General features: G+C 35.2%; 2 protein-coding genes across 2 annotated transcripts; both read left to right on the forward strand.

Moving 5' to 3' along the window:
• Positions 1–39,165: 39,165 nt before the first annotated feature.
• Positions 39,166–90,565, forward strand: LOC149530361 (V-type proton ATPase subunit a3-like). Its single transcript, XM_089808209.1, has 18 exons — positions 39,166–39,597; positions 41,755–41,799; positions 42,251–42,373; positions 42,477–42,584; positions 67,237–67,350; positions 67,459–67,632; positions 71,634–71,771; positions 80,675–80,782; positions 80,913–81,020; positions 81,254–81,402; positions 81,697–81,850; positions 82,739–82,899; positions 88,136–88,342; positions 88,484–88,667; positions 88,832–88,915; positions 89,658–89,851; positions 89,931–89,990; positions 90,154–90,565. The coding sequence occupies exons 1-18, from the start codon at positions 39,454–39,456 to the stop codon at positions 90,356–90,358; spliced, it is 2,460 nt and encodes an 819-aa protein (XP_089664335.1). The 5' UTR covers positions 39,166–39,453; the 3' UTR covers positions 90,359–90,565.
• A 20,390-nt stretch (positions 90,566–110,955) lies between these two features.
• LOC149530362 (uncharacterized) lies at positions 110,956–111,408 on the forward strand. Its single transcript, XM_089808188.1, has one exon. The coding sequence runs from the start codon at positions 110,956–110,958 to the stop codon at positions 111,406–111,408; it is 453 nt and encodes a 150-aa protein (XP_089664314.1).
• Positions 111,409–144,179: the final 32,771 nt, after the last annotated feature.

Raw genomic sequence — 144,179 nt, forward strand, 5'->3', positions numbered from 1 at the left:
TCAAGGTCCACATACCTTCAAAGACATGGTCACACAAGCTATATGGATAGAGGAATTCATGGTAAAAAAAGGGTGAGCTAACCCTTCAAAAGGACACTAAACAAGGGTCAACTTCTAATAGGGACAAGTCCAAATATGTAAACAAAAATTGAGAAGTTGTACATGATGGAGTTGTTGACAACATTACTCCTAAACTTGCCAAGGCAGCGTTTAATCTCACAAATAATCTCAAAGCATCCAATAATGTTGAGAAACCTCCTTCTAGAAATAAGGCATCTGGAAAAAAACTGAGGAACTCATGGGCTACATGCCCTAAACAAGATTTTACACCTCTTGGTGAACCTTTGGACATGGTTTACAAGACCTTGTTACAAGACAAACTCATTTCTCCATTGGAAAATTCTCATCCTTATGATCCGCAACCATGACCACCATGGTGGAATGAGACTTCATTTTGCAAATACCACCAAAACAAAGGTCATAAAACCAACAATTGTATCAACTTACATCTCAAAATCCAAGACCTAATTGACGATGGTGACATTGTTGTGGATGGACATAATAAGAACTTAGATCACAAGGCTTTCAAGGAGCCATTACCTCAATACAAAAAAGAAGAAAACTCAAAACCAAAACCTAATAGCAAGGTTAACTATACGTACTCTAACGATGATGATGAGATAGTCCACATGGTTGAACTAGTAGATGTTGAGTATTGTGATGTTATCACCATCAAGGGTAAACAAGACAAAACTAAACCTAAGACACCATTTGTCTTAAGGGGTCCTACTTCCAACACATCTGATAACAAGTCATCACAAACTTGTGCCAACATTGTTATACATTCTCATGCCAAGTTAGTACTCAAAGGCCCTATGCCTTCTGCTCCTGAGATAGAACAACACAAAGACAAACCTCTTGCTGGTCCATCTAACAAAGAAACAAATCTTGCAACTACGAGCTACAGTATCCTTGATCAGTCACAACAAATAAATGCTCAAATCACAATCTTTGAACTGCTTAAAATCTCGCTTTCTCATAGGCAAATTCTTGACAAAGCCCTCATTGAGGCAAACATTCCTCAAGATCTTGATCTTGAGAGGTTCCAATCTATGGTAGATCATCTAACTTCACCTTACTATATGTCCTTCTCTGAGGACAATGACAACTCACTAAATCATTTGCATAAACAACCTCTACAAATTGAGGTCATGATATGCCAAAAATGTGTCCAATGTGTGCTTATCAATAACAGAGCTGGTTTAAATATTGTCTTTACTGCTCTACTCAAACAATTAGAATATTTTGAAGAGTCTGTTGACCCTCATCGTAAGATAACTATCAAAGCGTATGATGAAGTCAAGCACAAATCTTTGGGTCTTGTTGTGTTACCTCTTCGGGTTGGTCCTGTCGAAAGTGATGTCTCTTGTCAAGTGTTGGACATTCCCTTAGCTTACAATATTCTACTAGGAAGACCATGGATATATGAGATGTAGGACGTACCTTCCACTTATCATTAATGCATAAAGTTCCCATTTCATGGCTCTGAAGTCACTATACCTGCAAGTACTAGCTATACCTATAACATGCTAAAATCTATTGAAAACTTCATACATGCTAATAGGGAATCTATAGGCCATCATGATAACAAGTTGAAGCAAATTGAACAGTCACTCAAGTTAAAAGAAACTAGAATGGGTGAATATCACATAGAACTAGTTCTATCTTTGATATCTCATCCTGAGTCTCCTCGTCATTATGAGAGACCCTTTGAAGAGAAGAGATTGTTTGTGTTAACACCTCAAATAAGTATGATGGTACCTTTGTCAAAGCTATTGTACCTCTTGAGGAGGAATCTAAAAACAAAGCTATTGCTACATGGATCTACAAAGAAGAAACTCTAGTTGACCTCATAGAATAGGCTCATGAAATTACTCCTAAAAAATATGGTCTTGGTCTTAGACTCATGAAACATTTTGGCTATAAGGGGGTTGGTCCTATTAGATGCAACAAAAATGGTTTGGTTGACCCCATCAAGACGATAGCTAGAAGGAATTGAGACATGTCTAGTCTAGGCTTCAAGAAGATTCCCTTCCATTTAGGGATTAACAAATTTGTACCAAAACTTGAAAATTAATCTAAAAATGAGTCACAAACTGAGTCTAATGACCTTGAAGACAATTTTGACAATGAGGATCCTTATCCTTATCCCATTCCTGATGATCTTGCTAAATTCTTTGTTGAACCTAATGATTTTGTACCATGTGTCAGCACCATGGATGGTGATAGTGTTTCTTTCGATGATAGTATCGATTCACATCATACCCAACAAGAACAAGGAGAGTCTAGTCATGCTTTACACATTGAGTATCTTTGCAAAAATCTAGATGATGGAGAGTTTGTCCCTATCACTATTGGGGAATTTTACAGTCTGTCACCATGTAGCACAGATTCTCAAGAATATGAATTCGACTCTCTCTTAGAAGAAACTATAGACAGAGATATAGATCAAGTTCATGTTTGTGAAAACCTCCTTTAAGTAGGTGAAGCATCTAGGGTTAGGTTGGATGATTCTTATCCAACTGGTGTCATCGAGTCTTCGATTAATGATGTTAGAACTCAGAGATATTCAAACACACTTATGGATGAAGCTGCTCTAGGTCTTGAATTATTTGTCTGAGCATTTGATGATTATACTATGAATGCTATTGAACCCACCACATCTCTTTCACTCACCTATCCCAAGCTCATAAACTAGAATTTTAATGCATCTAGTGAAGTCCCTACATTCCAGAATGACTATGCTCTTGCTTGTTACTTAAACGCTTTCGAACCTATAACATCTTCCACCAACAAACAAAGTGTCAACATGACTGAAGTTGACATCAAATATCTCAGTCATACAATAAAAAAGAAAAGAAATAAAAGGTTTGATGGTGAAAACCACATTGTGGTAGTGTCAGAACCTAAAAAGGTAAAAACAAAAGATGTGTCCAAGGGTGAAAACCTCTCTGAGGCACCTGCAGATGAGATATTTGATGCACTTCCTAGTCATTTTCAGGAAAGATCATTAGTGTTGATAGAACTAACATAACTGATCAACTTGGGAACAGAGGAATGGCCTCACATGATACATCTTGCATAGTCAGTATCTCCAGAGGAAAAAGAGGAATTCATTACCTTTTTCCAAGAGAAAAGGATAAACTTTGTGTGGAAATACTCATACATGCCAAGATTAGATCCTGATCTCAAAATGCGTCACTTATCTAGTACAGCAAGAATTAAACCAGTCAAACAAAAACTTAGGAAAATGCATCCCCATCTTGCATTATTGGTCAAAGCTGAACTAGAAAAGCTTCTAAAAGCTAGCTTCATACATGCTATTGATTATGTTGATTGGATATCAAACATTGTTCTAGTCTCCAAGCATGAAAAATCTATCAGAGTCTGTACAGATTTTCGAGATCTAAACTTAGCATGTCCGAAGGATGATTTTCCACTACCTAACATTGATATGATAAAGGACATGACAACAAGATACAAAATGTACTCACTCATGGATAGATTTTTTGGTTATAATCAGATCAAAATTGCACCAAAAGATCGGGAAAAGACTACTTTCATTTGTGCATGGGGAACTCTCTGTTGGAATGTGATGCCATTTGGCTTGAAAAATGGTCGTGCTACATAACAGAGGGTAGTTACTATAATTTTTTATGACATGATTCATAAAACAATGGAGGGCTATGTTGATGATACCCTAGTTAAGAGCAGAAAATGTAATACTCACCTTCAAGATTTGGGACCTATCCTAGATCACATGGAGAAATTCAATCTGAGACTTAACCCCAAGAAATGTGCATTTGGGGTAACATCTATGAAATTGATTGGCTACATTGTGTCTACAAAAGAAATTGAGGTTGATCTAGAGAAAAAACTCAAGCAATCATGGATATGCCTCCACCTCATAATATCAATCAGATGAGGGGCTTACAAGGAAGACTTCAATCCATTCATAGATTCATCTCACAGCTGGCAAATAGGTCGCAACCTTTTATCAAAACTCTGCATAAAGGTGTGAAATATAACTGGAGCCAAGATTGTGAACATAGTTTAACATAAATAAAGAAATACCTTGCTCATCCACTGATCTTGATGCCTCCTATTCATGGGAAACCTCTTTTTTTGTACATTTCAGCAACAAAATCATCTTTGGGTATCTTGCTAGCACAAGAAGATAATGCTAACAAGGAAAGAGCTATCTACTATCTAAGTCACACGCTAATTTCTTATGAAATGAGTTATAGTATCATTGAGAAGGCTTGCTTGGCAATTTTCTTTGCTTCTCAAAAGTTGAGACACTACATGCTCACTCATACTACGTGACTAATTGCTAAAATTGATCCACCAAAATATTTACTCAGCAAGGCAGCTCTAACAGGGAGGTTGGCTAAGTGGGTCATGATCTTAAGCAAGTCTGATATTCAGTATGTTGAATGAAAGGCTATCAAAGGACAAGCAATTGTTGATCAATCAGTAGAGGAACCAATACAGATTCTTCTTTTGCTACACATTGACTTTCTAGAGGAATCAATTCTAATGCTTACACACCAAACTTGGGTGATGTTCTTTGACGGTTCTTTCACACAATAGGGATCTGGTGTTGGGCTACTGTTCATAACACCTCAGAAGTATTCACTGCCTAAAGCATACAAGATTTTGTTTCCTTATACGAACAACATCATAGAATATGAAGCTCTCATTAATGGCATGAAGATTCCAATTGAATGGAGAGGAGAGTAGATCAATTGAACATCTTTGGTGATTCACAGCTCATAATCAATCAGGTCAATAACATATATTAGACAAACGATGAGAATTTGATCCCATATAAATGCATGGTAGATGACATGAAGAAATACTTTTCTCATATCACTTTTCAAAAAAATCCTCGAGTAGACAACAAAGTGACTGATGCCATGGCTACTCTTGCTTCCTTGTTATAGATGTCGAAGAATGATCTTTGACATGAGTTCTTGGTGGAAATGTTACTCTACCCTACCTATGATACCCCTAAATCTCGGATGATTTGTTCTATTATAGGACATGATTCATCTTGTTACCACTATATATACTCCTATCTGCATGACTAAACCATTCTGAATAGTCTAACCCAGAATGAAAAATGTCAGCTTATGTATAATGCTTCATACTATGTCATTATTGCCAACGACTTGTTTAGGAGAGGTCTCGATGGAACACTCCTTAGGTGTCTAGAACTCGATGAGTCCAAAAGCATGTTAATCGACGTCCATGAAGGCATTTGTGGATCTCACTCTAATGGCTTGACACTAGCTCGTAAACTTATTGGAGTTGGTTACTATTGGTCGAATATGGAGAAGGGGCAATCAAATATGCTAGCTCCATGGGAATTTGATTCATGCTCCAACCAGGGAGCTACTTTCATCTATCATGTTATGGCCATTCCAACAATGGGCCTTTGATCTTGTGGGTTAGATTCACCCGTCTTCTTCAAATGGACACAAGTTCATTATTATAGCTACATACTACTTCACTAAGTGGGTAGAGGCACTACCTCTCTCTATAGAAAATAGCAAAATTGTAGCTCTGTTCATCATGAATTACATCATATGCAAGTATGGTGTACCTTCCTCCATTATTATTGACAATGGAAGACAGTTTAAAACAAGGATCTTAAGGAGTTATGCAAAAAGTTCAGAATCACGCAACATTGGTCTTCCATTTATTACCCCTAGGGTAATGGTCAAGTGGAAGCATCCAACAAGGTGATCCTTAAGATCTTGCATCGCACAGTTAGTAAATTTGGAAGGGACTGGCACCTTTAGATTAATCTAGCTTCATGGGCTTACAGAATGGGTATTAGAACTCCAATGGGTACACCACCCTTTGCTTTAGTATATGGAGTGGATGTTGTGCTTCCCATTGAGGTTGAGATTACTACTTTGAGAATATCCATGAAGGGCCTCATAACTAACAATGACTACAAAATATCCTCGCTTCAAGAGCTGGTATTGTTAGATGAACATCAACAACTGGTGTGTGATCATCTTCAAGCTTATCAGCAACGTATGTCTAGAAGTTACAATAAGAAATTTAAGCCACGCAACTTCCAACTAGGTGATCTTATTCTTAGAGAGGGTACAAAAGGGGAAGTTTGAACCCAACTAGCTTGGTCTGTACATAATCACTGCAGTGTTTGGATTTGGTGCTTACCAACTTTTTATAGTCGAGGGAGAGGTGCTCAAGGAGCCCATAAACACTCTCCACCTAAAGTGGTTCTACAATTGATCTAATCTCGTAAGCTCTTTATATATACTTAAATGTCCTAAAAAAATGATCATCTTAGTGAAAACCTAGCAATAGACACTTTGATGTATCACCAAAAAACCATTTGGAAAACTAAAAAATACAAAAAATTCATAAAAAACAAAAAAACAAAAAAATTGAAAAACAAGAAAAACGCCATTGGTGAAAACTAGAAATAGGCATCATGGTAGAAAATTAATAGAATCTCTACCAAGAAGGTGAAAACCTAGTAAATGGGAACCTCTTGTTTAAAATGTTATATCTTGCAGCACATCTTTTGGCTCATGTACAGTTGCTTTCCTACTTTTGTTTGTTTCTTTCACTCGTGTATCCATGGATTGCATCTTTTCATAACTTGGGGGCAAACCCTACAGTGTCATAGGAGTCTCTTTCGCCATAGTCACCAGTTGTTCTAACTGCATCTGCCTACTATTGCTAGTGTCACTTTTCGAGATTACTCTCATGGAAAATCTCTTGTGACAGTCATGAGTTGTTCTAATTGCATCTGCCTACTATTACTAGTGTCACTTTTCGAGATTACTCTCATTGAAAATCTCTTACGATTGTCACTAGTTGTTCTAACTGCATCTGCCTATTGTCGCTAGTGTCACTTAGAGATTCCTCTCATGGAAAATCTCTCTCATGCCAGTCGCTAGTTATTTAACTATGTCTATCTACTATCACTAGTGTCACTTACAGATTCCTCTTACAGAACATCTCTTGCGTCAATCACCAGTTGTTCTAACTGTGTCTATCTACTATTGCTAGTGTTACTTAGAGATTCCTCTTATGGAACATCTCTTGCGTCAGTCACTAATTGTTCTAATGATCTAAAGCATCCATATAAAGAGGGGTGTCCACTATAAGAGCTTCCATCTCGTATTGGATGGCCGTGTGCACCTTGACTCCTTTTATATGGACTCTTCATTGAGGTTGGTTCTTTTCCTTGCTTGTTTTAGTGAATTCTCTATGCTACAATAACTAATGATACTCGTCTTGCTAAGTGAATGTACGGGTCACTGCAAGTATATCTAGCATATTTCTATCTCGAGTTACGAACACAAGGGTCATTATGGACATAAAACTTACTAATTACTTAGCATAAGAAGGACCTCTCATGTGTTCGACATGTTTGCATGCAAGAAAAATTCTATTCATCCTAGCATTTATGCTTTGATGCTTATGTTAACTTGCTACATTAAAAGGGACAAATGTTTTGGTTATTCTAACTTCTTGTACCTCGAATGCTTACATTTAATCTTGATAAAACTAGAATAGATGTCCTATTCATATTCCTATGATTGCAATGTTAATGGGGATTGTATGACGTCTAGGATTCGCTACATGCTTAGTGATGATAATTGTCAAAGCTTGGTAACCAGACTTAGGGTTGCATCTAACGTAGGGCTGCATTTGCATAACCACATGGTTCAATCACTGATTTACTTGCATCCTTTGTGATGTGGGATTGTTCGATTCTTCAAAGTATCATGTTTCTTCATGACTACACAAATGATCGATTAATCACCCTCTTGGCTAGTTTGGTTGCTCTGAACTCATTTTCAGGATCAAATTCAAAATCAAACACACTTAAATAGCTTAAATTCACACTTTAAATTTTTGGGACTAACACGATCGAACGCTTGTGTAGTCCATTTTTACTGATACTTTTTGAATCTTGGACTCTTTTCAAATCACATTTTTCTTCAAATTTTCCAACATTTATGGAAAAATTCAACTTTGGTCCACTTTGGTCAAACTTGGTCTTTTGGACCTCACAATCACTTCAAATTGACTCTAAATTTTCTTTTAATCATTATGATCCCTTTTATACTCTTCAGAATCTCATATTTCTTCTTTATCTCTTGATACACTACTCTGCATCATATTTCTAGTGTGTCATCCTTCAATTTTGCTCCCAAAGGGACAGGATGATTACATCATTAAATTTGAATTTTAACTCAATCTAACTCTTATGTCCTCATCACTCAGAGCATCTCATTACTCAGGGCATCTTGTCTATTCTATCTAGCATCATTTGTCATCTATCTTATCTTTTCATCACCTAATTAATCTTATAACAATTCTTGTCAGAGTTTGATGGATAGGTATCAGGATAGTCTAAAACCCAACTCCTGAGGATCAAACCTCATTTTCGAGATGATTCTATGACTCATGATAGGTCTTGCTATCTCTTTTTATCAATCTAGGTATCTAGGTGTTATGTCTGGATTCCTTAAGATTAAGCTCCATTATGGAGATAATCTTTAAAGTCTTGTTAATCTAAGCACATTGATGTTCTATCTAGATTCCTTAAGATTAAGCTCCATTATGGAGATAATATTTAAAAGCTTATCAATTTAAGTATCTTGATGTTCTATCTAGATTCCTTGAGATTAAGCTCCATTCTAGAGATAATTTTTAAAAGCTTATCAATTTAAGTATCTTGATGTTCTATCTAGATTCCTTAAGATTAAGCTTCATTTTGGAGATAATCTTTAAAAGCTTATCAATCTAGGTATCTAGGTGTTCTATCTGGATTCCTTAAGATTAAGCTTCGTTCTAGAGATAACCTTTAAAAGCTTATCAATACTAATCTCATTTCTTGATCTTTGCATCATACTTTTGATTTTTTTGAACCAAACATGTTTCCTGCACATTCATTCAAAGAGGGGCAAAATGCAATACCCCAAAATTGACACATTGCCATATTAACTAATTTTGGTTTATTCAATCATCCCTAAGTCCTATTTTACTAGGCAAATCTAATTCTGATAATCATTACTTAACCTAGATGTCAAATGCAGAAAACCCTAATCTACATTAGTCACAATATTTATTGAATTCCTAAGTATTGACTCAAATTAGCTATAATAAACCTATTGATTTAATTTAATTTAATTTAATTATAAGTTATAATTAAATTAAATTACCTCTTTAGCTAATGTACAAAGGAATTAAAAGTATTTGATTTAATAAGATATCTCCTCTTTTTAATTATTGAGTTTAATTATTCAATTAATTAAAGTTTATCCATTTATGAGGTCATATTCTATTTTATTAAATTAAATATTCTCTCCAAATCTTCTCTTCGGTTTAGAAATGGAAACTTTGGGTGAACTAAAATTAGAAAAGGAATTAAATAAGTTAACTTCTTATTCCACTCAAAATTAAATCAGTTAATTCCTTTTTCCACTCAAAAGCAATCAGTTAACTCCCTTTTCATAAGGAATTTTCCATTATGACTGAGTCTCATCTTCAATCTTGACCATCCATTTTGATTAATCTCGGCCATCGGTTGATTTTGGGGTTTTATTTAGGAAGCCTTCGATTCCTCAAAAAAGAGGTTGATTTGAATTTGCATCAAACTTATTCTAGAATATCTACTCATTTTCTCTTGCATTCTTAGCTTAATATTTTCTTATATCAACCTCATACAGTTTAACAATGCATCTATTTATATTAATTGTTCTTTCTTAATCTTAGAATAATCTTGCATACATTTAGATTAATTTGCATTCTCATTTAGCTATAAAATCCTTCATTCTAGAGGTTTGGTTGCCTGCTTCTTGTTCTAAGAACAAAGGCAAAATCCTTCTAGTTAGAAGGCAACAGGTCAAATTGTTGGATTATTCATTTGAATAATCTCATATTCATTCTGGGATGATCTTTTAGAGAATGACTATGTTGAAGTGTGTGTGAGGAATTGAGGCCCGCATTTACATATACAAATGGTGCATTACCCCAATGATTGAGTAGCTCCTGAAGGTGGGCCACCTCCAAAGCCACCTTATTGGCTTAGACTTAAATCTGCATCATTACATTGTTATGAATGCATGCTTTAGTGTACATAGCAACATTTATGTCAAAAAAACTATGAGTGAAAAGAACAACATTCCTATCTTTCCACAAAGTAAACAAAATCACCATCCTGAAGGTATGTCAAATCTAGGTAAACTACCTAGGAAACATGGGGGAGTCACCCAATAGAACCATATGCTACGAAAAGGGTTCTGGCCAAAAATATAGTGCCTCTCGCGTTTGCAGTCTGTACCTTATTTATTTTTTATTCAAGAGATACTTGTACTCTTATTATTAGTACTTTGAGATGACCCAAGGGTCTGATGTTATACTTTGATTTCAATATCTTAGATGCTTTACTGCTATGTTGTTCAGTTTATCATATTGCATGTTGATGCCATTTTGAGATGAGAGTAGGTCTATGATGATATCTGGTTATCTGGTATTTGGACTTATCTCTGGTTCTATTATGTGATGGATTTTATGCTATGGTGATTTACTTCATTCTTTTTTCTTTATGCTTTATGCAAACGTGAGTGATGTAAATGGATTATTTAGGTATAATTGAATGAATGGTTAAATTAGTCATTTAATGCATGTATTGCTTCGACTATGATATTATATGTAATTGCACTTGATCATGTATTTTAGTTTGTAGGAATTATATCCTTGGCAGTGGCACATGGAGTTAGTGATTCAACTATTCCTATTTCACCAATGTCGTCCCTGTATGGTCAACGTATCCTTATTTTAATTTTTTAATTAAACCTTTCAGTGATTGTCAATTATGAACTCATTTGCATTATGTGACTAGACCTGTGAGCATGTATATGCATTTAGAGGTTCACATTGTCGCAAAAGTTGTTAAGGTGATTTCTATGATTTTGGGTTTTTAGGCTTTAAATTTTATTTAATTTAATTTCTGACAACTTTGCCTTAGGTGAATTCCTATTATGAAGGATAACCTATTTTTATTTGGGTCAATTCGAAGTCTAGCTGGTCTAATTGGCTATTTTCCCTAATCGAATATTCACTCGAAAAGTGAATAAGTATTGAAAAAGGAAATTGTTTTCTCACTTCCCACTTTTGTAAAACACAAAATTGAGAGCTTTTTAAGAATCCTCTTTTAGAGGATCACATTTCTATTTGTTGTGAGAGTTGCGGGCCTAGGATCTTTGCGAGGTCAGTCTTGTTGGATCTGGCTTGGAGAGACCTTGTTGTGCCGTGATTTTTTACAGTTTCTGCAGGTGATTTATTTCTTTGTGTCATTTCCTATTTCAACCCCTTTTGTTGTTAGGTAGGGCTCTCCAATTTTCTTGTTTCAACTAATTTTTTGTATTTTTTTTGGTAGTTGGTTGTTTAGGGGCTAAGAACTAGTGTTCCCCTCCTTTTTTGTTTGTTGGTTTTGCCTGGTTAGTTGGGTATGAACATTTTTCCTTTTTTGGGATGGAGGTTTGGGTTTTCACATTGTTATGTTGGTCATTTTTGCATACAGTGTCTGAACCAAAATTTTATTAGATTTTCAAGGCTTTTCTGCCCAAAGACCAAATGGGTTTTAATTTTGAAGTTTTTTTAGTTTTTGAAGTTTTACCTCATTTTGTGCGCCGCCCTATTTTCTCAGGTTTTCTTGGAATGAGTTTGGTTGTGGACCTAGATCATCCATTTGGATGTTAGTCAAACTATTGATGCACTTTTTCTATTGCATTGGGATGTGTGTTGCATCCATCCTCTCAAGCTATTATTGGGTTGAGCGTTATTTCTGCTTGTGTTCTCATCTAGTCCTTGTGTCTGATCTTTGTGATGGTGGTGCACCACACACGAGCACATACACATGCATTTGTCAAGTGACTTGTGAGGCCTGATATCCCATTTTTATTTTAGTGGAGTTATGTTCATTTGGGGTTGGGTTGAGAATATGCATGCCTACGGGCACTCATCATGTGATGAGTATGGGTATGTAGGGTAAGGTCAATTGAGGGGCTTCTCTCACAATCGTGATGTCCTAGACTAGGTTAGCGTTAAGGAGTTTCTAATAAGTGATAACTTAATTAATTGTTAGAAAATTAAACAAGATAAGAAATGTTAAATCAGCCTCCCGAGGGTGGTGTCGAGGGGTATGGTCAGGGATTCTTAGTCTTTGCGGTTTAGCCGAGGGCGCAACATGTCAGCCTCATGAGGGAGTACTGAGGGGTATGGTTTGTTAGCATGTTACTAACTCTCCACTAGAGTCCCTACATAGTTACCCATAGAGTGTCTGACCAAGACCTATTGTACTTGCATTGTTGCATGATCTTGGTTTCAGTCATCATTACTGTCTAGCGTGAGTGTTAGCCATGGATGTCTATTTTGTGTGTGTTTGTGGTTGGATCATTATCTCCATCAGCATGATGAGAGTGGACCTACAGGTTTCATGTGGTTGGGAGGCTTAGCTACCTTCACCACTACTGGAGATTGGTGTACAAAGATGGTCTATTATTCCAGTGTGACTGTTGCTGGATATTTTCACTTGGTACTTCAGGTTCCAAAGTATGCTTTCTTATGATTTATGATTTCATTGGAATGCTTGTATATCATGTTTAGATGATATTAGTTCTAACACATTTTCTTATGATGATATTTGGCATATGTCAGATGTTGTATCTTCTTAGTTGGAGTATCTATTGCTTTTCGTTTAGCATGTTAGATTTCTAGTTCTTATGATGTTGTTACACATTAGTAGTGATGTCCTTATAAGACAGCTCTGACTATCTATTTGGCAATTGGGATGTTATGCATAGGGGATGGCTAGAACCTTTGAGGTTTCATGATGCTATTATGTTTGGGAGGAACCACACACTTAGTTTATTGCGATGTTGCTTCTATACACTGCAATGTTGCTTTCAGTATTTCCCTTCGCTGCTTTGTTAGATGGTTAGATTCAACTTCCATCTTTTAGTAATTTGATCAAATGTCCTTGCCTCAGTGAGTGGATTCAGTACTCCTCGATGTGGAGGAGTTTTATTTCTTAAGTTTTTACCCTTTTATTTTTTTAGCTTGTTGTTTTGTATCCTCACGCTAAATTGTACTTTCTTGTGCGAGAATGCAAAAGCTTGCTTGGTGTGCTAGGTTTTCTCACGTAGCTTCTGGCACTTTCTTGTGTGAAAACCCACACTATGTTGGGGTGCTTTGGCTACTAGGCCAAGTACTTATTTGCACCCTTTGATGCATTTCCTCGCACAAAAGGAAGATCCTCGCAGGTAGCGTTGCACTTCCTCGTGCGAGATTATGTCAGTTTGTTGTCCTTGCATGAAAAATAGTGGGTATCTCAACTAGTTTTTGGGAATTGCATTTTAGTGTTTTAAGTACCCTTTGGGTTTGCTAGTGTTTCCTTGCTTTTGCAGTTCAGAGATTTTAGATTCTGTTGTCGTAGTGATTTTTCGTCCTTTGGTTGGTCATGTCAATTCAGGTAGTGGTGTTTGCAGATTCGTTGGTTGTCGGGATTGTGGTTAAATATTTTGTTGTGATCTTTGTGATTCCTATATGACGTTGTTTTGTGCACTCATACTTGTAAAAAAAAGCTTGGCTTGTATTGAATCCTTGTTCCAAGGATCTCCGAGAAGGGCATTACAAAAAAGGCTTAAAGAAATCATGAATCTAGTGCCAATAATTTTGGGCACATCTAAAAAACCAAAAAATGCAAAAAAGACTCTGGCTATCTACAAAATGGACACCGAGGATCTAGAACCCCAATATGCTTGAGTTGAGGCCCAAGGGGAAGACCTTGAAACTCCAGGCACCAAGAAAAATGGGCAATCTTTAGACTCAATAATGGCACTCCAAATAGTGTCAAAATGCTTTCTCAAGTGAGAAAGGGAAGATTGTAGATGCCAGCACTGGTTGAGGGTATCCATCATCGGCAGATGGGGAGAAAGCCATCAATACCCCATACTTGGTTTATAACTGGTGAAGGGAGTGGTAGGATACCACTTCCAGTTTGTCCACGAGGGTCAAATAGACTAGATACCCACCTTGTGAATTAAGTGATCTAGAATTGTAGAAAGTAATAGATCAAAAGTTTGTCGATCTGAATGGACAAGATGGAACTGGACTTGCATGTCTTCCCAATATCTAAGACTCATAGAGACCCTGGAAAATAGGTTCTTAATTTCCTTAATGCCATGTTTGAAGAAACACAAAGCACTAGCACCTTGAGTCTGTACTAGAGGAACACCATGGATAGCAAACAACAGAGACCACCAAATGTTATGTTGATTCAAAGAGAGCCCATCACTAAACTAGCAAAGCCAAGGTTTGACAACTACCCAAGCTTTCCATATGCTCTTGATTACAAAAGAACCTTGAATGTGCACAGGTTATCACGTGATGAGAACGGTTTGAAAGCCAATCCCCTTCCATGCAAGCCTATTAATAGGAAATCTAGAAGCAATGTAGTGCCAAACCAAAAATTTCCAAGCTTCATCTCCAATGATGGGATGTATAATCCACTTGGCACAAAGTGTGAGGCCTTTCTTCTATATGGAAAGAAGTCCAAGCCTAGCACACTCTTTGGGGAGATAAAAAAATTCCTAGGCCACTCTATGAAAGCCATGATGGTCTGAACCAGAAGCCCAAAGAAAGTCACAGAGCAATCGCTCGAGTTTTAGATATGAAGCTTTAGAAGGATCCTAATAGGAAGAATAATAAACATGCATAGCTATTAGGACCTTCGAACAAATCCAAAATTTTCCTGTAAGAGAAAGGAGTTTAGTAAGCCAATAGTCAAGCTTCTTTTCAATTTTTACAAGCACAACATTCCACAAATCCACTGGCGAAGCTTGAAATGCAAAGGGAATGCCCAGAAAGCGAAAAATATCCCTATGTGTGATCCATTTCCATTTGAATTGGTCAAGCCATGGTGAAGTTGGAAGAAAAGATTGCCTATAGCAGAGCATTCTGTGCCATTGAATAACAAAACTAGAGGCTTGACAAAAGGCGTCCAGGCATTGCAAGGCATTAGTGATGTTCTCCTCATCCTCCAAAAGAGTGAGAAATGAATCATCAACAAAATGCCCATTGACCAACTGAGATGAGGAATCTGGCAAGGAGATTCCATGAACCAAACCAAAGGAAACAAAGTGGGTTGGCAAGTAACCAAACCCTTCAACAACATGAACATATAAAGTTGGAGCTAGGGGTAACCCTACCGGATAGAGCAAAAGAGCCCAAAGGCTTCAGATTGAGAGTTGTTGATAGTAATACAAGTGCTAGCATCTCCAAAAAAACATCTCCACAGATTGAAGAAAATTAGGACCAAAACCTAAAGCTTGAAGCATAGCCAAAATGAAGGGCCATTCAATTTGATCATAAGCTTTAGCAAAATTGATTTAAAAAAATAGAGGCTATTGATTGGATTTGCAAGCCATTCCATGCCTTCCCAAATAGCATTGATGTTGTCAAGAATATACCTGGACTTAATAAAGCCAGTTTGCTCTAGCTACACAATTAAAGGCAGAGGATGATAAATTTTAAGAGATATTGCCTTAGCAATAATCTTATATGACACATCAAGCAAAATGATGGACAACAAGTTATAGATATCCTTAGGATCACCAACTTTAGGTATGAATTTAATGTTTCCTTTGTTGATAATGGCTCCTAGACTCTTAGAATAATAGGCTTCAAGATAAACTTTATGTAGGTCTGGACCAATAGACTCCTAGAGGTGCTTGTGAAATTCACAGGGAAACCCATCACACTTGAGGGATTTTTCATCAACCATGGTAATGAAAGCCTCCTTGAGGTCTTGGATGGTGAGAAGTTGCTCACAAAAAGCATGTTGCTCGACTGCTAAGCGGTTTGAAGTAACAAAAAAACACTTTTTGAGGGCTTCCTCCCCAACAACCAAATTTTCCTATGAAGCAAAAACATTTTCATAGTGGTGAACAAAAGCTTGCAGGATGTCAGGGATACTGGAGAGAACAGAACTACCCTATTTAATCTTTTTAATACCAAAATTGGTATGATGGGCTCTAATAGCCTGAAAGAACTCTTTAGAAGCCTTATCGCCAACCTCCAACCAATGGAGACATGCTTTGATTTGAGCCCTTCAAGTAGCATAATTATCTACAATCTTCTTGTCGTGACAAAGCTTGGCAAGTTGGATTTGTAAATCAACATCAAAAGGGTTAAGGGTGAGAACTTTAGAATCCTTCTCGAGGGCCTTGGTAGTGGAGTCATAAGATTGTCATTTGAAAACCGCCGACTACGTCCCATAGATGTGCAAAAATCTAGCAATTCTGGTAACAACATCGTTTCACCATTGAGTCCAACCTGTTTGAGAATGTGGACGTAGCTCCAAATTCTAGACACGTAAGATACGAGCAATAGTGGAAGCATACAACAACATTGACGTATTGAGGAAAAATTGAGTCCTGACAGCTCACTGGATAACTATATGCCAAGAAATGGTAAAATAAATGGGATAGTGGTCTGATAATGTCACATCTGGTAGAGGAATGACTGGTAATTCTGAATCCTCATAAAATGAGAAAAAAGATTGTGTAGTAATCAGGCACGGTCGAGGCATTTTAAAATATGGTTAGAGCTAGCTTGAAAATTAGACCAAGTGTGCCAGACCCCACTATGCTGGTGGTGGTTTGTATTGGATCATAAAGGCCGAATTTATTATGCATGTAGTACTAGGCTTCCCTTTCCCCAGTTGTCCAGCGAAAAGGCAAAATATTATCTTTGTTAGAGACCAACTCAACCATATTAAAATCACCACACATAACCCAAGTAGTTGGAGGCAACTTGTTAGCCATCCAACACCACAGTTGAGATATTTCCACAACATCATTGGAAGCATAAACATTAACTACTCCAAAGGAATGATTATTGATAGAAAGAAAAATCCAAATTATCATGTGCATGGGGTCAGAACCATGTGAAATAATAACATATTGAAGATGAGGTGACAGAAGAGTAACTACACCACCTCTACTAGTTTCATGTTGAGAGGAAAATATAATGCCATCTGGCCAAATGACGTGACATGTAAGCATGAAACCAAAAAAATTTACCTCCTACATGCAAAGGAAATCTAAATTACCAAGTCTATGATGGGTGTCCCTAACATAGTACTTTTTGGAGAGATCTGTAAGACCTCGCACATTCCATGATAAAAAAATTCATGAAAACTCTTCCATATCTTCTTCATCCTCAAGAGGGGAGTAGCTATTTTGCAAGAAAGTAGAAGCTTGGTTGAAGTCAGAGGGAAACTCTTATGGACTAATAGCCCGTCATCTCTCCTCTGGTTTCTCAACACATCTGGAAGGATTGCGAGAATGCCACATATTCTAAGTCACAATGGATGATGTAGCAAATAGAGTGTGAACCACAATAGGAGTGGTAGCCCTTGCATCTGCCTTGATCCTCTGTGAACTACCAAGGTTTGAAACCTGAGAAACAAGAGGATTTGACTCTATAAAAACTGTCGTCGACCCTACAATAGCTGAGGTTTGCGGTCATGTTGGAATAGGAGGAACTGAAATGGCAATAGCATATGACTGTTTAGGAGCCAAGGAAGTCTTGCCCTTATGCCCAACAGTAGTCCATTCCTCTTTTTGTTTTCCTTTTGCTAGTTTGGCAATGGCCTCCTATTTTCATAAAAGTTTGCACTCTTGTCCAAAGTTTTTACCAAAGGACAACCTTGTGAAACATGGAAACAACCTCCAAGCTATGGAAATTGAACTATGAGGTTGAGTCTCTAGAGAAGGCTGACTTCCTTTACTATCAAGATGCACCTAAGTACTCTTTGAGAGGAAAAGGGAGAAGGGATGCATAAAAAGAAAATCTATCTATTCTAACCTAAGGGTGCGATGCACCAAAATAGAGTGTTCAATCTTAGTTATGCCCAAGAATGCACAATTCACTAACATAATCTCAAGTTATATAGATTCCAATCTTGTTTATCTCAACAACACATGTAGATCAAGAATAACTAGAAAATGTTACAAGGAAGAGCCTTCACACTATACCACTTTGAAGCCAAAAGTAGATACAGTCATGTAGTTGAAGGAGAGAGATAATTCATTAACAAGAGGCAAGGAATGCTTGCACAATATATTAATGTCAGAAGGAGATACAACAAAGATTACACCAATTCAGAGGCAAAGGGATATCACAGAAATAGGGCAAAATGTAGTGTTAGAGGATCATAAAAAGATTGACCCTAGGAAGGGTTACAAAATATGCTTTTATAGTTCAAGCATAACTTAGATAGCTTCAGTTGGAAGTCACCCTCAACCACTTCCATTAAGTTTTTAGAGAACAATCAAGGTGATCCAAACAATAGATTTGATTTTGGCACACTTCAGCTGTGATGAAATCCAACATTTTTCCAAAATAGAGCCCTAAGAAGAAAAAAACAATGCCATTAATCGCTCTGACCAAGTAGATGGATAAAACCAGGTTGTGGAGAGATATCTTTCATTGTTTCTAGTCCTGCATTCATTTAGGAGTGGTTGAGATCAACTAGAAAGATCAAATTACACAAGAAAACCGTACCTTTCTCCTTCTTGGCTCCACAAATCAACAAAATCAGTAGGTCAACCCAATCGAGTGATCAAGGTAAGCCATGTGGACCAACAATGTTATTTCTTTTCGCTACCTCACGTGGTCTTCACAAGTTTGACTCCTTCTTTATATTACCCTCGCCACCTTCTTTCTCCAATTTATTTTTATATTCACTGTGGCCAAAAAAAACTTAACTATCACTGTCGGCACCTATTTAACCATTTGTGGCTAAGATTATAAAACATGGGCCCTCAGACACGTATCTATTTGTTGCTTTCTCGCATTTTCTAAAGGTCTTCCAAATTCAAAATATGGAAAAGCAATGATCATCAATCACCAAACGGTCAACGATCACAAAAGATCCTTGTTATTGCTTGGTCCAATCACCATCTTGCCCAATTAAATGTGACCAAACTGCCAACGTGTTCTAACACAGCCCAACTCCCCTGATAGGTTTATCTTTTGCGGTTCACAAAGATGATGACATCACCAAAACCACATGTCGAGACTTCACTTCCTCATATTCCCAAAAGTTCGAGTAGTTCCATAATGCAGGGAAGTGATGGTTGTTGATCCTCTTACATCCAATGGTTTAGAAACATGCAGTCCACCTTATTGACTATGCCATAACCTCAGCCAATTAGAACTTGTCCATACACCAGCTCATTTGACAACTCTCCTCGATCAACTTAGTGGCCCACTCAAGAAGCTAGACCCATGAACACACATGGCATGATGTTGCTTCCTTGTATTTTTCAAAGATCACACATTTTTAGAATGCGGGAAAGTGACGATCGTCGATCTATGCAAGATCTAATGGTAGGGAAAGTTGCAAGGGCTAGGAAAGATTAACACACAATCACTTAGGAAAAATATATAACCTAAGGTCCTTAAAAAAATTATTTTTTGCATGCCATAATGATTGATAATTAAAATGTGTTGACTATTAGACATTTGCAAAATATGAAATATAAAATTTGGTGGGAAGAAAAAATGTTTAACACCTCCTTAGGCAAGGATTTAACCCTGGGCACTACCAAAGGTCAATCCCTAATCTTGTGTTCCACTGACTGGCACCTATAATAGGTATTGGGTAGGTTCAAATAGAGTACCTTCTGAGAGAATGTATGGAAACCAATCTATATCTCAATATAATCCTTCAAATCCTTGGAGAGATCAACCTCAATGCAAACATGTTTCTTAGGACGAGCATTAAAAAAAAAATGTGCTCCTTAGTAACAGTTTTGCCAAGAATATTGGAAATGGACTTAATAAAAGGCCAAAACTAAAAGGGTAAATCTAGGAACTCAACCCACATAGGAACCCTAAGCTTTTTGTCATCAGAAATAGTGAAATCTCGTGACCATCTTTGGAACACTAGCAGGGAGGAACATACTAACCAAGGGCCATTGTTAAAAGCTGCATCTGCGTAAGATAGGTTGGCAAAACAAAATAAAAAAAACCTTTGGTAACGTTTTAAATTGCGTCAAGCTAGACTCCATGAGGAGTCTAGCTCTTGTCAATCCATTCTTGGAGCATGGCTTCAGGAGGAGTCCTACCCACAAACCCTATCAAGGTATGTTGATCTAACCAAACACAAGCAACATCAAATTCTTGCAGAGGAAGGATAATATCAAGATTACCTCATGAAAGACCTTTGGGATGAATTTACGAGGACATTTTTTCAATGGAGGATCCATGGTTTTTTGAAGTAGTAGCATAAATGCCAGTATCAACAACTAGGTCACCGTTGGCTAGGGTCATTATAAACTAGCCCTAAAAAATCCTGCACTAAATGCGGTTTGACAGGTGGTGCACACAGAAGGAAAGCTCAGACAATGAGTCATATGCAAGGAAACTCAATAAATGCATTAAACCCTAGCAGAGTAAAAAAACCCAACCCTCGTATCTTCAAGACTATTTCTCTCAACTTGAAATTTTGAGCAGAAGACCTCCGATAAAGCCAAATAAAAAGACCTAGAATTTTTTTTTTAAATATGAATAACATAGCTTCAAACATATGATCTTTTGTATAATTTGGACCATTCCTTCCCCCTTAAGAGGCAATGGGACCCCATTGCATCAATCTTCTAGAATAGATGAGGGAATTATGCTCCAATCCATTCCTTGGTTAACCACTTGCCATGATGAGAGAATTGGCTAGCTCGAACCACCCTATATAGAGGAATTTTTTGTTTTCTCAAAGATTTCAACATGACTTCAGGGACATGATCACACTGTAATGGAGTAGCAATGGATAGATTCAATTTGGTAGCATGAATATGTTCAACAACTTGAGAGATGTCCAATAATGGAGGAAAATAAGGTTGTAACAATTCTACATTAAAAATTGGATGTAATCCAAAAAACTATGGCAAATCAAGTTCAAAAGCTTTCTCACCAACTTGTTTCTTAATGGTATATGGGCCATACCGAATAGGACGAACCTTTCTATTAGGTCCTTGGAGGTGCTCCTTCTGAAGGTTTAGCCATATATTGTCACCAATCTAGAAATGTTGGGGAGTTTTGTGTTGATCATGTCTTTCCTTATACTTCTTATTGCTCCACTCTAAAATATCATGAACTTGTTGCTATAACTATTTGATTTTTACAATAAAAATTTCTTCTTTATCTGCCTCCTTTTCAATATTTAGTGGCTGGCTAGATTGCAATATGGGTAGCGCTACATCTCTAGGTGCCAATGGTTGATACCCAAGACAAACCTCAAATGGATTTTGTCCTATAGTAGTGTGAAGTGCATAATTTTAGCTATGTTGCACATAGGGGAGGCTCTCATCCAGTGTAGGTGGGTGTTTAGAATGGCACATTCAAAGGATATGGATAATCATTCTATTGACTACCTCTATTTGGCCATCTATTTGAGGATTGAATGTTGTAGACTTTGTCAACTTTGCATCCATTCTAGCCCATAGTGAAGATCCCTATCAGAAATAATGTTTTTTGGAAATGAAACCAAACATGTTCAAAAAATAGTTTGGCGGTCTATTTTTTTACAAGCCACCGTGATAGGCATTTAAGAAACTCTATCTACCACCACATATATACAATCATTTCCCCTTTTGCTACTTGGAAGCCCAGACATAAAATCCTTTGAAACAGAATGCCATGGTTTATTAGGGATAGATAATGGTAGATAGAGGCGCAATTTATGATTTGCACATTTTGCAATTGCACATGCAACACAAGATTTTATATATAAAAAGATACCATGTTTCATTTTTGGCCAATAAAAACACTTTTGGAGAATTGTAGTAGTCTTACCAATACCAAAATGTCCTACCACTCAGCTATAGTGTGCTTCCCATATTAGTTTCTTTCTTTCTTCAGTAGGGACACATATGTGACCAATATGACAAAGTAACCCATCATGTATATAAAATTTAGGAACATGTTTTCTATCCAAGACTACATTGTAAATGTTACAAAAATTAGGATCATTACCATATAGCTGAGCCCAATTTTTTGTTTGATGGCCATAGGAATCCAACACCATTGTTAAACCTATGATTGGAGGCCTACTCAAACAATCTGCTACTCTATTACCACTTCCCTTTTTGTGATGAATGTTGAAATGAAATTACTACAAATAATTTTACCACCCCTGATGCCTATCATTCTACAACTTCCTATTGGAAATGATTGAAAAGATCATGAGGGAGATTGTTGGAAATGATTGAAGAGATCATACATAAAAAGTAATGGAACTGGTAAAGAATGTTCTCAATCATTGTTTTGTCATTGATGTCAAACTTGCTACTTGTAGGAATGGAAATTGCTTTAGCGATCCAAATATATCAATTGGTTGATTGACAAGGAGGAGGCAATCAATAAGATGTAACTAGAACACCTAGACAAAGGTTGAAGTTATGATGTTATAAATAAGTACAAGGATCAGCTAAGCCATTGATGAAAAAGTGTATTGACGACATACTCTAAGACAGAGAGAATGGGCACACTGAAACATATCAAAGATCTAAGATTTTAGCTAAGTCATTTGTGAAGCCTAACTAAGTTTATTAGAGAGGGAGCCAAGCAAGCTAGTAAGTGCCGAACAAATTCCTAGTTAAAGTCGAGCAAGTAAACTTTAGATGCTGAGTGAACTTCAGTAAGTGCCGAGTGAACTTCAAATGCCGAGTGAACTTCAGTAAGTGCTGAGTGAACTTCAGATGTCGAGTAATCTTCAGGTGCCGAGCAGGATACAAGTGCTGAGTAACATAGAGGTGCCGAGCATCAGTAAACCAATAATGCCGAGTTGCTGCATTATTTCTAAGATTGAAGATTCGTCAGATCTAAGCCTACAAGGTTGATTTCTAGAATTCTATGAATTAAATAGAAGATAAGAGTGATGAGCTGGTGGCACAGAACACCATGTAGAACATTTTTGGAGAATACAACTGGACTCTAGACGAGGTTTCTAGATAAGAGCAAGATATGGGGTAGATTCACTGTATCCTAGCTAATCCATTTGAAACCCTAAAGTTGGAGAGGGAGAATCGAGCAATAAAGGCAATCCAAATTTCTATTTAAGGAGTAATAAGGTCACGAAGCAAAAGAGAGGAGGCAAAGCATGAAAGAATAAAGTGCTAAAGGAGGTGCTAAGGAGTAAGAAAGCATAGATACTCTACTTCAACAGATGACCACATATATGGTTGCATTGGTATGATGAGTGAGAAGACTCAAGGAGACGAAGCTTGAGATGACAAGCTGTCAAAGCCAAAGTGATTAAAAGCCAAGCAAAAGGACTTAATTGAAGTGTGATCTGAAATCTGCAAAATATGTTGTAAGTTGTATAAGATCAGAAAGCCATTATTGTTACTCTCTAGCAATTGTAACAGATAGTTTAAATCCTATGGACTTAGGTTGGTTTAATAGCCATGTTATAAATCCTTTAACAGGGTGACATTCCAAGTGAATGTTCAAAAGTCCTTTGATTAGGCCCATTCCTAACAGTATGGTGAAATCCTCTAACAAGGTCACATTTAACAGTGTGTTGTAAGCCTTTAACAGGGCAGGCTTTTAACAGGGCATCACTTTAGAAGAGTGAGAATTAAGTAGTATGTTACTGGTGGTTTTTCCCAAATTGGGTTTCCACGTAAATCACTGTGTCATGTGTTGATCTTGCATGTTTTATCCCTGCATATTGATTTGCTATAATTTGCTAAAATGATTGATTTAAGTTTGGATGGATGAAAAGTTTATGGGCTCATTATAATTAGAAAAAGTATTATTAGGGCATTTAGACCTTGAATAACTGATTTAGCCCCCTCTCAATTATTCTAAAGAATTCTAGCGATTGGTATCAAAGCCAAACTGTTGATTTAGTTTAAAGGGACTATAAGTTGAAAAGATCAAAATGCCTAAGAGAGAAGTCCCCAAGCTCAACAAAGACAACTTTGTTGCATGGCAGAGTTTGACGAAGCTACATCTTGGATCCATAGGAGATTATGCCCAAAATTCAATTGTTACTGAACATGTTGATCCAACTGGTACTCTTACTGCAAAAGATTTGAAAAACAAACAAGAACACAATCAGACAATGCTGGAGATTGCTTCTGCACTCAACTATGCTAAATTCAATGATATCAAAGGATGTGACATTGCATTCAAGATGTGGAAGGCCCTATCAGACATTTATGGAGGAGATTAGAATGTCCAAAGAGCAAAAAGAGAAAGCCTCAGAGGAAAGTTTGATGATATGAAAATGGAGGAAAGCGAGAATGTTGCTCAGTATGGCGCTAGAATAAAGGAAGTGGTAAGTGCAATAAGATGTTTGAGTGGTCAATTAGATGAAAATACTGTTAATAGTAAGTTCTTAAGAACCTTGCTCCCTATCTATGCTATTAGAGTATCAGCAATACAAGAACTAAGATGTGTACCAGGAAACAATCTAAGTTTTGAACGAATAGTGGGTAGATTCACTGCATTTGAGTTATCTAACTTTGATAACTACAGACCTGAGAATGTTGAATCTGTTTTCAAGGCCAAGCTATCACTGAAAGATGTTGAACAGGTGAAATCAAAGAAAGGAAGAAAAATGAAATATGTATCCAGTGACAGTAGCACTAATGAGGAAGATGTGGAACAATTGGAAGCATTGCTAGCTAGAAGATTTCATAGAGGCAAAGGAAAATTCAAAGGCAAGATGCCTATCATTTGTTTCAATTGCAATGAAGTAGGACATATTGCTGCAAGGTGTACACAGAAAAATGATTATAAGGAAGGCAACAAATATAGAAGAGAAGATGATAATAGAGATAACAAAGACGAAGGCAAGAAGTGTTATATTGTTGAAGAGACTTCTGATGATCATGATGATGAAGTTGTTTATGTAGCCATGAAGGACCAATCTAATGAAGAAGAACCTACAGCACTAGTAACATGTACGAACAAGAATGACAGATGGATCATAGATAGTGGATGCTCACATCACATGACAGGAGACAAAAGTAAGTTTGTTAACTTTACTCAGTATGATGGAAATAGTGTTAGATTTGTTAATGATGCTCCATGTCAAATAAAAGGAAAAGGCTCCATTAAGCTTACAGAACAAATTTCATGTGATAATGCATACTATGTTGAAGGATTAAACTACAATTTGCTGAGTGTCTCACAGTTAGGCAATGTAGGATGCAAAGTAGAATTTGGAAACAAAACTGTAAGAATCTATGGTACTGATGGTAAATTGATAGGAAAAGGAGATCAAACAAGAAGTAATCTATTTTACCTTGATATGGATGATGTTTCTTGTTTTGTTGCAAAATTTGATGATGAATGGTTATGGCATAGAAGGCTATGTCATGTCAACTTTTACAATTTGGTCAATATCAGTAAAATGAAGAAAGTCAGAGGCTTACCTAAATTGAAAAAACCTAACAATATCATGTGCAAACAATGTCAGCTAGGAAAGATGACAAAATCAAGTTTCAAAAGCAAAAACTATACATCTAAAGAAGTACTTGAGTTAGTTCATACTGACTTATGTGGTCAATGGAAGTACAAAGCTATAAAGGAGATAAATACATAATGTTGTTTGTTGATGACTATTTCAGGATGATGACTATTATGTTCTTAAAGCAGAAATCTGATGCTTTTCCAATGTTTAAGTGGTATGTGGCTAGAGTTGAAAAGGAAACAGGAAAGAGTTTGAAATGCCTGAGATCAAATAGAGGTGGTGAATTCACATCAAAAGAATTCAAGATATTTTGTAATGACAAGGGAATCAAAAGACAAACGTCAGCTCCTAGAACTCCCCCACAAAATGGAATTGCTGAGAGAAGAAATAGATCTGTGATTGACTGTGCTAGAACATTAATGATGGAAAAGATAGTTGCTCTAAAATATTGGAGAGAAGCTGTAAGTGTAGTTGTTCATACACTGAATCATGTACAAGTCAATAAAGGTACAAATACAACACCTTTTGAATTATGGTATGGTCACTCACCCAATGTAAAACATTTCAAAGTATTTGGTTGCAAATGCTTTATCCTTAAAGACGCTAGAAATGGGAAATTTGATGCAAAAAGTGATGAAGGCATATTCCTTGGTTACTCCACTAGAAGTAAGGCATATAAGTGTTTGAATACTAATACTAACAAAATTGTGGAAAGTGCAAATGTAAACTTTGACGAGCATACAGAAGTCCAAGCTGAAGAACCAAAGAGAATGGATGAATACAGAACCTTTGTGTATTCTTATGAAAGAATGCCTGTTGAGGATGTTGTTAATCAAATTGGGATTCAATAACAAATTTTAGTTTCAGCCGAGTCACAACCAGTGAATGCCGAGTTACATTCAGAAGCCGAGTTGCAGAATGAAAGAAATGCACAATCTGATCCTGAAAATAGTACACATGAAAGAGATGAAGAACAACTTGACAACTCAGTGCATAGTGACCCTGAATCTAAAAGATCAAACATGGAAACAAGGACAGAACCAAGATTATCCAAATATGTAAAAATACATCACCCTGTTGAACAGATAATTGGTGACAAAGATGCAAGACCAATGACAAGGAACACACTAAAACATGAATCATGTTTGATCAGCAAATCTAAACCTAAGACAGCATATGGTGCATTACAAGATGATGAATGGTATAAAGCTATGGAAGAAGAGATTGATCAAATAAAGAAGAACAAAACCTGGAGTTTAGTTCCTAGACCTACTGACAAGAATGTGATTGGCACCAAGTGGGTATTCAGAAACAAGTTAGATGAGAATGACAAGATTACTAGAAACAAAGCTAGACTAGTATGCAAGGGTTATGCTCAAGAAGAAGGATTAGACTATGGGGAAACATTCACCCTTGTTGCTAGAATGGAAGGAGTAAGAACTTTACTTGCCTATGCTGCATATAAAGGTTTTAAAGTCTATCAGATGGATGTAAAGTCTACTTTTTAAAATGGTATATTAGAAGAAGAAGTCTATATTGAACAACCAAAGGGATTTGCTGATGAGAACAACAGGGATATGGTTTGTAAATTACATAAAGCACTCTATGGTCTGAAACAAGCACCCAGAGCATGGTATGAGAGACTTCACAAGTATCTAGTGCAAATAGGATTTGAAAGAACTAATGATAACAACAACATGTACATCAAATCAGAAGAAGGTAAGGATATTATTATATCTGAAATCTTTGTGGATGACATAGTTTTTGGAGGAAAGGAAGTGCTTTGCAAAGGCTTTGCTGATAAAATGAAACATGAGTTTGAGATGTCTATGTTTGGAGAAATCAATTTTTTTGTTGAATTGCAAGTACATCAACTAAAACATGGTATATTTGTGACACAATCAAAGTACATCAAAGAGATACTTAAAACATTTGGATTGGAAGAATCCGAACTAGTCAGCACACCAATGGCAACAGGAAATAAGCTATCCAAAAATGATGTATCAGCTGAAGTCAATCAAACAATGTACAGATCCATGATTGGAAAACTACAATATGTTGTACATAGCAGACCAGACATAGCATTAGCAGTTGGAATAGTGGCTAGATTCTCTGCTAATCCCAAAGAAAATCATCTCATAGCAGTAAATAGAATAATGAGGCATCTCAAAGGAACTGATAACTTTGGTCTATATTACAAAAAGAATGAGAAGTTTGAGCTCAATGCATATACAAATGCAGATTGGGGAGGCAACATTGATGACAGAAAAAGCACAAGTGGAGGTGCATTATTTTTAGGTAAAAGGCTAGTTACTTGGACTAGCAAGAAACAAACATGCACATCCCAGTCCACTGCAAAATTAGAATATGTGGCAGCAGCAGTCAATTGCACAAACATTGTGTGGCTCACACATCTATTGAAAGGAATGAAAGAAGAGGTAACTAAACCTGTGATATTGTATTGTGATAATACAAGTGCTATAAACATATCCAAAAATCTAGTAATGCATGCAAAAACCAAGCATATCGCAATCAAGTATCACTATGTCAGAGAATTGGTAGAAGACAAACAAGTGAAGTTGGAGTACATTCACACAAAGGAACAAATTGAAGATATCTTCACCAAACCATTGCCCGAGAATGCTTATGAATATCTAAGAGGCAAGTTGGGGGTAATGCCCCTAACTCAAGCAGTGTAAAACAATAAGGAAGCTGCCCTGCATCAATAAGAATAAATCATTGAAATATATGAAGAATGATGCAAAGGATGACAACAGTAGTAGAAACTCCAAATCAGTCACAAGCATGGTGACAGAGGGAGAAGACATCATAGCCAAAGCCTATATTGTGCATATTAAAGATGCAACATCTTTGGAATTTATGTCAAAGAGAGAGAAATATGCAGAAAACTGATCAATACAGAGCAAGAGGCAGATATATATGAAAGAGGGAGATATATGAGATCAGTAGTAAGGATGCAGTAGTCAAGAAAGTAGTAGACACCATATACAATCTTGGTGGTAACTAAGTTGATCAATTGATCAATTTGGTTTGCCATCAATGCCAAAGAGGGAGATTGTTGGAAATGATTGAAAAGATCATGAGGGAGATTGTTGGAAATGATTGAAGAGATCATACATAAAAAGTAATGGAATTGGTAAAGAATGTTCTCAATCATTGTTTTGTCATTGATGTCAAACTTGCTACTTGCAGGAATGACAATTGCTTTAGTGATCCAAATACTATCAATTGGTTGATTGAAAAGGAGGAGGCAATCAATAAGATGTAACTAGAACACCTAGAGAAAGGTTGAAGTTATGATGTTGTAATGAAGTACAAGGATTAGCTAAGCCATTGATGAAAAAGTGTATTGACGACATACTCTAAGATAGAGAGAATGGGCACACTGAAACATATCAAAGATGTAAGATTTTAGCTAAGTCATTTGTGAAGCCTAACTAAGTTTATTAGAGAGGGAGCCGAGCAGGCGAGTAAGTGCTGAACAGATTCCTAGTTGAAGCCAAGCAAGTAAACTTCAGATGCTGAGTGAACTTCAGTAAGTGCCGAGTGAACTTCAGATGCCGAGTGAACTTCAGTAAGTGTTGAGTGAACTTCAGCAAGTATCGAGTGAACTTCAGATGCCGAGTAATCTTCAGGTGCCGAGCAGGATACAAGTGCCGAGTAACATAGAGGTGTCGAGCATCAGTAAACCAATAATGCCAAGTTGCTGCATTATTTCTAAGATCGAAGATTCGTCAGATCTAAGCCGACAAGGTTGATTTCTAGAATTTTGTGAATTAAATAGAAGATAAGAGTGATGAGCTGGTGGCACAAAACACCATGTAGAACATTTTTGGAGAATACAACTGGACTCTAGACGAGGTTTCTAGATAAGAGCAAGATATGGGGTAGATACATTGTATCCTACCTAATCCATTTGAAACCTTAAAGTTGGAGAGGGAGAATCGAGCAGAAAAGGCAATCTAGATTTCTATTTAAGGAGTAACAAGGTCACGAAGTAGAAGAGAGGAGGCAAAGCATGAAAGCATAAAGTGCTGAAGGAGGTGCTAAAGAGTAAGAGAGCACAGATACTCTGCTTCAATAGATGACCACAGATATGGTTGCATTGGTATGATGAGTGAGAAGACTCAAGGAGACGAAGCTTAAGATGACAAGCTATCAAAGCCAAAGAGATTAAAAGCCAAGAAAAAGGACTGAATTGAAGTGTGATCTGAAATCTGCAAAATATTTTGTAAGTTGTATCAGATCAGAAAGCCATTATTGTTACTCTAGCAATTGTAACAGATAGTTTAAATCCTATGGACTTAGGTTGGTTTAATAGCCATGTTATAAATCCTTTAACAGGGTGACATTCCAAGTGACTGTTCAAAAGTCCTTTGACTAGGCCCATTCCTAACAGTATGGTGAAATCCTCTAACAAGGTCACATTTAACAGTGTGTTGTAAGCCTTTAATAGGGCAGGCTTTTAACAGGGCCTCACTTTAGAAGAGTGAGAATTAAGTAGCATGTTACTGGTGGTTTTTCCCAAATTGGGTTTCCACGTAAATCATCGTGTCATGTGTTGATCTTGCATGTTTTATCCTTGCATATTGATTTGTTGTAATTTGCTAAAATGATTGATTTAAGTTTGGATGGATGAAAAGTTTATAGGCTCACTATAATTAGAAAAAGTATTATTAGGGCATTTAGACCTTGAATAATTGATTCACCCCCCTCTTAGTTATTCTAAAGAATTCTAACACTTCCCCCTTAGGTTTGTAAGAATTGAAGAGGTTTATGATCTATATGTATCACAGTTTCCTTTCCCAAAATATAGTGCTTGCACTGTTTACATGCCTGAACAATGGCATACAACTCCTTATCATAGGTGGGGTACCTTTGAACTATATTAGAAAATGTCTCACTATGATATGCAACAACGTACTCGTGTTGTATGAGTACAACGCCAAGAGCATAATTTGATGAATCTGTTTCTACTTCAAATGATTGTTACAAATCTGGAAGGACCAATACTAGAGCTAAACATAGTCTTTGTTTTAATTTGTGAAATACTTTCTTTTTTTTCCTCTGTCCACCAAAATTTTTCTTGTGCTCCACCCTTGAGTCACTGACTAAGAGGCCATGATAAATAAGAAAAACCAAATACAAATCAGTGATAGAAGTTAGCTAGACCCAAGAAACTATGAAGTTTTGTGAAATTTTTAGGAGGTGGCCAATCTCTAATTATTTTTATCTTTGTAGGATCCACGTGAACACCTTCTCTATCAATGTCGTACCCTAAGTACTAGATGCTTTTCATATCAAAAGAAAACTTTTCTAAGTTGGCATATAGTTTATGTTTCTGCAAACTCAAAAACACTTGTTCAACATGCTGCAAATGTTCAGACCTAGTTTTGCTAAAAATGAGGATATCATCCAAATAAACAACTACACAAGAATCAATCAATGGTAAAAGCACATCATGCATCAACCTCATAAATGTAGCAGGAGCATTTGTGAGGCCAAAAGGCATAACCAACCATTCAAACAAACCTTCCTTGGACTTGAATGCAATCTTCCATACATCCGCTAGATCAATTGGTACTTGGTGATATCCAGATTTCAAGTCAATTTTTGTAAAGAACTTAGCCCCCCTAAATTGATCCAAAAGATCATCAATTTGAGGATTTGGATATCTATTATTCACAATAATTTTGTTAAGTGACCTGTAATTAATACAAAGTCTCCATGTCCCATCTTTCTTTCTTGCTAAAACAATAGGACTGCCACAAGGTGAAGCACTTGGCCTAATGTGTCCCTTTTCAATCAATTCTTGAATCTATCTCTTAATTCCATCATTTTCCAAAAATGACCTCCTATATATCGACTCATGTGGTAATGGTGTTCCTTAAACTAATTCAATAGAGTGCTTGACTTGACATTGTGTTGGGACCCCTGCTGGTGATTTAAACACACTATGGTATTCTTTCAAAAATTTATCCATCTCCTTTTGCTTGTCTATTGTTGTGGCCACCTTAGCATGTGTGTTAAGAATATCTGGCTTTGTTTTCTCAGAACAAACCATGAGGAGAACAAAAGTTCTAGTTTGATCAATTAAACGTTTACATTGTTAGCACTAGTTAAAGAAGCAACTTGAGTCGGGCATACCTTTGGTATTCGATATCTCTTCTCGCCAAGCTTTATTGTGGCACTGTGTAGTCTAGATTCATTCACCCCATGCCTTGGATACATGTATGGTTGCCCTAGCACAACATCACATGCATCTAAAGGTGTCACATCACAAATTACTTCATCCTTGAATGGTTTGATTGAGTATGATAGGCAACATTGTTGATTTATCTGAATATCTTTCCCTTCATTAACCCATCCCATTGAGTATGGTTGTGGGTGTCTTGTCATTTTAAAACTTAATCTCTTGGTAGTCTCCATAGAAATTAAGTTCTTTTGGCTACCACTATCAACAATAAAATGTAGAGGCTTCCCATCAACCCACGTCTATGAATGGAACAATCTCTCTTCATCTTCACATGGAACTACTTTCACAGTTGCAACTATAGCATACAGGTGTACTTCTATCACCGAGTCATTCTCTTGTTTGTTAGAAGTTTCTATTGGTGTGGTTTTAGGCTCAGCTTCATCTCCATGTATTTTTGTCATCAAGTTCTTAATACTGCAACACTCCTTTGTGTTATGATTTAGGCTCTTATTTATCTCACAACACGTGCTCGTATATGTTTGTGTCTTTTTAGTAGCCCACCAAGTATTCTTGGGTGGATTTGAGGAAGGGTCCTTCCCCACTAGTTTTCCTCAAAATTTATTATTGCCTTCACCCCTTGGCTTATTATTTGAAACGTAATGTCTTTTTCCTTTCTATTTGATTTTTTCTTCAAATTTTGTAGCATATTTAAAAGCTGTTGCCAGTGTTTCAATATTTAAGAATTCCATTTCATTTTGAATATATATATATGAAGCCCACTGCGATATTTCAAAATTTGATGCTTATGTAAATCTTTTATACCAAATTTTGCAGAGAGTGCATGGAATGTATTAGTGTACCCTTGTACAGATTGGTCCCTCTTTTGTCGAACCAACTACCATTCTATATATTTCTATTCATATACATCTTCAGGCGAGTATGCTTCTCTTATGTAGTTCACAAATTCTCCCTAACTTGGTTTGTTATTAGAGAGTACTCCCAACCCTTCTCCATCTTCACTTTCTTTATTCAATATTTTTGTTTCCCATGCTAGTTTGACATGAATTTCAGCTTTCAAGAGGGCAAACATTATTTTTTCCGCGTCAGAGAAGTATCATTCTAACTTTAATAACCAATTATCAACAACATCAGCATCAACTTTTCCTTCAAAATTTGGGATAACAAATTTATCCTATACATTAAAAGGGGTATTTCCATGGAACTGAGCAATTTTTGGATCTTCAAAATTTTTGAAAACCTACTCATCATCTCTTGTCGTTGCCTAGCCAAAGCCTCTTTCACCATTTTCTTTACAACATCTACTGAATTATCTGACATATTTGGTTTTGTGCATTGCAAAGGAAGGTATTCAGACAAATCTCTCATGGCCAATCCTAATCTTTGATAGGAATTTATTGTGTTAGTTGGCATACAAGAGTGTTGTTGGTCTGATACCATTGATCTGTATTTAAGAAATGGGTTGAAACACAATATCTAGTGAAAATCAAATACCTGCGATATCAATGTTCAATTTTTGGAAAACTTGCAAAAAATAAAAAACAAAGTCGTATGCAAACCAAAAGCCATCATTTTATTAAAAAATAAAAGAATATATATACAATGATGGAACATCAAAAGTTAGGACATAGCCAAGAATTCAAAATGTATATGTGGCTATAATAAAACCAATAATATTAAACTAAAACTAATCAAAACTAGGTGTTTAATTACCCCAACTTATTGTGGTCATAACTTTTGACCTAGAGCTCAAAATGCAGAATCTCTTACGCCGTTGGAAAGAAGAGCTAAAAATCTAATTTTAGTTCTTAAAACAATGAGCCTTCAACTTCCCACTTTTAAAGATTGATGAAAATTTTGACTTGAAATTTTGAGCAGAAGACCTCCGAAAAAGCCAAATAAAAAGACCTAGGAAAACTTTTAAAAATATGAACAACATAGTTTCAAACATATGGTCTTCTGTATAATCTGGATTAGATTTAGAAAGATTCATGTAAGGAAGCAAGAATATCTCTAGGAGATATGCACTTGATATATTGTCAGTTGTTTAGTGTGAACAATTGTTGTTGATCCTGAAGAAGAAGAAGAAGAAGAAGAATAGAGCAATGTTCTAGAGGTTTTTAGATTTGATTGATCAAGAGGATTTCAAAAGATGACAACATCAACAGAGTAATATTTGGTATTCTTGGAACTTGGATATATTTTTTAATCTATGTTTCCATCAATGCCAAAGGGGGAGATTGTTAGCATGAATGATGATGATACTACTTTGGGGGAGAATTCTAAGTGTTGAAAAGTATTGACATGTTGCATTCATGACTGTGTTTGTCATTGATGTCAACATAGCAGTAAGTCTATAAAGACTAGCAGAGTAGTATAGAAATATTGTAGTTGTACAGACAAGGTGTTGCTTTTTTGGTGATGTGCGGTCATGGACATGTTCAATATAGTGTCCTGATTACATGTTCAATGTGCAACATGTAAGTCAAAGATGTACGAAAGTTGTACCTAATTTACAGAGTAGTACAGAAATAGAGTATTAGGAAAGTAGTTCCTGATGTTTGTTCACTATCTTACATCTGAGATGCAATGAAGAGATGCATAGTCAACCAGTGATAGAGGACAACCTATTGGTGACGTTAGCAAGTGCACAAGCCCTAGTGTCACATGTGTGAAGTTTTGTATAGACTGTGAGCCAACAATGCTATTGTAATCGTAATTAATTAATTATCTTATTATATGTTTTCCTTGTTTCTAATGTATCCATTGTTGTATGAAGTGCAAAGTGCAAAAAGGAACAGAGTATTTACTGAATGTGAGTAAGTGATCCAAGGGATTATTAGATGTGAGTTTTGTGATCTAGTTACAATATCTGAGGGAACAAAAGTCCACTTGACAGGACAGAGGAAGAGGAAGGAAGTACATTTCAAATCTATTATTCTGCAAGGAATAATACAAAGATCATTTGGATAGTGGGTTCATTGGTCTTATCCTTGAAGTTGTTTGGGCAATGGGTCTAGTTGTCTTCCACAATTCCTAATAGGGTTGACACAACTCCTAACAAGATTGGAATCTCCTAATAAGGATTCAAAGTCTCCTAACATGGACTCATATGTACTAAATGTATTCATAGAATCCTAATAGGGTCCATCCTCTAACAAGGAACATTTATATTAGTACATCATCTTGTGGGTACTATCCCCACCAGAGTTTTCCCTCTGATCAAGGGTTTCCCTAGTTAACATATCTAGTGTTATTGTGTATGAGTATCTTGTTCTGGTTTTTGATTATGTTGCTCATATGGTTAAGTTTGTTTAAGGTTGATAATTGTGATAATAGTTGGATAACTGATTCACCCCACTCTTATATGTTGAAAACAATTATGCAATTATATGTTGTCTTTGATATTACACAAAATGTCAATCCCTACCAAGCAAGTTAGTGATTGTCAAGCTCACTTGGGCACTGAAGGCAGTTTCCTATGTATGCCAAGTGTTCTGGTTATAACCAAGTTTAGAGTTAGTTCTTACCGAGCTAACTTGGGCATCGAAGGAAGATCCTGTGTTAATCGAGTTCACTCGATTAACAAAGGAAAGTTGGCATGGATCTTGAGTTGATCGAGTTCACTTGATTACCAAAGAAAAGTAAGTTCATAATTAGTATTGATCGAGTTGGGTCGATTAACGAAGGGTTTTATGAGTTGATCAAGTAGTAAATTCTATATTAGCTGACTAATATCATATTGAGTTTGATTGATTTATTGGTTAACGCTAGCTAACTTAAGGGATGAAAATTGTTTGATTAAAAGATTATTCAAGCCAACTTGACAAGTATTCATATAAGCATAAGGTCAAGTTGAGGATTGAATAGTAATAAGCATTGGATTGAAGAAGATGAATTAAGGAAGTGAATTGGAAGGATATCAGAGTATCCGAGTTGACTGAGCTGCAAAGAACATTTTGATCAAGGAGGATCAAGTATTCAAGCTAGGACAGAGATCTAAAATCAACAAAGATAGTTGCATCAACAATCATGTCAAGTCATTGTTACTCTCTAATAATTATAGTAGTGAATTAAATCTCCTAACAGAGTTAACCTAACAACTATTTTCCAAATCCTCTAACAAGGTGGTATTTCTAGATTGAAGTGTCTGAAGACCTCTAACAAGGCCACTCCTAACAAGGTGAATTAAATCCTTTAATAGGTTCACACCTAACCGTGTGTTTTGTAACCTTTAACTAGGTTGGTTCCTAATAGGGCTCACTTCATAAGAGTGAAAAACAGTTCTAGTTGCAATTAGTGGTTTTCCCAAATTGGGTTTCCACATTAAATCTTGGTGTCTCTTGTGTTCATGTTATTTCCTTTATATTTATGCAACTAAGTTAAGTAAGGTTAATCACATTTAAATATCTTAAGATTTGCATGTTCAGTGCTAACCGAGTAACAATATATATTCAGTGTTAATCAAGTTACAACAAAATATTCAGTGTTAACCGAGTTGCAACAAGTTATTAGTTTTATGTTGTGTTGACATCTTAAAGGGACTTTTGGATTTGTTTTTGTGGTAACTGATTCACCCCTCCCCTCTTAGTTACTCCTTTTCATTCCCAACAAAAGTAACATAATACATAATGACATGCAAGGCGAACCTCTAGAGTTTCTCGATACACTTTGACTAAAAGTATGTCTTACCTTCATCCTTCACAAGAGCCTCTCTTCGCTAGGTTCCTTGGGGAAGTCATTAATGGCCCCATCATAAAACTTATGGTCTCTGTAGAACTTCCTCCCAACCATTGATATACCAATGACAATAGATATGAGCTCCTCGTTGACGATTTAATTTCTCCCATCTAGGCTCAGGGACCTAATATTCCACTTCTTCTAGAAAATGTTGGTAACTTCATGATTTTCGCCATGAAGTCTCAACATGAAGGTGGCAAGGTACCCATTGATAATGAAGTTTGACATCTTTTCATTGCACCTCTTTGATACATGCACATACCAAGTTGACCAACTATCCAAATCATATATATTAAACAACTGATTTTATAAACTTATATCCTTTTTATGGATTCAAATCGACAAATAACATGGTTAGTTGCTATTACAACCTATCTTTACACAGACACAATAATTGCAAAGTAGAGATGACACTAATAAAAGAGCATACAACATTATAGACATATTAGAGATGACTCCTACACAGAGTAATTGCATGATTCATATCAAAATAATTGAGTTGACACACTTTTGCCAAGTATTAATCTTGTAAATTACAAAACATTCAAGATTATATACAACATATTACTCATTAGGTAACATGTATGCATTATAGTACTAAAGAAAAAACTAACCAATGTATACATATATGTTGAATTCTATAATGCTTTTGAACTGCCAGACATACACAACAATCATTAATACAATTGTGATAAAATTGAATTATCAATTGTATTTCATTGTAGAATTTAGAATTATCAGTCATAGATATTTAGTCCATTTACCATTGCATTATTATTCATTAATTCACATAACTTCACCTGCATTCATTTATCTACATATCATCTATATAATTACAAAAAGGGAAGATTATACAAGATAAAGTCCCATTGAGAAAATTGACCCCTTTTAGGTAGACATAAGAGGACTTTGTTATTTGCTTGGTCAAGATTGACTATACTCAATCATCATGTGTTTTGGTCATCCTTGTGTTCAAATAATATCTATTGATGCATTCCATTGCTAACTCCACACATTTTACAACTTTTGGGAATCACAGAAGTTTAATTAATCCACTCCCTACCAATCTTTGTGTGATAGAATGCCTATAAGAATGTCTTACCATTCCCCCAAAAGTCATTCAAATCCACATGATTTTATATTGCCTATTTCAATGGTTGTGCATTTTAGACCATTAAGACTATCATGCCCTAAATGCTTGGAAATCATGTTTGTTCTATGTGCTTTCATAAATTTAGCTATGAGGACTTTTAAAACTCTAAAAAAAATACCACTTTGTAGGCATAGTAACTTACCAATTTCACCAAAAAATTCCTCTACAAAATTATGATGTTCCCTGCCTATTTGTCTTTTTTCATTGTGTGCATTATTAGACAACAAAATGATGAATTCAAAGTGTTGTGGGAAAAAAATTTAACACCACACGTCTCCTAACTACTTTGAAATAACTTTTCTCCCAAATGAAATTGATGTTGTAAGATCCCACAACGTGTTTGTCAAGTTGACTAAATCTCCAACAAGTTAATAAGTGTCTCCATAAAGTTAAAAATCAATTTAAACATCATTCCTTACAAATTTGGCCCCTCAAAGAACATATTCATGTTTAAGTGTCCCTCTTATATCAAGTCGGTAGTTTGAACATTTTCCTTGCTAAGGTAACAATTTTTTGTAAACATCCATATCACTTCTCTTTTATGTATTGTTATCCCATGAGAAAAAGAGCTTTTGAATCCCACATTGCATTTTTGAACTTCATCTTTGACAAACTATTCTCCCTAATCAAATGTCTATGATGTCGAATCCTGCAACAAATTTTGAACTTGACTTAGTGTTCAACACTTGACAAAGTGTCTCTAAAGAGTTCAAAAACAACTGCAAATCATTCCTTTCAAATAGACCCCTCAAGCAACATGATCATGTTAAAATATCCCTCTTTTATTAAATCAATACTTAAATTTTTTTTTGGTTGACTAATTAAGCATCCATATCAATTCTGTTTTATATATTGTGGTCCCATTAAGAAGAGCTCTTGGATCCCACTTTGCATTTCTAAATTCCATCTCTAACAAACCATTCTTCCAAATGAAATGTCATGTCATCATCACATCTCATAACATATTTCTAAACTCAATTTAATCCGACAACTAACAAAGTACCTCTAAAGAGTTCGAAAATAGCTGAAAAATCATTCCTTTCAGATTAGACTACTCAAGCAACATGTTTATCTTAAAATGTCCCTCTTTTATCAAGTCGATAGTTTAAAATTTATTTAACTTACCAATTTGTAGAAACATCCATATCAACTCACTTAAATGTATTAGAGTCCCACAAGGAAAAGAACTCTTGAATTCTACTCTATATTTCCAAACTTCACTTCATTTTACAAAGAGGGTGTAAACACTTGCAAAATAGTTAAAAATTATTGCACCAAAAAATAGTTAAAACTTTGAGTTCCTCGTGTACGTTAATAAATCTATATAATTTGGTTGAGTTGTGAATGTAGACATAAGTTAGCCTTGACATCTTACATGTAGAAAATATTATAAATATTCTTAGCATCGAGCTGTCTCAATTTATATTAGAAGAGTAGCCTATAAACAAATCAGCGGAAACTGGTTTCTTTTATCTTCCCGTGAAATTTCCCCGAGCAAAGTAGGGAAAATATCCCAGTTGTAATACAACAGAAGAAACCCAATTGGGGAATCGAGGGAAGAAGTAAACAAAGAAATCCGCCCATCTGAGATATCCGATCGAATCGTTATCTTCGCTGGTAAATGTTAGCGGTTATTATTGTAAGAAAGCAGAAGTAGAGGCGTTGCAGGTTGCACTGGCTTTTGAAGTGTCAGATCCAAGAGCCTGCAACATGGCCAGGAATTCCAGTTTGTGCGCTCCCATGGAGTTACTGCGGTCGGAGGAGATGAATTTGGTGCAGCTCATTATTCCCGTCGAGTCTGCCCACGCCACCATTTCTTATCTTGGCGAACTCGGCCTCGTTCAATTCAAGGATGTAATTATCCAAGCTCTATTGCCCTTCCCTTCAATTATATAACTAATTGTTGATGTCTGTGCAATTTCGGCGCTAGATTTATGCTATTTTTTGGTCATCTTTTCAGGGTTTTGAAAGTTTGTTTGTAATGTTGCAACCGATTTGGTAGTGTATTAAAGAGCGATCTTCTTGTTATAAAGGAATAGATTGTTTTTTCCCCTCGTATAATGTCTGGAGCTTGGTATATTAGTAGTCTGATGTGTGCTGTCTAGTGATTTTTTAAATCTGCCAAAGATGTTTGTTTTTATTGATTTGGCCTCAGAACTGCCCAAACTGGTAAATGCGCAGTTCAGCTAGCGCATGCTAAATGAACTCTAATATAAATCATCTCTTTTATTCAGGAACTCCAGGATCCCGTGGGCGTTCCCCTAGAGTTGGGTGGAATTTTTAGTAAATGTTGTTTTTGGGCATTATTTGTTGACACGAGATCATCACTCTGCAAAGTCTAATTTTACGATTGAGTGTTTTATCAGAAAATTGATTGAAAAGTGCAATAAAACAGAACAAGATTTGAAATTAGTACACAATATACTCGATATTTAATCGCAATTCCTCCAAGGATTATTGAGGTAGACTCCAAATTAGTTTTCGTAAACTTTAGTTTAAAGAATTAAATCTCAACATCTATGGATTCATCTTGACCTCAAGCACTGACCAGCGTAATGATCTGCTACTGGTAAATCACATTCTTTTCACCTTAGTATCTCGCTTGAAACTTCAAAACATACATGTATTCGCAGATGTGGAATCTTATATCATATATGTTCCGTTTCATTTTGGGCCATGAATTTTTCCACGTCAGAATATAATTAATTCAACTATTAATTGGTGGCCCAATTCGTCAAGTTTCCTTTGTGAGACCCTCTTTTGGTTGATGTTTTTAAACTACATGCATGTTTTCGAATTTCCTGCCGTTTCTCTATAAACATGTCCTGATAGATTCGTCCAATTTTTTAGGAGAAAAGTCTTTTTGTTCTTCTTTCGTGTCTCTTCATCATATAAGGTTAGTAAACATGTATCATCAGGACTGTACTGATATGCTATAATTTATACACTTTCCCTTCTCGTTATGGCTTAGTAATATCAATTGTGACTAAGGAGTGATTTCTGAGAATAATTTTATCAACATCCATCTGAGATGGATGATCCACCATCTTTGAAAATGCTACCCAAAATCATGGTTATCTTCTATCAATGGTTGAGTGTAGTCTGAGTGTAGTCACGCTTGATCTCCACTAACCTTTAGTTTGCATAATGTCTATGCTCAACCACTTAAGAAACAGTGCCACATTGGTCGCTGAACTCCCTTAAATATATTCCTTTTCTTGGCCATCTCTCTTCCTATACAATACTCTATGGCTTTCTGACGCAGTAGTCTGAAGTCTGAGCTGTATATGAAGAAGACAAGCTGACCCTCTGTGCCACAATTAGAGTGAATCTCACCTGCTACATGTTATTGATTAGTTTTCATCTATCAGCATGTCGTAGGCCTTCATTAGTGGTTCAGGCGCCTGAACTAGACCAATCACCTGGTAGACATATTACAAGACAATGAAGGCTTAGGAAATTATTTGGACCCAATTTGTGTGGTAGGGATTAAAATTATCTCTACTTATACCTTTTTTGGCCTCAAAGTTAGACTTGCGATGGAGGTGTATCTCTCTTTGCATATTTTGGAACAGTTTATGTGAGATTCATTTCTGGTCGTGGTTGTTATTAGGGGTCTACTGTTCTGGCTTAGTATCTTCCCTTGGAGTAGATGCTTCAGGCAATGAGTTGAATGTTCATAGGTATTTTGGAGCTGTAATATTGCATATTTGTAAATTTCATTATGATTTGCTTTTTGCTAAAAGATAGAACTGTTTTCAAATGGGTTCTCAGATGTTCATTTTACAGAATAATCAGAAAGATGTCTTCTAAAGATCTCTGACTTGGAAATTACTTTATTTTTCACATTTATAAAAAGGCTTGCTATCTTCAGACGTTTCTGGTTGTTGTTCTAATGAGCTACCATATGAAATGCTATTTTCTAATGTGTTCTATATTTGCAGTTCCTAATGTCAGATCAAAAAGTAAATTCTTTTGAGAATTTTATAATGTGTTACTTTCTTTTGACAGCTTAATGCAGACAAAAGCCCATTTCAGCGAACTTATGCAAATCAGGTATGCACAATTTGTTTTGCAGCCAATACTTGTATAAGCAATGTGATTTCTAGTAAGCATTTACATTTTTTTTTAATGTAATAAGCATAATGAGTGGTGGCTTTTCATTGTTCTCTTAGTTTTATCTGCTATTTTTTAATGTACTTTTGAGTATATAACCTGGTTTGTTCATTCATGAATGTTAATATAGTTTCTTTCTTTCTTAGTCAAACAATTTTTAGTAAATGACATCAATATTTCAAGAGGTGTACAAACTACAAACATCCCTCCATGAATTTAATATGTGTAGAAACAGTTGCCCATTCAGGACTGTAGCACTGATGCAGTTCAAAGCTGCAGTGAATATCAGAACTAAGGAATTTGTAGTTTGATACTGCACAAAATAGGTGCTGTCATAGTCAGTAATCTTGCCCATTTATGTATAACTTAAGAAGCAGACTTGCATTTGCAGGTTAAGCGATGTGGGGAAATGGCTCGAAAAATGCGATTTTTCAAAGAACAAATGAGTAAATCTGGTTTATCACCTTCTACAAAGCCTGCTTTGCATCCACATATTGAGTTGGATGATCTCGAAGTAATTTTCTCGTTTAAATCATTGACAGTTTGTATGCTAATATTAGAATAGATTTAACATGCTTCATTGAATTTTTAATTTGGTGGCTATATCTTGCATGCAGGTAAAACTTGGTGAGCTTGAAAAAGAACTGTTAGAAATCAATTCAAATGGAGAAAAGCTCCAGCGAGGTCACAGTGAACTTCAAGAGTTTAAACTTGTTCTGCAAAAGGTATTGTACTTCATTACCTTTCTTTTCATGTACAGTTATTTTATGTGCAATGCTGTATGTATCTTTAGATGGTGATGTATCTTTACATTCATTGCGACTTACCTTTGAAAATGTTATTCAAGTACACTGACACTATGCATTTTTTAACATCAGTTGTGCACATGCTCTATTAAATGAGTTTTTGGTTTTCTAAGAGTGAACAATATAAATACAAAAGAAGAGAAACATTTTAGGTTAATGATAAATCAAATAAAATCTAATCAGCTTGGTCCAAAAAGTTCAAACCTACACATTTTTGAAAAATTGTTGATGTATAGACCGTGCATCCAAATACATTAAATAGGCTTTTTTCTGTGTTCAACTGAATTGGGCTTCATGAAAGTCACATCTTTTGCTGCTGCATTTGCATTGTAGTTCTTGAACCTGAAAATAGGACCAGCGCATCCATGGTGTTCTAAAGGTTCTAGGTGGTGCACCCAATGTCTCTGATGTTCTTGGTACTTGGATGGTACATCCCATTTTTTCTGGCTTGTACAGCCTGTTTCATTCTGTGATAAAAAATATAAATGCGAAATATGATAGAGCATCGAAAATCAACAAGGAGAATTCTCATTGCAAATGTTTAAACCATTTAATGACTGTCCCTCCTTTGTCCCAAAATTTGGGGAATTTTTTGCCATCTCCAAAACTGTGTCCCCCACCTTGGAAAATTGAAGAAACACTGGAAAATATGCGCAACCAACAGTATACTTAAAATATTGCAACTTTACACAATTTTATCAATATGATTAATAAGAGATGCATGCTTGATAAAGTTTTCACTGTTTATTGCTTTTGGAATTAGCTTGTAATTGCAACTGTAAAAGTACCCTGGCAACCCTTTCTTTTTCAAGCTTTAATATTTTTTTAGAAATCATGACTTAGCCAGATTATGGGAAGCCAAAAAAAAGGCCATCATTGAAAAGAATTTGATAATTGGCTTCTCTGGCCAGAGTTCTTTTACTTTTTATTGAAGCACGAAATCCAAAAACATGTGGGACAACAATTGATGAAACACTGGAACAGTCCAGATTCTTTAGGCTTAAAACCAAATCAAGATGTCTTGCTTTCTTGGGTGATGACAATTACAATTAATTGAACAGATTATAATTATTTTGACTATGCAATGCTTCTCTGCCAAGATATTTACTCCAATGCTTGCATTCTCTTTGTGGATATGTGTATTCTGATCTCCAATTATACCTTCACGACCCCTTATGATATAATTTCTTTGACCTGAATTCATTTACTGCTACCTGAAGCTCCTCTCTTACTCCACATTCATATTGCTTCTATGCGGCATGCTCTCTTGTGTCTGCCACCAATGCTACCATTGCTTCCATTCTTTGAAACAGGATCTCATTATCAACTCCATTTAAGATTTTTTATAGCATTTCCTCTTATGGTGCAAAGTCTTCTTCCTGGCTCAACTCAATCTGTAGGATGGAAGCAAAGAATTCATCTTTCAATTCTTCACTTTCCTGTCCACCCTTGATCGAAATTCTGTCTTCCTCATTTGCAACCCACTCAGTATCGGCAGCTTTGCCTTATGCACTTAGTATCATCTAATGGTACTCATCATGTGCATTTGGTTCATCTCTTCACCTCCTCATCAACATTCATCAGTACCACCTTCACCTCCACCACCACCTTCATGTCCTTAAAAGGAGAAAATTTGTCAATCTCGTTGAATTCAACACTTACCACCTCCACATCCTCTATCACGAGGACTGCTGCATCACAGTGCTGCTCAGATACCAATTTCTGATGTTTCACCCTTGGTGTCTGACTTCCTCTTTATTTACAAAGATCATCCACTCTCGTTTGCAAGTTATTTCATGTTATCAAATTTGCTCCCCAGCCTAGCAATTATTTTGTCTGTTCAAGATAATCTCACCAGTCCCCATGGGGTCCCTCCAATCACTCTTATGCAAGGCATTATGACTTAGTCAGGTCCAGACATCAACATGATACTCTACTTCACATGTGCTTGCAGGACGTATCTGACCTTATCTGACAACATTAGCTTGTTACACATGTACAAAGACCTGCAAAATGACATCTAACACCTCTATCCAGCTCCAGTTTTCTTAGAGATTCTCCTTGCAAAGTCAGCAATCCCAACTTGCAAAATTGATTTGGAACGCCTGTACCCAATTCTGGGAGATATGGCTGTTTTTCTCCTTGTAAAGTCAAAATTCTCAACCTGCAAAAATGACATATACAAGAATAGCTTGTCAAACACTCACATGATAAGTACTTCTGAGTATCATCAATCAAGCATCTTGGCAACTTGTAAACAAAAAAGAAGATGTAATGAATTCTCGAACTGAGTACTAATTTTGATGACCCAAAACTTTCAATTTGTAGAAATGCCTCACAAGGGGAGAATAATCAAAATGGCACAATGCTGCAATTACTATTAGGATGGAATAAATACTAATTTAATAGAATTCAGAATATCGGAATATTCAAACATAACCATGCAACTACAAAATACACCATACAAGTTCAGAATCTGTCGAAGTCAACTGCACAGGGACTTGCCAAATACCAAGTTTTATTCCAGAAGAAAAAGCCAAACAATATGCAGTTTTGAAAACATGGTTATAAATACCACCCAGTGAGGCTGAAGATGGTTGGCAGCAGTTAAGCGTTCATTGCTTAAACCTGAGAGGACGGACATAATATCTTGTTCAACCAATGAACTAACCGAACAGGGAATATTCCAGTCCTGCGCTCCTGGGTAATGATATGCAATAGACACGTTCAATATTGCACACTTGATCCTTGGACTCCCAAGGCAAGAAGACACAAACAGAGACACAAGCAAATATCTGGCCTTCCTGTGAGTCGCTCCAGTTTAGTTACGCCTGAGATTGCACAAGTCCTATTATAACCCGAACTTCCAAATCAGCTATCACCTGTGATATGCAGCTATCGAGCTGATCAGAATAACAGATAATCACAAGAGCAAGTTGATGCTAATAGGGGTTTCGTCCTATTCAGAAATCTGAAGGGGTTGTCGTCCTTTCAGAGGGAACAGAATGCTTTTTGTGTTCATTCATGGTGCCTCTCCTGCCCGATCAAGACCGAGATACACACCATACCACCTCAGCGCTGAGGAGTGCGTTACATTCAGGTCTTGCATGCAAGAAGTTTCAAGCGTTACTACCCAACTACAGAAGATGGTGAGGTGAAGTGGCAGCCAACGGTGAAGAGGAAACATGATGCCATGTAGCAAGTGAGCCCCGCCACCAGGACCCTCACAACCGGAGAGAAGAAATAACCATTGAAGGTGAATAAATTAAAAGGTTAAAGTTAATCCAATTCACCCGACAACATCCCTCACACTTAGACTTAAGCCTACTGGGATGTGGAGTAGGTTAAACACAAATTTTGGATTACTTAAAGGGAGGGGACATGACAGTCTTCCCTTCCCAGGATTGCTTGTCCCCAAGCAAGCGAATTGTTGGATGCTGAAGTATCTACTAGCCCTCCCACAAGGCATCTTCGATTGGCAAATTGGCCCACCTGATCAAATACTCCTTAATGGTTCTGTTCCTTAACTGTTTTTCTCTCATATCCAACACTTCCGCCGGCACAAGCTCCAACCACCCTTCTTCATCCAATGGAAGTAATCCTGAAATGATAGTATCAGGCTGCCCTAAGGCCTTTTTGGGGCAAGAAACATGAAAAACATTGTGTATCTGACTATTTGATGGCAGTTCCAACTCATAAGCAACCTTGCCAACCCTCCTTAACACCTTGAAGGGTCCATAGTATTAGGGCCTAAGTTTCTTGGTTCCATCCTTCTTCAGCGAACTCTGCCTAGAAGACTTATGTTGAAGGAATCCCATATCCCCGATCTCAAAAACTCTCTTAGTCCAGTGCCGGTCCGCATAAACTTTTTGCTGATTTTGAGCACGTTGTAGGTTATCTTTGAGAGCTGTCAGTATGTCTTGTTGTTCCTACAACTAGTCTTTTGCCAATGGTGCCCGATTATCTGTCAAAGCCAAGTCCACAAAGGAGAGTAGTTCGTACCCTTAAAGTGCCTTAAAAGGGGACATACCTATGCTCATATGATGTGTGGGAGCTATAGCAATATTCCCCTAGATTCAACCATTTGACCCAAGCCCCTGTTTTCCTAAAACATAATTATAGAAGTACCCCTCTATCCTATTTACTATTTCCCTCTATCCATTTATTTACTTTTTCCGTTTGACCATCCATCTGAGGGTGGTAATTGGTGTTGGGTGTTAGTTGAGGTCCCGCAAGTTTGAAAAGATCTTGCCAAAGTATACTAAGAAATTTACTGTCCTTGTCATTGACGATGGTATTGGGTAGGCCATGTAGTCGAAAGACTTCCTTGAAGAATAGTGCTGCTACATGTGAAGTTGTTCAATCACCTGCCACTGTGAAGAAATGTGCATATTTGGCCAATCTGTCGACGGCCACAAAGAAACCATCCTTACTAGACATTCAGAGGACCTATGATGAAGTCCATGGATATACTTTCCCATTTGTGCTATGGAATTGGTAGGGGTTGCAATAAACCAGCAGGGTGCTCATGTTTAGACTTGTTCTATTGACAAGGAAGCACTCCCTCACATGGCGAAGAACATTGTCCTTAAGCCCCTTCCAAGTGAACCTCTCACGCATCTGATTGTAGGTCTTGAAATACCACAAATAGCCTGTTGTAGGGCTGTTATGAACGGTATGCATAGTCTGCCCATTCAACTTAGATTTGGGAACCAAGTAAATCTTGTTTTTGTAGTAAATAATATCATCCATTACCATGTACATGTCATCCTGAATCTGCCCCTCCATAACCTTGCAAGCAAAGTTGTTTTTGGAATACTCAACTAATACTTGAGATTTCCAATCATCTGAAATTTTTGACATAGAACAGCAAGAATCATTGGCTGGTCTTTGGGATAAGGCATCAACAACTATGTTGTTTTTACCTTTATTGTATTCAATGTCAAAGTCATAAGCCTGGATCTTGCTGATCCATTTTTGCTATTTCTCATTTGACTCCTTTTGGGCCAAGAAGAAGGACAGACTATTATGATCCTTCCTTACTACAAAGCATCCACCCACCAACTACCATCTAAACTTGGCTGAAACATGCATGATAGCCAACATCTCCTTGTCATAGGTGGAATACAATTTCTCACGATCTTTCAGTTTCTTGCTCACATAAGCAATAGGATGTTGATCCTGCACGAGTACTGCTTCGATCCCATCACTGGATGCATTGCACTCCAAGATGAATGATCTAGTGAAATTGGGTAGTGCTAACACTTATCAAATATCAATTTCAAATCTGTAGACCATATGAAAATCCTAGCCTTTGTAAGATCAGTAAGAGGTGCTGCAAGTTGTGAAAATTCCTTCATGAAACTCCTCTAGTAAGAACACAGCCCAAGGAAACCTCTCAAGTTTGACACATTCTTTTGTGGTGGCCAATCTAGAATAGCCTGAATCTTCTCCCGATGAACCTTGACTCCATTGGCACCAATCACGTGCCCCAAATACAAGATTTCTGTCAATCCAAGCTTGCATTTGGATTCTTTAGCAAATAATGAGTGCTGTTCCATAATTTTCAGAACCTCCTCCAAATGCTGCAAGTGTTCCTCCCATGTCTTGTTGAAGATCAAAATATCATCGAAGAATACCAGAACAAACTTACGCAACTTCTTATATACATGGTTCATGTAGGATTGGAATGTATCAGGTGCATTTGTGAGCCCAAAAGGCATCATCAAAAACTCATAGTGGCCATAGTGACATCTGAATGTTGTCTTATGCACATCCTCCTTGCGAATCTTAATTCAATGGTAGCCCGAATGAAGGTAAATTTTTGGGAAGTAGACAACTCCATGTAGCTCATCCAAAAGCTCATCAATACGGGGTATATGATACCTATTCTTAATAATCCTCTTGTTCAATGGCTTGTAGTCTATGCACATATGTAGAGTCCCATCCTTCTTCTTGACCAACACCACAGATGTAGCAAATGGGCTAGAACTCGGCCTTATGTGCCCCATGTCGAACAACTCCTGAATAGTTCGCTCCGTCTCCTCTATAGTGCCTTGGATGACGATATGGTGTCGTCATAACTGGCTTGGCTCTTTCCTCCAACTCTATCACATGCTCAAACCCACGTTCAGGAGGTATACTAGGAGGAATATAACCAAAAACTCCTTTGTGTCTATCTAACATAATTTGAATGTCAATGTGATGCTACTGTCCCAAGTTTGAATCAGACTTGGTGGAGATGAAACAATGTGCTGCCCACTTTGTGTCTTGATGTCTCAAGATGGATTCCATCCTATGAGCTAAAAGGATCCTAGGACCCCTATCAATCATAGCTCTGAGCATTGATGTAAAAATCGCCTGAGGAGATTAATCGCCTAGGCCTGAAAAAGTTTAATCGGGAAAAATCGGCAAAAAATCGGGGAAAAAATCGGGAACTCAAAAACCACTAAATTTTAATTAAAAAATGCAATTTTTTTACAGAATTCAATTTTTTTTGCATCTAATGACTTAATTACTAACAATACATAAGAAACAATCATGTTTAGATATATATCAATGCAAAAAGAGTTATTAATCGGTAAATTACTAACAAGTAAGTAGTGACAAGTTGTAAATTACTAACAACTAACAAGTTCACAACACATGAGAAGTTGTATTCTCATAAAAAAAGTGTCAAATGTAAAGAGTTCAAATAAGCACATCAACATGACTACAAATAAGTACAAATGTCAAATACAGGACTACATCTTCCTCTTCCCAGTCGCTTTACTAGTGAGTGCGGCAGAGGGTAAAGCTCTAGAACTAGAACCCCGCAGGGTCTGTGCCTGTGTCTTTGTCTGTGTCTGTGTCTGTGCCAATGCAGGAGATGGTGTAGCTATAGAACTAGATGTCGGTAGCTCCACATTCGTTGCGCACAAGATGTCAAGGTCCTCTGCAGTAAGCTCAATGTCATCATCCTCATCATCGCCCTCCTCAATGTTATCCAAATCGATGTCATATCCAGTTCCACCCCCTTCCTCCTCCGCGGCCTCCTCCGCGGCCTCCCTCTCCAAATTGGTGATGTCCTCTTGTGTAAATAAGGGAGCCTACTCCTGTGCCATCCAATCATAATAAGGATCTATCTCATCCAAATCGATTGGCCCAGGAGGATCTTGTTGTGCCCTTTTCATGTGCAATTTAAGATTATATTGCACATAGACCATGTCATTCATCCTCTTTTGGGACAACCTGTTTCTCTTTTTTGTGTGGATGGCCTCAAACAATCTCCAGTTGCGCTCACAATGTGATGCGCTGCAAGGCTGTGATAGGATTCTGAGAGCAAATTTTGGAAGATTTGGAGTGCTTGCACCCCAAGTGGTCCACCAAGCCACTGCATCACAAAAATTGTACAAGTTAGAAAATACTAATAGACAACATAAAGTGAAACATAAATGTTAATTTAGCATTTGAGATTGAGAAGTTTGCAAATGTATTACCCAGGGTTTGTGTAAGCCTTGCTCTCTTGCAGAGAGGAGTGGAGAACACCTTGCCCCCTGTTGAAGTGAAGATCTCCTACTCAGCGATGATTTTATCTCTTGTTTCCTCGCTGGTTACCATCTTTTGGACGCACTCACTTAGGCCTCTGATGACCTCTCCATCAGGATTTGCATATGTACCATTAGCCCTAAAACCAAAAACCAAAAGCAAATAAGTCTTGCAATTTTAGTACACACCCAACACCCTACGAAAGCAAAATGAACTCAAGTCTTCGTTAACTAAAATTAGAGTAAGAATGAGCTTACGGTATACCTAAAACGTGGGTTGAGGAAATATCCTGCTGCATGAATGGGTTGGTGGAGCTGATTATTCCACCTTCTATCAATGATCTACCAAATGGGTTCATATTTGATGCTTTCCCCCGTTTAGTAATTTTTGACAGATTCTTTGGCCTTGTCCATGGCCTCATATAGTTCATCCATTGGCGTTTGGTCTCCATCAACCAAACGTAGAACTTTGACTAAAGGCTCAGACACCTGCAATATAAATTTGAAATTAGTTGACAAGTTACAAAATTATTATTTACTTGAGTTACAAACTTAGTATGTTATAAAGTTGTAAAGTGTAAACTAAAACTTAAAGTTTTGTAGTTACCTTTACTATTTCATCGGCCTTATCTGCAAAATAATTATCAAACACAATCCGCACAACATTCTCTCCTTCACTCTTCTTTGAAAATGTGGAATCAAGCCATTTTTTGGAAACAAACATTTGCTTCAAAGAAACCAAATTATCGAGAATGCTTTGCAATGTCAAGAAAATCGTTGCAAACCTTGTGACGATAGGCCTGACAATTTCTTTGCCATAAGTGTGCTCTCTCATCAGGCTAAGGACCCATGGGTGATTCTATATGTATTTTGTCACCCGCCTTGCATCCTCCACAATTGGAGTGACCCACTCAAGTTTGCCGATGTCCTCCAAAAGAAGGTCAAGGACATGTGCTGCACATGGGGTCCAAGAGAGAGTGGGGTGCCTCTGCTGTATGAGTTTTCCTGCCAATTGTAAAAGCAAATACTAATTAGTTGTGAAATTCACAAATGCACATGCAACATAAAATTACGGTTTATCTGCTGATACATATGCAGCAGCATTGTCTGTGATGATTTGCACCACATTTTCAATGCCAATCTCTAAGACCATGTTCTCCAACATCAATGCCAATGTTTGAGCATTTTTTACCTTGCTGGAGGCATCAATTGATTTCAGGAACACCACATTATCATTACAGGAGGCCAAAAAATTAATTATGGTCCTGCTCTTCCCATCCATCCACCCATCAGAAAGAATGGTGCAACCAAATTTTGTCCATTCTTGTTTCTGTTCCTCAACAAATGCTTTGGCCCTCTCAATAGCAGTTCCAATAAGCCTACAAAAACAAAATTTAGTTATGTCTTAGATTCTTAGTAATTTTAAATTGATTTAGACTTTAGTAATCAACATTCTAATTTCTAGATAAATTAATTAAAATTTAGAACTAAGTAAAAAGTTAAAAATTAAAAGGAAATCGAGTGTAATAAAATTATTCGCTTACCTGCCACCCAATACAAAACGAGAAGGGGACTTGTACCCCTTTCCTGCAACTGTCAACCCTGTGGCCAAAGCCTCCCAATAGGGACTGGCAACAACACTAATAGGAAGGTTGTTGAAAACCCAGAAATCTGCTAGTGCATTGTCCACCTGGTCATGGACCTCCTTATTCCATCTAGTGGCCTCTAATGCAGGTTGTGCACTAGGTGTGTGCCTCGGCACAAAATAGCTCCCTATCCCAGAAGCACCTGCTGATTCTGATGGTGCGAAAGTGCTAGGAGGTGTAGGAGTGGGAGTGGGAGCGGAACTCGTGAAAGAAAAATCACCCTGTTTGCGGACACGCGGCCCACGATAAGAGGCGGCCATGCTCTCAATGGCTGCCTCCTCCTCCTGAACATCAACGAAACTGCCGTGGGTCTCTGCTATGGCTGCCCTGACATACAATTTATTCCGCTCTCTTTGCAATTTTTTTTGCTCTCCAGCTGCGAGCAAGGCATTTGCAAACCTTTTTATTTCTTCTGTTGTACTCTCACAAGGATTCGTATCATGTTTTGAGATTCCTGCGATGTGATATTTGAATCGGTAAATGCCCCCGGATATTACTTTTTCACATCGAATGCAAATCACTTTGGTTTGTTCATCGGGTGCTTCATAGGCATATTTCCATGCTTGATCTCTCGCATTCTTTGTCCTGGTGCCAATGTAGCCTGAAGGGCATGGAGTCAATGGCCATTTGTCTGCCATTTAAAACTGCTGCGGGCTGCCTTACGCATACAAATTTAAAAAAAAAAACTATAAATAAATTATAACAAGATCAAAGTTAACAGTTAAACAAAAATTCAAGCAACATTCCAATAACAGCGCCAATAATTTGAAATCCAAATAACATTCAAACAAACTAGCTGCCAGGGTTTCAAACTTTTCAAAAAAGTGCAAATTTCTAACATAAATTCGATCTAGAATGGAAAAAAATGCAAATGAATGCATTTAATCTTGCTTACATTCATCAAATGCATTCCTAACTAATTAGGAATATATTTTTATCCATTTACATGCAAGAAAAAAGAATACAATCTCTTGCAAAAATAAAAAACAAAGATTCAAATCACTTACCTAGTAACGAAGAAATCGAATCAAAAGGCCTCCAAATGCACTCGATTCTGCCTCTTGCTTGCCAAGAACTCCTCCTCTATCCTCTCCTCTCCAAAATGCCCTAAGAAATTTAAAAACCGAATGAAAAAAATATGTTTTTTCGTCACTTTATGTGATTGCTGGGCGCGGGCGATTTTTTTCCAAGAAATCGTGATTTTTAGGCGATTAATCGCCTATTAATCTGCGATTTTTTTTGAAAAAATCTGCAAAAAAAATTGCGATTTTTGGGGTGACTAAATCGCCAGCCCCAAAAAATCGTATTTTTTCTAGTATTGCCGATTACTCGGCGATACTCACATCTATGGCTCTGAGGATGACTTGCTGCTTACCTTTCATAAACTCAATCCGTCTTTGATCATGATCAATGGTGAATCTACCAAGAGTCTGGAGCCACTACAAACCCAAAGTAGCATCCATTCCACCTTACTCAATTACATAAAAATCTGATATGAGAGTATAGCTACCCAACTTAACTTCAAGCTGTGAAACCATCCCCAAACACTTAAGAAGGCCTCCCCCAACAACCTTGACATCAAAGTGCGGAACCACATCCACCTGTAACTTTCTTTTTGCTACTGTAGAAGTGCTGATGAAGCTAAATGTAGCCTTCGTATCCTCCAAGAAAACATTACCTTTGACGAGTAAGACTTCTTGTAAGATCTCTAGAGAGGGTAGCAACTTTCGGTGGTTGATTTGAAACCTGTTTATCTATCTTTCTTGATTGGGGCTGCTCATGAACAACATCCTCCTCACTGTCATCAGATTTGCTACCATCTTTTCCATCATTTGAAACCACTTCAATATAATGAACCTTGTCTTTCCCTCTGCATCCATAATCCGGTGACCAAGGTTCCTTGGATGTAAAACATATATTTTTCCTTCTTACCTCGTTTCTTGATTCAAAATCAGTTTTGGGTGCGTCACCCTTATCCTGATTTGATGATTTCAGATTGGTTTTGGATCCTTTGAAGGGCTTTTTGGAGGGCTGAACCACTGGAGATGAGCTATCCAAATCAAGTGCCATTTTGATTGCCTTCTGTAAAGTACTCGGATTCAACACCTTGACAAATCCCTTGAATCTCTGACTCAATCCTTCCATGAACAACATTACCTATCTGTTCTTAGTCATGTTGGGGACCATGATAGATATCCTCTGAAATTCATCAATGTATGCATCCAAGGATCCATTGTGTTTGAGCTGAGCTAATTCCTTGTAGTAAACCTCAATGTCCTTCCTGTCAAATCTACTAATCACTTTATTGCTAAACTCCTCACATGAACTAATTATGCCATGATCTTGGGTTACCAACCCATAGTGCCACCAATCATATGCTGGTCCATCTAAATGCATAGTATTAAACTTGATTGCATCAGTTTCAGACATGGGTTTAAGTGTGAGACAAGTATCCAATTTTTGTATCAAGGCCCTGTTGTAGTTTTCCTGCTACCATCAAATATTGGTAATGAGAGCTTGTTCATAGCATGTTTTAGATCTCTATTAGAAGTCCTTGGCTTCCAATCCTGTCTAGCTCTCATCATCTCCCTTCGCTAGTTCATATATTGGACGATGCCTAAAACCGCCTTAACATTGTTTGGGAACAAGTCCCATTCAGCATGTATAGCCATGACATCTTCAGGCATGTCTCCTGCAACTCCTGCATTGACAACCTCATCCCATTGTTCAACAAAAACCAGCATTAAAGGCCCGTTTGCTGTTCAAGTGAGTGTCTCTTTGCCATGGAGAATAGAGGATTATATGCGTAAAAGAGTAATGATGGATGAAAGCAATGCACAACACTAGAATTCCAGTGGATAGAATAGTTCGGAAATAAAAATAGAGCATTTATACAGATAGCTGGAACATAGGTAGTCAGCCATAGGAAAAATTCAACATCCAGTCAGCACAAAAAGTGTAAAATCAGTGATTAACTTATACAACGAGCCGATAAGGGAAGAGGTGACCATTTTCAATAATGAAGACTCTTTTGAAGGAGCCAACTCCATATATGAGCAAATTAGAAAAAGTCTTCTTAGTGCAGTGACTCCTCTTGTTTTTGTGAAATATCCCTTTCCGGATATTTTACCAAAAACCCTTGATACGAACTTGCAGATTTAAATCCGAATAGAAACCAATATTTGATACAAATTCCAAATCCTTAATTCGACTTGTGACCTGCAGATTTGCATACAAGGAAACTCAGAAAACTTTGTTTTATTTCACCAATATTCAGAAAGTACATATATGAACTAGAAATAACCGCAAAAGCGTTACTGTATTATACATCAGCAATACAATAACGTGCAACAATTCAAGTACTCCAATCTTATAAATAGAAATGACAGTCAAATTGGTAATGTAGATGAAACCTATAAGAAGGCTAGGTTTGCATCCAACCTTCGAATGTTTCTTCAAGGGTTTGCGTCCTAGAAGAAATAACTAGCAACTGTTTCCAACTCTTAGATTAATATTTGTTTGAATATTATAATCTTCATATTTTCTTTCATGTGCAACTTGTTGTACCTTTATTGCTTTTCCCGATGTGATGCACGCTCATTCAAGCAATGTGGGATAAAACACCTTTTTGTCCTTTAGTCACTTAAGTGAACATAGTACCCTTTTAAAATAAAGTGACAAGTTAAATGAACTGTAATAGTCACTTAGTTAGTAAACCATATAGTCATCAGGCATTAAAATAACTGACCAAATGAACTCTGATAAGCATGTGCAATAGCTCGTTGGAAAGCTCTCCGCGAGATGCTTCCAACCCAACACTGAGGTACCAAAAATACTGAGCTTTGATTACTTACTAAAAATAGTAAGCATTAGGACAACCTGCCAAAACTGCTCTGATGGGTCTGGAATTGGAAATATCTAGGCCAAATCTCGAACTGAACCCCGTAAAGAACCTTTTTGCCCCTGAAACCTAGGCGAAGTGAGCTGGCACACAGAATTATAATGTCCTAGAAAAAAGGGACATTACATTTTGGCCTACATATTAGAATAAGATATAATGAATATATTATTTGTTTTTTAAGCATCACGGTTCTTGAAGTGAATGGTATATTCCAAAGCTGCGTGAAGATCCTTGGGAGTTAAAGAAACCATACATTTTATATATGAAATCATTTGCAAGGATTGGATGCATCCTAAGTGGAACCCACTGAGAAAGGAATGAGGAATATTTTGATGAGCATACAGTAGGCATCCCATCAAGTTGTGGACCCTACCATTGTTGTAGACGTCAAACAAAAGCTTGGGCACATGTTAGACCAGTGTCTAATCATGTCGTGATTTTCATAAAGTAAATAATGAGGCCACCGTGGACGATAGAGGTACAAGGCATTCCATTGGGGAGTACATGGCATTACATGCGAGGATACAATACGAGACCCATTTAAGTTGCCCATTATTATTTAGTGGAAAATCATAAAAGAATAGATAAGGGCATTGGGGCATTGCGCATTGACCCATTAAAGGTAAGTATAAGGTATGATTATGTTAAGGATTATTACCTTTCATGTTTAATAGAATATTATGTGATATACAATTATAAATATGGGTTGTAATACACACACACACACACATACATTATTTTGAAATATTTGTTGACATAAAGGGATAATTTGTAATTAATTCTCAAATTTGACAAAATGATTAAATATAAACTAGATATTTATTTTATTTATATTGGAATGATCTTGTTATGCAGAATTATTTATTATCCTTGAGTATCTTATTGTTTCAATACATACTATAAGAGCTATTTGCCTTGATCTTTTCCTCTGTGTGTGTTCTTGTAGGAAAAGGGAGATTGATATCAGATTCAGAGGGAGTCTGACACTTCTTCATAGGCAACTTTGGATGAGTAGCTCAGATGATTGATATTTAGAGGAGTTCAAAAGTCCATGTGTGTGACTGTATGATTTTAATAGGCCTACCCCCTATATACACCATGAGGAAGTGATGACTTCCAAATGATTATCACTTGTATTTGCAGAAGTTATTGGAAGGTGACGATCCTACAATAACTTAAATCGTGATATACATTTTATGTAAATGTTGAAACAGATCACGATGGATTATATCTTGTAAATCAACAACTAAGTTTGGATGTCATTCACTTGTCAGTCTATGAGTTGCTTGCATAGATATATTTTGAGTACTTGATGAATATCATGTGTTGATATTTTGAAAGACCAATACTCATGATATCAAAATGGTGGAGATCTTCTAATCAAAGACATCCTTAAAATTTGTCATTCCCAATATTACCAATGGTGTAATATCTATCCTATGGTTATCCTCCCTAGCTTAGAGGGAGTGTTAATATTTGGTAGCTTCAGTCCGATAAACCCATGAGACTAAACTGGGGATATATATTTAATTACTTGAGATATATACATACAGTTAAATAATTAATTGTTATTATACTAATCATATAATAATGAATAGACATGTCCCATGAAGGGACATGTCTCTTTTTGGCTCCTCATCAATATAAATTCTGCAAGATCGCTGCCTTTAGAAAACATATACCATAACAGGCAGTGGAAATACATTTGCTGCGATCCTTTGATTTTAACACCAGAAACCAAGTTTGGCAAGTCAAAGATGCCTTGCAGGTGTAACTTGTATGCTCTTAGACTTTTTCAATGCTGTCACACACAATACCCTCATTGAATGAGGTGTCATAACATATCATTAACTTGCATACAAGTTGCAAGAAGAATTCTCGAAGAATCCTGCCAAATAGGACAGCAAATTACAGGATAATAATTGTTGAAAAATGCTTGAAACTAAGATCCCTAAGATTTTTTGCACCATAGGCTGCTAAGTCCCTTTTCATGAACAAAAATGAAGATAATAATTTTTGGTTGATGCAGATTACTCAAGCTCAAGATGTGCCCACATCAAACACCCTAGGTAAGAATTTGTAGGCGCAGTGCTTACAAATAAAAGTTGAATAGTGGAACCACTCATCTGGTCTTTGCGTAGTCTTCAGTGTGTGTCTCATCATTGGATGCAGGTGCCTTACAAAAAGTATCTTCTTTGCCGCCACAAGGTTTTAGTTGGGCTATATCTTCTTTTGCTTCAATTTGTCTTGTGGATCTTTGTTCTCCATAATCTGACTTCCAATTGTTTTATTTCTCTGCCCCATATCGTAGAATTGTTTTAACTCATTTAGTTGCCTCTATCCTCATTTCCTCTCTTTCCCTACTTTCTTATTGCTCCCAGATAGCATGTACTGTTATTGTCACTATGCATGCAACTGGTATATCCATTCTCTGAAACATGATTGCCATCAGCTCTAATCAAGGTTTTGCATAGCATTTCCTCCTCTTTAAATGCAAAATGTATCTCTAGGTTCAATTTAATCTTCATCATCTAATAAAAAATAAATCAGTTCTTGACTGTTCTGTCCATCCTCTACTAAAATCCGTTTTCTTCATTAGAAAACAACCCAGGCACCAGATCTGCAACTTCTTCTTGCTTGCTTAGTATCATCTCAAGTTACTTGTACCATCTTGTCCAGTCATAAATTACTTTCACATCCTCACAAGTATGTGTTTGTACCACTGTTATTGTCACCCTCATGTCCTCCAAAGGACAATTGTTTTTAGCTTCTTCTTCGGAGTCAACAATAACTATCTCCATATCCTCTGATGAAGAATTCTGCATCATTTGTTGTGCAAGTACTAGCTTCTCACAATCCAGCTCCAATATCTTAACTTCTTACCCAAGAATGTCCACCCTTAATTGCAAATTCCCTGTCTTCGGTGAATTTTCTCTCCAGTCTTTCAATTATTGTCTTTGTAAAAGATAGTTGTACCAGTCCCCGCAAGATCAATGCAGCTACCCTCATGGAAAGCATTCATGGATCCACAAATTAGTAGGCTAGTCTACTTCACATGTTCTTGCAGGATAGATCTGCTCTTGTAGTCTTTTCATGGCCGACCAAGCACACTTTTGAATATCTTCTACAAGCTGAATGCAGCTTCAATCAACACCTTCTACAGTAAGATGCTTTGCATTCTCTTTTTCAACAAGACAAACAAATTGAATCCACATGATACACTAACTTTGACAGTGTACAACTTACCTTTATAGGAACTGAAATCTTCTTTCTTCCCTAGATTACACTTCTCACACACATGCATTTACTTACACATGCTTAAAAGCCACCGAAATTTGTTCTGGTTTTCCGAATACACTTCTTCCTTCAATATTTATTATTTGGCAAAGTTTCAAGTACATATTGTCCACAAAGTAATTAAACCTGATTTTATACTGTTTGATGTAGTCGAGGATAAGAGTCTAAATTAATGGCAGCCATAACAATCTGCTGCTAACACATGTAACAACTCAGCTACATGCTAGCACCGATTTTTGCAACAATAGATTTGACTCAATATACATGATAGATATGTTAATGTTGAGCCCAAAAATAGTGATAAAAAATAGAAAAGAAAAGAATAAAATAGGTACAAAAGACACAAGAACTTATCTTGGAAATATTCTTCAACTTGAAGGGAAAATCCCAGCCACACTAGAAACACATCTCTTTTATTGATATAATAAATGTTCAAGTACAATGCTTTCACTTGATACCATACCTTGACACACAGAGGAATCATGTACATATATAGAATTGAGAGACTCTTCATATCACAATCAAAGGTCTCTTCAATTTCCAAAAAACAAGTCTCTTCATATTTCCAAACGCACGACTCTTTGAATGACACATGTCTCTTCATATAATATTATCTCAAATATTACCATAAATATCTTCTACAAATGTTGACCCAATACAAAGGTATTGTCCCAATAGAAAAATCCAAGATAAAGTCTATTGCAGGTACAATCTTTAACACTCCCTCTTAGCAAGAGGGAGATCTTTAGTATATCAGGCACACAGAGCTGCAACCAAAGATGTCAAAGATAAATTTTCATCACATAGATTCTCATTAAAACATGTTATCTCAGCTTAACATTATTCACCGTAGTGCAATTAAAGTCATGGAATCACACACATGGCTAACACCACGTCTACTTGTAGAGAGTGGTCCATGTTACCTACTCACAGAGGGTGGAAGTGCTTTCATCTCAGACTTCTCTTAGAGATGAATGCATTTCCACCATGCCTATTGGTAGAGGGTGGTCAACATACTTATTCGCAGAGGGTGGAATGAGGGCTTTTACTTTAGACTTCTCTCATAGAAGAATGCATTTCCACTATGCCTACTTGTAGAAGGTGGATTCACAATGTTACTTCCAAAGAGTGGAACAAGGGATTTCACCTTTGAACTTCTCTCGTAGCGAAGAATTCATTAACAAGGGATTTCACCTCAAACTTCTCTCGTAGAGAGTAACTCATTAACAAGGGATTTCACCTTGAACTGCTCTTGCATAGTCTTCCCTCCCAAAGATTGCTTGTCCTCAAGCAATGACACTTTATACAAATTTTTTCATGTGAGTAGTTTTTGTTGTACAATATTGAGTATAGCTTGTATCCATCTTCGATTCATTCTAGCCTATTTTCATGTTCTAATTCGCATAAAATATAAGGCCAACATATAGCATATAATGAAAATGTGAAGTGTACACTTGGATGCAAGAAGATACGAAGCATACACGGAGTAGAGAGATGAATGCATGAAGACACAAAGCATACACAATGTAGACACATGAGTGCATGCAGACACAAAGTATACAATATATATACACATAATACACACATCCTTGATTAAACCCTACAATTCACAATTTGCAATGAGCTAGAGTCAATACAATGATTTACAAAATTTACGATTTCAATAAGCTCTTGTTTATGAATCCTACAACCGGAAGTGATTATTAGTGTGTGTATGTGTCTATATATATATATATATATATATATACAAGTTCCAAAAGAAATGCGAGTCATGATAAATTAGTCCAAGTTAATTCCATACTAAGCTCAAGTGCGGAACATTGCCCCCCTTGGCCTCGTTTGTAAGTATTTGGCATCCATATGAGGTGGTTTGTTAGCAAGATGCCTATTTTGCTTCATTATTCATGTGTCATCCCAATCTAAGCCCAAGAGTGGAACTTTGCCTTGCCCCCCTCCCCCTTGGCCTTGGTGGCAGGTATTAAGCATCCACCAAGGTGATCTATTTAGATGCCAATCTTACAAATCTTAATTGTTCAATCTAAGCCCAAGAGTGGAACTCCGACTCCCTTGACCTTGATGTCAAATGTTAGGCATCCATCAATGTGGTCTACTTAGATTCCTTCTAGGATTGGAGGAAGGACTACAATAGGGTGCTTTACTTGACCTTAGGCCCAAGCGCATATCTCGATCCACCTTGGCCCCATATCTCATGCCTTACCGTTCCCCCTATTGTCATCACCTTGTTTTGATCATTACACCCAAGATAGTGCCTTTGTATGATGTAACTTGTGCCCATTCCATCGCAGGCCATTCCTAGTGTCTTTGTGACAAGTCCATGCCCATTCCATTGTAGGCCATTCCTAGTGCCTTTGTATGATGTAACACAGTCAATTCCACCGCAAGCTATTCCTTATCTTGTAAGGCAATGATCTTAATGAATTTTTTATAGATTTAAATGTTTGAATTTACGAATACATTTTTCTATAATTTTAAATGGGTAGAATTCGATGACAATACGTTCCACCATATATATATACATGCATCGCTGAATTGCTAACATATATTTATACAATAATATTAATTCTTATGGTAAATATACTTACTAGGTTTGGTTTTTCTTTTACTTCAATGTAAGGGAGAGGTCCCATCTCTTCATAATTTCTGCCCTTTAGAAGTAGTCTCTTATTTACTTCCGTTCCTTTATTAATCCTTCTTCTATACAGACACACACACACACACACATTCACGAATATGATGTATTGCTAACATATATTCATACAATAATATTAATCGTCATGGTAAATATACTTACTAGGTTTGGTTTTTCTTTTACTCCAATGTAAGGGGGAGGTCACATCTCTTCATATTTTCTGCCCTTTGGAAGAGTCCAGCCTTTCACAATTAACACCCTTTGGAAGAGTAGAATCCTTCATAATTTCTGCCTCTTAGAAGTAGTATCTTATTTATTTCCATTCCTTTATTAATCCTTCTTTGATTCACATGCTTCTTTCTTTATTCATTCCTTCATTTGTTCATCCATTATTTCTTTAATACCTGCATATATTCATCTTTTATATCTGCATATACTCTTCTTACATTTCTGCTATAAACTCATATTCTCATGCTCCCTCAAATACACCTCACAACTTAATATATCTTCCCAAGTGTCTCTTTTATTAGAGTTAAATCTATCTATTTTTGTTTCTCTTCTCTAGATTTACTTCTTTATTTAATGGTCACTCCTCTTCTATGTTTCCATATTCTCTCTCCGTTCAATATGAAAACTTTCTCTCTTCAAAATGTTTCTATTTCTCTCTTTGTTCATTGTAGAAACATTCTTGTGTATACTTGTATATATAGATCATTTATGATCTCTGTTTTATTAACACATCCTTTATTTTACCATAATATGGTATCAAGGCAGTTTTTTCCGGAAAAAAAAAAAATCATTATTGAAATTTCCTGAGTTATATTTCGAAATGGGTTTTGAGAATCTTTACTTTCTTCATGAAATTTTAGACTTGTAAAATTTTCAAAATCTCTTTACCTGTGTGTGTTCAAATTCTTTGCAAAGGTTTTCTTTTGTTTTTGGTTATTAGTTGCCATTGTTTTTGCAGATCCCATGTCTGGTCTCTTTGGGCAATTGTTTTCCTACAAAACTTTGAAATTATCTTTTTGTTGCAGTTTGTCTTATACCCATCAAGGGTTAACTGAAAATTTGGGGACATCTTTGCAGGTCACCACCCTGATTTTTCTTCTCTTCTTTTCTCCTCTTCCATCAAGGAAAATCACTGCAACCCGCATCATTCTTTTTGGTACCTTTTTTTCAAGACCAGGAGTAGGTGTTTTTTTTGTGCACTTCTTTCAAGTCAGCACACCTCATCGTCTGCAAATCACGCATGACCCTTTCTGCCCTTGGCCTTAGTTTTCTGCATCATTTTTACTATAAACAGTGTGTAGGTTTTCTGCAACTCGTGTGGGTCTGCTAAACTTGGCGGCCATTGTTTCTGTTAAACAAAAAAATAAATGATTTTTTCTGCTTTTCATGGTCGTTTTTGCATCTAGGGCTCGTGTATCTGCTATCTTTTGATCATGATGGGGTTTTCTTAACTGGTTTTTTATTGACTCAATCGTGCTGGTTCTCTGCCTAGGTTTCCTGTAGTTTTGACTAGGGTTTTTCCCCTTCATTTCAAGTCAAAAAATAATTTTGTTTGCAGATTCTTTGTGGATTTTTCTTAAGTTCAATTGGGCCAGTCTTAGTTTTTCCCGAGTGTATCATTTTCGGTGCTGCAATTTTTGAGCCAGCAGATTTAGAATCTACATCAAATTCCTGCTGGATTTTTTGAGCTCTCTTCTAGGTGTCTTCATTTTCCTGGGTCTTCTATCAGTTTGCCTAGAAGTTTGCATCTTTTTTTTTTGATATTTACATTTTTTGCATTGAAGACCATGTCACGGCATCTCTCACTAATCTTCTATTGGAAGGTAGTCAATGATTCATCCGAAAAAACTGCAACGCCCGGAAGTAAAGAATGATGCTGACGTTCGAGTATTGTCACCTTGAGGTGATTGTTTTGGATACCAAATCTCGTCCTAGAACAGTTGATGCTTCTCAGGAGAAGTTTGATGAGTGTAATTGTGATGTAGTTATGCTCATTAAGCTTTTAGTTACTGATGATCAACTGCCTCAAGTGCTGTTCGACAAGATAGCTGCAAAGATCTAGACTACATAGAATGATCTCCACGAGACATTAGACAAAAGCAAACCTTTCTTAATGAAGAATCAACTATTCTCTATTATTATTATGGATGAGCACATGTCCGTACAAGAACATCTTCTGAAGATTAAGGACATTAGAGATCAACTTGAGACCATTGATAGTACAATGGAGGAAGAGGATATGGTAGTCATTACTTTGAAATGTCTACCACCATCCTATGAGCACTTTATTGAGATGCTTAATGTTGACCTCAAATTTTCATATTTGTGCACCAAACTTTGGTAGCTGGACCTTTGGAAACAATAGTTTCGTAGCAGTGCTCCTTAGATCTCCTCTGAGCAAGCATTTTCAGTCTAATACTTTCGCAAGGATAAAAGCCCATCTCAGTCATTAGCTCAGTCTTGGGCTAGCTTCACGAAGAAGCACAATCAGTGCAACTATTGCCACAAATTTGGTCATATGAACCAAGATTGCAGGACTCGCCTTGCTTTTGAACAATAGAAGCAGAGAGGGTCTCAGCCACAGGCCAATATTGCAGAACATGTAGAGCTCACTAATCAGGTTGAGTCTCCATTTATGCCTTTTGAGGATTCCCTTGCAGATTTTTTTTTTGAAGTTAAATTGACCATTAAGGGGCAGTAGTAGAGTTATATCTCTCTATTTTTGTTTCTTTTCTGTAGATTTACTTGTATTTCTAATGGTCACAACTCTTCTATGTTTCCATATTCTCTTTCTATTCAATATGAAAACTTTTTCTTTCTCTCTTCAAAATGTTTATATTTCTCTTGTTGTTTCTTGCAAAAACATTCTTGTGTATACATACATACATACATACATACATCCATATATATATATGTATAAATCATTTAAGATCTCTGTTTAATGACACATTCATTATTTTACCATAATATCTTCAACTTTCTTAATCATCCCTAACTAAACTTAATTGCTGTTGTTTATTACTAATTCAGGTTTATTTCTGATTTCTTCTATAATTCCGACCTGATAATTCCATATTTTGTTGTCCAATGCTTCTTCTTTAATTCATATGCTTTCTTATTTCTTACTTCCTCCGTATTTCCTATCAAGTGAACTCTCCTTCCTTTTATATTTTATGTTGAGGGAACCATCAACTCTTCATTGCATGCCTATTGACTTTTCATTAATCTTAATTAAATTGCCATCATATCATATAATCGTTTGTTATTAGTCCCTGCCTTATATGTAAGGCAGGGAACTAATGTTCCTGGTAGACCACCCAGCCGGATGGCATTAATTTTTTCATGATAGAAAAATTGTTTCAAGCTAAGGTATTGTTCTAATTTCTGGTTTCTGATTGGCCCCATGCCAATTTCCTGGGCATAAGTTGAATTTTTTAAAATTGAAAAAAGGCTGAGGATAACGATGTAATAAATGTACTGCAGACAACGTGTCGACTCCCGTTTCAAACTTTCAGAAAAATGCCAAAAACATCGGAACAAAATTCATAAAAAATAAATATGGAAATGGCTGGTGATGGAATGTGTATGCAAGGTAGGAATGCGTACATATGGTAGACGAACTAATCATGCTTGTGTATATTTATTTTAAATTATTATAAACTTGCACAGATCTGTGAGTTAGTATACATTTTTATTTGTTCATATTACATCATTTTTGCCACTCGTTCATTTCAAAGCAATCTTTTAAGAAATTACTTTTTATTTTAAATATTTTTCTTTATAAATCTGTTTTTTTAATATTCTAAAAGTTTATATTAATAAATAAATAAATATTAAACTTAAGATTAATAAGATCAGAAATATAAAATATCAATGGTTAATAATATATTTAAAAAAATTAAATTTTATTTCTTCGGTATATCAATAATTATTATATCATAACACATGATATATATAAATAAATAATTTTAATGTATTCAATGTGAAAAAAATTTATAAATTTTGATATTAAATATAAACATAACACTAATATTAAAAATATTCTAATATTTTAATAATATTCTTTATATCAATCGGACAAGAGGATCGAATATTTAAAATTGAATTGTTTGTTTATCTTAATATATACCTCAACAAAGCTCTTGTTAAACTTATATTTTGAAAGCTCTCTTCCATGACTTAATAAAAAATTTACGCAATTGAATGCTTAAGCCCATACACTATATTTCATTAATTTTCGTAGCTTAAAAATATATCATGGGCATTCCTACTGTTCATGAAAAATAGGATTCATGGGACTGTTCAAGTTTGCTTAATGTGGATACTTCAATTTTTGTGCAAGTAATTGATTTATCATACTTCAATTTATGTGCAAGTAATTGATTTATCACCCTAGATGATGCATACTTGCATCTCCTTCTTCTAATGCCAATATGAAATCTTTCCATTGACCTTCGTACTAAAAATCTTTCTCAAGAAATTAGAATATTTTCTTAACCAAAACATTTGATTTATTGGAATTTAATCAGGGAAAGATTGGGTTAGGCTTAGGATAAAAATTGAAACATTGCTGTAGAAATCTAGAAATCTGGAAAATAGCCAGTAAACCGTGATTTATAAACCAAAAAAGTGTCTTTTGTAACTGATAATTTGTCAAAGACCAGGTTGATTGACTAAATAAAAAGGCTGCAAATTTTAAGTCTGAGCACCATTTATTGTGATTAATCATAGTGTTTTGTAGATTTCTTTAGTAATGCTGTTTATATCTCATTAAGTAAAAAAACATTTTACTTTTGATAAAAATAAATGTAACTTACAGTTAATGTTATTAAATTTTATCAGACAACATAGAAATGAAAATGTTGATAAATACAAGCAGGATAGTTTTAATATCAATTATCAATCAAACAGGTAAGAGCCTATAACATAACGGTAAGTTGTGAGCCTCTCATCTGGGAGGTCTTGGGTTTGAATCTATTTGAGCTCAACACAATATTAATTAATTTTAACAAATAATAATAAAAACTCAAGGCTTCAGCTCATTACCTATAAAAAAAAATCAAATATCAATCAAACTGTAAAATGTTCTAAGATCATATTAATTTGATAGTAAATGTTAAACAAACTTTGCCAAACAACATAGAAAGAAATAGCTGACAACTACAAGGAGGATGATTTTATGTTTTAAGATAATATATCTGAATTTTGACCCATTTACTTCACCCTGTATGATCAAGTGTTTAGTCTTATCTGAAATTTTTGGGTTGATCAGATGAAAAATACTGATCTAGATCTTGGCTTTTTAGGATTTTAATAATAGTAGAAAAGAAAAACTTTTTGTAATATATTAAAAGGAATTTCCTGAAAGATAGCAAATGTATGTAAAACACAAGATAATTTCGGGTCTTTGATTTGTAATACATAATATAGCTCAGTATGTTCCCTTTTTAACTTTTGTTTAAATCAGCTCTGTCAACCTTCTGAAATTTACATAATTTTGCAAAAAATGCCCCTTGTAAAAAATATTAGCCTTTTGTTTCAGGCTGGTGTGTTCTTCTCATCAGCTCGGAGCGATGCAGCTGCACATCAGAGAGAAATAGAAGATTCCTCATATGTTGCAGAAGAATCCATGGATAGTCCCTTGTTACTAGAACAGGTTATATTAGCAGCTGTCTGTCTTTTCTGTCAATAAAGCCTCTATTTTATGCGATGGATTGTAGTTGTTTGCATGTCTTATTTGTCTGATAAGTATATATTGGCACAGGAAATGCTGACAGAGCCTTTGAAGCAAGGAAGACTAGGATTTATCAGTGGTCTTGTTCCCAAAGCGAAGGCAATAGCATTTGAGAGGATTCTGTTTCGTGCTACAAGAGGTAATATGTACCTAAAGCAGGCTGCAGTCGAGGAGCCAGTGACTGACCCTGTCTCAGGGGAGAAGGTTCGTTAATAATCCTCGTACATTCATTGAAAGGTTAAGGAAAATAACTTTTGGTAATTTTACTTAGCATTTGTAATCAAATGCAAATACTTTTTGCATTGCAGACTCTTTATTAATCTTTCAAATCAAGGTGAATACACCCAAGCATGGCATTTCTGAAGTGTCTGCAGTAAAGCTTTTTCAGCAAAAAATGAAAAAAAAATACAATAGCATCCACTAGTGACTAAGTGATTGTCAATGATTGTAAATTGACAAGCACACTAAGCTTATGTGATTCATCCTTAATAATTTTGTCAAAACTAGAGAAAATATCAAACTGACACTGTTAATTTAATTTTCGGTTGGATATTAGGTCTTTGTGACTCTGACTACCTCTTCTGTAGTATAGTTTAACTGTATTTAGCTTTCATTTCATAAATCTCAGGGATGGTTCATAGAGATATCAAACAGATAGAGTACATAAAGATACTAGATAAGCTAGCACCAACTTTATGTTGCTCATATATCACTCACTATTATTTGCATTGTGGGGCTCCAGGTGAATTTCCATTAAACATCCATATAAGCAATAGAAAATTAGTCATTTCCAGGGAGTTTTTATTCAGAACCACAGTAAGATCATATGTTAATCTTCAATGTTCATCATTCAATGTACTATAGTTTTTAGCTGTCAAAATCTCAAGCTTCAGTTTCAGCATGAAACTAGCTATAATCACATTGGAAGAGAGGAGTGGTGCAATATCAGTCCCATCTAGGACCACTACTCAGCCACCACTACTCAACCCCAAGCCAAGGTCAAGACAAGTAAAAATGCTACTTCCACTTACTGTGTGTTGATTAATAGTTGACACAGTTTACAGTAGGCATAGAGATTTTCTTGCCCTTACCTTGCTTATGCGGGATTTTCTCTACTTGTAACGTCCAGCAAGAGGATTCTGAATGACCATCTTAGCCACAATTTTCACAATGCACTTATTTCTTCTTGGTACTTGAGGCATCAACCTTCTTTCTCTTTGCTTGAGCTACACTTATCCTCGGGGAGGATGGAGCATTATCTACTTTACATGGTGAGCATAGGCACTTGTATCATCTATGACCACAAGTTTGGATAGGAACACAAAGCTTTAATGATCAGATATGAAGGCCTCCAATAAATTTTATGAAGAACTCATCTTGTTTTCTTTTGCCATCTAGACACCCCTACTATGAAACTCACTATTGTAACCAAATGCACTTTGTCTCTCTTTGTACTTCAAAAGTTGTGATCAATATATGTTTTCTCTCTATGATAAAGAAGACAATTGTTTCATAATCTAGGAAAATAATTTTTTTGTTCCAAAGTAAGAAAATGCATGCTGAAGTACGCCCCTAAATCTGCCAACTAGTGTTTAATTTATTGTGTATGTGTGCACATCTTCTTCATATGGTAGAATCTCAAATTTGGTCTCCACTTTGGATAAAGATTTTGTTTGGATAACTTTTCTTACCATGCAAAGTGTCATCTTCCTTTTTGGAGTACACTTTTCCTTCGCATTTGGCATCTTCCAAAATGCAGATGTTCTCCACGAGTCTCCATTAGACTCTTAAGTCTTTTTTGACTGAAGTAATCTTGCAATGTTAGCTTCCATCTTGATGAACTTTGCCTCTTCATACATAAACTGCTCTTAGCTTACCATGCTTATTAGTTCTTCTTCCACTTATGTTGCTTGCTGCATCTTTGATAAGGTAAATTATCTTCACTTGACCTTGTTGTTGGCATGAATCTGTAAAACAATTGGAACTTGAAACAACTTCCTCAAAAGTAAGTGATACCACTTGATTAGTAAACTAGGATTGATATTCCACACTCTAGTCATCACTCTACACATTTTGCATTGAGGACAAATCTGACTGTATTATAGTAAGCACAACTGAATTTAGGAAAATGCTTGAACTAGATAGTAAACATCAGCACAAGCTTGGGACACAGATTAGTCCATCTTGATGAACTTTGCCTCTTCATACATAAATTGCTCTTATTTTACCATGCTTCTTAGTTCTTCTTCCACTTATGTTGCTTGCTGCATCTTTGATAAGGTAAATTATCTTCACTTTACCTTGTTGTTGGCATGAATCTGTAAAACAATTGGAACTTGGAACAACTTCCACAAAAGTAAGTGATACCACTTGATTAGCAAACTAGGATCGATATTCCACGCTCTAGTCATCACTCTACACATTTTACATTGAGGACAAATCCGATTGGAATTATAATATTATAGTAAGTGCAACTGAATTTAGGAAAATGCTTGAACTAGATAGTAAACATCAGCGCAAGCTTGGGACACAGATTAGCCCTAGAGAATCCATACCTTGCACGGGAGAAAACTCCAGCAAATGGACTACTAATAACATAAATTCTCACTGCAATGGCAACTTACAAGACATGAATATAATTTGATTCAGTCTCCTTATGACTTCTTTAACACTCGCACAACACTATTGCCCTACGCTTCTCTAATCATGGTCAATCAGGATCTCATAAATTGTATTTTAAACCTCAATTACACACTACTAGAATGATCAATTCTGGTTTAGAATGGCTTTTTAAATTTTTTACAGCTTTACCGGAGTGGAAGTGGTAGAACCAAAATGAATGAGAATCGAATGCCATGGGCTGTTTTTTGTGCATGGAAAAAATTTAAATCTTCCACTTTTTTGAGACAATCTTTAGCAATAGTTTTTCTATGATGGACTCAATCTCTTGCAGAGTCCAAAGATAGCTGATCAAGTCAATATGGTTGTTAGTCGCAACATGTAATTGGTGGTGGGAGAACACCTTAAGCTGGCCAGGGGACTACTGAAGCCATGCAGGCAATAAGGAAGATAGGCCGAACGATGGTGTCATACACATTTCTTAAGTAATGATTCATTGTAGAAACCCAACTAGAAGTTCTGTGGTTGTTGAAAATGACCTGAATATATCATCAGTAAATATCCTCTTTTACAGTGCTATTGATGACCTGAATAAATCAATGGTATATGTGTACGGATAATGACACCAAGGTAAAAGTTAACTGGATCAATGGTAGAGGATTCAGTAGATTGAAGACACATACTGGTCTAGGATTTTCTAGCGGGGTCCAAGGAGACAAATTTTAGTTGAAGAACAAAGTGCCAATTAGGGGCCTCCCTCATGAAGTGGGGCAGAAGATGCAATAAAGACTGGAGTTGTATGGAAAATTCTGTTTGGATGATGCTCTCAGGAATAATCCATTTCTAAGAAATCATACAATGACATGAGAGATTGGACATTTCATTTTGGTCACAGGGATACTACAAAGTAGGGCCCAAAACCTCAAATCCATAAAAGAACTGAAGGCCTAAAAACTCAACGGAAAACATATTTTAAAGGATATCTTGGAAATGTGGCTAAAAAGAGTGGTAATCCTGGAAGGAGAGTGATGCATAAATGTTCTATAGAGGCAATTGGGAGGATGGTACAAGATTGAAAGATGGTCCACTTCATTGGACTGACAAATAAGCATAGGCCATGGAAACACAGAGTTGCACATACAAGAAAATAAATGAATATTAAAACTCCCTGATGGCATAGAGAGCTCTTTTATATGGAGCCACATAACTTTACAGACATTAGGACAACTTATACGCCATTGCCAACATTTGGGAAATATAACAACATGTGGGGATTATTGTATCACTACATCAATCGACATGATCATATAACACTTGCAAACGTTTATCACCTATCTCACCCATTGGCAGTGAGCTTCTGTATTATGAATTCATCACCCTCTCTTGATCCTACTTTTTTCCTTATTTTCCAACATAGTTTCATTGTTTCTCACCGTATGGTCACATTTTACTATTTTAGTATACATACATATCTTCCTGACAATGCACATTTCCGTTATTCTTAGTCAGTTTAGATCTATACAACACAATTTATAAACTGAAACATTATCTCTTGCATATTATTGTTTGAAAATTGGTGTGTGCAGGTTGAGAAAATAGTTTTTGTTATCTTTTTTTCTGGAGAGCGTGCTAGGGCTAAAATACTGAAAATATGTGATGCCTTCGGAGCAAATCGCTATCCTTTTCCTGAAGAATTCAGTAAACAAAGGCAAATGATTGGGGAGGTATGCTTTTACTATCTTTGAGCTTCAGCTTTCAGATTGAGTGATGAACATTATTTTCCTATAAAATCTACAGATATTTCATGGTTCTCTTATTTTGGGGCATAAGATGTTATGATTGGACATATTATGATAGTTGGCACGTGCATTTTCTTATACTTAATTATGCTTTGGTAAGAGTGATGCTGACAAGTGATGATGTATACTATTATATATGATCCAAAGTTGGGATTAACAGATATTCTCTATGTAAATGTAATTCTGCTAAGAATGGCATTGAAAATGATGATATTCATTTTGTCTGTCACCTAAAGGGGGATTAACAGGCAGTTTTTGCACTCAAGAGCAGCATATTGGGCATATTGTTTGAAAATTTGATTAGTTTTTGATGAATTTGAAGATTTCATATGGATCTATCATCTTTAGAAAGTGTAAGCTGAAATTTATTGGGATGGTTTCTTCCTATTGCACGAGTTAAAAACATTTTGAACAGGAAGAGTTGTAGGTTTTTCTTCTGCAGCTATTTCAAATGTGGTGTTACATGTTGCAGTTTTAATATATTACATTCTAGAAATCTTGTTTTTTGCGCTGGTCCTTTTGTATTTAGTTTAGTCTACATAATTGTGCTATAAATAAGGGCTAGTTGGAAATTATTTAACTATTGAAGAGTACACTCAAGAGTTTATACGACTACTTTCTTCGTATTTGATGACATACTTATTAATTGAAATTCAGGAAAAAGATTCCATTCTTAATTGCTGTACACTCTGATTAGATACTGACAGTTGATTGAGCAATCTGTGTTATTTATGGCATTCCTCTTTCTATTTGTTATTTATGCATTAGCAATTCAGACAACTATGTTGATAGGACTTCTTTCAAATCATATCAAGTATTTATCATTCATGCATATATTGTGTTCAAGATTTTTGTCAACCAAATAACTTTTTGACGAATAATTTTACATTGCAACATCATTTATGGGTAAGGTGTATATAGCAATGTCTGATACAAACCAACAGATGCAGTTAATATTCAATATAGTCAATAATGATTAAACATTGCCAAAAAGAAATGATTAAACATTGCCAAGAAAAATGGATTTACAAGCATATTATTATTATTTTGATAATTTAAGTGAGGTTCAGGGTTTTCTTCCTTCTCATTTAATTTATAAAGATTTACATAGAAATCCTGCCATGACCATGGGCAAGGATTGATTAGATGAAAACTTTGAAAAACCTATGGAGTGTCAACAACAATTAGCAGCATTTGAGTGTAACATAGATTATCAAAATACATAAACAAGGATTGATTCTTCACATGCCCGAGTTTCAACAGGCTATTACATTTTTGTTGTAGTTGCCAAAAATTCAAAATGTTGTCACTGATATTAAAGCATGAGGACTACATATTTGATTGATTCTGACCTGTAGGTACCATCCTCTTGCTTTACTAGGCGGCACTGGTGCAGGAGCACCTATAGGTCAAATAAGGTCTATGACAGGTTTTGTGTCTAGAAAGTGAATCAAGCATGTAATAAGGTCTTTTGGACCATTTTGGTGTTTATTGTAATCATTTGAAGTCATTTATAACGCAAATAAGGCAAATATCATTGTATGACCAATTAGGACCTGGTAGATTAAAGTTGGTAAAGGGGTCAAAAGTCAAGGGAAGGCATAGAAATAATATGTTTTAGTCAGTTAAGCCATATTTGGCACATCTAGATGTAATAGGGTGCATTGAATAGTTAGGATGTCAAAATGTTAAAAAGTTGCAAACGTTGCTTGACAATGCAAAATAAATGTTATTAAGAGAAATCCAACCGAGCAACCAACGTTGGAATTGGTTGAATCAGTTGTAACTGGGTTCAAGGTGTTCAAACTTTAAATACCCTCTTTTGGTCAAGGGGTAGGTAGTGTGCAATGATTAGAGGAAAAGTTAATAAGGATACTGCTTTTACTGTTTTTCCTGTCATCTTTTGCTGATCAGAAGGCTAATACTCAGCCATGGATTGATCATGCCCTGCAACTGTTTGGAGATCAATATGTAAGTGAATTAACTTTGATTTGTTTGAAGTTTTGAGTCCTGCCGTGACTTGTGGCTGAAGATCAATGCATTTCTGCCAAAACTGCTTCAAAACCCTCATAGCAGGGGTTTGGAGATAAAGCGGTTCATTGTTCCAATTTCCATTTTTGGAAAAATTTGAAACTCTGTTATTTCCTAGCCTTTTGGATCTTTCAAATAACTTTCGCCTCAGATCGAATGAATGTTTATTTGGAAAGATATTTGATGTCCTAGCCCAATTGTCAAGGCATTTTTGTGTATCCGTGCAGTTATTTCATTATTTTGAGTAATTTCTTGTATTGTTCAAGGTCTCCAATGACTTGAAGGGTCAACTAGAGTTATAACAAGTCTAAACATACCTTTGATTGTATTGACGGAGATTTCATGAGTGGGTCCAAATCTCCATTTTGTGGAATACTGTCAAATTGTCACAGGGACAGTAAAAGTCATAGTCATAATCTGTATGCCGATTCATTTAAAATTGGATCAATATTGTTGAGGAACAACATTGTGATTACCCTAAGTGTATTGTGGCCTTTCCTAAGGCTTGTGTTGTACATAGAAGTACAGGAAAATGGGGATTGAACTCTTCTATATGCCATTGTATTGTCACATTGAAACATGACAGTTATAATCAGAAGATGTCTTTGGTTCCAACAAAGATTGCATTTTCATTTGTCATGTTTGACAGGTAGAAGGAGAGTATTTGAATCCATATTGAGTGTTGTCAAGTTGATTCAGAGGTTGAGCATTAGGTGTGCAGAATAACATTGCCATGAACAACCTAATAGGCCAAATTAGTAATGTGATCAATGAATGGGATAGGAGTTGACAGTTTGTCTGAAGGATCTAATTCCATTTGGTGTCTTATGAGCAGAAGAGAAGTGAGTTTAATGTCTGTGGGATGGGGGTACTATTTAGGGATGTGAGTAAGTATTGGGTGATAGGCCTACTTTGTGAAGAAAGTTGTTAGTTATCAGCAATCAGCAAAGAACCTACAAGTTTTGATGAGTTTGAACTTTGACCCCTCTGATTTATGTCATGCAAAATCAAGATTGTAAGGTGCTTAATGAATGAACATATGGGTGTTGAGAAGTAGTTTGCTTTTGGAAACTTTCTTTAGGTGAGTGTTGTTACCAAAATAAGATGGAGAATGACAAGTTGCCTCGTGGGAGTGTGTGGATCCAAGATACTGTGGATTAGGCACTTACCTGGAGAAGCTTGACTGCCTTTTTCCTTTTTCCATATTAAACCGTTCTCGATTTGGAAAGACTTTGTCTGGTGCACTGAAATCAACACATCCACATAGGCTCCATACATAAAAAACCAAGAGCTTGAACAAGTTATTCTGATGAATGTGGGGCTTGGATGCGCTGAGCAGAATATAGACCTTTGGCTTGGCTAAGATGGAGAAGCATACTGCTATGAGTTCATTGAAGTCTCTTCAAATATAACTTGAATTAAATTCGAATCCATGATGATTGAAATGCCAATTATTGTCTAGTATCACAAGGTACTTATACGTATGAGATACACTGTTCTTGGAGTCCCGACCAAGTTTCCGTATCATCATCCATGGTAAGTTTACCCTGTTGATCTATTCCGTGGTTTGATAGAAGATCTGCTATGTTGTTGCATTCTTTCTTAGACAATGTCTTATGGACACATTTGCTATTTTATCAATTCCGACCAAGCTTCTTTGAGAATATTTTTCATTGTCCAATTCCCTATGACAATTTTCTTAATCTAAGGTTGATAACCATTGAATTACCTCCAATCATTATATATTCTAATTTGCATGAGTTTCAGTGACTGAAACCCTAAGAGCAATGCCTCTGGTTCTACCTCATTTTTTGTCCTAGGTTTGGTTCTTGTCAAAGCCACCTTGATCATCCTTCTTGAATGATCTCTAATTACAGACCAATCTTGGATAACTACAAATGTCCCTTGATGCTCTGTTAAAGTTCATTTTGGAGATTCCTTTGGGAGGGACAATACGCTTGACCTTAGACCAGTTATTTGATGAATGTGGAGAGAGAAAACCTGTGAATGGGGATTTACTAGTATATTGTTATATACTGATCATAGAAGGCTGCAGCCATACATTTACTCTCCAAAGGTTAATTGAAGTTTTCATATTTTGCACAGTACTTCCCATAGCAGGTTCTTTTAACCAACACCTGTTTTTTATATTTAGTGAAAACATAATTGAAAAGTAAGAATTTCTTAAATGATCTCAGAATTTTTTTGGATGCCTCTTGAGTGCAAAGAATAACTCCCTATATGTCATGCCTGAGATGGCATTTCCTGTGTCCTTAAAAATGTTGCCAAACAGAATTGATGGGATTTCGATGAAGACTCTAAATATAGTTTGTAATCACAATCTACAAAAGTTTTAAATTTAAGGATACCTAAAATGATATGACGGTGATATGATAGTCTCTTCCATTTATCTAAAGATTGTTTAGTTATGGATGCATTTACATGTTATAAGAAAGTTTGTATGCAGTGTGGGTGCTATGATTGGTTTGTTTCAAGTACTTGTATTTCCGCTTTAGTGACTTTCTAGAAGATCTGACTTGGGACTTAAACCTCAATCTTGCAAGATGGCTGGTAGATGCAAGTTTATTCAGTTTTGAGCTCCAAGATGTTAAGACAATTCATTAAAATTCATCAAGTTTGTAAAACAAAGATATGATGTCATTTTCAAGTAGCTATTAGATCTGGAGATGCCTTTTATATTGAAAAATGCTGTCAACAATTTCTAGGTGTCCCTATAGTTGCAATTAGCATGTCTTTATGCTTAGCATTTTTTCAAGGGATATAATGTGAGCGTACATCTTCATTTGAATAAAATATATTTACGGAAAGGAAGTTCAATGAAAGGAAATTTTGAGACGATTATCCTCATTGAGATGAAGCATTACAACTGTTATGGGATGAGTAATATTTTTCAAGAAGAGGGACAAATAAAAGCATGAGATGAGGATGCACATGTATGGAAACAATATGCACTAGATGGGACCATCATGAAGATATTGCTAATATGGATCAGTCAACCAGCAGCACTACAAAAAAATACTTGGGTATGCAGTGGAGCTGATATTGTTTTGTTCTTGTGTGGGTATTTTATCCACAAAACCTAATATAAAATCTTTCCCAAGGTGGGAGCACCTTAAAAGGGAGCTCAAACATCTCAGCCTACATGTCAGAATGATTTTATGTGGGGTACATTTTGCTTCGATTCCTTACTTTCACGAATAAATTGCTCCTCTGATTTCAATTTTGTTATCCGGTCCGCCTTGAAACCAATTTAATCGTAGGTTCAGTCTTTGATGAGCTCGGATCACAAGTTTGAGTAGAGGTCATGACCTCCTTTTAAGCGTGGTAACACCTCCACTTGTCAATTGGATATCAGACATCACTTTCTTCTTTTAACGTGCTGTGCAGTTGGTGTCAACAATGTCTATCTGCTTGGCAAGCTCAATTGCAAAGATCCCATCAAATACAAATTTTGGGTTCCAAAATAAAGCTCATCACTGAAACTGTGGAGCTAGATCATTGTATAATGGGCCGGGAAGAACTAGTCAACTGCCATGTTTCGATCCAATGCATTTATTTGTTTTGTTGAAAGTTGGTTAAGGTCTTCCATTGTTCAAGTTGGCTACTTTGGGGGTCTGACAAAGCTGTGTTAGCTCAGAAATTTGAGGATTTGGATTGGACATGGGTTTTGAGCTTTGGTAGAAACATGGGAGCAAAAGCTTCATCACACATGAACAAGCACAATGAAAACTGGGAATGGTGGAGCTTTTGATACAGAATGAAATGGGCAAGAAATGCAGAAAAAGTTTTGAGTCAGAAATTGCATCAGCAAAATACTGGTATAGAAATTAATCCTTTTGGATGACTTTCATCTTGTTCAAAGTACCAAGCTTAAATTCGTGCATATTTTTTTCATTATCAATACCACAGATGAAAACAAGCAAAAGCAGATATCCTAGATATCATTATTTAAGGACAGCAGGAAGGACTGTGTGTTGTTGTAAATGCAACTTCTTATTGAGAAAGCCCAACCAACTTGTCTTAGTATCTCAGGTATTCTTAATGTTCTCGTAGTCATAGTGGAAAGCACCTTGGACATGAGCAAGTTCTAGACTCCATTTTTGTGCTAATCACAATCTTGATGGTGGCAACTTGAAAAGTCCCATTGTTGGCAACAATTGCTCAGGATTGGAACAGCTTAGGGAAGAGATGGACTTGAGGAACATGTATTGGTCCAATATGGTGGTTCAAATTTTGATAAGAACTGCTTGTTCTCCTAATTTCTAAAAATATATAGCCTACATGGATGGGTTCCCTTCATGAGATTCTTAGTTTGCTTGGCAATTTTAGGATCAAATACATCATCAACATAACTGAATACCAGGTTGGGATCTACTTAGAGTTCCTTAGACTTCGCATAAAATAATGGAGACATGAAATTGGAAAATGGTATTAGAATGCTTAAATAATAGTTGGATACAACCTTCATCCTCCTGCTACTAACTTTGCAGATAGTTTCCTGATGTCTTGCCCTGCTAAATATCCATCTGCTAAACGTTGCCCTGCCTGATCTTTCCAATAATTTAAAATGATAAGCACACGCCAACAAAACCCCACTGCTAGAGAAAACCCTAAAATGAAACATTATAGCTTCTTGAATATCAATGCCCAAGGAAGGTTCGCCCTAAAATGGACACCTCAGATTGATGGGAAGCATCTACTCTAGGCAGTTGGAAGAATTGGCATCATTAATGCTGCTAGGTGGAAATAATGGCTGATGAGCATTAATGGTGCATCTAGGTTAAAAGAAATGTTTTTGGGCTATTTTTGTGGTTCATTGGGCTTAGGTGTACTCGTCTTCCATAGAAAAAATCATTAAATTTGTTGCCACTCAAAAATGGTTTAACTCTGTGAACAATTGGCCTTCGAGCATACATCATACCATGAACCAAATTTACACATTAGCATAAGAAAATGCAAAATGATGAAATGAATTGGTCCATTGGCCATCTACCGTCTGTAGGATCGAGCACACTGATCAGCTAAATAGGGAAAAGTATTCACCGTTAGGCCCACCAGGATTGGGACCAATGCTTATTGCAAAAAATATTGAACCTTTGGGCATTGGCCTTTGGGAAAGGCTGAAGAACTATCTCTCATCTTGGGGTTTGGGTATCTTGCCCGATGGCAACCCCATGACAAAGTGGCAACCAAGGAAAAGGGTGAAAGGCTGACAACCACTTTACTTGAATGATTTTGTAAGGAGGGAAAAGGGGTTGTCAGGATTCGGGAGTGAGGGATGCCGAATGACCAGTTTAGGGAAAGCCCGACTAGCATATTCGTAGGTGGGGTTTGGGTAATTCAAACGATGAATGGGAATTACTGATAGGGAGTATGAAAGTAGAGAGGTAAACAAACCTGTAAAATTGTAACTAGGTATTGCTTAGCCAGTTTTGAAAGGGAAGAATTTGGGTGCTGAAGGGTGATGGGAGGGAACAAAGCAAGGAGGGAAAGGGCAAGGTTGAAATGCTGATAAGAAAAATACTTGCTTGGCCAATTTTTAACCCCATCAACATGGTTAACTGACTAAGGACAGAGGAAGGGAAAACACAGCCAGGAGCAAATTTCTACATGTTAACCCTAATGTCTTATCTCAGATTGGTTATTTATGAGGAACTATGGAATTGGTACATAAAGGGCAGGGGCTCAAGCAAAATTCAACTGGAAATTTGAGTCCCAACACACCATTCCAATGAATAGGTCCAAAGACCAGAAAACCTTGAACTATTAAACATGCCTTTGGAAGGAAGGAGAACATACAGAGAAAACAAAGAACACAACTGGAAAATATAATGCATGTTAATGAGAATGTCAAGCCCCAAGTGTAATGTTCCAGATACATCTTGTTGATCTGGAAAGGCAAAGTGCACCTGTTTGCAGCAGTGAGATTAAAAGATTTCTCTTGCTTGCATGCAGAGATGATCTACAGATCGCTCCATAAAGTATAAAAGTCAGTGCATGGTCCTGGCTTTGTTATGTCCTAATCCCTACTCAAGCGCTTCATTGCCAACTTTGAGGGTCTTCTTTTTAGAGTGCTTGTTAATCCGTCTTTTGACATTTAACTGGTGATTATACATTGAATTTCTTGTCAACTCTTGCTTCTCTGTCAAGTTCTAAAATTCTGCCAATCTAACAGCCATGGCTTCAGTTTCTTCAATTCCTATTTCTTTGAGTAGCTGAAGTGCAGGGAGCGCTAAGGATGAATATGTTTCAGGATGGCCAAGCCAGAGCTTTGGGCAATTCCTTTTCGCTACCTATCAAATAATTTTGACCTTTCAAAACTAAGTCAAGCTTTGGCAAACCTCTGGCACATTTAGCCAAATCTTTCAATTATCTGTCACTGTGAGTAAGAGTTAAGAGATATTTATGATGTATATATATCTTCATTGAGGCATATGAACTTGGGCATTCATAATGCTGTTAAGTTGATATTGGTCTGGTCTGAGGTGATAGAAGTGATCTGTAATATGCTTATTTATGCATTTTTAGTGTTTGTGTACTCCTTTTTCATAAGTTTATTTTTTAACGTGTTCCTGGTGCTTTCCACCCTTTCCACCATTAATAGAATATCCTAGTATCACCTGTTGCATGAATATATTTGGCTGTGGGAATATGCAAGTGATATGCATTTTTTATCCTTTGCAGAGTACAGTTAAATATTCTTTAGGTTGATCTAAAGGAGTCAAGTGGGATATGGACAAAATTGGTAGATCTAAATCAACTTATACTTTGGGCAGGTATCAGCAAGGCTTGCTGAGCTACAAAGCACAATAGATGCTGGCATTCGTCATCGAGAAAATGTGATGACAACAATTGGATACCAGTTTGAACAGTGGAATCTTTTGGTAATGACACCCTTTCCATTATAATGTGAGGTTCCAGTTTTAATGGTGTGCTCATTGTTCTCCATTAACTGTTTCTACGAGTTTGACAGAAAGAAAAAATATTCAATTGAATGTGATTTCATGTTTCCAGGTGAGAAAAGAGAAATCTGTTTATCATACTCTTAACATGCTTAGCATTGATGTTGCAAGATCATGTCTCGTTGCTGAATGTTGGTGCCCTGTATTTGCAAAACCTCAGGTATCCGTATGATTTCCTTTATTAGTGTTATTTGAGAAACTCCTTTTAAAACGAGGCACTCAATACCTATTCAGTTGGGGACTATTCTCTGTTTATACCTTTTTCCCTTTTGCATACACCAGACTTCTAAATTCTGTTTGTAAAGATGATTATTATTTGACTTCTAGATAGTCAGCTCCCTGACATGTAGGTTATGATTGGATTTCAAATATTGACGGCTGTTTGTGATGCAGATTCTTGATGCATTGCAGCGTGCAACATTTGATAGTAATTCACAAGTTGGAACCATATTCCAAGTGCTTTATACAAAAGAGTTGCCACCCACATATTTTAGGACTAACAAATTCACGACTGCTTTCCAGGAAATTGTTGATGCATATGGGTGAGTTCACCATCATCATAAATCATGAGAGAATTTAATGATGATTAATCTTGACATTAAATAGTAAAGCTTTACATTACTCAAGGAAGTAAATTTGAATTTCAGGGTGTTCTTTGTAGAACATTTCTTGTTAGATTAGGTTGGTAAAATGCACCAAATGCATTAGCTAAGGATTCACAATGTCCATAAACATTTTTTTTTTCTGGTGCTTTGTTGAAGCTCTGGATTCTCATTATAAGTATATTTCTTTATTAAAAGTTAATGTCTTTCTTCAATGTCCCCTTGTAATTGCAGAGTGGCCAAGTACCAAGAAGCAAATCCTGGAGTATTCACAATTGTTACATTTCCTTTTTTGTTTGCTGTTATGTTTGGTGATTGGGGCCATGGCATATGCTTGTTACTTGCAACCTTGGTGCTCATATTCAGAGAAAAAAAGCTCAGTAGTCAGGTAAGTAGTTCATCTCATTTTGAACACCCTACTGTATGATGTTTGCTAGTAAAAAATTAGATTTTGTATACCAGTAAACAAAATTAGACTTCGTATAATGAGCACTCCAAATGTCTGCTGCTTTTGTTCACACCTTTACCTATTTTTTTTATTCGTAATTTTTTTGTGAAGTATTGTACTCATCATAAAACTATTGATGAATGCAATTAATATGAAAGAAAATGTCAATGTTGAATGCGAGATCATGATTTATGGTCTTGATCTTGTCCCTCATCAAATATCCCTCTGCTGTTTCCTGCTGACTTATTTTTAACTGTAAATGTGTCAGATATACCTAAAAACTGTGTGGGGTTGCCCCTTTAGGTGGAGTACACCTCATAACATTCTATATATAATTGCTGGCATATTGCTGAAATCTAGGATCTGTATAAATTCTAGCTCAGAGTAATTGCTTTCTGCTGAAGCGTATGGGAAAATTCCATGGCTTGCGTGGGCATTGTTTCTTTGTAAGTGCATGAATGCGTGGTGGCTTTGTAACCTCTATTATAGACATATGATATCTCTGCATTAAAGAGCAGAACTTTATTTGCCCCTGTAAAAGTCAATTGACAGGTCTCTTTTAGCCTAGATGGCTTCCCTTAAAAGTTATTAGAAAATTACCACTACAGCTAGGACTGCAGAACAAACCTCATAAATGGAATGAAGACTTGAGAAATCTAAATTCTGGGTAGAAATTCTGTAACTCAATTCTTGAAGTCCAGGAACCTGTTTTCACCATTCAGTTGCTTTGGAAGTCTGAGTTGTTTCTAGTGCTGCTCTTATAGAGAGCAGCATAAACAATTGAGAACGGTGAAATTTAACTAATGTCTTATTTGATGCACATGCCAGAAACTTGGAGACATAATGGAGATGGCATTTGGAGGTCGCTATGTGATTCTGATGATGGCAATCTTCTCAATTTACACTGGACTTATCTACAATGAGTTTTTTTCAATTCCATTTAATATTTTTGGCCCATCTGCCTATTCATGCCGTGATCCTTCTTGCAGGTAATGAGGTTACGCTTTTAACAAGTTACTGTCTCTTTGTTATGGTTAAGCACACTTATCATTGAAAATAAATATTTTGATGCTGGCGATTTTCATTTTACGTGCTTGGTTCCTAATACGTAAGTAACTTAATTTTCTGATAATAGAGACAAAAGGCATTTTGGATGCTTGGATAGAACACTATTTATTTATCATAATATTGTCTATCTGTTATTTCCTTCAGTAAGTAGCCTCAGAACTATACTTAGTAGCTACATATGTGGTTCTAATGTCATCAACTAAAGGTTGACCATTGACCACAGAATGTCTCACTAGAATTTCATCATGTCAGTTGATAAATATGCCTTTCATGGGGGTGCTCATACTGTACCATTCATCACCACTATTTATATGCCTAAAAATTCCATTGCTTTTAATATTTGCCAAGTCGATGTAATAATTATTCACTTTTCTTGTAGTGCCATTATTTACTAACTGCTGTTCTTTTAAAAGGGTCACCAAAATGGTAATAAGAGATTTTTGCATAACATCAATTCCACTGTTGGAATTAATGGAAGCGACCGAGTATGTGCAGCCATATCAGATGTCTTTAGGGAAACATCCATGCAAATCTTCTCCACTCTTAGAAAACAGTACAAAATTTCTCATAACTAAGTATCTCATATCCTTTGGCAAGTGTATCAGCATCAAATTATCAATATTTTTGAATTTAAATAGGTAATGATGAATCTACTATGAAATATCAAGTGTGAGTTTTGAGCTCTTTTAACTCTCTGACGCTATGACATTTGACATTTGGGTATTTAAATTTTGAAGTTGATGTTAAACTTTACCACTGTAATAGTTTTCAAAATTCGAGGTCATGATAGTCTCTAGAAGCCTTCAAGATTGCATATTTTATTGTCAAATTCATTAACAAAGTGGAACAGTTGGGTAAAAAGATAACTAGCTATATTCCTGTTTGATCTTAGTTGTGATACTAATGGATGAGATTGTTCTGTAAATTGTCTGTGCATGGCATGGTTGATACATTTTTGCACTATGAAAAATGGCGTTTCCTGCCAACAATGAGTTTTGTATTCAATAGTATAATGATTGTAGCATTGCCAACTTTGTCTAATGGCAGTCCTTATCTACAAAACGAGTTGTCCAATGCATGAATCAAGGTAATCTGTCATAGTTTGATGGGGGGTTTGGAGGTAATGCCCCCAATAAGGTCGAGGGGAGGCACCCCGTGCAGTGGGGTCTGAGGGCAGCACTCCCAACATGGCTGAGGAGTAGCACTCTTAGTGTTGTTGAAGATTGTAGCTGCGATATAGATCTTTATCTCTGATTTTATGAAATAGAAATACGACTGTTATAGTAATCTTCAGCTGAAGAAGACATTTGTGATAATATTATATGTAGAAACTTGTGTCATGCAAAGAGACATGCATATGAAAATATGAAGAGACCTTCAGTTGTGCAATGAAGAGTACATTTCATTATCAATAAAAGTGAAATTTTCGTTGTGTGGTTGGGTATTTTTCCTTTCAAGTGGAAGGGTTTTCTCAGGATATTTTCTTGTGCCTTTTGTGTATTTTTTTATTCTCTCTTATTGCTGTTTATCTAATATTTTCTGGGCATATCTTTGACACGTGTGTTCCCTATTGTTATACAAGGCAGGGTCAATGGGTACCCCCCACCCGGCCAAGCTCAAATAAAGATCTTTAAATCACATTGAGTTTCATGACATACACAATTTTCATTTAAAAAAAAATCCTAGATGGGTATATCAAACAAGCATTGAAAGGTACAGAGGTCATGAGTTCCAAGGACTTGGTCTGACCTCCCTGCTTTTCGACTCACCGAGTCCAAGCGAGTTCAGTAATTATGAGAAGCATTGAAAGGGTATAAGCTTTTTTATAAAGAAATTAAAATGTCAGATTGATACTTTTTGCTTTTTTTTGCTATGTTACCGGGTTTGACAATTTAATGGCTGGAACCGGGTTGGGTTCATACTTGGGTCGGGGTACTGTGTTGGTTTGATTTGTGGTTTGCCACTTTCACTGAAGCCTGTGAAAAATGCCCTTTCTGCGTGTAAGACTGAAAAACATTCACATCCACATGCTCCTCCCGCACTGGGCAATCTCTCCCAAGGATTTATCACTGTTAATTGCTTCAGAGGATTTATTGTCTCCTGCATTGGTTTTATTTATCATCATACATAAAAGGTAATAAAGATTTAACCTGTATTAGTTCACTTCTATAAACTTATGATTTATCTGCTTTTTCTGATTTAAGAACACTGTAAGTATGTAACTTGACATGAAGTTGTACCTGATTATGCGTTATAAATTTATAAGTATATGCTTCTTAATTTTGATCTTGTTTGCTTATTTGAGCCCTCTGAAACTAAGGTAATAATGAAATATCCAGTACTATATGAATGTTTTTTTTGGTCAGTAATAAGGTGAGATTTTTATTGCTGAACTGGGAAAAAAGCTTGGGAAACCATCTCCACAAATAAAAAGCAAACACCTTGAGGACTCATTAACAGATCCAGAACAAAAAGATTGATAGTAGCCAGGATTTACTCTTAGCACATCCCTTATGTGAGAGTGTAGAGTCTGCTATCCAACCCTCTTCCTCCTTGGCTGCCTCTTGCCATTCCATCAAATTACATTCAGACATCCTCACAACACCCACACTCCTTCCAGCTTGCTGATTCTGATTCTCTGCAGATAGAGCATCCCTCTCCTCTTGAAGTGTCACTTGTCCTTTTTTTCTCTCTCCCATCCCATGTAGCAATAGCTTCCTTAATCTCAGGGTCCTTAGCACAACTGGAAGGACCAGCCTCCTTAACTCAGATTTGGTTGTGCAATCTGATTCACATCCTCACATGATTCCTGTAACATCACCCCACTTACTACCCGAGAAAAGATCTTCTGCTTTTCACCCTTCTCCTTCGTATAATGGTGGGAAACATCCTTCCACCAAGAGGTCTGCTTAAACTGCTTCTGTTTTGCACATTGGCTAGCCATATGCCCAATCTGTAAACACCTCCTGCAACTAAAGGGCACTCGTTCATATTCCAGAGGTTGGACCCAAAATCCTTTTGAAGTTTTTAGCATTATTTCTGCTGGAAGTACGTCAGCCATATTCATCTCTACTAAAATCTGGGTGTAGCTAGGATGCAAGAGGTTTGAAGACTCCTCATCTACCATTGGAAAGCTCCCTAAAGAATTTCCTGTAACTTCTAAACATGAACATAACTAGAAATGTAATGACAGATCTGGGGTCTTACCCACAGTAGAACTCTGTCAGAAGTTTCCTTTGCTGGACAAAAGGCCGGATGCCAGGGTTTCAGCAACAGGTGATGCTTATTCTCCCAACTCAAAGTACGTTCACATAAATCTTATTCTTCTCTTGAATATTTTTAAAAACTACAATGAAAAAACCCCTGGTGCCTGCATAAATTTGAACACATAAGTTCAAACTCAGCTCCCAATTCTTAGAAATCAAATTCTGAAGCTCACATAAACTTGGCCACAAATCCTGGAAATGTCTGATCAGACCAAGCTCCGAGAAAATAGCAATGTTATGATCCACCTCCGTTTCAACTTCAGTTACCAAAATCCATTGTGATGGCCTTGGCCAGTCGTAGGTTGACAACTTCTTCCAAACCTGCAATTGATTGTGAATGTTTTGCCACTCCATACCCAGAGGGCCCATCTGGGCCAATCTCTTCGATCAAAGGCTTTGTTCACACCAAAGCCATTTGAAAATTTGGCCTCGTTCTCGTCTTTTAACTTCCCCCACACTGAGCATTGTCCCTGCCGTTTGTTACAATTTGATGCAGATATTGTTTTGGTTACCTTCGTCTTCAACCGCTTGTCCCCTCTCGCCTGTGCACTAACCCTGCCCATCTCCTTCGGATTTCTCCTATCACTCTGCAAACATTACTCCCCCACCTGCTCACTGTTCTGCTTGCTGCTAGCTCCAGAGGAAGATTGCAGCAGCTCCATAATATCTTAATTGTTGCACTTTGACAATATTACATGAATGTTAAAATAATAATTATTGTTTTAATTATAAGAGAAATAGGGATTTTATTTGATGATAAAAGCACAAGTATAATCCTTTTAAAATTGTTCTAAATATAATAATTTAATATCTTTTTATTTTTAATAATTTTAATTTAATAAGCACAATATATATATATATATATATATATATATATATATGTATGTATGTATGTATGTATGTATGTATATATACATATGTATACATATATATATGTGTGTGTGTGTGTGTGTGTGTGTGTGTATACATATATATATATATATATATATGTACACACACACACACATATATATGTTTAAAATTAAATATTATATTATTTAATTTTAATAAATAATACATTTCACTATATATATTTGTGTATACATATATGTATACAATGTGCATATACATATACATATATATGTATGTGTTGTGTGTATATATAGATATATAATTTTTACATGCTTTTGTACTAAAGAATCTAATGAACCAAATCCCATTTTAAAATTTTCTTGTTTTAGCCAACCGACTCACACAGTTAAATCCTGATAGCAATATCACAATTTGACTCGCTGTGGAAATTATCTCCTACTTATCAATCTTCAAAATCCTATCTGAACCCAAACCTGAACCAACAACTTAATTTATTTGTTATCTGTTCTCATTTTTCCTTGACCTTGCTGTGGCCCAGTCAAGCCTGTGAGATTTGCTAGGTCCGGCAAGTTTGGCAGACTTGGCTAGTCCCCAGGACTCATTGTATGCACTTGAATATGCAGGACTTGGTCAGATCCCATCACCTCAGGACTTGCCCAGCCTTGGCGAGTCAGACAAGTCCTTTAACTGTGATAAGTACTTCTTTTGGGAGGTGATGATCCTTCTTTTTGTCATAGGTCATGCGGCATCGTTTATGTTTTGAACTGAAACATACTTGTTCTTTTTCTAAAAGACCCTTCTTTTCAACGGATTCTGTTTCCTTTTTCTATATCCCTTTATCTTTGGGTTTGAATGTCCTATCATTGATTTCTGTTGCCTTGTGCATCTTCTAAATACCATTAAATCTGGTGCATGGAACAACACTGCCAAAGTGAATTGGTGAATGTTGTTAATCAATGTGCTGAATTACATCATTAGATGAGAGGTTAATGAATGTTGCAACTGGTATGATTTTATATCTGTGTTGGCTTTCTTGCAGGGATGCTTTCACAATTGGATTGATAAAGACTCGTGATACATATCCATTTGGAGTTGATCCAGCATGGCACGGCAGTAGATCTGAGTTGCCATATTTGAACTCCTTAAAAATGAAGATGTCCATCTTGATTGGAGTTGCACAGATGAATTTGGGAATTATCTTGAGCTATTTCAATGCCAAGTTCTTTAGAAATAATCTCAACATCTGGTAAGATATCGGTTTGTGATGCATCTTGTTTACTCATGTGGTGAAATGTTGTGTTAAAATTCTTTTCCCAACAAAAAGGCATGTTTGCAGGCGGTGTTTATTTGACAATTAACAGGATATCAAATCTTGAATGTTTTGTAGGTACCAATTTGTGCCACAGATGATTTTTTTGAATAGCCTATTTGGCTATCTTTCGCTCCTCATTATTATCAAGTGGTGTCAAGGTTCCCAAGCTGATCTTTATCATGTAATGATATACATGTTCTTAAGCCCAACAGATGAATTGGGTGAAAATCAACTTTTCTGGGGTCAGAAAACAGTCCAGGTAAATCATTTTGTACATTTTATGGATAATCAATTAAATTTAATACTTCTTTTGAGTGGGATTCATTGACAAATTATTCATGATTTACATCATGTAATTTTAGAATTTGCTATAATTTTTTAGCATTTTTCTCCTGAAAGACTACTATTATTATTATTCTGCAGATGATACTGCTACTGTTGGCTCTTGTCGCAGTTCCTTGGATGCTTCTTCCAAAGCCTCTTCTCTTGAAGAGGCAACATGACCAGGTAGCTTTTCGATATTTTGAATTCTTAAAATAAGTTTCCTGTTAAGATTTATGTACTGCTGGTTCTTGACCTTTTATGTAGTTTTTTGTGTTGATTAATTTGTTTAAATGCCAATGACTAAACTCATTAAGAGTGGTCTTACTTGTTTTGCACATAGATGAACATTGTGACTATCTTGTGAGTTGGAGAAGCTTCAAATGTCTCTCAATACTATTTAGTTAAGAAAATTTTAGTAACCTGTTTCAGTAATCAAATGTACAGCTGCATTGCCCTCTGGCCCTTACAAGAGCCTTGAACAAACAGTATAAACTTAAAGAGCCTGAGAGTTCCAGAATTGTTTATGCGAGGAAAGCATAGATCATGTTAGGTTGGTTAGTGTGGCGAGGCTGAGTGTATTTACTATTTGACTCTATTGAGTATGCATACAATTGTATAGGCTGGAACCAGATAAGAAGTTTTCTTGAGCATTCAAAATTAAGAGGTTCAAATAAATCTAATAGAAAACTTGAGAATATTATTCAAGTAAATATCCCAAAACATGTTTTTTGATAGTAACTTCATTTAGAATTTTCTTTCATTGAAATTGGAGTTGTTGAAGTCTATTGAGGTTAAAGGCACTGTGCCAATGCAAACTGTCTCTGTTGAAAATAAACTGTTTATTTTTGTTGTCGTTGTTCTGTTTTTTAGATTTAAGCTCTATGTTTTTATTCTTCACATTTTGAAAGTGCCATATGTAAAACAGAGGCTTCAAGGACGTACATATCATGCTCTACGAAGTTCGGAAGCTGATTCTTTTGATACAGATCATGAGACTGACTCTGAACATGAGGAATTTGAGTTCAGCGAGATTTTTGTTCACCAGATGATACATACAATAGAGTTTGTATTGGGTGCAGTGTCTAATACTGCATCTTATCTTAGGCTATGGGCACTTAGGTAACTTGCATGACTCCTTATATCTGTCGTTAAAGACTTCAATTTCATAAATAATATCTAATTGTATATTTTGTTACAGCTTGGCTCATGCAGAATTATCAGCTGTATTCTATGAAAAGGTGCTGCTTCTCGCCTGGGGGTGAGTATAATTGCACTGTTTTGCATTTTAATATTTAGTACAGATAGATAGAGGACTGAGGTGATAGTATTGGAATCTTTTATGGATTCAATGATAGTGTACATATATTCTCATTCCAAATATTCTAACTGTGACATTGTATTTACCTCAATTTGTGATGCAGATATAACAACATTTTCATTCTCATTATTGGGTTTCTTGTCTTCGCATTTGCAACCATTGGTGTATTGCTTGTGATGGAAACTCTCAGTGCATTTCTTCATGCTCTACGTCTTCACTGGGTTGAGTTTCAAAATAAGTTCTATGAGGGAGATGGTTACAAATTTGAGCCTTTCTCATTTGCATTACTTGTTGACCAAGAGGATTGATATTAGTACTTGTTAAGCCCTTCTTTGTTAGGAATTCGTTTATTGTAATTTATTATTATTCAAAATGATTGTTATCATTGAAGGTGAGAACAAAGTGTTCTGATGTTGCAATCTTCTACAGTTGGATCCATCGTTGGCTGTAAGTGACATCAAACAGGTTCTTGTTCGAACAAGTTTGTGAATAAATTGATATGCGTTACGTTGGGATATGATGTCTAGAATCAGATATTTAATCCTTCCTCACTTACTGAGAATTTAAGAATCTGAAGCGTTGTTGATGAATCATTTTTTTGTTAGATGTATTGAGGAATTAAGTCTCGGCGATCTCTGTTGATTAAGGATTACACTAAATTCATAATCCAGATTCTTAATAAAAAATGATATGATGATCTCGTGCCACATTTCCATCTCTAGAAGGATGGGATACTTAAATGCTGTTGAGAATGTAAGCTATTTCAAATAAGATGGTTTGGAGAGGTTAAATGTGTTTTTTCCTAATCTCTCAAAATGGGTTGGTTTTACGTTATTAATCCTCTCTGCTAATGTCCCTGGTTGAGGCCAAGGTTTTACAATTTCTTTTTCAACCTACAGGGCGAATGTCCTTGAGGAAATAGATATATTTTTCCCAATCACTAATGATTTAATCTTGCTTTATTATTTGCCCACCATGCTCTACTTAGATGCTGAACTTTATTTATTTGAAACAAAAATAAATTGTACATGCGACATGCTGGAAGAACATTTCTACATTTTCCTTACATAGCAAAAGATGTTGATTACTTTGTAGAGATGGGTTGTGATCACACATACGAGCAAAAATAAATTGTACATGCAACATGCTGGAAGAACATTTCTACATTTTCCTTGCATAGCAACAGATGCTGATGATTACTGTGTAGAGATGGGTTGCGATCACACATATGAGCAGATATTGGATAGTTGATTATTTGGGAAATGGCTATGCAGGGATCAGGATGCACTATGGAATAAAATATTTATTTAATTAAAAAGTAAAAACAATAGTATTTTTATTTATCAAATTAATCAATAATTCTAACTTTCCAAAAAAACATAACTGTTAGAAATAAAAAATCAATTTTTTAAAATTTTAAATTATGTCAAAATATTGATTGATGTTGCATTCTGATCTCTGCATAGACACTGCCTATATGTAGAGAGTTTGTTTAAGACTGTTTACATATATTAATGATAATCTATTTTCGAAATAAGAACAATAACTTCAGACATGTACGAATATTTCTGCAAAGCACTAGGTTTTTTGTTTTCTGGCTATAAATTTTGTAGACAGATTAAAATAATACAAAGTTTAACAAGATATCTGAAAATGTGGACGTCTGTGAACTGTAAAAGAAATTTGTTTCCTGTTTAATTGAAAATGAAAGGGCCCCACGTGGAATATTAAATTACACTTTCAATCAGAAATAAAAAATGATTAAATCTACGAGGGTTTCATCAAAACGCCAACCTAAACCATTCCTTGCAAAATGATGGTCGACCTGCACCATGGCACACATTGCTAAGCCAACTGTCTATTCTGACCCTCCCGATTCGTGTGTGTTGTTTTGTAATTAGTAGTTGCTCCATGCCAACATCATCATCTGATGTATTAATAGGGGCTTTAATGTAGGGTAGATAGAAAGATAGATAAAATTTTAACGTCCACGAGGCTAAAAATAGCCTATGGAACAGTAAAACAACTCAAGCAGACTTAAGTAACAATGTTCGTTGCTTGTGTAGGATGATGATGAGTCCACCCAATTGCTCAATGTACTCTTCGTTGAATAGGTTATGTCAAGAACTGTCACATATAGTGTCCGCAAATTTATCTCTACTACTCTTGTAGGCTTCACGTTTTAAAATAAAGTGCTGTTCAGTTTCCACTTTCCAAGAATTGCAGAATCTGCAAATTCTTTCTTCCCAAGCCTCCTTTGGCCTCTTCCAACGTCCGGTCTTACAACGAAGTTGGTGAGAGTTGGTTCTCAGCCGAGCAATAAGAATTTTAGCCTTCCAAGAAATGTTGGCTCCTATGTATGCTTTTTGGAGTTGATCACAAGCGGGGTTGAACTCATTTATATAATATAATTTTTTCCTTCCGATCTCGCTTCTCCAATTTCTCTTGTAGAATTTCTCCATGACAAAGACCTTTATTTCTTTATTATTTGTGGGGCACATATTGAATTGAATATTCCATTTACTCATCCATTTGATGTTTTGTTGCATCCATGTCCTTTTTCGCTGACATAGTGTGTCACTAAAGACCACTTTAGGCCATCTATCCTCTTCCATTTTTTCGATTCTTTTTAGATAACTTAGAAGGCGAACCATAGCAAGTGCCTCAATAGGAGCAGCCCCCATTTCACTTAGGATGATATCATATGGAACAGTGCTTTTGATTTTAAACTTGCTTGTGATCAAGCGTTTTTGGATTCCTTCGATTTGTTTCCATTGTGCTATAGTAGTGTTGCTGGCCCATAATTCACACCCGTAAAGAACAATTGGCAGCACAAGAAGACCGAACAAGGTTTGAATAGTTTTTCAATCCCACAACTTTGCTTCACGGCACCTATTCTGAAGAGCATAAAAAGCCTCCCACCCACCTAATATCCTTTTATACTTGCAGCTAGACCAGCTTAGTTTTTTGTTGAAATCGATGCCAAGGTATTTATACTCCGCAACTTCTTCAAGAACACTTCCATTGTAATAAAATTCATGTTGGTGTTGTTTTTTATTATTAGAGAAAATCATAACCTTAGTCTTGCTGATATTGACCTGCATCCCCACCATTTCGCAAAAGTGCTCAAGAGAAGATAGATGATCTTGCAAACCATGGGCAGATTTGGCAATTAAAATGAGATCGTCCGCATATAGGAGCAGCTTTATAACAAATTCACCTAGCTGAATGCCTTCACCCTTTTGCATGTTTAACCACTCTTCCAGTTTGTCAATATATAAACCAAACAAAGTAGGAGATAAAGGGCAGCCCTGTTTGACCCCGATATCGCTCTTAAAACATTCTGAAATGCCATTTGAAGTTCTGATTTTAACTTTCACCTCTTCGTACATCCTATGAACAGCAGCTCTGAGATGCATAGGAATCCCCAATTCTTCCATCCTAAACCAAAGCTTGTCTCTCAGGACGGTGGCAAAAGCCTTTTAAAGTCGACAAAACAACAAAATACCTCTTCCTTTTTCTCCCATTCTTTTTCAATAATGTGTCTCAAAGTGACACAGTGATCCACTGTCGAGTGCTTTGGCCTAAAACCAGCTTGCCCAGTGGTATGGTAATCAACACAACCCATGGAGAAATGCGCTCGTAAATTTGTATGCAAAAGTGGAATTACAAATTGAGTACACAGACTACCTTTACAAAGAGGCACAAGGAAGTATGATCTCATGGGTTTCCGTGACTGCAAGGCTTACGGGCTATTGAACATCATAAGCCCTTCATATACACTTAAATTGCACATGTATAAATGTCAGGTCAATGTAACGCTTGATTCGTTCTTAAGAATATCAGAAAAGATGCAGGTGATTCCAAATTGAACGTAATAGGGCCAAAAATGTGAGATTCAACAATACAATATAGAAAATGAATCCACAAAAGAAAATATTTAAATGGTGAAGACTTCCGATGAAATATTTGAACCAATTTGAAAGCTACATGCCATCACAATAGATGAACCTGCAAGCTCTAAAAAGCTCCAAAAATCATGAAAGATATCAACTAAACCCAATCCATGTTTCTGGGAAAGGTGCAACCACAACATATAGAAACTGTCCTATAAAAACAAACCACCAGTATGCATTCAAGGCCATAGCGAACACAAGAAGTCCGAGCCCAAGCTTGGTGATTAGCAACCAATTCAAGAAAACATTGACAAACCGGTGAAACTACACAATCCTTGTTAAATTGTCAATGTTTTTGGAGTGAGCTCCGAACAGGCTGAAAATTTCCTTGGCTGTAAACCCTTTTGCCCTGAATCTGTGGATATGTGCTTGCAAGGAATGAGCTCTGTTATTCCTATCTCAACAAAAGGTTCATTCTCAACATAGGTGCTAATTCAAGCTCTGGAGCATAAACAGGTGCTTGAGTGGAGAAATACTTATTCACTTTGTTGGTTCTCAAAATCACAGATTGGAATCCTAACCAACTCGATGTTGGGATATCCAACCGGTTATGGCCAACTTGACGGGATTAATCTATATGATTCACGTACCTTGCACTTCTAGCTCTGCAAGACCAAGGCGAGCGCTCCTGATCCTGAATGAAACACTTAGGTCCAAGACACTTATAGCAGATTAATTAGAATGTGAATGTTATGAAAGCTTTCAAAATGACAAGAATTATAGAAAACTTTAAACTTGCAAATAATGAATTTATAATAATAAATGAATATATGAATGTATTAAAAAATAATTAATATAGATGATTGCAACAGATAATATATTAATTTCTCAAAGGAAAGAAATGAAATTAGTGCCAACATATGGATTATGAATCAAGAGTAATATAAAGACCAATACTTGATTAAATGGGCAATCAGAGTCAATATTACAAGTTGAAACGTACAACTTTATAACATTTAATATATTTAAACTATAAGCAATTTTAACAATTATATGAACACAATTTTAAACTAGTCTAGGATGCGCTTTGACTTCTTTGATATGGAGATGAACTAGACATAAATATAGAAACAATTAAATATTTCACAAGATTTAAGTTTATTAAATTTAAAATGCAATAATGACCCAGTCCACTTATCCAAAATTTAAAATGTTAATAGAAGATAAATAAAAGGACACAACTTAATAATAATTTTAAACTCTAATGCAAATAAATGAAATAGACACGCTTACAGATTGTGTCAGAAATAAAAATTTCACTAGAGACACTCCTTACGGATGATTCATCCAATGCACTTCAATTCCGGAATCACATATAAATTTGCTTAGTAACCCAGAATCCATGAGCTTTGCTCAATCATTCAATCTTTTTCAATAAAAAAATATAAATATCAAAGTGCATAAGACTTAGTTATGTAAAAATTTGTATATGAATATGAATTGTCTCCATCATTTGTTTTTTCATCTATATTTATAGGAGGTTGAAGGGTGTTGGTTGCTTTTTCAACCACCGCACCTTTTCATGACAAATAACCAATACAAAACCTTAATATAATTTTATAAAAATAATCGGTAGTTTGATAATCTAAATGCCTTCTTGGAAACAATCAGCTTTACAAGGTTCTTTCAAACATATAAATGTTTGAGTCTCCATATTCTCAATTCATGCAAGCTCCTCCTTCAACGCACATATTCATTATACCTGCAACAAGACAAAAAATTGTTAGATATGAATTATTTAAATGAAAGAATTGGTAAGTGGAAATAGGTGATATAAAATCCCTGATGTTCCCAAACAAAATCATTTGATTGGACTAGTGCAGGTGTTGGTGATTTTTCGGCTATGCTCTCGAGCGTTGATGTTCTCACGGTGGTTTTTCCTTGTGGGGGTTATGTTTTTCACTCAAGACTTTTTGGTTTTGCTTGCAACGTGAAAGGTCACACTAATATCCCGTGTTCGAATTTTCTGAGACACTTGCACACTCAAAGACTCTTCCACACTAATTCATTGTTCATGCCTAAAGTTGTATAAAGACTTTCTGACACATTGAAACCTCCAAACAAGGGTCATTGCATTTTGAAAATAGGTTGAGCTAGAATCTACAAACACATGTGCAGTTTTGTATTTTCAATCTTAGTGGATTAATGTGATTCATTAGTGGTTGTTAGGAGAGAACACCATGTGAGTAGGGACATGTCTCCACAAGAGGTGGTTAAGCACATGTCACAAATCCATTGTTCTATGTTGAATGATACCTTCATCTAGAGGGGATAGAGGCACCAACCTCCTAACAATCCCCACATTAGCATGACTTGATGGATTTAAACCCATAACCCAACAAACTAATACCACTTGTTGGAATCACTATTGCCGTTACACCAAAAACTCAAGCTATCAATGAACATCACAAAAACCAACAACAAGGACCCACGTGAGGTGGTTAAGCACATGTCATAAATCCATCGATCTATGCTGAATGGTAACTTCACCTAAAGGGGACAAAGGCACCAACCTCCCGACTCACACACACATATACATACATACATACACACATATGATTTTAGATATGCATAATAAATTCTTGTATATCTCTACAAAGAAAGAAAGAATTACATCATATCAAAAGATACTATATTAGTGATAGTTTACATATATTAGGTTGAAAATTAAAGTTTCTCTATCTACAATCTGATCCAAACCTCTTAACATGGTACAAGAGCTTCATTGAAGAAAAGACCAAGATCAGATAAAACCAAATAGAAAACCTAATCACCATCAAAAGAAATCAGACAAGCAAAAACAATGAGCGGAATTAGATTTGAAGATAGAATTAAGGGGGCCACAAAATTTATCTCCTGGAAACTCAGAATAATGATGACACTAAGAGAATGAGAATACTCATTTGTGGAAAATGTTGTACCTATAACAGATGACAAAATGAGAAACTTCAATGAAACAAGGATAACAACAAAGCCATGAAGATTCTAGTAGATGCTCTAAAGGATCATATAATTCCAATTATAAGAAAGTTGGATATTGCACATGACATGTTTACCTTAGAAAACAATACGAGATAGATAATACTGGTAGAGCTGTTGCCCTAACACAAAAACTGCATCTTGTAAAAATGAACAAGGGTGAATCTATTACATCATATTATATTAAAAAAACCGAGTCAATGAATCAACTATCTACTAGTGGACATATAATTGAAAACAAGACATTAACTATGCTAGCCCTTAATGAACTTTCCACATCTTGGACCTCAATGCCCTGGGAATCATTTATACAAGGGATAAGTGCCCTATCCAAACTTAAAAAAATTGACCAATTGAAAACTGATTATATTCAAGAAGAATAAAGACTAATCACCGGAGGGATAGGAAAAATAATTCTAGTGGATAGATCCAAGTGTTAACTACAAAACCACACAAGAAAGGGAAGAATAATAACTTCAAACAGAAGAAAGGAAAGAATATTACCATCAAGAAATCATTCAAAAGAAAGGACATGTCTAAAGTAGAATGCTTTAGATGTGACAAATATGGACACCTTGCTGTTAAATATCTTGATAGACTCAAAGATCAAGCTTCAATTGTAGAAGCAAGACTCAGGATACAAAAGGAATGGTATTCTTTTTGGTACTATCATGTGAAATCTCCACAAGCAAAAAAATACATAGGTCATTGATAGTGGAGCATCTCAACATATCACATGATTGAATTGGATAGATTAGATGAAAACACAAATGAATAAGTCTCCCTTGGCAATAATTCCACCTACCTTGAAAAAGGAATTGGGACCTACACAATTAAATTAAATTATGGAGTTTCACTTCAACCAATTGGAGTACTATTCATGCTTGGAATCAAAAGAAATTTAGTCTCCATCTGAACCCTTGAAGAAAAAGGATATTATATTACCTTCCAAGACAAAAAATTTCTAACATGGCCTAAGAACTCAAACATAAAGAAGGCTTATACTATAAGTACCTGAGATGGATGTTTATACAAACTATGTACTACTCAACCTCATACCCTAATTCATGATGTCTCTACTAGGACATCTTTATTATTGTTCCCTACCCTCTATAGGATCATAAAGGAATATGTAAGGGGAGTGCTTTAGATAAGAATAAAAAAGCAACCTTTTAATAGAAGCGAGAGTAAATCAACTATTATCCTTGGACTTATTCATACTAACTTATGTGGACCAATGTCAGTATCTTCCTTAGGAGGATTTTTGTACTATGTTATCTTTTTTGACAATTATTCAAGGAAAATTTGGATTTACTTCTTGAAATTTATAGAACCTAATGAGGTCCTATCAATATTTAAAGTACTCAAAGCCTTAGTTGAAAATACGTTGGAGAAAAGAAATAAAAAACCCTAAGGTCACATAAGGAGAGAGAATAAATTTATAAGAGCTTTAAATAATTTTGTAATACAACAAGGATTAAGAGGGAGTACACTATTCCTTACACCCACAAGAAAATGGGGTAGCCGAAAGGAAAAAACAAGACTATAGTAGAATCAACTAAAGCCAAGTTGCATGACCAAAACCTTCACATTTCATTTTGGGTTGAAGCCTCTAGCACAATTGTATACATACAAAATAGATGTCCTCACTGCTATCTAGATAGTATAACCCCTGAAGAAGAATTTACTAGAATCAAACTTGATATAAGCCACCTTAGAATATTTGGTTTCTAGTATACATTCACTTCCCCAAAGTGAAAAGGACCAAACTAGAATCATCACATAATAAATGAATATTTTTGGGTTATAGTGACTCATCCAAAGCCTATAAAATTTAAATTCATGTTCATAAACAAATTGATCTTAATAGAGATGTAATTTTTGAGGAAGATGCTGCATTCAAAAGATCCAAAGCCATGAATAAAAAAAATGACGTGTCTCCACAAAATATAAAAGATAATCTTAGATATGATATTAAGAGGGAGACGCATGTAGAGAATAACGTGCCTCTAAACCTCACTCATGAACCTAGTGATTATACTATGACTCAAAAAATACCTCTCTAGACAAGGAAAATAATTGAAGCAAAAAAAATTGCAGCCCCGAAGGGTACCTATAGAGAAAGAAAGAAACCTTGAGGTTACTCAAAATATGTTTCTCTTATGAGTGAAATTATTAAGTTTGAACCTTCTAATGTTAAGGAAGCACTGCAACATCAAGTTTGGAAAGATGCCATGATCAAAGAATATCAATCTATTCTTAAGAATAATGTTTGGGACACCGTACCTAGACTTGAAGAAAAATCAGTTGTATCATCCAAATGACTCTTTAAAATTAAGTATACAACATATGAAAGTATCAAAAAATACAAGGCAAGAATTGGTACTAGAGGTTCTCATTGAAGGAAGGAATCAATCATGAATAAATTTTTTCCCTAGTTGGCCATTACACCTCAGTTAGGGAATTAATTGTTATTGCTGCATCAAAAGGGTGGAAAATTCATTGAATGGATGTAAAGATCGTGTTTCCCAATATCATCATAGAAGAGGAAGTATACTTGGAACAATCAAAATGATTTATTTTTCATAATAGTACCTCTTATTTTTGCAAGTTAAAGAAGACACTTTATGGTCTCAAACATGCCCCTCAAGCCTGGTATGAAAGAATAGACAACTACCTCTCCAAATCATGATTCTTCAAAAATGATGCAGATCCTAACCTTTATTTCTAGGTTGTAAATGGTGGTATCTTAATTCTCATTCTTTATGTTGATGACTTATTAATCATTGGAGAAGATCATCTTATTGTCAAATGTAAACAGGAACTTTCTTTTCAATTCGACATGAAGGATTTGGGAACAAGTTCCACTACTTTCTTGGGTTAGAATTATGGTAGAAAGAAAAGTATATTATTCTAAAGCAAGGAAAATACACCATTTCCATTTTAAACAGATTCAAAATGATGGTTGCAAACCTATTTCTACATATATGGATACAAACCTACATGAGCTAAGATAAGTCATAAATTAAAATTAGTACTTGCTGATCCTACTCGCTATCGACAGTTCATTGGATCCTTGACATATGTAGTAAACACTAGACTAGTCATTTTCTATGCAACAAATGTGTTCATCCAGTTCATGTGTGAACTGAGAAAAATACACCTAGTTGCAAGAAAATATGTTATGAGATATCTAGGAGGCATTGTTGGATATGGATTAAAGTATGATAATGTAGTTCTAAATCTACATGGATATTCAAACTCAGACTAAGATAGAAATGTTGTTTATCGCAAAAGTACTTCTAGATATTGTTTTAGCTTGGGATCATCCATGATCTCCTAGTTCACTAGGAAGTAGTCCTTAGTTGCACAAAGCTCTACTAATGCCGAGTAAATTGCAGTATCCATGGGAGCTCGAGAAGCTACATGATTAAGAAAATCATTGGTGGGGTTGTTTGGATAAACTATGAACCCCACAATTATACACTATGATAACCATATTTGTATAATACTTTCTATGAACCCAATATTCCATGATAGATCCAATCACATTGAGATCCCTTACCATTATATATGGGGGAGATAAATGTAATACAACTTAGATACATTGGAATTAATGAGAAAACCCAACACATACTAACCTAGCTGAAAACCCAACATATATAACCAAGCCTCTCTCAACGTGAAGAGAAAAGTGGATCACTTTAGAGGTAAACTTGGTATGGTAAAATTGTAATTTTATTTGAGGTTGAGTGTCAATAAAAGCTGTTGTAAAATATTGTTTATATTAATAAACTCTTCTCATGTGTGTTATTACATGATCTTGTAGAAACATTGTGAAAGGTGACAATCTTTCTTTAATATTACTTTGTGCTTAATATTGTAAATTACAATTTTAACAATAGTTTAACCTACTATCATGATGTATATCATATCGTTGATATCTATGCATATATCATGAAAGTTCACATCTCTTACTTAATACTAATTAAGTAGTATGAACCTACAATATATTGTATTAATGAGATATTTCATGGCGAATGTTATGAGATATAGCATTTGTGGATATGCCATGACTATATATCTTCTTTGCTAGGCATAATGAGACTTGATGCTAGTGCACATACTGGAAAAGATGAGTATGGTGAATATCATGTGGTTGATATCCAGAAACATATAATACTCCTGATAGTACCATGATGTAACATCTTTTATAAGGGATGTTAGGTTGATGTTCTTTGTATATAGTGTTGAGATGACAAAAATTATCCTCCCTAGCTAAGAAGGAATGTTATTGATTCATAGCTTTAGCCATATAAATACAAGTGATAAAATTGAAACATTGCATAATGTGTTACACTTATATTATTGATGTCCATCCATCCTCTATGAAATTGTTACGAGTATTACTATAATTAATAATTATTGGACTCTCACTCACTCACACACATACACACACAAATACATGTGTGTGCCACTGTTGATCTAAATCAGTTTTAATTATAATAATAAAGTTAATGATGAGATTATGAATATGCTCGAGCAATCTTGAAATTAAAATTGATTATATATATATATATATATATATATATATATATATATATATATATATATATATATATATATATATATATATATATATATATATATATATATATATATATATATATATATATATATATATATATTGTTGAAAATAGATTGAAAAGATCGTTGTTGAGAGAGATTATTGAAAGAGGGAGATTGTTGAAGAAGATTATGTGTTTCAATCATTGTTTTGTTACTGATGTCAAACCTGCTATTTGCTAGTAAGACAAATGCTTATAAGATTCAAATACTATGACTTATTTGATTGATGAAGAGGATTTGATCAAAAGATGTAACAATAGCACCTAGAGGAAAGGTTGAGTTATGATTATGTAATGAAGTACAAGGATTAGTTGAGATAGTGATGACATGACATATTGACAATCTACTTAAGGTTACAAAGGCTGGTTACACTAAGCAAGATTAGAAGAACTAGTTACACAAAGTTTGTTTGCCAAGCTTGACCGAGTGAATAGCAGGTGTTGAGCAAAGTCAATACAAGCTAATCAGAAAATTAGTTGGAGTTGAGTCAATGTTCATTGTAGTGTACCGAGCAGAACAATTGATGCCAAGTAAAGTTTAGTTGATGCCGAGCACCAGTAAACTTTAGTTTGTGTTGAGTAATTCCACAATGGATGTTGGGCAATGTAGTATGTGCCGAGCATTAGAAGGTTGATAATGCCAAGTTGCTACATTATTTAAAAGATCATGGATTCAATGAATTTGAGTTGAAAAGTTTATTTTCTTGGATTGTGTGAACCAAGTGGAAGATAAGGTTGATGAGCTGGTGGCACAGAATTTAAGGTAAACCATTTTTAGGCGAATTCAAATGGATTCTAGGAGAAGTTTCTAGAAGAGATATGAGATATGGGGTAGATACATTGTATGCTACCTAATCCGTCCAAATTCTAATTTGGACAATGAAGAATGAGCGAAAAAATATCTTAATTTCCTATTTATAGGGATGGTTGGTAATGAAGCAAAGTTGTCATGTGCGAGAACCTAAGGGAGACAAGGAGTCATGGGTTTTGTTTCATCTAGTGACCTAAAAGAAGAGTCTGCAGTGACATATTAGGCAAGAAGGATTAAGGAGATAAATGATTGAAGGGTGAAAAAGCTATCAGAGTTGCAAAGTTTGAAGGCCAAGCAGAATTGAGGACTAAACAAAGATTTGTAATCTGCAAGTGAAGTTGTAAGTTGTATCAGATCAAAGCCTTATTGTTACTCTCTAACAATTATATCAGTCTAGGGTAATTTTTTTGGATTAAGGTTGACCTAACAATCATTTGCAAATCCTTTAACTGGGTGACATTTCAAGCGAATGGTCTAAAGTCCTCTAACAAGGCTCACTCCTAACAGGGTGATTGAAATCCTTTAACAGGGTCACATTTAACAGTGTGTATTGTAACCTTTAATAGGGTTGGCCTTTCACAGGGCATCACTTCAGAAGAGTGAAAAGAGTAGCATGTTACTGGTGGTTTTTCCCAAATTGGGTTTCCACATAAATCATTGTGTCAAGTGAGCTGATGAATCTATTATGTTTCATGCTTTTCATTTTTGCAAGTTGATTTGACAGTAACCTACAAGATTTTAGAGTTTGCGTAATATTATGGATGCATGCATGAGTATAAATGTTTTATGGGTTCACTAAGCTGTGAAAATTTTTATTTATTCATTTGGACCTCGGATAACTAATTCACCCCCTCCTTAGTTATTCTAAAGTATTCCAACAGACATAGAAAGACACAGACACAGACACAGACACAGACACAGACACAGACACATGTTTGAACATGATCCATTGTTCAATCATATTAATTGATGTTATATATATATATATATATATATATATATATATATATATATATATATATATATATATATATATATATATATATATATATAAAATTAATTAATTCTGATCAACCATACTACAAATCACATATATTTGAATGTAATTATTTGATTGCATATACTCTAATTATATTCTTATGGTATTGCAGATCACATATCATGTATATTCTAGAACCATATCTCAATATCCTTATTGACAATTATAGCTGATTAATGTGATTCATTAGTGGTTGTTAGGAAATAAAACTATTTGAGTAGGAACATGTCTCTATGTGAATTAGATTCACATAGAGACATGTCTATACATTAAGACATCCGCCCACCTCCCCACCCACCCACCCACCCACCTACCCACACACACACACAGAGTAGTGCCTCTCATGTTTGCAATCTATACCTTGTCTATTTTGATTCAAGAGATGCTTGATACTCTTATTATATGTACTTTGAGATGAAATGAGGGTTGAATGTTAAACTTTGATTCAGTACCATAGATGCTTTACTACTATGCTATTCAGTTTATCATATTTGCATGTTGATGCCATTTTATGATGATAGTAGATCTATGAGGATATCTGATTATCTGGTAGTTGGACATATTTTTTTGATTATGTTATGTGATGGATTTTATGCTATGGTGATTTACATCATTATTGTCTGTTTATGCTTTATGTGAACATGAGTGATGTAAATAGATTAATTAGGTATTTAATGCATTATTGCTTTGGCTATGATATTATATGAAATTACACTTGATCGTGTATTTTAGTGTGTAGAAATTTTATCCTTGGCAGTGGCACATGGAGTTAGTGATTTAGCTATTCATATTTTACCAACGTTGTCCCTGTATGGTCGACGTATCCTTATTTTAATTGTTTAAATTAAAACCTTTTGGTGATTAGTAAATCCAAACTCATTTGCATTATGTGATTAGACAAGTGAGCATGTCTATGCATTTAGAAGTTCACATTGTCACAAAAGTTGTTTAGTGATTTCTACGATTTTGGGTTTTCAGGCTTTAAATCTTCTCGAATTTAATTTCTGGCAACTTTGCCTTAGGTTAATTCTCGTTACGAGGAATAACCTATTTTCATTTGGGTTGATTCAGAGTCTAGCTAGTATGATTGGCTATTCAACTATCCACTCAAAAAATGAATACGTATTGAAAAAGGGATTTTATTAGACACTTCTCACTTTTTGAAAATAGAAAATTTGAATTTTTTTTGAAATCCTCTTCCTGAAGGATTGGATTTTTGTTCGTTTTGGGAGCTGTGAGCGTGGGATCTTCGTGAGGTCAGTCTTGTTGGATTTGGCTTGAGTAGACCTTGCTTTGCCGTGATTTTCGGCAGCTTCAGCGGGCGTTTTATTTTATTATGCGGGTTCAGTTTCTACCCCTTTTGCTGTTAGGTAGGGCTTTCCCATTTTCTTGTTTCAATTCTGTTTTAGGTTCTATTTTTGATAGTTGTTTGTCTAGGGGCTGAGAATTGGTGTTCTCCTCTGTTTCTATTTGCTGGTTCTACCCAGTTGGTCAGGTATGAACATTTTCTCAATTTTTGGGATGGGGTTTTGGAGTTTCACACCATTATGTTGGTCATTTTTGTGTACGACGTCCGAACCCAAATATTATTGGACTTTTGGGGGTTTTGTACCCATAGACCAAATGGGTTTTAATTTTGAAGTTTTTCTAAAATTTTGGGTTTTTACCTCATTTTGTGTGCTGCACTATTTTCTTAGGTTTTCTTGGCATGAGTTTGGTTGTGGACCTAGATAATCCATTTGGATATTGGTCAGACCTTTATTGCTCTTTCATGTTGCATTGGGATGCATGCCGCATCCGTCCTTCCAATTCTATTCAATTGAGTGAAATTCTGCATTGTGTTCTCATCTAGTCCTTGTGTTATGATCTTTGTGATGGTGGTGTGCCACACATGAGTACGTGCATGTACATTTATCGAGTGACTTGCAAGTCCTAATATTTTGTGGTACTACTAAAAATAAGATCATTGGGGTTGGGTTGGGAATTTGCATGCCTACGAGCACTCATCATTGGATGAGCATGGGTAGGGTAGGGTAGTATATGAAGGGGGCTTCTATCTTTGCAACCCAGTGTCTATTTTCGGAGGGTTGGCGTGTAGAAGCTTTGGAAACAAGTGATAACTAAACTTAAACATTGGGTGACGATAAAACTTAAAGATAATAAAAATGATTCAAGATGTGCTCCTTCCATTGGGAAGTGGAGAGCTTCTAGTACTAGCTTGGGCTTGTCGATGCCAAGCGGCTCTCCATGATGTCAGCCCCTACTTAGTATCCCATTGAGTGTTTGACCAGGACCTATAGTTATGCATTGTATATGTCTTGGTTTTAGTCATCTTACTGTCTAGCGTGTGTGTTAGCCATGGATGTTTGCTTGTGTGTGTTTGTGGTTGGATCATTATTTCCATCATCACAATGGGAGTGGACCTACGGGTGCCAAATGGTTGGGAGGTGTAGCTACCCATACCACTGCTAGGGACTAGTGTACAAAGATGGTCTAATGTTCTATCTCGACCTCTACTGGATGTTTTCACTTGGTACTTCAAGTTCTAGAGTATGCTTTCTTGTGATTTATGCTTTCATTGGGATGCTTGTATATCATGTTTAGATGATGTTAGTTACTGTCACATTTCCTTATTATGATGATTAAGATATGATAGATGATGTTATCTATTTTGTAGGATTTCTTATGCTTTGTGTTTAGCATGTTATATTTTCTTATGCTTATGCTGTAGCATGTTTTAGTAGTGATGTCCCTATATGATAGTACCAATGATCTGATTGGTAGCTTGGGATGTTATGCATGGGGGATGGCTAGGGACCACGATGGTATTATGATGCTATTATGGTTGGGAGGAACTACGTACTTAGTTTAGTTGTTTTGCATATTGCAATGTTGTTTTCAGTTATTGTTATGTTGTTTTAAGTACACTATGATGTTACCTTCTATACTTTCCCTTTTTACTTGTTAGATGGTTAGATGTTGTTTCCATATTTCAGTAGTGTGTTCGAGTGTTTACACCTCAAAATGTGGATCTAGTACTCCTCGATGTGGAGGAAATTCTTCCCATACCCTTTTTGGTTTGGGCGTGTTGTTTTGGGATTTCATGCAAAATCATGCATCCTCATGGGAGGATGCAAGATCTCACATGGTGTGTTGGGTTTTTTCACGTGGCTTGGCACTTTCTCGCATGAAACCCAATACTAGTGTAGGGTTCTTTGGCCATTTGACCAAGCACTTTCTCACATCGCATGGTGCATGTTCTCATACAGAAGGCACTTCCTCGCAGGGTATGTTGCACATCTTCACGCGAGAATCTGTCACTTTATAGGCCTTGCATGAAAAATAAGGGTATCTAGGCTTGTCTGAGAAAAGTTCAGAAGTTGGTTTTGAACACCCTTTTAGGTTTTACACCTTCCTAGTTCAAAATAAATTTCCTATGGGGTTTAAAATATATTGTTAAAGTATAAGTTGACGTATATTTAATTCCTTATACTTAAGATATATTTTAATAAATGCGACATGTCTTTTAAGATAGGTTCCAGACCTCTACGAGCTCATATAAAAATTCTAAGAAATTTCAGGGCTTTGGGATTTCAAACATAGCCAATTTTTCAAGAGTCATCTTTTGTCTTTCAGCTTGGGTGACCTCCTTTGTTTCCTTATTTAAAGTTTTTGGTTAGTACTGGTGTTTGGAGATCTGTTGGTGTTTGGATGATTGTTAGTCTTTTGTTGCAATCTTTGTGATCCTCGTATGTTGATTGTTGTGTGCATCCATACTTGTTTTTAAAAATTATCTTGGCTTGTATTTCATCCTTGTTCCAAGGATCTTTGGGTGGGGCATTACTTACACACACACACACACACACACACACACACACACACACACACACACACACACCTTGTTCTTGAAAAATACATAAAATTCACATTGAGTGCCAATACAAGATACACAATATCAATATACCTATTAGATTTGAATATACACTATTTTAGATCTGCATAATAAATTCTTGTATATCCCCACAAAAATTACATCAGATCAAAAGAGACTATATCGGTGATAGTTTACATATATACATTAAAAATTTAAAGCCTCTCTATCTACAATCTTATCTAAACCTCTTAACACATTTTTTTGGAACATGAGAGATGATCATTAGCAAAATCTTCAATCAATCAAGAGATAGTTAGAAGAGAGATCCTTACTTGTACCTTCAATAGGAGATCTACCCCTTTTTTTCATCTGTCTATCTAACTTTAGAGGATGTGGGAATGATTCTCAAGAATAACAAAGACAAGGTGACGTTTCATGCTTTTTAGGTAGTTGAAAATGACATGACCTACTTAACAAAATAGTTGACAAATAATTCTAGAGTTTTCAAAATCAAATTGACCCAAATTCCCAGTTTGAAAGATATTGTGACTAGAGAAGGAAGCACTTTGTCTTTTTCCACAAGCACACAAAAATAAGCATATAATAAATATTTCTTAAGTTTAGTGAGCTTATCAACAACAAAGTATCACCCAAATTTTTTGGTAATAAGCATGGACTTGTCTTCACCTTAAAACTCAAAGTAAACAAATTCAAATAAGGAATTTGAAGGAGTTGAAAGAGTTAAACCCCAAGTACCAATTATTTTGATAAAGGTTGTCCTAGCCCACGAACCAAGGACCATCTTGAAGGAATCTATAGAACTATTTAGAAGAGGTAAAGGAAGCCTAGAAAATAAACTCAACATAAAGAAAACCTCTATTGAGTTTTAAGTTTCAAAATCTGAATGACCCGTCTTTATAAAACATCAATGTTGGGTTGATTACTATAAAATCACCTAATCGATGAGTTTTGAAATTGGGTGGTTAGCTTAACCAAGATAGAATCAAGTGATAAAATAATTTTCCCCTCTATTGAGTAAGGGCAATAATTCCAAGTCTAAAACTCTCTTCTCCAAGATTCCTTGAGTTTGTCTCCATATTAAAAAATATTCGAATCAAGATTACTAGCATTCGAAGGAGCCCTTGGAGTATTATTAGGATTAGTCACAAGGGATGATGCCTCTGCATTAGGCATAAAAGGGAAATTGGGGGATGAGATGCAAATACGCATTAGACACATTTCTCATAGCACCCTCAAGTAGACAAACCTCAACAAATAATTCATATTAGACAAAGAGGCCATGTCATTGGCACAACTAACAAATCATGATCAACATGCATATAACTAGGAAGAGGTTTAGTACTTTTGACATTCCTCTGCATTGTAACCCTCACATCCACATCATAGGAGGAACATGAAACAATTATCCCAACAAGGGTGTAACTAGGGACATCTGACTTTAGGGAAGTGCAGAATAATACCTCCTTTTACAAGCAAGTCCCACGTCAAAAAATTTGGATTCAAAATGACTTGGCTTTTCCAAAAACATGCGTGCCATAGCGATTAGAATAGTAGCAAGGAATCATAACTTCCAAATCCCCTCCTATGTGCTAGAGTAGTATTTCTCTATGTCTCCCTGGATAAATCAAGGAGAGAAACATCTTCCTCATCCAAGTCTAAGAAGAAAAACTATGCTAAATTATCCTCCTCAAAAGAACACCACCATTCCTCAAGAGGATCTTCATCACCTTCTTCCCCTTTATGTTTCTTAAAACTAAAATAACTCCACCTACACTTTGTCCATTGTGTTCAACCTTGCAACATTCCCTACACTCATCATCTCTATTATCATCGCTCGCCATCTCCATAGTGATCTTTTAATGTTAGGGAAATCGATGATAACTCAAGATAATGATGTATGTGTGTGTGTGCGCGCACACATTTGCATGCCTGTGTGTGTGTGTATACACATGTGTCTACGTGTGGGGGTGTATGTATGTGAGTTGGCATGCGTGCATGCAGATGTTGAGGAAACTAAACTTATTTGTGTGTAGTAGAAAATAACTTACAAGTTACCTATATGTTAGGTATTAGAATAATTTTAATAATTTTAAATCTTTCCAAAGATTTTTTTTCTAATAACATTTAATTTTTTAATGAATGTAGTCAATTTTTAATTGAGTAAATAAGACAATAATATTATACTTTATTTTTATTTTTTTATAATTTAATGTATTCTAATAAGGACTTGATGTTTATAAGGAAGGTGCCATGTGAGGAGGTCTACTAATACAGTTTAGCAAGTTATTACTTCCATCAAATAGAGAGGGTGTCATATATAGGAGGGTGTTAACCCACATATACATAAGATCCTGTATTAGCTTGAGCTCTAATAAAATGAGATTTATAACTAAGCCATATCTTCCTTTAAAAATATATTTGAGTCAAAATAATGTTGCATACAGATTCAATAGATAGATCGAAGAGATTCACTTTTTTTGTTTTTTTGGTTTCTTGTAATGGGACTGGTATTCTCAAGCTTATCTAATTAAAATAATAGATCTGAATTGTTAGTAAAGTGATCTAGTTTAAGGTTTATTTCACACTCACGCACGAGTGCACACATACTCATACATAAATGCACACATAGAGGATATAGCTTAGACGATAGTGAGAAGGAACAATGATATATGCTTAGATATGGAAAAATATAATTGGATAGTTCATCAAATTTTTCATACAAGGATATAGTTCTAATGAAAATGACAAGAAATAATAATTAAAGATGAATATATTTGATATTGGAAAATACAATGGGTAAGGCTACATGTTCTATACTTGAGCATGGTTAGTGTCACATTGGGTGGGTTAGACATGGTTTTTTAAAAGGAATTTTGATTTGTTTAACATTTTTTTGGGGACTGATTTGTTTGTCATCTTAGGTAATGAGAATCGTGCTAAGACTACACACACACACACATGACTACATGCACCCACACAAACATAAAACGTGTATATACATATTCAAATGTAATAAAATAACCTTCATAAATAATGCAGTCTTTATAATAATGCTCCACTAATGCCTATACCACTTAATCTCATATAACACCTATGAAGACACCTAAAATTGATGTCAAACCTCTGTGCATATACATACATACATACATACATATGTATATGTATATACATATACATATACATATGTATATGTATGTATATACATAAATATGTATGTATACACACACATATATTTGAATGTAATGAAATAACCTTCATAAATAATGTTCTTTATAAAAATGTTCCATCAATACCTATAACACTTTAACTCATATAACACTCATGATGACACCTAAAATTGAGTGTGTGCATGTTTATATATATGTAGAGAGAGAGAGCCATTATAAATCTTAAACTTCACCCCCAAATCGACTAATTTATATTTTGATAAACTTTTGGAATACCCACTCGCGCCTCTTCCTACTCTCAAGTACCAAGGCCAATCAGCACAAGAATAACTAATAGTTCCAAAAAGGAAAAAACAAAGCAAAACCACTCTATATATTCTCCTTGTGAGACCCGAGTTGGTGTGACTCCTCCTCCCTCAGCTAAGCTAAAATGGCAATGGAGATAACGGTGAGCAGAGCCAACAGAAGTGAGTACAGTTTGGAGTTGAAGGAAAGTGACACGGTGGAGAGTGTGAAAGCAAAGATTGAAGAAAGAGAAGGAATTCCTTCTTCTCAACAACGTTTAATGAAGATGGGCGCTCGCTTTCAGAATGAAAACACACTGAGAAGCTACAGGATCAAAGCTGGTCAATCCATCAGCCTGGCTTGGATTGAGGGAGGTGAAATGCAGGTGTTTATAAAACACAAGGCCGGAACTTTTCTTCTTGAGGTTCACAAATCTCAGACTGTTGCAGCTTTCAAAGCCAAAATCATGGAAAGGCTTCAAATACCATCTCATCACAAGAAGAAGTTAAAGTTGGGCAATGTAGTTTTAGGTGATGAAAAACATGTTTCTTCTTATTATGGTATTGACTTATCAGTTATAAACCTTGTGGATGGGTGAATTTCATATTTCAGATTTCAGGTTTCTTAATTCTTAATGCCATGTTTCTGTTCTTTCTTTTGTGTTTTTGGAATCGATTTTACCACTGAAATTCTTCATCATGTAATTGGTGAGATGAAATGGAGTCACACTGTTGTTCATGTAACGAGTTTCATAAAACATTAATGGCGACCAATGTTTTTTCATAGATGATGTGTTCGACTGTAATCATACGTTACATTGAATACGAGTGGAATCATATGTTCTGTACAATGAATAACAATGGTAGCAAGTAGGTGATATGTTTGCATGTTTTATTAATTAATTTTCTCAAATCTTTATGTTACTGTTTCATTAGCTTTTTATTTTCTATTTAAATTTGAATAGTTAGAGCGCTTTTGTGTAATTGTTTTAATTTATTTAAAAAAATAATAATTTAGAATCTTTCTATATTCGGTTAGTAGTTGAAAAAATAGAGCTTCAAATAAACATCAGTTCTATAAATTTTCCTCTCAAAAATCTCCTTCTAAAATAAGCAAAGCAAGTGTCACAAGCTCTGCATTGATATTTATTTGAATCGAGTTTTGTATAATAGAAATATAAATTATAAAATCTTTAAATCTGAGATATTTAGCTTGTTTTTTTATTTTTAATTAAATTAAAAAAAAAAAAGATTTGATAATAGAAAAAAAGAAAATAAAATGAAAAAATTAAATAAAAGTTACTTAAGAAACATGATTTTATTCACACATGCCTCTTTAAGGACTTCTCCCCTTCATTTCAAAAAGGAAGTTGTTTCAAAAAGGAAGTTGTGTATGATGTCTTGGATTTGAAGGTTTTTTTTTGAGTTTGACTAGATTAATGTTTAGTATAGATTTTGAGTGTTTGCTCGCGATTAATTATTTTTTGAGTAAACTCAACAACTTGACAAGGGTGCTAACCCTTACATAACCATAATCCAAAGCTGTCAAAAGAGATTAACAAGCTAACAATAAAGGTGCTAGTAATTGCAAAAAAAAAATAACACGCTAGCAAGAAGACTAATAGCCCATTTAAAGAGTGGGTAACAATTCACCACCATAAGGAGAAGAAAGTGAGGTTGACAAATAATTTTCTTATGCTGTTGAAGAACAATTTAGACAATGTTATCATTATGATCCCCACCACAAGGAGAAACTTGAGCCACTCTATTTAAAAAAATCTCAGCAAAAGGGGCATAGTGTTGAGAAAGTTGTACATTGTTCGCTAAAGATTGGAAAATAGTATTAGCAACAAATTGAGTAGGGCCGACATGTCTAGAAGGGGTTGCATTAGTAGAAGTAGGAGCAATATCTATAGGGATTGACAATACTCAACTTTCAATATGAGTGTCATCCATATTTATAGCAGGAGCTTTGCCTAGATTTACACTAGGAGCTCCATCGTTGTTGTTAGCCTATTCTTCATCACAAGAACTAAAAGTTGAGAAAGTTAAATTTTTATCGTTAACATCTTTTTACCAAGTAGTAGCACCTTCACATTGCATTAGGTAAATGAGATGCCCTCATAATCCACTACGTGAGTCTATGTTCTATCCCCCACCTTAAGAACCACATCTCAAAGGAGAGGTGTGGAGATATCAATTTCATCCAAAATTTGTGCAAACATAGAGAAGCCCAAAGTATCCGTAGTCTCATTCACCTTTATGACCAATAAAGTTGCTAATGGCCTCAAAACACGAGCTCTCCCAAAAGCGTAGGGGAAGGTAGGGGAGAGAGGTTGGCTATTGATGTTGTTATTGGATGATAATTTTTTGTAAACAAGATTTTTGGTCCTTTCAAAACCTATTTTATCCTATGATAAAATAAAACATTTTAGAATGCAAAATATTAACATTAAAAAGTAAACGCAAGAAATTTTAAAATATATCAAAATCATTGTATTTAAATATCATTTTTTTTGATAAGTAGTAGGACATGCCCAACTTATTTTATTAATAGTCATCATATTTTACAACCCAACTCACTAGAGGCAATGATAATAAAGAGATGTGTGCAAAAAATATCTAGTCTTGCCTTAAAAAATAGAGAAAAGTTCTATATTTACACCATTTTCATCATGTTTTACATATATGAGGCAATTCTAAGGAATTTAGTGTCCTCATTTACATACATCACAATATGATCAAAATAGTACATTGTAAAATTTCTTAGGGTGCAATCTAGTTGCAGTAACTGGCGAAGAGATAATCAAACCACCAATCATTCCTCCTTTCAATCAATTTTAGTTCTTCTAATTAGCTCATAGATTGTTGCCTTATTTTTTCTTGTGGTCTCACAATTTTTATATTGGTTGCAAAACACAACAATCTTACCTTGCCACATTGGTTAGTAGAATAATTTTTTTTAATCATTGCAAACATTTATTCCTTTTAGGGTTTAGGGTTAGAGTTTGACTTAGAAACTATACAGTTAAATCTTGATAGCAAAATCACAATTTATTCCTTACCAAATGTAGTATGAGAATTGAACACAACCCATTAAATGCATACATCCCTTGCATGTTATACAAACTTTATATATAATTGTATACATGTGTGGTAGATATACGTAGCCAAATTTATAATGTTCATCAACATATCAAAGACAAAAAAATATAGAGGTAGTGCTCATGAACAACTGTAACATATACTAGTTAATGAATTTAGAAATCCAAATAGAGTGATCTCAGACCACATTTACCTGCTACTTTGCCAGTCTTGCATAACCACCCATTGGTGATTAAGAGTAAGAATCCATTTGTTCTATATTTAAGACTTAAGTTTCTTTCCATTGATACTATTTCAAAGATTAAAATTTTCATTCTTCTTTAACATTGGTAATGAAGACACACGAAAGATCATTTTATATTTCTTTCTACGTGAAATCACTATTCTTATATCTTTAGAATGAAAGTCATACTTTCAAATTTAAAGATGTTCATAACCAAGTAATTTGTTAGATCAAATAAATTGATCAGGTATGGTGGAAGAAGGATAAGGTATGAATCTAGAACCTCCCAAAAAATATGGAAATGAGGAGCAACATGAAGAGAAAACCCAAGAAGGCCCGAATCATCCAAAAAATCAAGGCATGAAGGAAGAAGTGAAAGTATAACAAAAATAAGAGAAGAATATGAGAACCTTAGTGTTCCTTTCCTTTCGTAGATGTATATTTGGTAATTTCTTTCCAAGAATATGGGGATGTTTTTAATAAAACTCTTCACTACTACATTTGGGCCTAGTTTCTAATGTTAATTTCTAACATAGGTATTTTAAAAAAATCCCCATGTGATGTCATTGGACATTTGACTACTTATTACATTGACTTTTAGAATTCTGATAATAACATGTTATCATCTAAAAAAAAGACAAACACCAAATCATTTTTACCCAAGACCACGTGTGAAAGGCACGATTCTCACTCGAGCATGAAAATGTAAGTAGCACATCTCAATGCTGCAAACACACTAGAGACACTACCTGGGTAAGGACGTGTATTACTTCAAGTTTATGTGATTTGAAAATAAAATTTCTTGAAACGTGATTTATGTGATTTGAAAATGAAATTTCTTGGAACGACAAAACAATGTGCAAAAACACTATAGTCACAATTAAGCAACACAATTTGTTGCACTATTCTTTTTGGGATGACTTCCTTCAACACTAAGTTACAACACAAATGCAACTCCTTGACCTAGCTATATAATGAATCCATTCCCATGACATTCATATACATTTAGTATATCCGTGCGCTTACCCTGATTGTGATTTTTTAAATTTTGGTTTGTGGTGTATTGATTTATAAATCTAGGTGGGATTTGATGATAAATATCTAGGATTTTTCCAATGTGGATAAGAATATAACAATAATACATGACCAAATTCTAGATAGTGTAGTTCCTTGCTATACATAGATTTGATGTGGTGTTCTAACTATAGGCTCTTCACTCTCTCCTCTTCACATACAATAGGAAATCCAAATAATCCTTTATTGATCTTAGCTACAACCCCACAAACTCCTTTATGTTCCCTTCTGACCTAATTTTGCATTCACCTACTTTCTACCATTATTGACAATACACATATTCATGCACACATGCATTCTCTCTCTTAGGATTTTGAGATACATCATAGAAGGAGATTTTAATAGCCCCCCCTCCAAACAAAACCAAAACCTCCCCTCCCCCTCTGCTAATGATAATGATATCTACACATACTCTTCAACACCAAGAAAGCTTGTCTATGGTGATGCTTTTCTTACACATGTACATTGTTGATATTATATTGCCTATTAGTGTCAAACTACACAACATCAACTGAGTCATTATGTTGACCAAGAAGTGGAGGAAATGGAAGACTATTATAGTTGTACCCGAGCTCTAATGGAGCCTATGTGATGCTTCATCTACTAAGTCTACACAAAGCACAAAGTTTACCTAGTCATAGAGAGGATGCCGAGTAAATACTTACTGATTGTCAAAAAATTAATACATTTGGTGTCATTTTTCAACATTCATTTTTGACGGCACTTTTGCTTGTGATTTTCACTTTTTTTTTGGTTTATATTCTAACAACATCAATATTTCAACACTATTAAAGATAAGTGTCAAAATTTTGATGCCATTAAAGATAACCAAACAAATTTTAATAGCCCCCCCTCCAAACAAAACCAAAACCTCCCCTCCCCCTCTGCTAATGATAATGATATCTACACATACTCTTCAACACCAAGAAAGCTTGTCTATGGTGATGCTTTTCTTACACATGTACATTGTTGATATTATATTGCCTATTAGTGTCAAACTACACAACATCAACTGAGTCATTATGTTGACCAAGAAGTGGAGGAAATGGAAGACTATTATAGTTGTACCCGAGCTCTAATGGAGCCTATGTGATGCTTCATCTACTAAGTCTACCCCAAGCACAAAGTTTACCAAGTCATAGAGAGGATGCCGAGTAAATACTTACTGATTGTCAAAAAATTAATACATTTGGTGTCATTTTTCAACATTCATTTTTGACGGCACTTTTGCTTGTGATTTTCACTTTTTTTTTGGTTTATATTCTAACAACATCAATATTTCAACACTATTAAAGATAAGTGTCAAAATTTTGATGCCATTAAAGATAACCATCAAAATTTTGACGTTGTTAGGATAGAAACAATAAAAATTGAAATCATTTTTACTTTTTGTTTCACCACGCATGGGCGAGAGGGAATTAGGACCTATACATAGAGAGGAGAGGTAAGGTGAAAACCCCTACCCTTATTTGGATAATTCTCCCTGTAATATTTGTGTGCATGAATATGAATGCATTTTTGTGGGTGTGTCTATAGCAATATCGATGAAGGAATGTTTGGATTGCCTGCTGCAAATTCATCTTCCTTTTCCCTTAATCTTGTCTGGGTTGTTTGGATGACCACAACATTAACAAGACCCTTCATTATCCTTTTCCCTTTCTTCCTTCTCCACTAAAATTGTGATATGAGCTAGTGGCTAGGGCATCAAAAAGATTCTAATTTTTTGGGGTTGTAGCTAATATCAATAAAGGATTATTTGGATTGCCTACTGCAACAAATTGTTGAAAAGTAGGTGTATTTTATAATGTGAAATTTGATAGGTAGTTGAAGATGTCATTTCCTCATAGTGAAATACAACATAAGGACTTGACCAAAGAGGACTCACTATTTTTTGACTTAATATACTTATGGATCTCTTTCGTCTTCACGCTCTTGCTAAACTTGGGCACTCATTGAGATAATATCCTACAAGGGTCAACATATTTTTTTTATATAATTAGGAGTTTATCAATTTTTCCTAAACAATGTTATGAAAAACAAGGAAACATAGATATATAGGAGTTTCATCAGGTTTCTTCCATTCGGTTATTGGCCACTCACGGTCTATTGAAATAGGAAAAGGGAAGGTATACACTACTGAGAATGCCATGGATTCTAAAGAAAGACATACCAATTTTATTTTATTTTTACAAGGATGAGAAGAATTGCATAAATGTTATATTCATTTGGACATTCAATTGGATAAATACTATTAGCTTTAGTTTGAAGATAACCGTTGTTACTCCTGTTGAGTCAAGAAATCTATACACTAAGAAAGTGTACTTCTTTAAACCCTTCTATCAAAGGTATCCCATGAGTTGGAATGCTTGAATAGAGGCTTAGAGCTCCCTATCCATAGAGTGCAAGTATGTGTGCATAAGCATATGAAGAGCTCTCAGCTGATCCTTAGAGACACAACCCTTGATAGTAAACCATGCAACGAGAGATTCCTTAGACAAGAGAAAGAATGCTAATGTCAAAAGAACTCTCAATATGCAATGCAAGAGATGAAGCTAAACTAGGATGAGATGCACAATGCAACTAGATTAAGAAAATAAGAGTGTTACAAAAGCCATTCTAATTAAAATAGGTGATCTAAGCTATTACAAAAGAAACTACACTATTCTAAATGAATCTAAGCTAAGATGACAAATGCAAGAATGAGACAAGAAGCAAGAAGTTCTCCACAAGTGCTCCAAGAAAACCTGTTAAGAAACTTGTAGCATAACAATAGCTCAAAATCAAGATCCTTAGAGAGGGAGAGAGCTCTTTCTTATAAAGGTGTACAAATGGTTGAGATCAAGATCAAGAAGTGGATGATCAAGGGTGAGGGTTGACTTTTGGCATGATCCATGTGCAAGACCAAGTCAACCAATGAGAGAGTTGACTTTTCATGTGAGATAAAATATTTTTCTTTTAATTTGTAAATAGGAATTTTTTTTTACATATGCACATTGAGTGGGTTAGAAGAATGAGGTATTTTATTTAATTAAAAGGGGACATGTTCTTTTAATCAAATATGGACTTAGGATATTATAGTCAAACTATAGGTTGAATCATATAATTTTTTTATAGAAATTTGGCCTAGGTAAATGATTAAATAATTTAGCCAAAATGCTGAGAAGGGGGCTAATAGTCTAGATGACCATTTGTAGGTGATTAAATTTTCCCCTCTTTGACTAATGTGTGATCGATCTAAGAGCACATTATGTAAAAGATTAGAGAAGCCAAGTAGGCAATGATAGATAGAGAGATATGATTTCGAAGAATGAAATGCAAAGTGAGATATAAAGTCCTGAATGTATAACCTATAAAAATAGTATAGAACACTAGGAGAGAGATGTGATATTAAAACTCAAGAAGAGTACTAACATCAAGAAAAGCATATAGATTGAGAGAATATGAAAAGGTCAAGCATATGCTCATGAGAACTAGATAGCTGTAGCAAGCAAGTAATGATAGAATATTTCTACCCCCTCAGGATCAAAATCAAAATGAGGTAAATGAAATGCATAAATGAGAAAGATATGAGAAAATTGAGATATAAAAAAGTCAATGATGATAGATAAGTGATTAGAACCAAAGAATGAGCATAAGAAAATGATATAATGCCCTAGTTTGACTAAAGTTGACCAAGAGGGATAAAGTATACAAATTAGGTCAAATCAAGTAGAAAGATGATCTAGGACTGAAATATGTGAATTGAAGTTGGTACAAAGTGTAGAAATGATGAAGACATGGAGAAATGAAGATGCCCTAGTGATGATTTAGAGATCAAAACTCAAAAGTTTAGCCAATTGCATAGAAGAAGATATATTTTTAAAAAGTGATTTTGACTAGCAAGATGAACTTGGATTTTGATCTCGATCCTAAAAATGGATCCAGGATCGCAAAATTATCTAGGGGTCTGTTGCCCCACTTTTTGTCCTCTAACCGATTAGTAAAAGTGAAAACTTGTGCTTTCGTGAGTTTCTAGTTGTGTTTTAGTGTAGGTCTAAGCCTTTTTAGGTGAAATGAGTCTTCATCAGATTTCTTCATTTCTCCTTCTCCATATTTCATAGCCAGGTGGTTTTCATTTTAGTCAAAGGGATCATGTGGGTAGGTTAGCGCTTGTTTTGATGGAGATTCATGTGCGAATACAATGATCATTTACAGAATTATATCTGCTTTCGATCTATCACTTTCTTATAAAAACAAAAGCTTGCAGAAATCCATACTTTGTCTTCTCCTTAGTTTGTTTCTAACCCATGAAGATGATTTCCTAAAAAGGGCACCAAATGTGCATAAGGATCAAAGTAAGAAAATAGAAAAGTACCCTATGGAAAATCCATGTTTCCTTTATGATTATTTACCTCAGAAAATGTTTAGGATTTTTCACATCTCTCATAATCATTCCAGGTGGAAAAATCAAAACCAACTTCTCCTTGATGGGCTTTCAACCCATGAAGTTGGTTTTTCACGAAAGGCAATTTTGAGGGAAAATAAACAATAAGTGGGCCTCTATAGATTATTTGCATTTCACTTAGACATTTTTGAGCACAAAAATTACAATGGTCTAAAGGTCAAGTAAAAGGGAAGTGTTGGTAGAAAAACACAAATTGTCTTCTCCTTGACAATATTTTTTTGATGTATGACCTATCTTACCACAGTGACTGCAAGTAGATTTTTGATTCCTTTGAGGTCCTTGCTTGGATGATTCACCTTCTTCTGTTTATCCAATTCCTGCTTTTGTTTTTGTCTATAATGGCTTTGCTCATTCAATTGATTCACGTCTACTGAAGAGATTTTATCATCCTTTTATTGGTTTGCCTTTCAGTGTTTAGATCATTCTGCAATCTTTCATTCTCTGACCTTAGGTTCATGATTTGTTCATTTGCTGGTGAGCTGATTAATGAAGTTTTCTTGGTAAAGGGATAGGTACTGAATTTCATTGTTCTTTCCTTCTATCTCTTCTTTTATCTTTTTCTTCTCTTCTATGACTTCACACAATCTAACTGACTGAATTTCTTTCTCTCTTCTTAGTTTTCTTACTTCTTTTTGATGAGTATTATTCTTTTCCAATAGCTCTTTGATTGCTTCATTAGCTTCATCTGAATTGATTGAATGGATGCCTTCAATTCTTTCTTCAATGTAGAGTTGATCATTCATCTAGATTGCAAGATCTTTTCTTCTTTTCAGGGATCGAGAGAGTTGCTATTTTGCTTTCTTGAGTTGTTCAATAGGCAATTCCAAATCTAGCTTCTCATTGTCAATAGCCTTGTCAAGTCTGGATACCTCCTTTGCCTTTGATATTTGCTCAAGCTATTAAACTTTTTCTTTGATAACCACAAAGCTCTAATACCAATTGTTGGAAATATTATGAAAGGCTAAGTTACTAAGAGGGGAGGGGTGAATCAGTAACTGATCAAATTTAATCCTTAATTAATTAATCCTTCATCTATATTTTGATCTAATTGCATGCATGAGAAAATAAAAATATTGAAGCATACACAACACTTTTAACACACAATTTGGTGACCCAAAAACCCTCCAAATAGAAAGTAAAACTAGGGTGGAGATGATACCCACAAGCTTTAGTACTGCAGTATAAAGTTGGTCGGTTAAGACTTACAATGATCACTTCTGATGATCTGCCCTATTAGGAGCAATAAGGACTGCTAGGTCCACCTTTTTAAAGGATTTACAAACATACAATGAAGTATACACTCAGTAAAGAGATTTACATAAGACTATTAAATCTACCTTGTTAAAGGATTTGACTGATCCACCTGTTAGGATCAAACAATGGCTGATCTTTGATTTGTAACTTGGTTTGCTAAATGAGATTCCTCTGAGTGTACAAATCATCTTGCTGTGATAGATGAATCTTTGTTGCTCCTTATACTACTGTAGCCTTTGTAATTCACTCTTCTACACTTCTCTGCTTGCAAATATTACATTATTCCATCATACATTGGATGTGATACAACACATTACATATATCACAATCCAATTACAAAATTACAAAGTCAGCCACAATACAAATTTACACAAATATTGTAAAGTTGGCCAAAGTATAGAAGCTTAGGTTCTGAAGACTGACTCGGTGAGGTTTTGATACATGACATCCACTAAAAATTCCCATCATCATCATGCTCTTGGTAGATATAGAAGCTTGGTCCATACTAATCACTTCCAAGTAGTCATGAACTCAGTTTGCACTGGTGACTCGGTGAATACTATGAAACTCGACATATAAAATGAATCATTTAGTTCTCACTGCATAGCTCAGTCAATGCTATCACTATGAGCTCGGTATAAACTGAGTCACTTGGTTAAATCTAAGTAGCTCGATTAACACTAGACTTGCATCACATCAACTGCGAACTCGATAAGCACTGCACAACTCAGTTTACACTGGTAAACTTGGCATATACTGAAATGCTTGGTTTACACTGCTGATCATCATCATAGTAATAACTACTTGATGTAAACTGAAATCTATCCAAAGGACTTAGTAGCAACTGTAGAAGTCGGGTAACACTATTAACTGTAGTATATGCTCGGTAGATACTTACAATATGAATAAATGTATGTCACTAATAACAAACATGACTAGAATGTCAATAGATTTAAGGATTGGGAACAAGATTGTCAGTACCATTTATCTATGTAAAGAGTTTGGAACATTTCTGAGCAATTTGACAAAGAATTGTGAGTGAATTGAAGTATCTAAAAGTGCAAAGTTGCAGAAGCCCTAACACGCAATAACTAAGGTATTTTATGATTTTTTTAGTTGGAATTTTCTATTTAAATAATTAGCATTATGGAAAGCCAATTAGTATGTGATCTTAGTGAGAGACCAAGGTAAAAGTTCAAGAAGCACCTATTTGTTTCCCTTATTGATGATCCTTTGGCAACATTTTCTCAAATCCCACCTAATGGACTTTACTTAAATGATGTGAGAAGGTATATTCACTATAAATTTAAGATTATTGGTGATGAAGACATTCAAAAGGATTTAGGAGTTATGTGTAATGGAAACCTAACCTTTGAACCTGAGTATACATACTTGAATGAGCTGAACCTAATCAAGTATATGTTTTATATAAAATTTGATAATCATGAGTAGAGTAGGATTATCCTAAGTAGAGTACATGAAGTGATTTTTGGGTAGGAGATATATTTTTCGTAATTGATAATGCCCTAATTCATAAGGTCACTTGACTGTGCAATGAAGGTTGTAATCCAATATATGACAAAAATCTTAGGAATATTGTTGAGAAAAACTTGAAGATAAAGTTTAATGGAAGAAATATGAAGGTTGAACTAAATGAGAATATTGGAGTTAGAGTGTTGAACAAGATTATTGGATATAAGCTCAATCATAGTTCAAGGGTAGCATATGTGATGGTTGTTGAAAATAAAAAAAGAGAATATGTGTGAGATTGTTAGAGTACAATTGTTGGATAACATTGCTAAGCTGAAGAAATCTAATAATGAAGTTTTTAGATTTGAATCTTTATTGACACAATTTTTTCTATGCAACCAAGCAATTTCGTGAAATGAAAATTTGGGATAGTAATGAAAGTACTATGAAGATGGTCACCCAATGTTATAGGACTAGACTTGAAGATGTCAGAGATAGATACATTGATAGAATGATGAAGAGTTTTCAATTGTAAATGAAGAAGAGATAAAAAATCCCTCGTGTTGTGGTAGAAAAGTACAAGGATGAAATATGTTTTATGGTAGAAACTAATACTATTGAAAATAATTGATTAGTGTGTATTGTCTTTGGTGTTACACAAAATGTTATATAATTTCCAGTCAGTAAATGTCAAGCTCACTCAGGCATTGAAGACTATTTCCTATGTCTGCCGAGTATTCCAGACTTTTTCTAGTTCAGAAGTTAGTGTTTGTTGAGTTTACTCAAGTGAAAAAGAAAAGTTTGTGGAAGTTGAGCGTTAACAAAGCTCACTTAGTTACCAAAGGAACATTTTAAATATGTAGTGTTAACCGAGTTAACTTGTTTAACACAAGAAAATCACTTTGAGTTAGTATCTACCAAGAAGGTTTGACTAACAAAGGATTTTCTTGTTTTGGCATATTGAGTTCAATTTTATTGTTTGTTGGTTCTAGCCAACTAAGAAGATGAATATTAATTATTCTAAGTTGTATTCAAGACAACTTGACAATGTGTAAGATATAATATAAGGTCAAGTTGAGGATTGAATGTGTAGAAGAGAATTGAAGATTTGATGATGCTTAGATGAAGTGAATTAGAAGGATAAGTAGAATATCCTTGTTGAGATGCAAAGATACGTTCAATCAAGAAGGATCAAGTATACAAGCTAGAATTGAGATCTGTAATGAGAAATTCAGTTGCATCATAAATTAGGTCATCTCATTATTACTCTCTAACCATTATAGCAGTTATCTAAATCTCTTAACAAAGTTGGCTTAATAGCTATTTGTAAATCCTCTAACAAGGTGACATTTCTATTGAATTGTCTAAAGACTTCTGACAAGGCCACTCCTAACAGGGTGATTAAATCCACTAATAGGGTCACACCTAACAGCGTGTTTAGTAACCTTTAACAGGGTTGGCTCCTAATAGGGCTCACTTTAGAAGAGTGAAAATTAGTAACTAGTTGCAATTGGTGGTTTTTCCCAAATTGGGTTTCCACATTAAAATATTGGTGTCAATTATGTTCATGTTATTTATTTTATGTGTTTGCAACTATGTTAAAGTAATATCAATCATATATAACACCTTAAGATTTTCATGTTAAGCATTTGCTGAGCTATTTCAATGTTTACCGAGTTACAACATTTTTCTTGTGTGCTTACCGAGTTACAACAAAGTTTAGTTTTGATTTATATTGACATACAAGGGATCTAGGATTTACTTTTGTGGTACCTGATTGACCCCTCCCCTCTCAGTTACTCCTTTTATATTTCCAATAGATACAATCTATGTTGGCCTGGTTTTTCACATTCAATTTTTTTTGCATCTTATAGTGAAAATCTAGTTTACTTTTTGAAATTAGGGTTTGCTTGTGTCAAATTTGTTTACCCTAGATAAAATCTATAATTACATGTTATCCTAGGATTAGTTGTGCCCTATGTTTTCAAAAAATAGGGTTGCATTAGTTCAATTTTAAAAATACACGGGAAGTTTTTGTGAGCTCTAAATGCCTTTAGAAAATCTTTATTTCAAAATTTCTGCACAAGTCTTTTGAAATCTTTACCCGAAAATCCTTTTACCTTAGCACTTATTCTTCTAACCATGGTTTTACTTTAACTTAATTGGCATAGTGCTCTTTTGGAAATTTTTAACCTTAATATGGTTTAGTACCCAACCATTGATTGAAGACAGATCAATGATAGGCACTTTCTTGCATTATGAAGTGCCCAAACTTTAAAGAAAGCAAGGAAATGCCTTGATGCCACATAAAATTGCTGAGATCATTTCTTTTGTGGGTCAAGAAATAGGAAAGGTGTCAAAATAGCTAGAAAGGTATCAAGATAAGTTGGTAGATTAACATCATCTCATTGGATGCGGTTGATGACTGGACTTAAATAAAGAGAAACTTATGGAACTGTCAATCATTTGGAGATCAATGATAGGCACTTCCTCACTTTATAAAGATGCTCGAGTTTTAGAGAAAGTGGGAATGCAACTTTGCAACACGTGGCCATGTGGGGTCAGTTATTCTGAAGGTTGCCAGGTAATGCTAAGGTGGATTGTGTACCAAATATCTTGTTTTGATTTGCCAAGGTGTATTACATGTATGTAGAGGTGGATAATGAGCTGGCTCAGTGGGCTCAAAATGTTAAGGAAAATACATTAATGATGTAAAATTTTCGTGATCATCGATCCTTTGGAGATCGAAGATGGACACTTTTCCACATTATACAATTGCTTTAACTTTAGAGAAAGTGGGGAACAAACTTTGGAACATGTGTCCTATTTCAAAAAAAGGTAACAAAACCTTTTTGCTTTAAAGCTTAATTGTCTGATTTGATGTAGATCAACGAATAGGTTTCAAATTTTAGAGTGCGACCTGAATATGACCATTAGAAACATTGATTCTCTAATCAATGCAACTTCATGTGAGATCAAATTTGCCATAAATTTTTTGATTTTCTCATTATTGAACACCAAGGTTACAAAATTCTCAAAGAGCAAAATATTCAAAGCTCAAAGTGCATTTTTTGGAAGTTGTCAATTGCTACCAATGGATTTTTTTTGTGAAATAAACAAGAAAATTGGGTAAGTATGAAAACTTTTGGTAAATTGAGAAATCACAGTCATAGTAAGATAATATTTCCAATATTCCTCTGCGAAGGGATTTCTTAGGGAAAGTAGATTACCTACAAAGGGCTATACATGATGATTTTTTAGAATAAATGCCACAATCTACAAATGAATTTTCTAGTGGAAAAGAACTGATACCAAAGAACCCTAAGTTATTGATCAGTGAGGGTTTCTACAATAAAGAAAATTGGTTGAGGGATGCTGAGACATCCATTGGGGGTTTAGAGCTGCTTCGTAAGTGGTTTATAGAAAGAAAACTAGATACTCCCTTGAACAATGTATGGGAATTTGACATTGGTAAGTTAATTGTCCCAGGTGTTTTCTTTGATGATGACCTGATTGCAATAATGTCAAAGAAATATGATCCAATAACAAGGATAGTCAAAAATCATGCTGGGATAATCTTTTTAGGGTTCCACCAGAGTTAATTAGGGAGGTTTTCAAATTAAACCCTAATCATGCAATGTATGAAAGGATTGATATAGAAGACTTGCAGGCAAGGTATCGTGCGTAGAGGGTATACTTGATAAGAGAGCCACTACAAGGGCATTTTTTCAAGATAGGTTCACTGCCATTAGTAACTCTTTCTATCGTAGAGCAATTGCTAAATAATTTTTTCAATCCTAGGGCTCAGGCACTATATTTCTCTCTTTGCAGAATTTTTGGAATAGATGAATACAATCACATTCAGGAATCCATTGTTCTTATTATTGCTCAAACACTCAATATGGCATGAGCTCTATTTTTTAGTTTTCTACTCTTTTAGTAGAAGAGATTCATAAGGGATTAATGGGTATAGCTAAGGCTAAAGTTGATAAACCATTCTACCAGTATTCCATATTAATGTATGTATGTTTGAATAAATGAGTTACCTTTTTCTCTAACGAAATGAAGTTGGAATTCAAGAGGGATGGACAGAGATTACTAGTCCAGCTATGGAGTGCTAATATGACATGGGAGGTCATAGATGCCAGTTTCATAAAATTTGATAGATATTTTCCCTCCAAGATGAGGATTTTATTGACTGGAGATAGTCCCATAATACCTTAATCACTATTAGAATTGTTAGATTGTGGTGAATGATTAGGAAAATACTGTACATACTTCATAAATTCTTTGGGGCTCAAATTTTTTTCGGCCCTATTTTATTGGGATTTTGGGCCAACATGTAATTATTAATTGTAACCCTAAAGCGACATAAAATTACTTGTATAAAAGGGCTTAGGGTTAGGTACTTTCATTAAGTTGTGATGCAAAATTGGTTCTTGTGGTGATATTGAGCTGTAAGGGATTACAAATTGTAATTAGGTTATAATCACTAGATCATAATAATATCGGACTTGCTGTTTAGTGGACATAGCCCAAGGATTGAGTGAACCACGTTAAATCTTGGTGTCTTGTGTCCTTTTTTGTGTGATATATTATTTTCTATTATTGGTTATATTTTCATATAATTGTTATTTCTATATGTGGTTTAATCCTAATAAGTGGTATTAGAGCGAGGTTGTTTTTCAGTTATCCTCTACAGGAAAGTCTCACAATTGAGTGGGAGTGATGGAAAATGAGGGTAAGCTGAGGGTTGACAGGTTTAATGGGCAAAACTTCCAGTTATGGAAGATGCAAATGGAAGACTATCTTTATCAAAAGGATTTATGGAAGTCGTTGGAAGGAAAAGCCAAGAATCAGGGATCTATGTCAAATGATGAATGGGATCTTTTGGATAGAAAGGCACTTGGAAGCATTTGATTGCACCATCAGTGGCATTTAATATTACAAAAGTGAAGATGAAAAAAGAGTTGATGCAAACCCTAGTGAAACTATATGAAAAGCCCTCCACTTCAAACAAGGTATTTCTCATGAAGTGTTTATTTAATATTAAAATGGCAGAAGGTGGATATATTGCAGATCATTTAAATGAGTTTAATACTATTACTAGTCAATTATCTTCTATGGGTATCAATTTTGAGGAGGACATTAGGGCTCTCTTGATTTTATGTTCTTTGCCTGAAAGTTGGAATGGCTTGGTAATGGCTATGAGTATTTCTATTCCTAGATCTAGTGCTCTAAAATATGATGATGTGATCGGTGTTATTTTGAGTGAGGAAACTCGTAGGAAAACCTTAGGTGGATTTACATCAGGAAGTGCTTTGAATGCACAAAGCAAGGGCAGAACGAATGAGAAAAGAAGTAATTTCAAAAATTGTGGGAAATCAAGAGGAAAGTCAAAGGGGAGGAGGTCTCAATTGAGAGGACTGAATGACCACTGGCACTTTGGGAAACCAGGGCATAAAAAGAAAGATTTTTGGAAGTGAAAGAAAAATGAAGGAGATATATCAAATGGAGACAAGGAGGCAATGTGGTAAGTAACAAATCCAAAGAGGATGCTTTGCTTGTATCTTTAGAAAGTGTTGATGATTCATGGGTTTTAGATTCTGGTGCTTCATTTCATGCTACATCTCATAGAGGTTATTTCATTGATTATGTCCAAGGGGATTTTTGGCTTGTTTATTTAGGGGCTAATGAACCCTGTCAGATTGTTGGAAAGGGAAAAATTAAGATTAAGTTGCAGAATGGGAATCATTGGCTACTACATGAGGTAAGACATGTTCCAAGGTTGAGTAGGAATTTAATTTCAGTATGGCAACTCGGTGATGAGGGTTGTGTAGTTACTTTTAATGATAAAAATTGGAAGGTTTCAAAAGGTTCCCTTGTAGTAGCAAAAGGTGTGAAAGTAGGCACCTTATATCTTTGTACAGGTCATATTGTTCCTTCTACTTAATTTTTTCAGAGAAAATTGAATGTTCAGGAACAATTGTTGCTGTTGAGTAGGGAGAACAAATAGCCATTGTAGATTTTGTAATAGTGTTGTGGCACAAAAGACTTGGGCACATGAGTGAGAAAGGTATGAAATTAATTCATTCAAAGAAAGTTTTACCAGGTCTAAAATGTGTTGATATGGATTTCTGTGAAAGTTGTGTGTATGGAAAATAAAAGAGAGTGAGTTTTGTAAAGCATGGGAAGGAAAATAAAAAGGAGAAATTAGAGCTTGTGCATACAGATGTATGGGGAATGACTCAGGTATCTTCCCTTGGTGGCTCTCATTATTATGTTACATTTATTGATGATGCAACTAGAAAAGTATGGGTTTATTTCCTTAGACAAAAATTTGATGTATTTCAAACTTTTAAGAAATGGAAATGCTTGGTTGAAAATGAGACTGGTAAGGAATTAAAATGTCTCAGATCTAATAATGGTGGTGAGTATTGCAGTCATGAATTTGAAGATTATTGTTCCACTAATGGTATTCATAGATAGAAAACTATTCCAAGGACTTTGCAAGAAAATGGAGTGGCTAAACACATGAACATGACTATAATGGAGCATGCAAGGAGCATGAGGTTGCATGTTGCGTTGCCCTTACACATGTGAGTGGAGGCTATTAATACTGCTATATATTGATTAATAGAGGTCCCTCTACTCCTTTGGGCTATGGTATTCTAGAGGAAGCATGGACTGGTAAGAAGGTGAGTTATTCTTTTCTCAAAACCTTTGACCGTGGAGCATTTGCTCACGTAGATTCTGAAAATAGAATCAAGCTAGAAGATAAGTCAAAGAAATGTATATTTATTGGATATGGCATTAATGAATTTGGTTATAGGCTTTTGGATTTTGAAAATCATAAAATTTTAAGAAGTAGGGATGTCATATTCAATGAAAAAGTGTTGTACAAAGATCTGTTGTAACAACATGAGAAGAAAGAAGATGATTATGTAGTGCTGAATGATATTCCAAAAGTTGATGTTCCAGCCATTCCTCATGATGTGCAACAACTGCAACAACAAATACCACACACACCAGTGAATGTTAGAAGGCCAGCAAGACAAATTAGACCTCTAGAAATATTCTCTCCCTCTTTGTGTTCAATTTTACTTACTAATGCTGGTGAACCTGAATGTTATGATGAAGCTATGTAGGTGGATACTAAGATTTAGTGGGAGTCTGCAATGAAAGACAAAATGGCCTCTTTGCTAAAGAATAAGACATGAGATTTATGCAAGTTGCCTACAGGTAAAAGAGCTTCACAGAATAAGTGGGTTTATAGGTTGAAAGAAGAGGAAGGAGGTAAGAAAAGATTTAAGGCTAGGTTAGTTTTAAAATGATTTGCACAGAAAAAGGGAATTGATTTTGATGAGATATTTTCTCTTCTTGCTAAGATGACTTCTATCTGTACTATTTTAAGTCTTGTGGCTACTGAAGATTTGCATTTAGAGCAACTTGATGTTAAAAAAACATTTATTCATGGTGATTTGGATGAAGAGATATATATGGCTTAGCCATAAGGATTTGTGGTCAAGGGTAAGGAGAACTTAGTGTGCAAATTGAAGAAAAGTTTATATGGCTTGAAGCAAGCACCTCGGCAATGGTATCTAAAATTTGACAGTTTTATGCATGAGCATGGATACAATAGGTGTCATTTAGATCATTGAGTTTATTTTAAGAGGTTGGATGATGAAAGCTACATTATTTTATGTTTATATGTTGATGATATGCTTGTAGCTGGGTCTAACATGGATCACATTAAGGGGCTAAAATGCCAATTAGCACATGCATTTACTATGAAGGATTTGGGGGCAGCAAAAAAAACTTGGTATGAAGATTTGCATAGATAGGAAGAATTGAACATTGACACTATCTCAGGCTAATTATGTGGAGAAGGTGTTGCAACGTTTCTCTATGGAGAATGCTAAAGATGTCAGCAAACCTTTACCTAGTCATTTGAAGTTGACTAAGGAGATGTGTCATAAGACACATGAAGAGGAGGATAAGATGTCCAAGGTACCCTATGCTTTATTTGTAGGAAGCTTGATGTGTGCTATGGTATTTACTAGGCTAGATATTGCACATGCAGTGGGAGTCGTTAGCAGGTATATGAGTCATCTAGGAATTGAGCATTGGAATGCCGTCAAATGGATTCTCAAATATTTGAGAGGAACATCTAATAGGTGTTTACACTTTGGGGGCTCTACTATTGATTTACAAGGTTATGTTGACTCAGATTTGGCAGGGGATATTGATACCAGGTGGAGTACTACAGGTTATGTCTTTACTATTGGTACCATTTCATTCGGTCAATTTTGGAGGATAGATAGTTAAAGCTAGAGAAGATACATACAAATGACAATCTAGTAGATATGTTGACAAAGGTAGTAACAAGGGAGAAGCTAAACTCCTCTTCAACTTTAGTTGGTCTTCTAGACTAAACATGAATAAAAGAATAATAGAGTCCAGGGTGGTTTGATCTAGTAGGAGCCTCATGGAGTAGTGGCATAGCTACAGGATCAGTCTCCAAGTGGGAGATTGTTGTTTAGTGTGAACCCTGATTAGTCCCCAAGTGGGAGATTGTTAAATTGTGGTGACTAATCAGGAAAGTATTGAACATACTTCATAAGTTCTTTAGGGCTCAAAATTTTTTTAGGCTCTATTTTATCAAGATTTTGGGCCGACATGTAATTATTAATTATAACCCTAAAGTAGCATAAAATTAATTTAATAAAAGGGCTTAGGGTTAGGTATTTTCATTAAGTTGTGATGCAAAATTGGTTCTTGCAATGGTATTGAGCTGTAAGGGATTATAGATTGTAATCAGGTTATAATCACTGGATTGTAATAATATCAGACTTGCTATTTGGTGGATGTAGCCCAGGGATTGGGTGAACCACGTTAAATCTTGGTGTCTTGTGTTCTTTTCTGTGTGATCTGTTATTTTCTTTTATTGGTTATATTTGCATGTAATTATTATTTCTGTCCATGTTTTAATCCTAACAAGAATTGATTAGACCAAAGGATTATGTAAAAGGATTGAAGGTAAGTCACAATTGGGGAGATATCATCCCATATGTAGTTTCCATAGTATTTAGAGTGTATGGTTTTTTGAGAAAACCACATGTGCTGCCATACCAAGTGCCTTTAAAGATAGGAATTGCTGAACTCCTATGGTAGACAAGATTGCTAGAAGAAAGAGAATTATTGGGAAAATCCAAAGGTACATTCTTTCCTCAAATTACTATTTTATACAATTTTTTTTTGTCAAGAAGGGATAGATACATATGGAAATTTTTTTAGACAAAGATCATATCACACAATCCCATTCTCACTTTATAGACCTGGAGGGTTTTTATGAAATTTATAGAGAGAGAACAAAAGCCAAATCCTAGAAGTACATTGTTTATTTTCTCGAAGATATAGTTAGAAATAGGTTTTCATTACAAGAACAAGAGGTTAGAAAGGAAAAGTGGAAAGTGTATAGAAAGGTTCTTGATTTCATAAATGCCTTTGAGCCAGATTATGATCCCCTTGCTGATATAAACTATTGGGGTGCAAAGATAGAGACCAAAAGATTATGCAAAAGGATTGAAGGTAAGTCACAATTGGGGAGATATCATCCCATATGTAGTTTCCACTATATTCAGAGTGTATGGTTTTTTGGGAAAACCACATGTGCTGCCATACCAAGTAACTTTAAAGGTAGGAAGTGCTAAACTCCTATGGTAGATAGGATTGCTAGAAGAAAGAGAATTATTGGAAAAATCCAAAGGTACATTCTTTCCTCAAATTACTATTGTATACAATTTTTTTTTTGTCAAGAAGGGATAGATACATATGGAAAAGTTTTTAGACAAATATCAGATTACACAATCCCATTCTCGCTTTATAGACTTGGAGGGTTTTTATGAAATTTATAGAGAGAGAACAAAAGCCAAATCTTAGAAGTACATTGTTTATTTTCTTGAAGATATAGTTAGAAATAGGTTTTCATTACAAGAATAAGAGGTTAGAAAGGAAAAGTGGAAAGTGTATAGAAAGGTTCTTGATTTCATAAATGCCTTTGAGCTAGATTATGATCCCCTTGTTGATATAAACTATTGGAGTGCAAAGATACATATTTTTATGGATAATTTTGTTGGGATCATGTAAAATTTAAATGAAAAGAAGGAGATAATGACCCAAACTTGTCTAGATAAGGCTATTGAGGTAGAAAATAGGTTGGTTAATAGATTAATTATAAACCCAGGCCAATATAAATTACAAGAAAAGTTGGGTATGTGGTAGCAAAGAGTGTGTAGCCTATACCTCTTTACAAGAGACAACTTTTTGTGAGCCCACCTCTTACACCTACTTCCAAGATATAGAAACTAGAACATGGTTCCTCCTCTAAGGCTAAAGAGTATTCCCCCTCACAAACTCCCCTTTGCATAGAAGATGAAATATCCTTAAGGGAACAACTAAAACAAATGGGAGGGGAGAATGAAATTGTAATCACCACAACAAATATAGAGGAAGGAGTCTTAGAGGAGCCCCCTATGCCTACATTAGCTCTCATTGTGGGAGATTTCAGAGGTAAAGAAATAGATCCTATAGTGGAACAAGCTTCTAAAAAATTATTAGATGATGAAAATTTTGTGAAGTCTAGAGCATTCACTCAACTTTTGTGGAGAAGAAACATTAACAATTTTGAGGCAAAATGCAAAATGATTAAAATAGAATGACCTAATAGGCATGACTCTAAAATTGAAGAACATGTCAAATTTGATCGTATAAAAGAATTTTCACATATAACCCCTAAATGGGGTAGGTAGTTGTTGAAGGATTCAAGCATATTTTTATTACTTGAGTGAGACATTGCTAATGCATTGATCTTTGACTCAGTGAGGTAGGCAAAAGACACCCAGTTTAAGACTAAGGAAGAAGTCTTACAAGGCTATAAGAGGTTAAAGTATAGTGATGACCATCAAGCCTTGGTGATGTGGTCCATCCAAAAAAGAGCTAAAGCCAGAATTCAAGAGGTTTCAAATTCTGAGCATACATGCAGTCTTATGGTTTATAGGGCAAATGAGGTGGACAACAACATAGTTGCTAGGATGACCAAAGAAATAGCAGATTTTGGGGTAGTAGTTGTTGCTAAAGACAAAAATAAGTTCCTAGAGTTAAATGCTAAATTTGAAAAGGTACTAGAGACATATGAAGAAAGAGGGAATAGAATAAACCATATGGAAAGAATGATTGCTCAAATGGAGTGGCAATTGGAGAAAAGAAAAGTAGGAAAAGGATCTAGCCAGCCAAGGATTACTTATCCTCTTCATCCCCCAATTGAACCTTTCAAGACATCCAACTACCCCACAAGAGCCCCAAATGTATACAATTGAAAATATTGAAGAAGAAAATACTAAATTATGGTCAATGCATGTGGAGCTAGGTGTTCAATATGAAGACAAAATAAGAAACACAATTATATATCTGGTAGACATGATAGGTTGGCTTGTATTTTATGAGAAATTATCAAAATTAATGGATATATGGAATGAGATAAAAGTTAACGAGGCCACTTTCAAGACAATTGTGGAAAAATGGAATAGCAGGGATAGTGATATCACTATTTTGTGTTGTTTAGTCAATAGTCTTTCTTGTGAACAAGTAGAATTTTTTTTAGGGGTAGGCAGCTACTAAAGGATTTAAGAGTATTGTTATTACCTGAGTGGGACATTGCTAATGCATTAATCTTTGAATCAATGAGGAAGGCAAAAGACACCTAGTTTAAGACTAAGAAAGAAGTCTTACAAGGCCATAAGGGGTTAAAGTATAGTGATGACCATCAAGTCTCGGTGATGTGGTCCATCCAAAAAAGAGCTAAAGCCAAAATTCAAGAGGTTTAAAATTCTGAACATACATGTAGTCTTATGGTCTATAGGGAAAATGAGGTGGACAACAACATAGTTGCTAGGATGACCAAAAAAATAACAGATTTTGGGGTAGTAGTTGCTGCTAATGACAAAAATAAGTTCCTAGAGTTGAATGCTAAATTCAAAAAGGTGCTAGAGGCATATGAAGAAAGAGGGAATAGAATAAACCATATGGAAAAAATGATTGATCAAATGGAGCAATAATTAGGGAAAAGAAAAGTAGGAAAATGATTTAGTTAGCCAAGGATTACTTATTCTCCTCATCCCCCAATTGAACCTTTCAATACAACTCCCATTATAGAAATGCCAACTACCCCATAGGAGCCCCAAATGTATACAACTAAAAAGATTGAAGAAGAAAAGACTAAATTATGGTCAATGCATGTGGAGCTAGGTGTTTAGTATGAAGAGAAAATAAGAAACACAATTATATATCTGGTAGACATGATAGGTTGGCTTCTATTTTATGAGAAATTGTCAAAATTAATGGATATATGGAATGAGCTGAAAATTAATGAGGCCACTTCCAAGCCAATTGTGCAAAAATGGAATAGTAGGGATAATGATATCACTATTTTTAGTTGTTTAGTCATTAGTCTTTATTGTGAACAAGTAGATTTTTTTTTGATATGACTAATGGCCTCTCCAATTTTGATAATAAGAAAATTGTGCTATAGAGAAGAATTATCAATTATTTTTCAAAATATCTTGGTGAAATTTTTGGGCTTTTCCCTCATGCACTTAAGGTTGTAGATAAATTAAAAGATAAAGAAGAATGGGCTAAGGAATTGGATGAATTAATATGCATTAGACTCAATAAGGTCATAAATGAAAAGGATCATATATGGTTTTCCAAGACAACTAAGGAAATTGTGAAGGTACAAATATTTTTTGATTCTTTTAAAAAGAGTTTTGATGAAATTGAGAAATTAGGAGAAGATATCCTGAAGAAATAACAAGAGATTTTGAACTTCAACTGGCCAGATGATTCACTTTTCAACAAGTGGATGACAGATCTTGCTCAAGAAAATTAGTTAATATCTAAAGAAATTGATGAAGATGGTGTGGACCTAGATAAGTTACAAATAATTGATGCACTAGCTAAAATAGAAGAAAAGAAAGAAGAGCAACCAATTGTAACTATTGATTTGGCAGTTCAACCTGATGATCTGGAGGGAGAACAATGAGTCATAATCAAATTTTAGATATCATAACCTCACTCATCATATGAAAATCAAGTGGTCCTATAGTTAGAGGAATAACAGATACATCTAAACCAATCATCACATGGAGCCTCTCAGCAATGAGAAGTTGTAATAGAAATGGTTCCACAACAAGAAGATTCATGATATAGACATCTTGTTGCAAGAAAGCAAGGGAGCACAAATTTTTGTCTTATTATGACAATGACCTTTTATTTGCAAAATATTTTTATCTTAAGGACATTTTCCCTTCTTCTTTAGGCGTGAAGCTTGTTGCATCTCATACTATATAAGTGAGATCCCAAAGCTAGAGACTGGTCTAAATTTTATAAAATTTTAGTATTATATTAGTTTTGCTTTCGGTCTAATAAGTCTCAGTGTTAACTTTATGATGTATCCATCTCTAAAAATCTAAGAATACATTAAACATTAAAGGATCATGTTGTCTTGTCTTGAGTTATTATGAGTTTACATTAGTTTGTATAATTTTCAAGGAAAATTAATATAAAGAGGAGTATTCTGTCATATCTTTTTCATTGAATGTTGTCGCTATTGTTAGGTGCTAGTTATGTTGAGATGTATGAGCAAGGTTTATGTAATTTAATACAACTAGGATAGGTTGCATATCAATTTTGTTTTGCTTTTAATTCAAGGAATTCAGTAAACACTTCATTAAATTGATAGGATTTCCAGTTACATAAGAAAGTTATTCATAAGAATGGGGTTTAGGGTTAATTGTTGATATAATTGATTGTACTTCAATTAATTAGGTCAAAATTGTTGGGTAGACTCTGAATGCCAATGGATAGGACACTGATCATTTATTCAGTTGCATGTTGAAGAAATCATGGAGTTTCATGAAGAAAAACTTTGAAATCAAATCAATTTTACTTTCATGTATGAAGAATTTAATTGTTGGTCAAATTGTTTACAATTAATCTGTGTGTGTTATAGTTAACTGCTATAATCAATAATTATTTGTAAATCTAAGAAGAATTGTGACCAATATCTGCTATATGGGATAAGTATGATGAAGAAAAATATTAGTGAATGAGTGAAGTGTGAAGATAATATCAAGTGTTGAGCCTTTTATCCCTAAGGTGCACCTGCCTAAGCTTTATAGAGCTTAAAGAGTAGAGAATCCATATGATTATGTTAATGTTGGATCTAGATTTGAAGATTTTTGAGTTGAATATAGGAGGTAGCTAACCCTTAGACCAAGAAATATCCTTAGAATCTTGGTATCAAGTATTTTGTTGCTTGGTAGTTTTGAAACACCAACAACTTGTATGGAGGTAGTATAACCAAGAGTGAAATTTATAGAACCTATGGGCTATAAAATGAGTGAAAAACTCATTGAAGGTTATGAAAAGATAATATTATAATCAAAGAGAAATATTGAATGCCCTAGATGGGGGACATATGATCAAAAGATGAAGGAATTTCACTCTGAACTTCATGGCAAAGAAATCAAGAAGAATGTGGAGAAAAGGATATAATCCATTATAAAAGAATTGGGTATGACAAGACAAGAATTTGATGAGATCAAAGGTATAGCTTTGTAAATGAAGTTTAGTGCAAAATTAGAGGTATTGATAGCTACTCCTATTGCCATTGTAGCACCTTTAGAAGGAGTGACAATAGCATGACCTACTTTATAGACACCTGTTGCACCCTATGCAATAGTTGCACAAATACAACTAGTCAAGGACTATCTTGGACATCAGAAGAGGAAACCTAATGAATATGTGATAACAATAACATTTAAAAAAAGGAAATCTGAGAGATTGGTAAAGGTAAAGCAAGAACCTACACCATTCCCTAGAAAGAGGACCAAGAAAACAACTCATGGTCTAGGAAAGAGAAGGAAAACATTGTAGATCAGTGAGTTTGATGAATCTAAGGAAAAAATTGTAGAAAAACTTATGGAATAGGTAGGTGGTGAAGGAAGAACACCATATGGTAAGAAATCCTAGAAACCTAAGGTTGAAAATTTGAATATACAAATTATTGATAATGATAATTTTGTTTAGTTAAATAAGTATTATAGTTTGTATAGGAACATTGGATAAAAGGTAGTTATAAAATGCTATAGTGAGGAATATGATTCTAAAGAATAAAATCTTTGATAGCATTTAGAATAAAATTCATGAAGGCTTGTACAATAGACTACTTAATAGGAAAAGAAGAGTTATAGAGGAAGATATGAAGTTAAGAACAAATATAATTAAAAGATTGTATAATGTTAGCATTAATGAGGATATATAAAGGATTTTGAAAGGTATTAAGCCTTTTTTGAGGAATGAAAGAAGAGAAATTCTTCTTATGGGAGAAAATTATGAAGAATTAAATAAGGAAACTGAGGGAGCCATAGTTAGTTATATGACTTCTATGCCAAGAGCCACTAAAGAAAGTGTGCAGCCAGAAAGTATAAGTTCGATGTATGTTGAGGCTAGTACACTTACTAAAGATGAAGAAGAGGTTAAAAAATCTTAGAAAATCAACTCACCTTCACATATAGTTATTAGTATTGAATCCATGCAAGTGGATAATACTCACATAGCTGTAGATGCTAAAGAGAATCTTTTTGCAGAATATGGGACCAAAATTATTGGCAATATTACTACTTATTCTAGCTTGGATGAAGAGGATGAATGCATAGAAAATAAGAAGAGAGAGGAAGAGAAAATAAAGAAGGAAGACAAGAGAAAAGAAGAAAAAATAATGAAAGAAGAAGAGAAGGAGAAGATGAGTCAAGAGGAAGAGAAGAAATCACTGAACTAAGAGTAGTCACAACCATTCCAATAGCTACACCAACAGAAGCAACAATTACTATATTGTCCATACTATCTAATGAGGATGATGATCAGAAAGGTCTGGTGACCTCTTTAAGAAATTTATTGAAAAATAACAAGTCTATGAAGACCATAAAGAGAACATTAGTAGAAGTTATGGAAAGAATGCAAAAGATAGTGTGGATCAGTGTTACAAAACTAGATATTCAGAGGAAGGAAAAAGAGATGATGAGATCTTTTGATGCAAAATTCACCACTTTGTCTGATATTGCCTCAGTGCAAGCTCAAACTAAGTATGATGCATCAATGTTTGATAGAATATGCACTAATTTCAAGAATGACTTATAAACCTTGAATGTTTGCAAAAAGGAGTTGAGGAAGAGCTTAGATGAAGGGAAGGAAATGTATGCACAATGCACATTTTCATACAATTACTTATCAGACTTTGATGTCCAGATCAAAGGTAAAATGAGTGACCTTCAAACACTCACAATTAGATTACAACAACCTGATGTAAGTATTGAGGGCATTGAAGTTGAAATGGAGTTAGATCACAATTCTATTAGAGGCATTAAATTTTAAAAAGAGAAGGTAATAAAGAGATTCTCTATTCTTAGAGAATATTTGTCTCCTAAAGTTATCATTTTACAAATTTAATTGGAGGAGTGTCTTGCAACTAAGCTATCGTATGACAAATTTTCCTATATTGACTTGAGCATAGTTGAATTTTCATTTTATGCACTTTGCACACTTATCAATATATCTAATATAGTTAAATAAAACTAGATGAACGATCTTGATAAGCTGAAACTTGGTTTTTTAGATTGTATATCAAGAAATTCAAGTTGATTAGAGGAAGGTAACATGGTTTTGTCTTATTGTTTTGACACGTTTGTCATTGATGTCAATGGGGGAGAAGAATGTAAAAGAAAATTGTATAGAAGATGCATATACATGTGAGGGGAGCTTAGTTAAGTATACAAGAAATCATTATAAAGGAGAGATAAGGAATGTAATGCTCAATCAAAACTTGAATAAAATTTTGAACTTTTGAATGCAATTTTGACTAGTTATTTTTTTGTATTTATTATTATTATTTTGTATGACATCATTTTGGGACTTAGACAATTTTCCATAATGTTGCCATCAATTTCAAAGGGGGAGATTGTCAGAAATGTGGATAATTAGATGTGTAAGTGTTGTCATTTATGGAAACATACATATTTTGTCATTTCATTATAAAATCAATGTTAGAAAATTGTCTAAGTATTAAACAATTTTGTTGGTTAACAGTTTGTTCTCCTATTATATTTGATAATCTTGACTCTTTGATACCCAATGCTTAGAGAAACAAAAGGATGCTTACCAAAAAATGGGTTAGTGTACGTATCCTATCACTGCCCTCTAAATTGATTAGGTACAACTCCCTATGATTCCTACAATAATATGTAATGAATATGTCTTTATGTGATCATAAATTCTTGATATTATAAGATCTTAACTTAAGATTAGTAAAGGATAACCAAGTTGTTTATAGGTACAAATAGCTTAGGAAAGATGTATATGAATAACCTATCACACTCAATGGAAAGATTGTAGTAGATTTTCTTGATATTTTCTGACTTCTAATTCTATTCTAAATATAAATTACTCATCTAAATGTAGAAGTAGGAAAGAAAGGATTATACATATGAGGAAAGAGGAATTGCTTTGGCTATTAGCCTTGACTAAAATGAAATTCAAAAAGTATCCAATATATTTGCATACATTAACCTTTAGTTCCCAATGAAATATCTAACATGTATGAAACTATCAAGAGAAGAAAAAAAAATATATGAAGCAACAAATGGAATTACTATACTACAAATATCAAAATGAAGTGTAATCTATCTGATTATTTACAAGATCATACACAATTGTCTTTCAACTCTAAGTGCATGGCTATCTAATGTATGGACTACAAATAATGAATAGAAAATGCTGTAAGTGGAATTACAGATCTATTCCCTCTCAAGTTTTCCAATCCTTTCATTATCAAATGAGGTTACATTTATAGTTTACTTTCATTTCTTAATTCTGGTAGAGCAGAAATCATATGAATAAAAAAGAATAAAATATTAAATTATCCAATCTACATCATGATACGAGCACATGGTATCTTTGCTATTGACAATTCTAAATTCATGATATTCCTAGAAACACCCAATGACTATTCTTCTACATGTGATCTTAGAAAATCCTAAAGAAAATGGTTTATTCTTCATCTTCTATTATTTTTGTGCCAAACCCATGTATTTCATATTCCAACAGTAAATGCATTTTTGAATTTCCATCATTGATCTCAAATTGATGGTCAAGATTAAAATGTTATGACTTCCTTTATAACTTCCTCTATGGGTCCCTCTATATACACATGTCTTCTTGTCACTATGTTGCATAGAGTAATGCTTGAGCAACTTCACATAGCAAGATAGTGACACTTGTGGATCTCTTTCAGATGTGATGGTGATAAAAAAATGATGTTAGGTCTCTTTTTTTTGCGGTGTAGGTCCCTCTTTCCAACTAGGCACACTGTGGCAAATAGTTGGCACCATTCCATTGCTTGGAGAATTTGACATTGACTTTATTTTTTTCATGGAACTAAGTGACTAGATTTTGACTGCACCTCATGAAATGTGATGGCCCACCAGACACGTGCCTTCATATTGCTTTGTCACATAAATTATCAAATGGACATCTTTACATAGTTACTCTATGACCTCTGTAGATCTTCTTTGATCTAACAGATGAAGGCATCCAAGTTTCATTTCATATTTAAATGGGACCCAATTTGATTGGTAAGCATTTGGACTTTTCAATTGGCCAATAGCACACTTTCTTTTAGTCAATTGACTTTTCAACTTTGGTCTTCACTACCTTTGACTTGGTTCTTTCACCATTTCTACATTTTTTAACGTTTATTTTATATTGGTTCTAACTAATTTTGCTTTTGAACTATTCTCACAATCTGTATATCAATCTTCAACTTCAGTCTTTAGTGTTCTCTTCTACATTTTCTCTATATGTCTACAAAAATGTATCCTTCTCTATATATATATCTTTGACCATGGAGTTAGAAACTTCTAGAGATGAAAAAATATTTTCATAAAGAAATGTTTCTCAACATGAATATCGTATTCAACATGATTAGGAAGAAAGAATATGAATAATTAAAGATATTCATGTTGTAAATATAAGAGGAGTAACTAAGAGGGGGGTGAATTAGTTACCACTAAAATAAATCCCATATCCCTTAGATGTCAGTATAAAATAAACTTTATGAAAACTCAACTCTACTGAAGCTCGATAAATAGAGAAAATGCTATAACTCGATAAATACTAAAATAGCTCAGTAAATGCTTAACATAAAAATCTTAAGGTATTATTTGTAATTAATATTACTTTAACTTAGTTGCATACATGTAAGAGAAATAGCATGAACACACTTGACACCAAGATTTAATGTGGAAACCCAATTTGGGAAAAACCACCAATTATAACTAGTTATTGATTTTCACTCATCTGAAGTAAGCCTTGTTAGGAGCCAACACTACTACAAAACACACTATTAGGTGTGATCCTATTAGAGGATTTAATCATCTTTTTAGGAGTGGCCTTGTTTGAGGTGTTTAGACAATTCAATGGAAATGCCACCTTGTTAGAGGATTTACAAATAACTGTCAAGCCAACTTTGTTAAGAGATTTAGATGATTGCTAAAATGGTTCGAGAGTAACAATGAGATGATTTGATTTATGATGCAAGTGAATTGCTAATTATAGATCTCAATTCTAGCTTGTATACTTGATCCTTCTTGATTAGTGTATCTTTGCACCTCAACAAGGATATTCTACTTATCCTTCCAATTTGCTTCCTCTTGGCATCATCAAATATTCAATTATGTTCCACTATATTTTTTAAAAAAAATTCTCAAATTGACCTTATATTTATATCTTTCATATTGTCAAGTTAGCTTGAATATAGCTTACAATAATTAATATTCATCTTCTCAGTCAGTTAGAACCAATAGACAAAGTAATTGAACTCAATATGCCAAAACAAGAAAATTGTTCATTAGCTGACCTTGCTCGATAGACACTAACTCATAAGTGATTTTCCTATGTTAACCAAGTGAACTCGGTTAACACTTCATATTCACAAAGTTCCTTTGGTAATTGAGTGAGCTCAATTAACATTGGTTCCATCCAACATTTCTTCCATTAATCGAGTGAGCTCGATTAAGACTCAACTTTTGCAAACTTTCCTTTGACTCTTGAGTAAACTTGGTAGACACTTCTAAACTCGACAAACTCTGGAATGCTTGGAAGACATAGGAAACTATCTTCAATACTTGAGTAAGCTTAGCATACATTGACTGGCAATGATATGAAATTTTGTGTAACATCAAAGATAATACATGATTAATCAATTGTTTTCAACAATTTAGACCTTCTTCTCATTAGGAAAATGCATAACAAAACCTCCCAAACCTAATCATGTAGCCAATAATCAATGTATTGCTCATATGATTTTCTACATTAGGTTATCTCAAAGGAAAGATGAGAAGAAAGGCCATTCTATGGGAAATCTATACTCAGACTTAATGATAGGACACTTGACTTAACTTTAAATCCTAAAGCAAAAACATATGGATTGAAACTTAGGCAACAACTAGCTTTGACTAGGGATTTAATTATGGTAATGCTTGAAAGAATCCAAACAATCTTTTGTTGCGCACAAAGGATGACAACTTGGAAACAAAAAGAATAGGCTAAACTAAGAAGGAAGCAAGGAACTACCTAAGGATCACAATAAACTAAACTAATAAAAAAGCAAGAAAGGAAAACCTACCTATCTAGCTACTATGCAAGGGTTACTTGCTTTCAACTTTGCATTTGATATAGCTTCAAATTGTGCCCATTATAAGAAAATAGCAAGGTTTCTCTTGTGGGATTTTCCAACTTGAAGGAATTATTTTGATTCATTTGAATAATTTGAAAGGGCCCTTTCCAAAAGGATTGAAACTTGGAATGCATACCTCTTGGCTCATGTTTCTTATCCCATAACAACACCAAATCACATTCCATAAACTTTCTAGGTCTTGCCCTTTTATCAAACAATTTCTTTATCCTTCCTTAATGTTCAATAATTTTGTCAACCATCTCTTCTCTTTCTTCTTGCAGTTTGGTGAGATACATGATTCTCTTCTCTAATCCATCTTTGAAAACATCTTCTTCAATGATAGTCTTTAATTTATTTGCAAAAAGTTCTAAAGGTAATGACAAATTAGCTTCCACTCCATAGACTAATTCAAATGGTGAAATACCTATAACTCTTTTAGGTGTAGTACTATCATCCCATAAAGCATCATGAATCTTCTTGTGCCAACCTTTATGATTATCTAAGACCAATTTCTTCAAAATATTAAGCAGGTTCTTATTACTGGACTCATCCTGTCCATTTCCTCGAGGAAAATAATTAGAGGAATGACCAAATTGAATACCATTATCATAGAAAAATTTAATGATTTCTAAGGAGGAAAAGTAAAATGCATTATCCATTACTAATTTCATAGGAACTCCAAACCTTACTAGAGTATATTCTTTGATAATTTCACATACCACCTATGAGGAAGTTTTCTTCATTGGCTTTGCCTCTACCCATTTGCTGAAATAATTTGTGGCACCGAGTATGTATGAATGTCCTTGACTAGAGGGAGGATTAATTGGGCCTATAAAATCTAAACCCCATTGATGGAAAGGAGCTTTGATTACTACTGGCCTAAGAGGTAAAGCAACCAATTGAGGTTTACTAGTAAACATCTTGCATTTTTCATAATTAGTCACCCACTTAT

The sequence above is a fragment of the Cupressus sempervirens genome, chromosome 11 (genome assembly GCF_028749045.1).
Source record: "Cupressus sempervirens isolate cs-2001-9-10 chromosome 11, ASM2874904v1, whole genome shotgun sequence".
Lineage (NCBI taxonomy): Eukaryota > Viridiplantae > Streptophyta > Pinopsida > Cupressales > Cupressaceae > Cupressus > Cupressus sempervirens.

Excerpts from the sequence above, each read along its gene's own strand:
- LOC149530361 (XM_089808209.1), top strand. The coding sequence starts at position 39,454 with ATGGCCAGGAATTCCAGTTTGTGCGCTCCCATGGAGTTACTGCGGTCG. Across the intron at positions 88,668-88,831 it reads GGGGTCAGAAAACAGTCCAG|ATGATACTGCTACTGTTGGC; the intron begins GTAAATCATTTT and ends ATTATTCTGCAG. Across the intron at positions 89,852-89,930 it reads CTTAGGCTATGGGCACTTAG|CTTGGCTCATGCAGAATTAT; the intron begins GTAACTTGCATG and ends ATTTTGTTACAG.
- LOC149530362 (XM_089808188.1), top strand. The coding sequence starts at position 110,956 with ATGGCAATGGAGATAACGGTGAGCAGAGCCAACAGAAGTGAGTACAGT.